This window comes from Haliotis rufescens, unplaced genomic scaffold (assembly GCF_023055435.1).
Source record: "Haliotis rufescens isolate VD_foot unplaced genomic scaffold, xgHalRufe1.0.p SCAF_14, whole genome shotgun sequence".
NCBI lineage: Eukaryota > Metazoa > Mollusca > Gastropoda > Lepetellida > Haliotidae > Haliotis > Haliotis rufescens.
The window spans coordinates 17,773,673-17,889,841 of record NW_025963824.1 but is presented as its reverse complement, the minus strand read 5'-3'; the positions used below and the strand labels follow the sequence as shown (position 1 = coordinate 17,889,841).

Here is a 116,169-nt window from a genome sequence, read left to right as displayed (position 1 = left end):
ACACTATCATGGGACGGTCAGTACTTGGTAACAATGTCATAGGAAAGTCAGTACTTGATAACAATGTCCCAGGACAGTCAGTCACAATAGCCTTTTTTGTGAATGATTCGAATATCGAGTATTTAGTAATTATTCAGCCTTATTCGGTAAATACGGTAATATGTCTTTGTGGTTATCGCGTTGTTGTTTTCATCCCAATTAATTGTGGTTATGAAAGAACCATGTTCCTGTGAAAGTAACCCACAACAGTATCAAAATAAATATACTCTTAAAAAAATGAAACGCAAAACGGATATTTTGGGCCATAAAGCAAAATTAGAGGACCAATATGTGCAACATGAAGAGGTTTAATGTGTTATAGTGTCAGTGAAAAAATTCCCGGATCAAAATAATCACAAAAAGGACATGCAAACCATTATTCGGGAAACACGAACGATTCGGAAAAACGCACCCAGTGCATCAACACATCAACAGGGTCATGGCGCTGCACGTACTGCACGCGCAGCAGCACCATGAACGGTATTAAAGTGCAGGGTTTTTGATTGCCTGGCATCTACGTCAATCGAACAGTGACAATTCAACAACATGTAAAGATTAACAGAACTGCAAAGTTACAACGTCATAGGCCGTTTGCATCGGGGGAATCCCAATCAGCTGTAGTTTTCAATGTAGCGCCCAGCACCATAACAAGGCTCGGCTATGGGATCGGTTTCAACAGCATGGGTCAACACGTGATCGGCCTAGGTCAGGACGACCAAGATTAACTATCCTCGCCAAAGAACGCTACATCCGACTGCGGCACCTACGTGAAAGGACGACTACAGCCACCACAACCGCATCCCAAATACCCGGACTACGCAGAATCTCCGACCAGACCATGTAAAACCGTTTAAGAGCAGCAGGTCTACAAGCAAGACGTCCTGTTCGACACGTCATATTGAGTCGACAACATCGTTACCAACATCTGCATTGGTGTCGTCAACACAGGGTATGGCCTCAAATTGCGATTGAGAGATGTCTGGTTCAGCGTCGAATCAAGATTCTCCTCCGTCGGGGGGGGGGGGGGGGGGGGGGGGGTGGAAGAGCACGGGTCTACAGACGTCGGGGAGAACGTTACGCCGGAGACTGCGTACAGGAAGTGGACAGGCTTGGTGGGGGTAGCGTTTTGATGTGGGCGGGTATCTTAGGTTTGGTCCATATCCAGGGCAGTCTTGCGGCTCAACGAAACATCAACGACATTATCCTACCACACGTCCTCCCATTTGCAGCCAACGGCAACGGTGTATTCCAGCCGGACAACCCTCAACCGCATACAACACAGATCGCAGGAGCTCTGGCCCACCAGATCCCTGGATTTGAACCCTAAAGAGCACCTGTGCGATGAATTGGATAGACAGCTAAGCCAACGTCAACCACAACCCCTTTTGCGTTGCAGGCCAAGTGGGCTACCATTCCCCAGGATGGGATTCGCATGCTCGTTTCTTCCATGGGCAGAAGATGTCAGGCTGCTATCGATTCTAACGCGGGACATACGCGTTATTGATGGTATCTGACCTTCACCTTGGACTTTTCCTATGTACCGATAACTGAGATGGCTACAATCACCAAATGTTCTCTCCACAACATTTTGGCTGAATACCTTGTACGGTTCCTCGTATAAATGTGTTTTTCTACCTTACACAAATATAGCTTTGCGTTTTCTTTGCGAGTATATAACCTATGATGTAGCCATGCTGTATTAAAGGATTTATGAGGAAAGATAGTATTTATACTAAATAATATACTGAACCAAATTAAAAACTTCACAATTCTAAAATTTTAACATTTTGACCAGTTATCATTGTGGGCCTTTATTGTGTATTTAAACAGTAATGGCCACGTATTGTCTTCAGATAACATCCGTTTTTGTGCAGGTGAATCGATCAAAATCATGTGCACAGCACGTTTGTGACAAAAGTGTTTTTTCACGTGCAACTGGTCACGTGGCCATAATACCGCATGTGTTTTCAGCCATACTTGTTAGCAGTCATTAACAAAAAAAGAAAAACAAAGGTCTTTACGGCCATTTGTCATGCCACGCCTTTCAAATGTGCGACGTGAACGTGCCATCGGCATGTTGCAGACGGGAACGTCCGTAGCTGAAGTCGCAAGGACGATAGGTTGTAGTCGACGGACTGTTTATGATTTACAGACGCGTCTACAGCAAACGGGTACCACCGCTGATCGCCCTCGGCCAGGTCGACCACGTGTGACGTCACATGCAGAGGATCGTCAGATTGTCTTACGTCACCTCCGTAACCGATTTTTGACGGCTACATCAACCAGAAATGAACTGTTTAGGGGTAGACTGAGTGCGCAAACTGTTCGAAACCGTCTCTGAACTGCTCACCTTCAAGCACGACGGCCATACTGCGGGCCGATTCTGACTCAATTACACAGACGTCAACGTCAATTGTGGGCACAGCGACACTTACGATTGACTCAGAGGAATTGGAATCAAGTCATCTTCAGTGATGAATCCCGATTTAATCTTCGATTTGCTGATGGTAGGGCGAGGGTGTGGAGGCGCAGTCATGAACGTTACGCCCAGTGTTGTGTACAGGAAGTTGACAGATTTCGAGGCAACCTCAACGCTGCTGCTTACCGCGACCAGGTACTGGCACCAGAACTTCTGCCTTTTATGGCAGCACATGGACCCGGTTTGATCTTCCAACACGACAATGCCAGACCCCACACAGCAATTTTGACAAGGAATTTCCTTCAGAATGCGGGAGTCAACGTCATGGACTGGCCGTCAAGATCTCCCGACCTCAATCCCATCGAACACGTCTGTGATGCTCTTGGCAGAAGTCTGCACACTCTCCAGAACCAACCACATAATTTGCAAGACCTTGGCACCACTTCCCAATCAAGTGTTCACAAGGTCCATGCGGAGGCGTTGTGTGGCAGTTGTCAACGCACATGGTGGCCATACACGCTACTGAACTTGTGTGCCATCAGATTCTTGTGCTACGGACTTATGATTTAAACTGTTGATGTTATTACCGAATACCGTAGGTGCTTGGAACAAATTATAGTTACCACCGTTAATCAAAATCCTTCTTTGGACATTAATGATTAAAAATTACCTTCTATGATACATTTGTCGGTTGTATATCATATATGGGATTACTTTTAACAATGTGAAGTTTTTAATATGACTCAGTATATGGACACAATGTTCGCAGAAGAACGATAGTCCTAGACTCAGTATATCAAGAATCGCAGTCCAAGTCGCAGTATATCAAGAATCACAGTCCAAGCCGCAGTATATCAAGAATCACAGTCCAAGTCGCAGTATATCAAGAATCACAGTCCAAGCCGCAGTATATCAAGAATCACAGTCCAAGTCGCAGTATATCAGATATCACAGTCCAAGCCGCAGAATATCAAGAATCACAGTCCAAGTCGGAGTATATCAAGAATCGCAGTCCAAGCCGCAGTATATCAAGAATCGCAGTCCAAGTCGCAGTATATCAAGAATCACAGTCCAAGCCGCAGTATATCAAGAATCACAGTCCAAGTCGCAGTATATCAAGAATCGCCGTCCAAGTCGCAGTATATCAAGAATCGCCGTCCAAGTCGGAGTATATCTGGGATCACCGTCAAAGTCAGAGTACATCAGGAATTAGTGTTCGAGAAGGACATTGTTAGCAAGCAGACACTGTTCGAGGTGATAAGTAACGAGAAACTGTTTCCCCACACTACCCGACTGTGGGTGATGTGACTCCGAGTCTCCCAGCTGGGGACATGGACGCAGCACCGCCCTGGAACAGATGCTCCCGTGATGCGGTCATAAAATGAGTTGGGTGTGGTCGACCCTGGCTACTGTAAGCTTAGCTCAAGTCAATACAATAAAACGTTCAGCTAAAGGTACTATAGTGAAAACAGTGACTGTAAGTTTAGCTCAAGTGCATAAGTAAACACGACATCTGTCAGTTTAGCTAAAGTTAATATATAATACACAGTGGCTGTAGGTATAGCTCAAGTGAATTAGTAAACATGGCCTCTGTCAGTTTAGCTCATGTGAATACATAAGAGAGAGGAAAAAATTGTTTATGGATGTCCAACTTACCAACATACCCTGAAACGTGTTCCTCAAATAAAGACGTTTACGTCAAGAAATTCTCTGTCTTATGTGTGTCACTTTTAACGGCAATTCAGAGACTAACAGTGAATTCAGTAGACACAGAGATTGTGAGTTCAGTTCAAGTGAATACGTAAACATAGAGACTATAAATTCCGCTCAAGTGAATAAGGAGACACATCGACTGAGTTTAGCTCAAGTGAACAAAATAAACACTACGCCCCTTAGCTTAGCCCAATAAAGTAAACTGGACGACTCTCGGTTAAGCAAAAGTGAATTCAATAAACACGGCGACAGTCATTTTAGCAGAATACAGTAAACGCCACGACTGTAAGTTTAGCTCAAGTGACGTTGCTGGCCCTAGTGATATGTGCTGTGTCTGTCTGCGTGTGACCGGCCGTAGTGCTGTGTCTGTCTGCTTGTCACTGGCCGTAGTGCTGCGTGCTGTGTGTGTCTGCTTGTGACTGGCCCTCGTGCTTAGTGCTGTGTCTGTCTGTGTGTGACTGGCCTTTTTGCTGTGTGCTGTGTCTGTCTGTGTGTGACTGGCCCTTGTGCTGTGTCTGTCTGTGTGTGACTTGCCCTTGTGCTGTATCTGTCTGCGTGTGACTGGCCCTTGTACTGTGTGCTGTGTCTGTCTGCGTGTGACTTGCCCTAGTGTTGTGTGTTGTGTCTGTCTGTGTGTGACTTGCGCTAGTGCTGTGTGCTGTATCTGTCTGCGTGTGACTGGCCCTTGTACTGTGTGCTGTGTGTGTCTGCGTGTGACTGGCCCTTGTGCTGTGTGCTGTGTCTGTCTGTGTGTGACTTGCCCTAGTGCTGTGTGCTGTATCTGTCTGCGTGTGACTGGCCCTTGTACTGTGTGCTGTGTCTGTCTGCGTGTGACTGGCCCTTGTGCTGTGTGTTGTGTCTGTCTGTGTGTGACTGGCCCTTGTGTTGTGTGCTGTGTCTGTCTGCGTGTGACTGGCCCTTGTGTTGTGTGCTGTGTCTGTCTGTGTTTGACTGGCCCTTGTACTGTGTGCTGTGTCTGTCTGTGTTTGACTGGCCCTTGTGTTGTGTGCTGTGTCTGTCTGCATGTAACTCGCCCTAGTGTTGTGTGCTGTGTCTGTCTGTGTGTGACTGGCCCTTGTACTGTGTGCTGTGTCTGTCTGTGTTTCACTGGCCCTTGTGTTGTGTGCTGTATCTGTCTGCGTGTGACTGGCCCTTGTGTTGTTTGCTGTGTCCGTCTGTGTTTGACTGGCACTTGTGTTGTGTGCTGTGTCCGTCTGTGTTTGACTGGCCCTTGTGTTGTGTGCTGTGTCTGTCTGCGTGTGACTGGCCCTTGTGTTGTGTGCTGTGTCTGTCTGTGTGTGACTGGCCCTTGTACTGTGTGTTGTGTCTGTCTGCGTGTGACTTGCCCTTGTACTGTGTGCTGTGTCTGTCTGCGTGTGACTGGCCCTTGTGTTGTGTGCTGTATCTGTCTGCGTGTGACTGGCCCTTGTGTTGTGTGATGTGTCTGTCTGCATGTGACTGGCCGTAGTGTTGTATGCTGTGTCTGTCTGCGTGTGAGTGGCTCTAGTGTTGTGTGCTGTGTCTGTCTGTGTGTGACTGGCCCTTGTATTGTGTGCTGTGTCTGTCTGCGTGTGACTGGCCCTTGTGTTGTGTGCTGTATCTGTCTGCATGTGACTGGCCTTTTTGCTGTGTGCTGTTTCTGTCTGTGTGTGACTGACTGTTATACAAGCAGAAAGAGACAACATAATTGGTCTCTCGTTATCTAAAGACTTATTTAGAATTGACAAAAATGTGAATTTGTTATGTACCTATATCCCTACATTGGGGTCTCCTTATTATAATCATGTAAACACCAATGGTAACATTGTAAAAGTAGAAGAATTCTTAATAGATAATGATGAAATGTTTTCACATTCATATAATTTAATCTGTGGAGATATGAACAGGTGAGAGAAATAACCCTGATATTAGCAATAATGATGATAGCTTCAATCATACCGCCCCTTTCCCTGAGGAGGAGGATGACCCTGTTGAGGATCGTACTTCACAGGATACAGTTGCAAATAGATTTGGTCAAATGTTGTTGGATTTATGCTATGTTTTTAAACTTTACATCGTAAATGGACGTGTATATGGTGATACTAATGGGGAATTTACTTATTGTAGCCAACATGGCTCTTGTGTGAACGATTATTTTGTAAGTTCACCAGATTTTTTTCAGTTTATCAATATGTTCACTGTCGGTGATCGATCTGATTCTGATCATTTTCCATTAGAATTGATGTGTAAATTGCAAATATGGGTAATAGGTGCAACAATGATTCATGTATGGATCCACAAGCATCAGAGAATATTGTATGGAATGATTATTACTCCAGTTTGTGTCTTGATAACCTGAGATATAATATTACTGAAAACAAAGAAATGGTCCTTAAAGAAATTGATAATGCTATTGAAAACGCAATTAGCCACTTTGTCGACATTGTATTAGACTCTGCTAGCTGCATGAAAAAGACAATACGACATAATTCACAATTTGCCAATCAAACACCACTAAGTCTAGAATGTAGACAAGCGAAACGAGAAACACGTAGGGCACTAAGGAATTTTAGAACACAAAGAACAGTCGCTAACAGAATTATGTACTGTAGACAAAGAAATCATTATAAATTTTGTTGCAGAAAATTTAAATCCATTTCACGTAAGAAATCAGTTGAAAGATTACATAGAAGCATAAATAGTCAATCTAGCTTTAAATTTTGGAAACAGATAAGATCATTACAAAACAAACCCAGACAGAAGAATCATATAAAGAAAGCTGAATGGCTTTGCCATTTTAGAGAGATTTTTGCAAATGACAATGTTTTTTTTCTCCTCACTTAGAAGATGAAAATGAACTCAGTTCTAATCAGTTTACAGATATTGATGCATTTATACTAAATTCTACGATAACTGAACATGAAATTACATCATCAATAAATAAGTTAAAAAAAGGAAAATCTGCCGGGCCCGATCAAGTGTTGATAGAAATGTTTAAATGTTCCCAATTGGATATAATGCCATTTCTCCATAAATGTTTCAACAAACTCTTTGATAATGAAATATTTCAAAGCAGTTGGTCTTGTTCAGAAATAGTCCCTCTACATAAAAAAGGCGATCCGAGAAACCCTGACAACTACAGGGGGATCTCATCAATGAGTGTTCTGGGGAACAAATTTCCCTCTGTTTTGATTAACAGGCTTACTAACTGGGCGAATATGAGAGATAAGATACCGGAAGTTCAAGCTGGTTTTAGAAAAAATTATTCAACCATAGATCATATTTTTACATTATATGCTGAAATTAAAAAATGTCTAACACGTCGTAAACACAAGGTTTACGTTGCTTTTATTGATTTTAAAAAGGCATTTGATACAGTTGATCGTTATAAATTATGGTGTTGTTTAAGAAAAGCTGGACTACAAGGGAAGATGTTTAATATACTACAATCAATGTATTCAAATATCAAGCCATGTGTACGTAGTGATTATGGTGTTACTGATTTTATCGATTGCCCATCTGGTTTACGTCAGGGATGTATATTGAGTCCTCTGTTATTTTCGTTTTTCATTAGCGAATTATATTATGAAATCTCAAGTAACGGTAAGCATGGTATACAGGTGTATCCTGACATCCTTGAACTTCTTATGCTCCTTTTTGCCGATGATGTTATTTTACTATCTGACACTGTTATTGGTCTACAGAATCAGTTGAATGTATTAGATAAATATACTAAGGAATGGAATTTATCTGTAACTTTAGATAAGACAGAAATTATAGTATTCAGAAAAGGGTGTCCTTTAAATTTTAAGGAAAGATGGTACTTAAATGGACAACAAATTAATGTAGTTAATGGTTATAAGTATCTCGGCATAATGTTTAATTCAACACTGAATATGGACAAATGTGTATCTGACTTATCACTGCGAGGGAAACGAGCTTTACTTTATATAATGTCTGTTACAAATAAACTTGGAGTTATTACTCCAAAAGTATTTTTCAAATTATTTGATACTCAAATACAGCCAATTCTATTGTATGGATCTGAAGTGTGGGGTTACCGAAGATATGAATGTTTAGGAAGAATTCACCTAAAGTTTCTTCGCGTTGGAATAGGAACACCAAATACTATAATATGGAGAATGTGGAAGAAACCCACTTTACATTAATTCGCAAATAAAGTGTTTAAAATATTGGTTTAATATCATCCGTATGCCAGCACATCGGTTTCCGAAAAAAGCTTATAACATGCTCTTTCATTTAGATAGTATCGGTAAGGTTACATGGGTATCGCATATTAGGACACTATTATTCTCACATGGATATAGGTATATATGGCTTAACCAATCTGTTGATCAACATTTATTTCTAAATGATTTTCGTAAAATAGCAATAAATATGTTCTATCAAGGGTGGCAATGCAACTTGGAAAACAGTTCACGTTATGATTTGTACAGAACATTTAAGACTTTATTAGAGCCAGACAAATATCTATCAGTTTTAACAAATAGTCACCTAAGAAATGTATATATATCATACAGACTTGGCTTGTCAAAACTTATGATTTATTATGGACGGAATCACTTGAAAGAATACAAAGAATTTGTCCATTCTGTAACTCTGCTATAGAAGACGAAATACATTTTATCTTTGAATGTCCTTATTATGCAGAACTACGTACTAAATATATACCAGAATGTTTCTTATCTAAGATGAGTAGAATAGCGTTTGTTTCTATTTTGTCCTCGAATGATGCCGACGTAATGTTAAAACTGTCTTTATTTGTAAAACATGGGATGGAACAACGAAATAACATGTTGAGTGGAAATTCAGATTTTTAATTACCTTACCCTAGAAAGTCCTCATGATTATCACCGATTGTTAAATGAATGTTATATTTTTATAATTTTTGTTGTATCTCCCAACCTGTATATTCTCACCCACTGTATTTATCTGAACTTGTATATGGGCCGATGGCCTTTGATGTGCTGTGTGTTGTGTCTGCCTGTGACAGGCCCTGGTGCTGTGTCTGTCTGCGTGTGACTGGCCCTTGTGCTGTGTGCTGTATCTGTCTGCGTGTGACTTGCCCTTGTGCTGTGTGCTGTGTCTGTCTGCGTGTGACTGGCCCTTGTGCTGTGTGCTGTATCTGTCTGCGTGTGACTTGCCCTTGTGCTGTGTGCTGTGTCCGTCTGCGTGTGACTTGCCCTTGTGCTGTGTGCTGTATCTGTCTGCGTGTGACTTGCCCTTGTGCTGTGTGCTGTATCTGTCTGCGTGTGACTGGCCGTAGTGTTGTGTGCTGTATCTGTCTGCGTGTGACTTGCCCTTGTGCTGTGTCTGTCTGCGTGTGACTTGCCCTTGTGCTGTGTGCTGTATCTGTCTGCGTGTGACTGGCCCTAGTGTTGTGTGCTGTGTCTGTCTGCGTGTGACTGGCCCTTGTGCTGTGTCCGTCTGCATGTGACTTGCCCTTGTGCTGTGTGCTGTATCTGTCTGCGTGTGACTGGCCGTAGTGTTGTGTGCTGTGTCTGTCTGCGTGTGACTTGCCCTTGTGCTGTGTGCTGTATCTGTCTGCGTGTGACTGGCCGTAGTGTTGTGTGCTGTGTCCGTCTGCGTGTGACTTGCCCTTGTGCTGTGTCCGTCTGCGTGTGACTTGCCCTTGTGCTGTGTGCTGTATCTGTCTGCGTGTGACTGGCCGTAGTGTTGTGTACTGTGTCTATCTGCGTGTGACTTCCCTTGTGCTGTGTCCGTCTGCATGTGACTTGCCCTTGTGCTGTGTGCTGTATCTGTCTGCGTGTGACTGGCCGTAGTGTTGTGTGCTGTGTCTGTCTGCGTGTGACTTGCCCTTGTGCTGTGTGCTGTATCTGTCTGCGTGTGACTTGCCCTTGTGCTGTGTGCTGTATCTGTCTGCGTGTGACTGGCCGTAGTGTTGTGTGCTGTGTCTGTCTGCGTGTGACTTGCCCTTGTGCTGTGTCTGCCTGCGTGTGACTTGCCCTTGTGCTGTGTGCTGTATCTGTCTGCGTGTGACTGGCCGTAGTGTTGTGTGCTGTGTCTGTCTGCGTGTGACCTGCCCTTGTGCTGTGTCTGTCTGCATGTGACTTGCCCGTGTGCTGTGTGCTGTATCTGTCTGCGTGTGACTGGCCGTAGTGTTGTGTGCTGTGTCCGTCTGCGTGTGACTTGCCCTTGTGCTGTGTCTGTCTGCATGTGACTTGCCCGTGTGATGTGTGCTGTATCTGTCTGCGTGTGACTGGCCGTAGTGTTGTGTGCTGTGTCCGTCTGCGTGTGACTTGCCCTTGTGCTGTGTCCGTCTGCGTGTGACTTGCCCTTGTGCTGTGTGCTGTATCTGTCTGCGTGTGACTGGCCGTAGTGTTGTGTGCTGTGTCTGTCTGCGTGTGACTTGCCCTTGTGCTGTGTGCTGTGTCTGTCTGCGTGTGACTTGCCCTTGTGCTGTGTGCTGTATCTGTCTGCGTGTGACTGGCCGTAGTGTTGTGTGCTGTGTCTGTCTGCGTGTGACTTGCCCTTGTGCTGTGTGCTGTGTCTGTCTGCGTGTGACTTGCCCTTGTGCTGTGTCTGTCTGCATGTGACTTGCCCGTGTGCTGTGTGCTGTATCTGTCTGCGTGTGACTGGCCGTAGCGTTGTGTGCTGTGTCCGTCTGCGTGTGACTTGCCCTTGTGCTGTGTCCGTCTGCGTGTGACTTGCCCGTGTGCTGTGTGCTGTATCTGTCTGCGTGTGACTGGCCGTAGTGTTGTGTGCTGTGTCTGTCTGCGTGTGACTTGCCCTTGTGCTGTGTGCTGTATCTGTCTGCGTGTGACTGGCCGTAGTGTTGTGTGCTGTGTCTGTCTGCGTGTGACTTGCCCTTGTGCTGTGTGCTGTGTCTGTCTGCGTGTGACTTGCCCTTGTGCTGTGTCTGTCTGCATGTGACTTGCCCGTGTGCTGTGTGCTGTATCTGTCTGCGTGTGACTGGCCGTAGCGTTGTGTGCTGTGTCCGTCTGCGTGTGACTTGCCCTTGTGCTGTGTCCGTCTGCGTGTGACTTGCCCTTGTGCTGTGTGCTGTATCTGTCTGCGTGTGACTGGCCGTAGTGTTGTGTGCTGTGTCTGTCTGCGTGTGACTTGCCCTTGTGCTGTGTCTGTCTACATGTGACTTGCCCTTGTGCTGTGTGCTGTATCTGTCTGCGTGTGACTGGCCGTAGTGTTGTGTGCTGTGTCTGTCTGCGTGTGACTTGCCCTTGTGCTGTGTCCGTCTGCATGTGACTTGCCCGTGTGCTGTGTGCTGTATCTGTCTGCGTGTGACTGGCCATAGTGTTGTGTGCTGTGTCTGTCTGCGTGTGACTTGCCCTTGTGCTGTATCTGTCTGCGTGTGACTTGCCCTTGTGCTGTGTGCTGTATCTGTCTGCGTGTGACTGGCCGTAGTGTTGTGTGCTGTGTCTGTCTGCGTGTGACTTGCCCTTGTGCTGTGTGCTGTGTCTGTCTGCGTGTGACTTGCCCATGTGCTGTGTCCGTCTGCGTGTGACTTGCCCTTGTGCTGTGTGCTGTATCTGTCTGCGTGTGACTGGCCTTTTTGCTGTGTCTGTCTGTGTGTGACTTGCCCTTGTGCTGTGTCTGTCTGCGTGTGACTTGCCCGTGTGCTGTGTGCTGTGTCTGCCTGTGTGTGACTTGCCCTTGTGTTGTGTCTGTCTGCATGTGACTGGCCCTTGTGCTGTGTCTGTCTGTGTGTGACTTGTCCTTGTGCTGTGTGCTGTGTCTGTCTGCGTGTGACTGGCCGTAGCGTTGTGTGCTGTGTCCGTCTGCGTGTGACTTGCCCTTGTGCTGTGTCCGTCTGCGTGTGACTTGCCCTTGTGCTGTGTGCTGTATCTGTCTGCGTGTGACTGGCCGTAGTGTTGTGTGCTGTGTCTGTCTGCGTGTGACTTGCCCTTGTGCTGTGTCTGTCTACATGTGACTTGCCCTTGTGCTGTGTGCTGTATCTGTCTGCGTGTGACTGGCCGTAGTGTTGTGTGCTGTGTCTGTCTGCGTGTGACTTGCCCTTGTGCTGTGTCCGTCTGCATGTGACTTGCCCGTGTGCTGTGTGCTGTATCTGTCTGCGTGTGACTGGCCATAGTGTTGTGTGCTGTGTCTGTCTGCGTGTGACTTGCCCTTGTGCTGTATCTGTCTGCGTGTGACTTGCCCTTGTGCTGTGTGCTGTATCTGTCTGCGTGTGACTGGCCGTAGTGTTGTGTGCTGTGTCTGTCTGCGTGTGACTTGCCCTTGTGCTGTGTGCTGTGTCTGTCTGCGTGTGACTTGCCCATGTGCTGTGTCCGTCTGCGTGTGACTTGCCCTTGTGCTGTGTGCTGTATCTGTCTGCGTGTGACTGGCCTTTTTGCTGTGTCTGTCTGTGTGTGACTTGCCCTTGTGCTGTGTCTGTCTGCGTGTGACTTGCCCGTGTGCTGTGTGCTGTGTCTGCCTGTGTGTGACTTGCCCTTGTGTTGTGTCTGTCTGCATGTGACTGGCCCTTGTGCTGTGTCTGTCTGTGTGTGACTTGTCCTTGTGCTGTGTGCTGTGTCTGTCTGCGTGTGACTTGCCCGTGTGCTGTGTGCTGTATCTGTCTGCGTGTGACTGGCCGTAGTGTTGTGTGCTGTGTCCGTCTGCGTGTGACTTGCCCTTGTGCTGTGTGCTGTATCTGTCTGCGTGTGACTGGCCGTAGTGTTGTATGCTGTGTCTGTCTGTGTGTGACTTGCCCTTGTGCTGTGTGCTGTGTCTGTCTGTGTGTGACTTGCCCTTGTGCTGTGTGTTGTGTCTATCTGCGTGTGACTTGCCCTTGTGCTGTGTGTTGTGTCTGCCTGTGACAGGCCCTGGTGCTGTGTCTGTCTGCGTGTGACTTGCCCTTGTGATGTGTGCTGTGTCTGTCTGTGTGTGACTTGCCCTTGTGCTGTGTGTTGTGTCTGTCTGCGTGTGACTTGCCCTTGTGTTGTGTGCTGTATCTGTCTGCATGTGACTTGCCCTCGTGCTGTGTGTTGTGTCTGTCTGCATGTGACTGGCCTTTTTGCTGTGTGCTGTGTCTGTCTGCGTTTGACTTGCCCTTGTGCTGTGTGTTGTCTCTGTCGGCGTGTGACTTGCCCTGTTACTGTGTGTCGTGTGTCTGTATGCGTGTGACTGGCCCTAGTGCTGTGTGTTGTGTCTGTCTGCGTGTGATGGGCCCTAGTGCTGTGTGTTGTGTCTGTCTGAGTGTGACTGGCCCTCGTGTTGTATCCTGTGTCTGTCTGCGTGTGACTGGCCCTGTTGCTGTGTGCTGTGTCCGTCTTCGTGTGATTGGCCATAGTGCTGTGTGCTGTGTCTGTCTTCGTGTGACTGGCCCTGTTGCTGTGTGCTGTGTCCGTCTTCGTGTGATTGGCCATAGTGCTGTGTGCTGTGTCTGTCTGCGTGTGACTGGCCCTGTTGCTGTGTGCTGTGTCTGTCTTCGTGTGACTGGCCATAGTGCTGTGTGCTGTGTCTGTCTGCGTGTGGCTGGCCCTGTTGCTGTGTGCTGTGTCCGTCTTCGTGTGATTGGTCGTAGTGCTGTGTGCTGTGTCTGTCTGCTTGTGACTGGCCGTAGTGCTGTGTCTGTCTGCGTGTGACTATATGTAGATATATATTTTTGTTTTTTGTTTCAGGGCCTGTACGAGAGACAGGTAGATCAAGAACAGCGACATGATGTTTGACGCTACACTGAAATCTTCCCCGTGCCTCAACGAATACATGAGTCCGATTGTGGAGCTAGTGACGTCAGCCCTGACGAATTACAACCAACACATGTCTGATTACAACGGAAGGTGGGGGATTCAGCACTTGTAAACAGATTACACCTCAACATTCCAAATCTATACACTGTACAAAAACAAATGAATTGGATATACGGATTTACATAATGAAAAATAATAACGCATAAACGGTATACTGAGCATGAATATGATGTCATTTGGTACCAAATTAATATTGTTATTGTTGGAATCGTCAAAATGAGTTTTATTTTTAAGAATGAAATTATTCCCTTATTAATCACCAATTCTCTAAAGATAAATACCTAATAACAAAACGTTTAGTAACTTGTCCATGTTTATCCACTGTGCAGTTTTAACAAAGAACTGATCTGTAAAATAGTCTCCCGCAACAACTTTTGTCACACGTGGGTACTTGTGGCTTGAGGTCGTCCCTTGAACAAACGATGATTGACTTTTGAATCATCAAAACGCAGCAACCACCAAATGCAGAATAGTAACACTACAGAAATGGAACACCACACGAACACCACGGGGCCCGTGTGAAACGTCCTGGGTAGGTTATCAGCAACTGTTACGGTGACGACTAACGGATATATGAAGCACAGCGGAACTACACCGTCACAGTCAACTGAAGCCAGGTTACGGTGCATCGTCCTCCTCCTCTACACCGGCAGCAGTTCCAGGATTGTGAAGGTTGTCCGACCAGACGTCACCCAGGGCAGGTCTCAGGTTGGGGCATTGTTTTGACGCAACTACAATGTGAACGGTGATGTGAGAGGTGTCAAGCACGCCGTGTGGCCCCGCCGGCAGTGGAGAACTGTTTGGTTCAGTGATGTGTCCAGATGCATGCAACGTCGAGCTGACGGCAGGGCCAGGGTGTACCCAGACATTCCTTTGTGACCTTTGTAAGAGTCTCATTAACCAGACCTCCAGGATTCCCAAACCCCTATATACGTATTAGTGCTAAATAACTTGCTTGTTATGACGTGTTAGTCTGAAAATGTAGATATTTTGTTATAGCAATAATCGACCTCCACATATACCTAACGCACGTAGACTGATTATATTGGAGTATACTTCATAACGTCCTGTCTGCTCCGTGTTTCCGCATGCTACATTAATCTATGTATCCAGCTAATGCAAAGACGTGTTCCACCTACCCACCAACATCTACCTTCACCTATAGTCCGTTTGCTGCAATATCGTACCGCTGAAATGCAAAATAGATATAAATCCCAAAGAATGACATGAAAGTTATTTATTTGTCCATATCAACTCGTCACCCCAATGTCGGACACTGTCGTTAAGTGTAGGCAACACGTTGTCATTTAATTGTTGGTGGTTTAACGCCCGCCCGTTGTTGTAAGGGGGTCTGCGCAACAAACATAACAGCTGAAGGGCATCATGCAACACAGGGATGATATCAAAACCTGTGTTCTGAAATATTTTCATTGCCACTGTCACATGCTGTCAACTGAAATAATGATCGCATGATCCAGTGCACCCCCTCCGTCTTGCAATGATCCTAAACGCGAAATCATGTACCGTATTGTAATGATATACTGAGCTCGTTCTTTTTATTTTATTTGCATTTGAAATTAGCTGAATAGAAATAACAATGGCATTGCTTTGAGAATATTTTACAGATTCCCATTGTATATTCCGTTCAACAACTACTATCGCAAAAATCGCTTCAGATTTAGATGTTTCATTTGACAAGATTTTATAACAGAGAAGATAGTAGTAGGTTGACCTGACACGCGAATTCCACGTGGGAATGTAGGGCTGTTCAGTTTACAGTGCAAGCCCCCTTGTAACAACATGCGTTAAACCACCAACAATTACATGAAAGTTTGTTAAACAACTTTTTCTCCCCCTTATGGCAATGTCGGAAATTATGGCGACGAGTTTGTATGGACAAATAATTAACTTTATGCCATTTAAGATGAATTGTTGCTGTAGGATATATATTTATATTGCATTTCATCGATACGATTTTGCAGCAAACGGACTATAACAGAAATTTGGAATATGTTATGAAAGTATGAGAAGTGGATTGTTGCGTGTCATATATTACACACATTTACACACACTTGACCTGGACACGATGTCGACACTTCTAGATGCTCACACTTGAAGCCAGCAAATGCTGGGGTCTTCCTATATTTGTTCGTATCTCGACGAAGGCCAGGGGTCATATATCAAATATTTAACACAGGTGTCAGTAACGACAAACAGTTGGCAATCTGTCGTCTGTTGTGTAGTGACCACGGCGACTGCGGCGGGCGTTGTCAGTCTAGATGTCCGAGGTGGCGATTACGTGCTGATGATACACCGGGAATGACGGGAAATTAGCTTTTCACATACGTGTCTGTTGTCTGTTGTGCATAACCCACTCTTCTATTTGCCGTTGTGGCGGGTCATGGCGACATATTGCCACAGATTAAAGAATTGACTTGGAAATATTTGAACACAGTTCAAGATTTTGCTAAATTGAGGATGCACAGCTGGTCATGTGCGTTTACCCCTCACAGTATTCAAACCATCTTAAAATACACATTTGTATTCCTGGTCGGGGAAGTGTGTGTTTCTGCTTATAGTAATCACAGTTTCTCGAATATTGATAATTGTGACAGCTTATGTCATTGCATGTATGTTTGGTGATTTTAGATTCAAAACCTGCATATCGTGTAATGCTGAACAAAGACACCTTCATCAGTAGGGAGGCGTGACACAATACAGCCATGCAGGTCGGGGGAGGGGCGGGGGGAGAAATGTAATTTACTCAAGGAAATACTGGAAACAGTATAAAAGAATATTAATCGTCGGTCCCTCAGTGAACAGAAAGGATCACGTGCGTACAGCGGCCACGAGGTAGTGTCATGAGCTAGTTAGAGATTATCCACCTTTGAAGAAGCAGTTTCCGACAACGACAAGAGTAGATGTCCCTGTTTCTGCGGCGTTATACAGGCCACATTGATAAGCGTATATAGAACGGGGGAATTTACAAGCTTAACACTGAATCATAAATATATTGCTTTTTCTAACCGCAAATTAATTATGAGCTTGAATTATCAAAATGTGATATGTGGTAAGGTGCTGGAGTGACCGTGACCTCAACTGCACACAACCTATCTGTTGGCTTATACTGACTGGCTGTTCTGTTGTAAGATCGTGTCAGTGTTCCGGCGAACATATGTAAAAACTACTGGAGCAGATCTTTGTAACTACGTCACTTTAAACGAAACATGTTTGGTCAAAATCTCCGTGACTGACCGGTGGGACCTCCCGCCTCTCTCAGCTGATCCTCGTAAAACAAAGAGAAGTCACATGAAGACACAACGAGTTCACCAACAATCACTGTGCACAGTCTACCGTGCTACGGCGTGTGGCATGTGAGGGGCGATGTTCCCTGGGACGTAGTAGCGGTATATCACACATATCCATTTAATAAGATACGGATCAATAACTGTATTTTTTATACCACGAGAGGTTCTTGTGATTCAGAGGTCATGCAATATTCACTGAGGCGCCTTTGTCCGGACTTCGTCAATACTAAGGCATATCTTATTAGTGTGAACATATCTGAATATTGCGGGGATCCTTCAGCGGCGGAGTAAACAATGACGTCGTGTCGACATTCCTCGCCCTCACTGTTTTATTAAGTTTTCGATGTCTCATTTTCCGACTTGAGGTCGCCGTATCTAATTACCGAGATCCCTACGTACACTTTCTCCGCCAACAGCACACTAATATATGTCAGCGGCATAAAATAACATAAACCGGAGATAATTTCACTAACTTTACATCCCTTGATTCATCAGAGTAATTAAAAATAACAATCGGCTCCAAGGAACGAACACAGCTCCGTGTCGATAGGTAATCTAGCTGGGTAAATCCAAATTGACAACTGGCCTGCAAGAACGAACACGTTCGTCTGCAAACGCCTCTCGCCGGTGTTACCTATCGCTCAGTGATTTCTAGCGGTCCGAGTGTAAACAAGCGTTGAATTTACTTACTAAGTAGGTATATCGGCTGAAAGCACACCTGTCTTCCGGGATACCGGCACAGAAACAAGTCCAGCCTACAGCCGGGTACATCAGTCTCCAGATTCAAGGTTTGCAGGTGAGAATTTTCATTGTAGTTAATGATCAAAGCTGAAATACTATTTTGAACAATTCCTATAAAGTTGTGATATGTAGACGGCTGCTGTATCTATACTGCGATAGTATGTCTTGTCTGCAATGTCCATACAGCAGACAACCCTGAACGGGGAGGTGGACGCACAATTGTGATGAAGTCGTGTGTACTTGCAGCGTCAGGACAGTATGCAAGTGAAGATAGATTCAAATAGTTGTAGCGGCCGGTATCTCTAAAGTTACACAGCATAGATTATCTGCGATGTTCAGGCGATCAGTGAGAGCCAAAATGACAGTGGGTGTATGTTGTACAACTACTTGAATTAACAATGACTTGTGTTTTGTGAGACCCCTATGCACGTCTAAGACATTGATTGCCGAAACCGTTATGCGTCAGCCCGGCGTGGCAGTACGCCGCTCTCATAAACAATGTCAATTACAAGAAACGCAGGTGTAGGATTTCACAGTACTTGCCCACTAGCCATGTCATAGGGTTTAATAGCTTCATATAACCATAGCCACGTACTTGTAGCCAGCTAGCTGATACTTTATCATACGTTTGGCTTTCAAGACGAGAGCTTGAGGTGTCGTAGCGGCACGCCATGGAGTGCCTTGACTGCACGTCAGTGGCGGGGACGTGAATGGTGGAGGTATACTGTGTGCTTGTTTTTTACCTGGAGGTGGAATGTCCGTGTCCCTCAGATGACACAGTGGGTAGTTGACCCACACTGTGCCGTCATCAAAGGCGTGTATGTTTCATATCCTCATTTGTAGATATCTTAAGCGGTATCTGATATCACGAAGCGGTGATAGGGATATAGAACGTCAACTGTGTATTTCGTGGCCTTAATAACACGTAGTTAAATATTTCATGTGTCAAGACAGTTCATGAATGTCTATATACGTTCATGTCTATCATTTCTAATAAATGCTGTACGAACTATTTATATACATATAGGCTAAGGCCATCAAACTTTATAACATCACGTATTTGTTTTTTCTGGCAATGGAGAATCGTTGGTATAAATATATCATATATACATGTTTAACGACTTAAGTGAATGTTATACACACAGAGCACCTCCCAAAAGGCTCTGTACACACAATGGCCGACTCGCTGGGGAGACGGCTGTTACTCGTGGGAGAGGTGGGGGTTGGGGTTGGGGCTTTTTCAGTCAGTAGACGCTAAGATGGGGTAGGAAGTGGGTGGGGCCAGGCAGTAGACGCTAAGATGGGGTAGGAAGTGGGTGGGGCCAGGCAGTAGACGCTAAGATGGGGTAGGAAGTGGGTGGGGTCAGGCAGTAGACGCTAAGATGGGGTAGGAAGTGGGTGGGGTCAGGCAGTAGACGCTAAGATGGGGTAGGAAGTGGGTGGAGTCAGGCAGTAGACGCTAAGATGGGGTAGGAAGTGGGTGGGGCCAGGCAGTAGACGCTAAGATGGGGTAGGAAGTGGGTGGAGTCAGGCAGTAGACGCTAAGATGGGGTAGGAAGTGGGTGGAGTCAGGCAGTAGACGCTAAGATGGGGTAGGAAGTGGGTGGAGTCAGGCAGTAGACGCTAAGATGGGGTAGGAAGTGGGTGGGGTCAGGCAGTAGACGCTAAGATGGGGTAGGAAGTGGGTGGGGCCAGGCAGTAGACGCTAAGATGGGGTAGGAAGTGGGTGGGGCCAGGCAGTAGACGCTAAGATGGGGTAGGAAGTGGGTGGAGTCAGGCAGTAGACGCTAAGATGGGGTAGGAAGTGGGTGGGGCCAGGCAGTAGACGCTAAGATGGGGTGGGAAGTGGGTGGGGCCAGGCAGTAGACGCTAAGATGGGGTAGGAAGTGGGTGGAGTCAGGCAGTAGACGCTAAGATGGGGTAGGAAGTGGGTGGGGTCAGGCAGTAGACGCTAAGATGGGGTAGGAAGTGGGTGGGGCCAGGCAGTAGACGCTAAGATGGGGTAGGAAGTAGGTGGGGCCAGGCAGTAGACGCTAAGATGGGGTAGGAAGTAGGTGGGGCCAGGCAGTAGACGCTAACATGGGGTAGGAAGTGGGTGGGGTCAGGCATTAGACGCTATCGTGGTGTTTGTGGCGGGGGGGGGTCAAGCAGTTGACGCTATCATGGTGTTTGGAAGGGGGATCTTCTATCACTGGCGGGGGTTCACGCTATCGATGACATGCAGGTAATCTGTGTAATCAGGCGATAATCACTACATTATTGAGGGTTGTGATAACTCCGACGTACTGTTGCCTTATCAAACAAATTGCTATCGCAGCAATCACGCTTGTAATTATGTACATAGACGCCCATCAGCAGGGGTGTGGGGAGTTTAATACATCAGTCACTCTAGGGGAATGTCTACTCTTCTACTCAGATTACAAAGGATCTCCTTCGTTTTCTCTACACTGATTTAAGAAAGTGTTTTGATGGTAAAAGTACTGACTTGTTTTTGTGAATGTGAGTCCACATGTAATGATACAGGCCGACACTGCGGATAAGTTGCTGGCTTAAAGAGAATCGCCGACTCTTAATTTGTCGCTGTATATTCTTTTTGAGCGTGTGTCCCGCGTGGTATATATATTCAGTAAACCAACAGAGATCACTTCCACCTGTGTCTAGTTACATTCTGCCACTCGTGACGTGAGCTTAAATATTTATGCTAGACCGTTTATGTTAATAACAGAGTAATTAGCGCCTGACGGCAGGGTTCGTGTGTTCCCTCGCAGTCCGAGTCAGTCAGGGCTGACACGATTGAGCAGCGCTGATACCTTGACGTTACTATTCCCCCATTTCTTCAGATCCGCACCAACTACACATTCCCCATGTACTGAAACTACTCTATATTTTACATCTGTTCACAACATACGCCTTTTTCAACACGGGTCTGTTGTACTTGATTACAATAGACGGGTCTGTTGTACTTGATTACAATAGACGGGTCTGTTGTACTTGATTGCAATAGACGGGTCTGTTGTACTTGATTACAATAGACGGGTCTGCTGTACTCGATTACAATAGACGGGTCTGTTGTACTCGATTGCAATAGACGGGTCTGTTGTACTCGATTGCAATAGACGGGTCTATTGTACTTGGTTACAAGAGACGGGTCTGATGTTCTCGATTACAATAGACGGGTCTGTTGAACTCGATTACAATAGACGGGTCTGTTGTACTTGATTACAATAGACGGGTCTGTTGTACTTGGTTACAATAGACGGGTCTGTTGTACTCGATTACAATAGACGGGTCTGTTGTACTTGATTACAATAGACGGGTCTGTTGTACTTGGTTACAATAGACGGGTCTGTTGTACTTGATTACAATAGACGGGTCTGATGTAACTTGGTTACAATAGACGGATCTGATCTACTTCGTTACAATAGACGGGACTGATGTTCTTGGTTACAATAGACGGGTTTTATGTGCTTGGTTACAATAGACGGGTCTTATGTACTTGGTTACAATAGACGAGTCTGATGTACTTGGTTACAATAGACGGTTATGATGTCCTTGGTTACAATAGACGGGTCTGTTGTGCTTGTTTACAATAGACGGGTCTGTTGTGCTTGGTTACAATAGACGGGTCTGTTGTGCTTGTTTACAATAGACGTGTCTGTTGTGTTTGTTTACAATAGACGGGTTTTATGTACTTGGTTACAATAGACGGGAATGTTGTGCTTGGTAACAATAGACGGTCCGATGTACTTGGTTACAATAGACGGGTCTTATGTACCTGATTACAATAGACGGGTCTTATGTACTTGGTTTCAATAGACGGGTCTTTAGTACTTAGTTACAATAGACAGGTCTTATGTACTTGGTTTCAATAGATGGGTCTTAAGTACTTGGTTACAATAGACGGGTCCGATGTACTTGATTACAATATACGGGTCTGGGGTACTTGATTACAATAGACGGGTCTGTTGTACTTGATTACAATAGACGGTCCGATGTACTTAGTTACAATAAACGGTTCTTATGTACTTGGTTACAATAAACGGGTCTCATGTACTTGGTTACAATAGACGGGTCTTATGTGCTTGGTTACAATGGACGGGTTTTATGTGCTTGGTTACAATAGACGGGCCTTATGTACTTGTTTACAATAGACGGGTCTTATGTACTTGGTTACAATAGACGGGTCTTACAGATACACATATCAGGAGCTGTGTCGATGATGTGAAGACCAACGAGATACAATGACATCGTGCATACAGTTAAAAGTTGATCTTTATATTTGATCGCCGGTGCTCTAAATACTTACCAGCAGTTATGACCATCCGATTCCCGTCTAATAAGCGTGTCTAGTGTTTAGTGTCTAGTGAACATGAACCCCACCCTCGTCATTGCACCAGGTACAGGTATAGTTATTTCAACAATGAACTTCTTCATGCATCTTCCCGAGGCAAGGGAGTAAGGTGATTGTAAAAGTCCAGTTCCCACCTTTGCCGAACTAGGCTGGAATTTCTCGGCTCGTCGGGCCGGGCCGGGCCAGCGGGTAATACTAAAAATGGATTGCAGAATAATAAAACGAAACGTGCATATCACGGCAGATCTCAAATGTCCACAAACGTATAGTTTTGCTCATTTATTGAGTTTGAATCAAAATGCATCTTCAACAATGTAATAAACTGATAATTATGACTACATACCATGAGTCCTCGTAGAAAAGTCAGTGTCATGACTGTGTGTTTTCTTTGATGAGGAGGTTTCTCACCGACCTTAGCGTGTAGGGTCGTGATGTCCTGGGCAGGAAACGACAGTGCTTTGACTACTCTTTGTTCATTAATTAACGTGTTGGGCATCCCTAATTAACCTTTACTAATTTAAGTTAAACCAAAACAGGATGTTTTCTGGAACTGGATATTCTTCGAATGTCATAGGGCTGACACGACACGTGTTAGTAACTAAACATTCTTTATATCTAAAGACTAGTATTATATCTAATTATATACCACTTAATTGTCTCATATTGCGGTAGTTCACAGTGCTCAGAGTGAAGCCCGTTTCCCTCTACATTCTCAACATAGTCTCTATCAGAAGTGTTTGGCTTGTGTTGGGTCCGACTTAGCCCGGGCTGTCAAAATCAACTTTAACATCACAGATGTATCATCAACTGTGTTTACATCTATAGACTAGTATTATATCTACCTAAATACCACTTTATAGTGTTTCAGATTGCGGTATTTAAAGAAAACAAGGAGTTCAAAGTGGAGCATCTGTGTGTACGGTATACATTGTAGACAGACATACAATAATTCATTAGTGTCTCACTTCTGTATATACATAAACAGCTTTGTACAAATAAACATTGATAGAATGTACAGAACCATTCAATACAATTATGAGAGATTATGAACAGAATATCCCACTGCTAAGTATATGATAAATTGTTGAATTAACATTAGATAAGTTTGAGAATTAATTGTGTTTTTTCAATACATCTTAGACTGGCGAGACTAGAGTTCAATGATGACCAGCCTGCACATATTGTAACATTGTTTTACCCTGTCCCCCACTGATGGAAAGTGTGTCGTCTGCTACCCCAGCTGGAGCCACCTGGTAACAATTAATCACAAGCTGTCAATATACAATACAGTATAATACATCAAGATGGCAGTTTCCATGTAACGATTAAGTATTTCTAAGCAACTTAAAGATATGTACAATATCTGGATATATGTATCTTTAAGTTGCTTAGAAATACTTAATCGTTATATGGAAACTGCCATCTTGATGTATTATTCTGTTTTGTATATTGATAGCTGGTGACGTGCAGAGCCGTGATTGCTGCCAAGGGCGGTCACACAAGACACTGAGTTCAGCGCACCCTTGTGGCCTCAAGTGACATGACAATGGACAGTTCAATAACTTTGTACAACGACAACATGTGACTATCGGACTCCAAAATTTCATATTTGTATCTATCATATTAAATTATATATATCGACTTTATTAGGTACAATACATTTACTACAAATCTACCTGTGCGTTTCTTTTTTCGAAGAGTGTATATCTCCTTTCGCTAAAGTTAACCGGTCTATATTTAGTAAGATTAAACTATTGCGCATTGAGCGATTATTTCCTTTAGCTATATGCGTAGTTTAAAACAAAGTCACATGAATGTTTGTGTGAACTTGGTCATGCACATTCATACTGTAATCCTCCAGTAGTCCGTGTATTGCAGATAAACTCTCCAGTAGTTAACAGCTAATGTTCACCCTCCAATAGTTAACAGCTAATGTTCACCCTCCAATTGTTAACAGCTAATGTTCACCCTCCAATAGTTATCAACTAATGTTCAACCTCCAATAGTTCTAAACTCCATTACCCGATCATGTCAGTCGAACCGTGTTTGTGATCTTTGATAGACAAAACGTAGAAACGCACCCGCTCAATCAGTTAAGGAACTACGCTCACCATTGGTTTGCATGTACCAGTCGACGTTCGCACGTTACCCTGCAACACATAACCTGGTTTTGCAGGTTTTTCTTCTGAAATGAAATATGCCGTCGTGATATAACTGAAATTCTGTTACAGTATTTAAAAAGGGCGCTTGACTCCCAAAACAAGAACCGTCCTGTATATGTGTTAACACTATAAAACTACCATGATTTCTGACATAACCATTGTACATTTAAGTTTAAACTATTACTGACCACTAGCAACATTGAAACCATAAGAAATCTTTCTATGTACATATATCATGCTTTTATACAAAGAAAATCAAGTTTGGAAATTATATGATTGTACCAACTGCTCCTGTAATCATGATTGTACTATAGGCCTGTGGCCTCCTCAGTACGTTAAATAAAGAAATTGAAATGATTTCTGACATCTGAGGTAAATGAAACGGAGACACATTAGAAATAAATTTATTTCAGAAAGACGACGGCAAAGTTGCCCAATCTGGTAATACGAGTTTCATGGATTTTTGTGCTGCACTCTCGGCTGTAGTTGTTTCAGTTACTGCGAGAGTTGACGTTTCATCCAGAACCGCTGTAGGTTGGTTGGTTGGTTTGTTGTTTTACGCACGGCGGTCTGAAAATAATCGAGTCTAGACCAGACTATCCGGTGATTGATATCCTGACAACCCGATCCCGTTAGTCGCCTTTTACGACAAGCATAGTCGCCTTTTACAGCAAGCATGGGTTGCTGAAGACCCATACTACCCCGGATCTTCACGGGTCACTGCTGTAGGTGTCAACATTGCCTCAGCCGATGTAGAGGCAGTGGATGTCAACGTTTTCGAAGTTGAGATAGCAGGACCAGAGGCGGAAGATCCCAAATTCTGTATTTGTGTTAACACTATAAAACTACCATGATTTCTGACAGAAACAACATTTGCCTGTCTTTTCTAAATGCCAATACCCTGCTTAAGGCTAATGACTTCATGCGAGCATCCAAGACGTTTCTCATCCCCTTGAAATAAGCAGACTCGTTAACGTTAATCTCGATATCATGTCTTCGGCGATAGTATTGCGATGAGGCGATCGCGATCAGTTCATATAACGTATTTCACCGATATTTTTCGCCCTTTAGGTTTCGTATTTGCACCAAGAAACGCATGAGAGTTTTTACTAATATCTGTTTCACGATGCGAAAGAGCAATACTGTCGGGGTTTAACACGACGTCATCACGTAACCCATGGGATTGTCTTTCCTTGACCCGCGCTTGGGAGACGTTGACGGCCTATCTACTCTTGTTTTCTGTGTTCTGAGAAAAAGCCGAATTACAATTAAGACTTTGAAGATCTTGCTCTGACACAGGCTTGCTAAACGGTTAGGAATTCCAAATACTATCTGCGTCATCAATGTTATGAGTTGTAACGGGAATTTGTATGGCCTGGGGAATACTTGCTTCTACGTGTTGAGAGAGTTCCACCAAATCTGTATCATTTCCAGACAACTCATCTGATTCCAAGATATCACTTTTACCCACATCAAAATCTGGTACAGCCACGTCAAGTATTTCAATATGAGCATTAATGAGTCTTACAAAATCTGAGTTAAATGCTGCCTGGTACGAGCTCGTAAAATGACTTTGTGTAATGAATGTTCATCACGTAAAAAGACTGAAAGCTAAATGAGAAATCGCACTTGCTTTTCCTCGCTCATATAAGACGAGACTTCCAACAGTTTTGCTCGAACTTTAGCGCGTTCATGCGCGCAGTTCCTATCGATTCAGCATAAACAAGAACGACCCTCCATTATATATGCGCGTGCATATTGGGTGGACATTAGTTTAACATGTATTTTGAATGGGACTTTGTTTTAAGTTGGATATGGTCCTCAAAGTCACGATTGTTTTTGCACGTGGGGCAAGTTCTCGGCCGTCACGTGCAAAAATAATCGTGACTTTTCGGACCATATCCTACACATAGAGCTTTATCACGCGTGACTTTGCAATGCTGTACATCGTATCTTATTCAAGCTGTATCACTGAAAGTGGGTGATTATCTGCCTTGCCCGAATAGCTTTATTGCGAACTACCTTTGCAATGTAACTTATGTTATTCAGGCAGCCAGCGAGAATGGTTACAGGGAGGAATTCAGGTCAAGCATGCAACGCGCACTCAATCTTTCTCCCTTCACACTGCTATTGCAACTTATTGTTCAACACGATTAAATACCAGGCTTCTATGAAGCATTACTTTGTTCAATAAACAACACATGTAAAACAACGGGTTCGATATCAGAAATTTGTAATTAGTTGTCTTCACAATCACATGTATGGTGCTTGCTGTGCAGATTTGAGCACAGTTTCAAGTAGTTCGCTGTATGTAAAATATGATTCATACCGTTTCATACGGCGGATTATTGTATTGACAGTTGTTTTAACTTCCTGCAGAGATTATACACCCGTATAAGTTCTTTGCTTCTGGATACATTGGAAATCAACATGTTGGCCTGTAGTTTACAATTATTTTCCTGAAAAATAATTCGGTTGGATGATATATTCACGATGTTTGGCTTAAACATAGTAATTAACATTCTTCTAAACATACTTAAAATATAAACCGGAAGTAATCACAACACAAACCCAGCTAACCAAACGGAACCGTACACAAGTGTAGTGAGTGAATAGTATAATTCCAGTTACATCACGGCGTGTCAGCTTGATGTGGGAGGGAAGCCCGAAATGATGCAGGTCTTAGACGTTCACCACTTAGGTGAAACCCACGAGCAAGGGTATAGTACTGACAACATAAACGGGGCGAACCGGGATTCGAACACACTGTCATGGGTTTCTGGTGCGCCCAAGGGACACAACTCTGCATAGCGAATTGCAGCTCATAAGGCGTACACAACTGTAACAATCTATCATACAACAAAGATGTTTAAGATGAGATATGTATTGCGTAACATTCCATTAAGAAACAGTGGCAATATTACACTATCACAAACTAAGTGCAAAACACACAAGTACATTCAACATAAGAAAGGCACATTATAACAAGTTTATTTTAAAACACGTGTATTATAATGATATGGAAACAATATGAGAATTGAGCCAAACACTTCTGATAGAGTCTATGTTCAGAAGGTAGAGGGAAAAGGGTTTCATTTTGAGCATATTATTTTCTATAAATCCTTCGATCTGTGACATTATAAAGTAGTAAAAAGGTAGATATAATACAAATCTATAGATGTAAACACATTTGATGATACATCTGTGTGTTTAAAGTTGATTTTGACAGCCCGGGCCAAGTCGGACCGAGCACAAGCCAAACACTTCTGATAGAGACTATTTTGAGAATGTAGAGGGAAAAGGGCTTCACTTTGAGCACCTTGGTTTCTTTAAATACCGCGATCTGAGACATTATAAAGTGGCATATAGGTCGATATAACACTAGTCTAGAGATGTGAATCCATTTGATGTTACATCTGTGAGGTTTAAGTTGATTTTGACAGCCCGGGCCAAGTCGGACCGAACACTTCTGACAGAGATTTTCTTAAGAAAATACAGTAAAAGTGTTTGACTTTAACGGTTCAGTTTTCTTTAAACGCGATACACTATGGCATTATAAAGTGGTATATAGGTAGATACAACACTGATCTATAGATGTATGCACATTTGAAGATACATCTGTGTGTTTAAAGTTGATTTTGACAGCCCGGGCCAAGTCGGCCCGAGCACAAGCCAAACACTTCTGATAGAGACTTTCTTTAAATACCGCGATCTGAGACACTATAAAGTGGAATGTAGGTAGATATAATACTTATCTATAGGTGTGAATCCATTTCGTGTTTAAGGTTTAAGTTGATTTTGACAGCCCGGGCCAAGTCGGACCGAACACTTGTGAGACTGTTGAGAGTATGGGGAGAAGAGATCTACTTTAACCAACGTGTCTGCTTTAAACACGATGAACAGTGACATTATAAAGTGTTTTTTACTTAGATATAGTACGTTCCTATAAATATAAACGCTATGCCGACAGATAGAAATTTGTATCGCGTTAGCTAGAAGTATTTGATACGTTTCAAATCCTATTTCGTTTAACGATTGCTCTTTTACATGTTACCTAGATCAGCGACGCTTACACACAGCTCCACTTTCTGGTGTTCAAGTGATTTACTCTGAAATACTAAATTATGGTGCACGTTTTTGGTTGGTGATTGTTCAGTTATGTCATGTGTATGTTGCATCAATAATATGTAGGTATGGTCACCGATAATGAAGTAATTAGCCAATACAACTTTGGCCCGTCTTGGCCCGGCCCGGCCCGCCCCGACTTTTAGGCAATGCCTCTCCATAGCGTTATATATGTTGTACGGTTAGAGTTTGACCTGCCGATTCTTCCATCTTTTAACTAATTGTATAAATCTTGTCAAAAGATAAACAGGCCGTATGGGAATGGAGAACAATTTCGACTGTAGTTATGGCCACCTATCTGCATGGCCCCTAGCTTCCCACACGTGATCACACGAGGTGACCTGTGGGCAGCGTGTCCACGACCTGCTTAACCTTCTCCCCACACTGAACAAACCGACTGCCACATCGACACGAACAGCGGTCGGTCAACCGTCCACAACGTACTATGTCTTCACTCACTCAATGACGATTACGGCCACCTGATAGCATTAGTGTACTATCACACTCCAGCTATAGGACACTGGTAGCACTAGTGTACTATCACACTCCAGCTATAGGACACTGGCAGCATTAGTGTACTATCACACTCCAGCTATAGAACACTGAAAGCATTAGTGTACTATCACACTCCAGCTATAGGACACTGGAAACATTAATGTACTATCACACTCCAGCTATAGGACACTGGTAGCACTAGTGTACTATCACACTCCAGCTATAGGACACTGGCAGCATTAGTGTACTATCACACTCCAGCTATAGAACACTGGAAACATTAATGTACTATCACACTCCAGCTATAGAACACTGGCAGCATTAGTGTACTATCACACTACAGCTATAGGACACTAGCAGCATTAGTGTACTATCACACCCCAGCTATAGGAGACTGGCAACATTAGTGTACTATCACAGTCCAGCTAAAGGAGACAGGCAGTAGTAGTGTACTATCACACTCCAGCTATAGGGCACTGGCAGCATTAGTGTACTATCACACTCCAGCTATAGGGCACTGACAGCATTAGTGTACTATCACACTCCAGCTATAGGAGACTGGCAGCATTAGTGTACTATCACACTCCAGCTATAGGACACTAGTGTACTATCACACTCAAGCTATAGGACAATGGCAGCATTAGTGTACTATCACACTCCAGCTATAGGACACTGACAGCATTAGTGTACAATCACACTCCAGCTATAGGACACTGGCAGCATTAGTGTACTATCACACTCCAGCTATAGGACACTGACAGCATTAGTGTACTATCACACTCCAGCTATAGGAGACTGGCAGCATTAGTGTACTATCACACTCCAGCTATAGGACACTGGCAGCATAGGGTACTATCACACTAGTTTACTATCACACCCCAGCTATAGAAGACAGGCAGCATTAGTGTACTATCACAGTCCAGCTATAGGAGACAGGCAGTATTAGTGTACTATCACACTCCAGCTATAGGACACTGGCAGCATTAGTGTACTATCACACTCCAGCTATAGGACACTGACAGCATTAGTGTACTATCACACTCCAGCTATAGGAGACTGGCAGCATTAGTGTACTATCACACCCCAGCTATAGGACACTGACAGCATTAGTGTACTATCACACCCCAGCTATAGGACACTGGCAGCATTAGTGTACTATCACACTCCAGCTATAGGACACTGGCAGCATTAGTGTACTCTCACGCTCCAGCTATAGAACACTGGCAGTATTAGTGTACTATCACACTCCAGCAATAGGACACTGGCAGCATTAGTGTACTATCACACTCCAGCTATACGGCACTGGCAGCATTAGTGTACTATCACACTCCAGCTATAGGACACTGGCAGCATTAGTGTACTATCACACTCCAGCTATAGGACACTGACAGCATTAGTGTACTATCACACTCCAGCTATAGGTGACTGGCAGCATTAGTGTACTATCACACTCCAGCAATAGGACACTGACAGCATTAGTGTACTATCACACTCCAGCAATAGGACACTGGCAGCATTAGTGTACTATCACACTCCAGCTATAGAACACTGGCAGTATTAGTGTACTATCACACTCCAGCAATAGGACACTGGCAGCATTAGTGTACTATCACACTCCAGCTATACGGCACTGGCAGCATTAGTGTACTATCACACTCCAGCTATAGGACACTGGCAGCATTAGTGTACTATCACCCTCCAGCTATAGGACACTGGCAGCATTAGTGTACTATCACACTCCAGCTATAGGAGACTGGCAGCATTAGTGTACTATCACACTCCAGCAATAGGACACTGACAGCATTAGTGTACTATCACACTCCAGCAATAGGACACTGGCAGCATTAGTGTACTATCACACTCCAGCTATAGAACACTGGCAGTATTAGTGTACTATCACACTCCAGCAATAGGACACTGGCAGCATTAGTGTACTATCACACTCCAGCTATACGGCACTGGCAGCAATAGTGTACTATCACACTCCAGCTATAGGACACTGGCAGCATTAGTGTACTATCACACTCCAGCTATAGGACACTGGCAGCATTAGTGTACTATCACACTCCAGCTATACGGCACTGACATAGTTCGAAGATTGTTGAATTGAAATCCAGTTACCAACGGTTTGTAGAGCGCTACTTTCCAAGTTCATTCACACCTTGTCATGTACCACAGGAAAGGAACAGATCAACCCTCCAGTAGTACATGACGCACTCAGTGTCACCCGGTATAATGTGCCAGTAAGCATGAGTACGGAGGTATCACATAGTCCGAATTCCTGTCTGTATAACGTTATCGCCTTACTCTGTGTTATCAAACACCCTCAGCACGAGCGGTTTCATATTGGGACACACCGCAAAGAAAGTGTTTATCTGAAATATATCTCTATTGAGATATATTTACCATGGCTAGGTTTAATAGATCCACAGGGTGATCGCGATGTCCACGGGGCGAGTGAAGGGCTTGTTGAGTTGATCCAGGGGTCCGTCGGGAATAAAGCCCATGTTTACAGTAGGGGCATGAGGTGCGGTGTTGTTGTTACAGAAGGGGGAGGGGGTGTCCGTAGTTCACCTGCTACTAGAACCACCCTACTGCACTGTCGCCACGGCCATCACACATTATACATTCACCGCTCACTTCAAATCATTTCAAAGGAAGTGGACAAACACGCGAAGAAAATGTGTTTGATGTTAGATTTTGAAATATTTCTTCAATGAACCAAACGACTCTTATGCTATAATCTGTAGGGGTTACAAGTACATGAACATTATGTCGGGCAATGCAGATTAGAGACGTGATGTACTTATAGAGGCTTCACAGGCAGCTACGTGTGTAGCTGTACATGATGGCCTGTGTCAGTAGCTACGTGCGTAGCTGTACATGATGGACTGTCAGTAGCTACGTGTGTAGCTGTACATGATGGCCTGTGTCAGTAGCTACGTGTGTAGCTGTACATGATGGGGTCTATCAGTAGCTACGTGTGTAGCTGTACATGATGGCCTGTGTCAGTAGCTACGTGCGTAGCTGTACATGATGGACTGTCAGTTGCTACGTGTGTAGCTGTACATGATGGCCTGTGTCAGTAGCTACGTGTGTAGCTGTACATGATGGGGTCTATCAGTAGCTACGTGTGTAGCTGTACATGATGGGGTGTGTCAGTAGCTACGTGTGTAGCTGTACATGATGGGGTGTGTCAGTAGCTACGTGTGTAGCTGTACATGATGGGGTGTGTCAGTAGCTACGTGTGTAGCTGTACATGATGGGCTGTCAGTAGCTACGTGTATATCTGTACATGATGGGGTCTATCAGTAGCTACGTTTGTAGCTGTACATGATGGGCTGTATCAGTAGCTACGTGTGTAGCTGTACATGATGGGGTCTATCAGTAGCTACGTTTGTAGCTGTACATGATGGGGTGTGTCAGTAGCTACGTGTGTAGCTGTACATGATGGGCTGTCAGTAGCTACGTGTATATCTGTACATGATGGGGTCTATCAGTAGCTACGTTTGTAGCTGTACATGATGGGCTTTGTCAGTAGCTACGTGTGTAGCTGTACATGATGGGGTGTGTTAGTAGCTACGTGTGTAGCTGTACATGATGGGCTTTGTCAGTAGCCACGTGTGTAGCTGTACATGATGGGGTGTGTTAGTAGCTACGTGTGTAGCTGTACATGATGGGCTTTGTCAGTAGCTACGTGTGTAGCTGTACATGATGGGCTTTGTCAGTAGCTACGTGTGTAGCTGTACATGATGGGATGTGTCAGTGGCTACCTGTATGCTGTACATTTTAGGGTGTATCAGTAGCTACCTGTATGCTGTACATGATGGGATGTGTCAGTAGCTACCTGTATGCTGTACATTTTAGGGTGTATCAGTAGCTACATGTATGCTGTACATGATGGGCTGTGTCAGTACCTACCTGTGTAGCTGTGCATGATGGGGTGTGTTTAACGCTGCACTCAGCAATATTTAAATTATATGACGGTGGTCTGTAAATAATCGAAACTGGACCAGAAAATCCAGTGATGGACATCATGAGCATCGTTCTACGCTATTGGGATACGATTACATGCATCAATCAGTCAGCGAGCCTGAACACCCGATCCCTTGTGTCGCCCCATACAACAAGGGGCGGTCGGGTAGCCTATTGGTTAAATCGTTCGCTCGTCACGCCGAAGATCCGGGTTCGATTCCCGACATGGGTACAATGTGTGAAGCCCATTTCTGGTGTCCCCCGCCGTCATATTACTGAAATATCGCTAAAAGCGGTGTAAAACCATACTAACTCACTCACTCACTCTTACAACAAGCATGGTCGCCTCTTACGACAAGCATGGGTTGTTGAAGACTTATTCTAACCCAGATCTTTACGGTCACCGGACTACCTTGCATTCAGTAGGTAATAACGTCATTTAGCGAACAATGACAGTTGTAAGTGTGTTTGACATCGTGAGCATTGGGATACGATGTCACGCATCAACCTAGTCAGCCAGCCTGACCACCTGATCACATTAGTCGCCTCTTACGACAAGCATGGATCGTTGAAGACCCGGGTATTCACGGGTGCATATATGTGTGCTTGATGACAACCTCTGTGAGGTGTCTACCGTATATGTGTGCTTGATGACAACCTCCGTGAGGTGTCTACCGTATATGTGTGCTTGATGACAACCTCCGTGAGGTGTCTACCGTATATGTGTACTTAGTGACAACCTCCGTGAGATGTCTTCCGTATATGTGTGCTTGATGACAACCTCCGTGAGATGTCTACCGTATATGTGTGCTTGATGACAACCTCCGTGAGGTGTCTACCGTATATGTGTACTTAGTGACAACCTCCGTGAGATGTCTACCGTATATGTGTGCTTGATGACAACCTCCGTGAGGTGTCTACCGTATATGTGTACTTAGTGACAACCTCCGTGAGATGTCTACCGTATATGTGTGCTTGATGACAACCTCCGTGAGGTGTCTACCGTATATGTGTGCTTGATGACAACCTCCGTCAGGTGTCTACCGTATATTGTGCTTGATGACAACCTCCGTCAGGTGTCTACCGTATATTGTACTTGGTGACAACCTCAGTGAGGTGTCTACCGTATATTGTGCTTGGTGACAACCTCAGTGAGGTGTCTACCGTATATTGTGCTTGGTGACAACTTCAGTGAGGTGTCTACCGTATATTGTGCTTGGTGACAACCTCCGTCAGGTGTCTACCGTATATTGTACTTGGTGACAACCTCAGTGAGGTGTCTACCGTATATTGTGCTTGGTGACAACCTCAGTGAGGTGTCTACCGTATATGTGTGCTTGATGACAACCTCAGTCAGGTGTCTATCGTATATTGTGTTTGATGACAACCTCAGTCAGGTGTCTACCGTATATTGTGCTTGGTGACAACCTCCGTATATCTTATAACCAAGAAACCCCAAACACATTAGCCGAATTCATTTGACAATCTATTAAACGTGTCTGATTACTGTGAAATATAATTCACCGACGCTGTTGGGCACCAAGGTTCATTAGGCTTGGCATGTTGCATGCCCGTGTATGTACGCCACCGTCACGTACAGTGAAGCTCACAGTCACGTACTCGTTGTGTGACATTATCAAGTATTGTTGCGAGATGCTAATTGCGAGTCAAGTCACGGGGCAGAGCCACGCCATCGGGTGATCGAGCGAGGTATAGTATCACGTTTGCTTTCTGCCTGCTGAATGAGATAGGTGTGAAATACATGGGAAACCCGCGTGACACTCAGCCCTCGATTACCCGAACAAAGACAAGCGTGTGTGTTGATACTTATCTCAAACCCGAGAATATATCTGCCATCAGCATTATTAATTCGTTAATGAGCTCAGAATATCCACTGGACAGGTTTGCAATGAGCTGGCTGCACTGGTTTCTTCATTTCAAATGGACGATTTATTTTATCAACGTGTCATCTTAATTCATATCAGGAAACGAACTTCCCGCCTCTTTGGATGGCGAGTGTTTGTATCTGCCACACAGACGTCAGACATTCCTTCCATAAGAAGGAAAAGTGTAACGAAACTTCGCAAATTTCAAACTGATTCCTTTCACATAACTATAACTTAATGTACATTATTCCTGTTGCTATGATTTAGTAAAGTGTGAAAATGTCACATTTTCTGTAATAATCTTGATTGATGAGTACATTCAGTAAATCCGGATTATTGATCCAGACACTGAATTTGTAACCCTGATCAGACAACTTCAAAGGTGTGGAAAAGAGACACCAACTTTTGTATTACTCAATAGTATAAAGGGAAAGTCTAAAATTGATGTCACTCCTCTGTCATCCAGTCTTGTGGAGATATTTTTATCACACTGAATCTTTATGTGTAGATGTAAATAAGAAACAGATAGATTGTATTTGTAGTTGAGGTAGGTAGATAAGTAGAGGGATTTGGCTATTTCTCCATTACTGAACGATACCATATAATCGATATACCGCAAGCCAAAGTTAGATCCGGATAAGAAAAGGTCTTCAGCAACCTATGCTTGTCGAAAGAGGCGACTAGCGGGATCCGGTGGTTAGGCTCGCTGACTTGGTTGATGCATGTCATCGTATCCCAAATGCTTGGATCGATGTTCATGATGTCAATCACTGGATTGTCTGACCAAGACCCGATTATTTACAGACCGCTGTCATATAGCTGGAATATTGCTGAGTGCGGCTTTAAACACAAATCATACAAACAAACAAAAATCTCAAGTTACAAATTCCCTGATTTTGCTTCTGCCAATCTGAGAGGAAATTCCGACTTCTATGCATAAAGAAACCGGTGACGAAAAAGGGGATGCCTGGATATCACATAGATGTTACCAATGAGGAACTCTGGTATTTCACATATTGTTTTCTCTGTAAACTGCAAGTGACATTAGCTTTCATTTTTACATCAACATCTATGGTCACAAGGTTTAGTAGAAAATAAGTTTTCCCTTAAGTTTGTCTTGTGGGATAATGGAGTACAATGTTGAAAAAGCAAATGTTTGGACATATCTGAACTTGCCAGAATCAAGTAAAGCTTTGAGTTTTTGAGAATCCACATGGCATATTCCACTTTTCTCAATTACTTTCTGTAAATTTATATCAAAAGTCCTTTCTTGATTGTGTTTTAAGAATTATCGTTACTCTGATTTGAGATAATGATTTGGTGGTACGTGGTTGAAAAAATACACTGTCAGGAACTTTTTGTTTAACATCAAAACAATGCTGAAAACACAAATCAACGAAGAATTAAGTTTCAGAAACACAAAAGACTGTATGACATTGATTCAACACATCGCCAAGATGCCAAAATGGCACATACTTGTTTCCTCATCCTCCAGTACACACACATCAGTTCAGAGTTTCCCGATCCAGACAGACAGTTTTATTGAGCATAAAGGCCTTTGGACCGAAATACATTCGTATGCTCAAAACTATTGACCTGCGCCTATGCACTAGGATCATTACATACAATTACACAGTACCAGGTATGAACAACGTGAATATGTGAACAACTATTCATATGCTCGTGTACGTTAAGGAGGCGTACACTGGTGTTATCTAATATTTCATAATTTTGAGATGTAATGCGTTTTCTAAATCTACACAGAGATGTGGGTGTTATATATCTTCCCAAAATAGCAGGATGCAAAGCATTATATAATTTACACACAAACAAACTGTGAAATTCATTCTCAATGTATTATTGTCTCTGAAGGGACAATCTGAACAAAGTCTCTCATGATGGGATAAAGCATGATATATTCCAGTATTTAAAGTCAGTTTAAAGTTGCTGCAGTTTTTCTTTAATGAATAGGCATCGAAACATTTAAAGTTTTGATATTTAAAAGAGACTTGAATTGTTTATAAGAATATGAATTTGATAGATTGTTGACCGTCACAGGTTTGTTCAAAAAGGTACGTAGTCAAAAAGTCTCTTTGTGAAGAAACTAGATATACAAATGCTTTTATCCATACAAGCTCCCAAAGTTAAATAGGACAGATTCCCGTCCCGTTGTCTACATACGAAATGTCTCTCGTGTTTACTGTAACACAACTGCAAAAGGACAGAAAAAAGACCATTTACTTTATTTCAACAAAACCCCAACATTGTTCATGGCTATGCACTCAGGGGTGAAAGTTCATAAACCTTTTTTTCTGTAAATACGCTGACTTGCAGCGCTGCTAAAACCTGAGGGTTAAAAATATACGCACCGACGCACAGTGCTGGGTTTGGCGGGAGGGACTTATCATTCGTGGCGCTAAAATCCTTGGGGCCCGTCCCACAAAGCGATCTTAGTGCAACGAGGATGGAAGTCAATGTTAGGGAAGAGATCAAGAGTTCCCAGTTAGCTAAAATTTCGCAAAGCTCTTCTGTTTATATGATTGTTTGTTTGGGTGTATTAGTTCTCCATCGGAGCCGAAATCATTATATTTGTACACTGAAAATGAACGGCATCTTCGGCATAGGTACTGATTACGAGATTGTGAGGATCCTATTTGAACTTGAACGGCTCCCTCCGTCAAAGAATGGAGGTCGGACGTGAACGGCCACTCCGTCAAAGAATGGAGGTCTGACGTGAACGGCTCCCTCCGTCAAAGAATGGAGGTCGGACGTGAACGGCTCCCTCCGTCAAAGAATGGAGGTCTGACGTGAACGGCCACTCCGTCAAAGAATGGAGGTCTGACGTGAACGGCTCCCTCCGTCAAAGAATGGAGGTCGGACGTGAACGGCCACTCCGTCAAAGAATGGAGGTCTGACGTGAACGGCTCCCTCCGTCAAAGAATGGAGGTCGGACGTGAACGGCCACTCCGTCAAAGAATGGAGGTCTGACGTGAACGGCTCCCTCCGTCAAAGAATGGAGGTCTGACGTGAACGGCCACTCCGTCAAAGAATGGAGATCTGACGTGAACGGCTCCCTCCGTCAAAGAATGGAGGTCTGACGTGAACGGCCACTCCGTCAAAGAATGGAGGTCTGACGTGAACGGCTCCCTCCGTCAAAGAATGGAGGTCGGACGTGAACGGCCACTCCGTCAAAGAATGGAGGTCGGACGTGAACGGCTCCCTCCGTCAAAGAATGGAGGTCGGACGTGAACGGTCACTCCGTCAAAGAATGGAGGTCGGACGTGAACGGCCACTCCGTCAAAGAATGGAGGTCGGACGTGAACGGCTCCCTCCGTCAAAGAATGGAGGTCGAACGTGAACGGCCACTCCGTCAAAGAATGGAGGTCGAATGTGAACGGTCACTCCGTCAAAGAATTGAAGTTGAATGGGAACGGCTCCCTTCGTCAAAGAATAGAGGTCATTTGGTCATCAAACAGATGTAAGCGCTTCGACAGCTGTAATAATCTCTGTTAAGGATGTTGGTCTGTGGTCCCCTGGTGTTTATACACCTATGCTGCAATCTCATTAAAATCAGATCTTAGTTCTCGCTACCGCTGAACAAAGATCTGAGGACATCCCATTGCGGGTCATGTCAGAACGACCTTTCATCTGACCAATCAGAGCATCGCTTATCAGATCATGAAAGTAACCGTTTGAATGTGATTTCTGATCGTGTAACCTCGAAAGCAACACACAGAGTATTCCGCACGACAGTTATGGGTTTTATGTCTGTATTCATTCAATCTAGACCATTTATTAGCCATTCCAGAATGTTCTTTTGTCCAGTTTTTAATATTTAATCGAATGTCAAAATATGTTTCGAAGCGTAGTCGCCAGTTTGAAACTCGTGCCGTAAATCTCGATTTAACTGCTTTCTGATTGGCTATTGTCGTTTTTTTTGTTAGTCATTCCATTGATCGGTCAAAGTTCGCGAAAGGTCGGTCTGACGTGACCTGTAATGGGATGTCCTCAGATCTTTGTTTAGTGGTAGCAAGAACTAAGATCTGATTTTAATTAGATTGCCCTATGATGCTATGCTATGTAAGGGCCTTCGCTAGATTCCGATGATATTCCAGCTATGTGCCGACGGCCTGTAAATAATTGAATCTGGACCAGACAAATCATGGCAATGTATCCACCAGGTCCTCAGTAGTCATCTCTTACCCCCAGCATGGGGTACTGACGAGTTATGTGAGCCCCGGTATTCCCAGGGGCTTATATACTTCGTACCTAAGTCTATAGATGTCATATAATGATGTCCTCTAACTACATCAATGTCCGATGCTGATAACTGGTCACACTAACACTCGCCTCGTGGATCACAGTGTTTGTCCCGGCATGCTGCTGTCAGCTGACATCATGTTCGCACCCGGACCCGGGCAACTTGGAAAGGTCACGTTTGAGGTTCTGAATGTCGTAATGGAGACACACATAGCAAACACGATGGATGTGTGACCAGTGATGTGACCATGTCCTCCTGCTATCTGCCCATCTCTGACCCACCAGCTTCAGGCCGCGCCCGGGATAGGCTGACTGGCAACACCAGTATCAGGCTACTTCTGGAGAGACTGTATGTATAGCTGCGTCTGAAAACAATCACATTCAATATGTGATACTACCTCTTCAAGTTCGAAGAAATCATATTTCTATCCATCACAAGAGCCGTCATAGATTATACAGATAGCTTATGTTTGATGGAACATTGAGTTTGAATTTCATTACACCATACACATATACCGATACTAAACTGATTCGCCGTCTCAGCTTGTGGCGGGACAGCTAAAAGATGTTAGGCTATACTGCCATGTCAGACTCGCGAAACTGCAGCAACAGCAATCAGTGAAAGCTATCACACGATAAATCAGATTGCAATCCAATTATTGCTAGCTCTGGTTTATCTGCTGCTCACATTAAACGGCAACTCGTACTAGAAAAAAACACGTGTGCATGAAACATGGTAAGATGGAAAAGTTTGCAACGTGAGGAATGTCCGTCTCGCTCTCCCTAGTTCAGACAACTGTGTGTGTGTGTGGGCGGGGGAGGGGGGGGGGGGGGGGTAATCTGGGGGTGAGGGGTGGGTGCTGCACCTCACCAGTACACACACTGGTATAACTCACCTCATAATCGTATCGATCGCTGCCAGACAGCTGCCTTCTCGCCCTCAGTGGAAATGAGATTTTCTTTCTCTTTCAGCGACGAATACCACATATCGATTGCTAATATCCTTCAGCACCTGTTTGGTGGGATAATGCACTTTGTAAAGACAGTTGATGTGTTTTTGAAGTTCAACCTCACTTGAAATGTAACTGGAACTCAATTTCACGTTTTTTTTAAGGATTTGCGTCTTTGGGTCTGGTGTGCGTGTGTGTGGTATGTTCACGACATGACTCGTTACGAGGGGTCATCTCAATCTTCAGTGCATGGAAGATGTACTTGGAGAAGGCATACCAGACGTCGGTGGCGAGAAAATCGATCCACACCGTCAACGACACGACATCAACCAATTCACAGTAAAAAGTATAAGTCATCAATCAAAGTCCCGAATGCAAGCCTCCTCCGCATCCCCTCACCCCATGCTTGTCTGTAATTACCGGATGTAAGCGTGAGCCAGGCGATGTCCATCGTTGAAAACTCGTATGAACCACTGGTCAACGCTCGATATCATACATAAATGGTAGTTGTAGTGTTGCTGAATTCCTCGTCAAAAAGCATAGTTTACACGTTTTCACCGAATCTGTAGATTGAGCTCTGAAGTTAGTGCCACGATGGATTGTTGAGAAGTTCTGAGCCTCACATAGAACGACTTGACTGCAAGATTAAAATTATTTATGTTTAACTAAATCCCCTTCAACATTGATACTCTTGCAAACAATGTTGGAGGGATATTATCCCATTTCGAAAAAGATTTCTTGGCTGTCCAAAAGGTTCTCAACAGCTGCTATGACGTCATCGATAGAGCCGAAACGGGTTGCGGTTACAGCGTTCCTCATGTTTGGGAACAGATGGGAGTTGAATGAGTTCAAAGCGTGTCTGATTTGTGCACTGACGTTTGTCCTCATGGAGGGCTCACCTCTTCTTAGTTTCACACGTCTATAAGGTTCATTCTCTACTTGCTTCAAAAGTGCTTCATATGTTCCCTTGCGTGTCTTGTCTTTTGAAAGGTAGTCCACCATGACACCTCGGCATCTCAAACACAGAGGCCATAACCTTTCCAGCTGATGTAGGTGGTGATGTCAACTGCTTACACGGTTGTGGGGGTTGTTTAAGAAATGGGGAATCCAGGTTTCATCCATACTCGTAAATCGTTGCATAACCTTTCTTGACCAGCTTCAAACGGAGCTTGATTTGTTGCGAGACATGGTGTGCCTGGTGCGTTTATGATTAGATATCAGCAGCTTTGGTGCTGAAGGAACTTATTCTTTCTTCATTGTTTCTGTGATGTGGGGATTTACGCTCTTCTGGGAAATGCCTACTGAACTAGCATCGTGACGCTCAGACACCGATCGGTCATCACCATATTGCGGATACTCTGTATGATGGCTAGTGTTGATGATTCCCCAGGCCTGCCAGGACCGTGGGACGTCTTCAAGTCTTCTTTTCTGCAAGTACTTGACCACCTGATTTCTGGAAGTGGCTTACTGACTTGTCACAGCAAAGCAATTTGCTGATGCATGTATTGTCCTAAACATGTCACTACTTTCAGTTCCTACCGTGTTAGACTCATAACTTATCAGTCAGCTCTCGTACATTGTGACTTCATGCTTGTTTTCCGCGGACAACAGAACTAGCATATAACTATATTCTTTTATGGCCAGACATGTTTATTATATGGACGTTTCTCTGAAAGTGTTTCTCTGAAAACAACCAAAGAAGAAATGTATTGAAGATGACAAACGGTGTGTGTGGAGTATGGATTCTTATGTCGGGGTGTGATACATTCGAACGTCCGATGAAATACGTATAATTGTATGCATTGTTAATTGCATTGATATTCTTGTTGTGTGAGCGAACCTTGCAGCCCTGTGTGCCATGTGGACATGGTGTTCTAATGTATAGCCACAGTAGACACGGGGGCGTGTACAAGCATCTGTTACAGTCGCTCAACATCTGGGCGCGTTCAATATACAGTCTCGCGCAAAATTGTATCCCGTCATTTGACATTTTGTTGTGCAAGAATGAGCCGCCATATTTTGTTTTATTTTGATGTCCCTTTTAATTGTACTGATGGCATAACATCTACAGTTGTTCCTGATCTCTCGGCTGAAAGTTTTCGTTTACTAAGTGCCTTCACAACTAAACAAGTCTCAAACTGGTTCGGGTAATCTAGTAGTGAGAGGGCGATGGGAAGGTATCAAAGGTTTCAATGTTTTGCCGGTCCACGCTCAGATAAGTAGACGCGGCACCAGTCGACAAAATAAGGCAGGTTCGCTCAAACAGGAATCAGTATGGAAAACCCACACCATTGTGGCACCCTGCAAGTTGCCGTAAGGGTGGAAACATGTCTCTTCTTGCTTTGGTCCGTGACCCGTGAAGATTAGGGGTTAGAATAGGTCTTGCCGTAAGAGGCGACTAACGGAATCGCTGACTTGGTTGATGCATGTCATCGCATCCCAGTTGCTTAGATCAAACCTGATGATGTCAATCGCTGGATTGTCTGGTCCAGACTCGATTATCTACAGACCGCCGTCATGTAGCTGGAATATTGCTGAGTGCGGCGTTAAACGACAAACTAACAAACAAAACACCTTTACTCCGTCCCTATCACAGACTACCGACCACGTTCTTGTGTTCTTTTCTGGACGCTTGTCTGCAATTTCTGGACGTTTCTGTTTCTGTTTAAGTCAAAGTGAGTTTTGTTTGTTAGAGTGTGTGCATGTGTGTTGTGTTTTTGTGTGTCAACAACATAGAAAGGCGAACACCACCCGTGCTATATCCCGTGTGTGTTCATCATGCAGGTAGTGTGGTCATCCAGCTCACCTTCCTTCCTCTCTGACTCCTCACATCCCCAGCGTCAGCACATTCTGTTAACCTCGTTATAGACTCATTACTCGGGCGAGCGGCCAGGAAATGGGTTCCGCTACTTGACCGATCACACCTTCAAATAGGTACAAATATATCCACGGACCACTTTGAAGTAACGGTTTACAGTCATTGGGTTCCGAGAACTAGCTAGCTGAGACGGGAGTGAGTCGAGGGGAGATGGCCACAGCCAGGAACACCCAGACACTGTCTAGATAGATTGTTCGATTATACATCAACACACGTTAGGCACTTAGCATGTGCTCAGTATTCGCGAAAAGAAAGTCTTGCCCGGGTTGTAGTTTTTGGGACGGTATTATATGAAGGCTTTATATTCAACAACATCTCTATTTACGCACTGTATGTACAGTTGTAGGCGGGTGTGTACACTTGCCCTGAATCAGTGGGGGAAAGGCTGGGATATCATCAGTGGCGGGTGTGTACACTTGCCCTGAATCAGTGGGGGAAAGGCTGGGATATCATCAGTGGCGGGTGTGTACACTTGCCCTGAATCAGTGGGGGAAAGGCTGGGATATCATCAGTGGCGGGCGTGTACACTTGCCCTGAATCAGTGGGGGAAAGGCTGGGATATCATCAGTGGCGGGCGTGTACACTTGCCCTGAATCAGTGGGGGAAAGGCTGGGATATCATCAGTGGCGGGTGTGTACACTTGCCCTGAATCAGTGGGGGAAAGGCTGGGATATCATCAGTCTCCGCTTCATATGTTTCATGCGTGTGTCCAAACTGGTTTTGTTCTGAAAACAGGGGTGTATGTTTAACATATGATTATGGGATTCACGTTACAAATCTCCCCCATGTACAGCGGCAGTAGTCTTTCACTGTACCTACAACTTCAAAGGAAAATACAAACTATGTATGGTAATAAGTTAAAGTATATAAACAGTGATGAATATAAACAGTGATGTATATAAACACGGAACGGTAGTGGGGCTCACGTCAGGCGTTGAGGTTTGCCAGGTTTGTTCAATCATAAATGATATATTTAGCGTTGCGTCCCTTAGCTGAGATAGGATCCGCTGATAGTGTGTTCGAATCACAGATCCCGAATATTATGCTTGGTTTCTAAGCGGCGAACACATTCTAATGGCGTTCACCAGCGTGGCCTGCACCACTTGGGATTTCTACCACACCAAGGCGGCACGAGGGCAAACAAGTGAAAACACAGCCCTCTGCCTCCCTTTAGTACCCGGCCAGCAGACACAGCCCTCTGCCTCCCTTTAGCACCAGCCAGCAGACACAGCCCTCTGCCTCCCTTTAGCACCAGCCAGCAGACACAGCCCTCTGCCTCCCTTTAGCACCAGCCAGCAGACACAGCCCTCTGCCTCCCTTTAGCACCAGCCAGCAGACACAGCCCTCTGCCTCCCTTTAGCACCAGCCAGCAGACACAGCCCTCTGCCTCCCTTTAGCACCAGCCAGCAGACACAGCCCTCTGCCTCCCTTTAGCACCAGCCAGCAGACACAGCCCTCTGCCTCCCTTTAGCACCAGCCAGCAGACACAGGCCTCTGCCTCCCTTTAGCACCAGCCAGCAGACACAGGCCTCTGCCTCCCTTTAGCACCAGCCAGCAGACACAGCCCTCTGCCTCCCTTTAGCACCAGCCAGCAGACACAGCCCTCTGCCTCCCTTTAGCACCAGCCAGCAGACACAGCCCTCTGCCTCCCTTTAGCACCAGCCAGCAGACACAGCCCTCTGCCTCCCTTTAGCACCAGCCAGCAGACACCGATCAAACTACATATATGCAATAATGCATTATATGCACGCCTGGTACCTTTTTCCAGTATATATTTTAATCCAATTTAAATCAAAGCTGTGACGTTAAATGAGTTTTCCCCTCAAATATATCGGCAGTTCGTGGTACTTGCTTTTGGTGAGTACTGTAGCGGGCAGCTGACAGTTGATCGTATCGACTAGCAATCTGGCCATGTGTACTTGAGAGGGGAATATCAAAGCACACGGCAGCTTAATGATGTCCCGCGTCTGATGGGAGGTAAGTATATGTGTGTGTACCATTTAGTTGTGTCGCTGACGCCGGCAACGACACGCGTAGCGGACCATGTGCTTACGTCACACATCTGCCTTGATATTTGGTGAATAATCAAGACTTGTTTTCCGATATTTCTCATTGCAGAAATCCGATGAAGCCTATCTGTATTTTGTTATTCGAACTACATTCTTTTACTTTCAATATACATCGTACGTATATTCATATACATGACGCATGCGACCGGTGAAGATCCGGGGTAGATTAGGTCTTCATCAACCCATGCTTGCCGTAAAAGGTGACTATGCTTGTCGTAAAAGGCGACTAACGGGATCGGGTAGTCAGGCTCGCTGACTTGGTTGATGCATGTCATTGATCCCAATTGCGTGCATCGATGCTCATAATATCAATCCCTGGATTGTCTGGTCCAGACTCGATTATTTACAGACCGCTGTCATATAGCTTGAATATTGCTGAGTGTTGATAATTGATCATCTATCTTCATGGCTTGATAATAGTCAGCTGTTCAGTGTTGGACGTTTGCTATCAGTTGCCCTGGTTTCTCACTATGACTTGTCAATGTGTTCATTGTTTGGTGACGCACGAGTTGCTGATGTGTATGCGATTATCCCCCTGAATGTATGTCACATCACCGGCCTGTAGGCATCAGGGGATATATCTGAACTACACATCTGACTGATATAAACATTCGGGTCTCAAGTATTCAAGAGTTCGTTACGTAATAGACGTCGCATTGTATTAGGGGTTTAATGCAGCTTTGACCAGCATTTCACCATGGGGCGTCATTGGCTGAAGCAGGCCATAGATCACTTGGTTTTCTTGTTTGTTGTTTAATGCCGCACTCAGTCTTGTAAATTATCGAGTGCCGGACACACCAGTGACCGAGAGAGAGTGCCGAGTCCTAGAGCTGACAGCCATAGAACGAGGGGTATTCTAACTTGACGGGAAAGACCACTTGGATGAAACAAGAATCGTTGTTGTGAGAGTCGTGGATTTATACCACGATTTGCCGATCTTGGTGGATGAGGAACACGACATTTTACAACGATGGTCATGGATAGCATACAAAAGTGCTGCTATGGCGTAAATATACACTCACTCACTCACCCACCAGCTCTGCATGGAGACACGTGACGTATGAGGTCTGTGTTCCCGTCAAGTAGGGGTGGGGAGAGTTAACTGCTCTTTACTCCTGAGCGATACAGCCGGAAACAGGGACCAGCAAGACTCGTGTTCATATGGTCAAGGGTGATTCGATACCACCTAACTCGAAATAATACAGAACGTGTAAAACACGATTCAGGGAAAGTGTTCATAAGGTTCATATATCAGCGGTCAGAGGCGGGAAATGTGACACTACTTCAGGACCACGTGGTCAAGTGGGGTGGGTGGGGTGGATTAGCTGAGTGTTGTGAGTGTTGACATTGCCCCAGGGTACACACTCAGACCACTTGGGTGTGGTACCAGCACCAGCACACTCACATTAATGGCGGCAAACCCAACAGATGAAACAAGTTATATTACTATCCATATATGACACTGGCGAAAGTCTCGATGATCTCAGATCTGATATCAGTGACGTGTGCCCCAGATAGCTCTACTTCTTATCTCAACTGGGAAGTAGCACTGACACGAAGCCACGAAATGCATTGTTGACACAACCTGTGTCCCACTAGTCACAGGCTGTAGGCCACCTTATACCGAATCTCCTTCACCTAGTGGTATGTGTTTGCTTATGTAATATACGTATTTAGTCTACCTACATACTAAGTATACAGTGTACCGACTTTCAGTATCCCATATTTGCCGTAAAAGACGACTAACGGGATCGGGTGGTCAGGCTCGGTTACTTGGTTGATGCATGTCATCGTATGCTAATTGCCTTGATCGATGCTCATGATGTCAGTCACTGGATTGTCTAGTCCAGACTCGATCATTTACGCAACGCTGTCACGTATTATACGATGTACCTACACACTAAGTATACATTGTACCTGCACACTAAGTACACAGTTTACCTACACACTAAGTACACACTAAGTGTACAGTGTACCTACACACTAAGTACACAGTTTACCTACATACTAAGTACACACTAAGTATACAGTGTACCTACACACTAAGTATACAGTGTACCTACACACTAAGTACACACTAAGTATACAGTGCACCTACACACTAAGTACACACTAAGTATACAGTTTACCTACACACTAAGTATAAAGTGTACCTACACACTAAGTATACACTAAGTATTCAGTGTACCTACACACTAAGTATACAGTGTACCTACACACTAAGTATACAGTGTACCTACACACTAAGTATACAGTGTACCTACACACTAAGTATACAGTGTACCTACACACTAAGTATACACAAAGTATACAGTGTACCTGCACACTAAGTACACACTAAGTATACAGTTTACCTACACACTAAGTATAAAGTGTACCTACACACTAAGTATACAGTTTACCTACACACTAAGTATAAAGTGTACCTACACACTAAGTATACACTAAGTATACAGTGTACCTACACACTAAGTATAAAGTGTACCTACACACTAAGTATACAGTGTACCTACACACTAAGTACACAGTTTACCTACACACTAAGTACACACTAAGTATACAGTTTACCTACACACTAAGTATAAAGTGTACCTACACACTAAGTATACAGTGTACCTACACACTAAGTATACAGTGTACCTACACACTAAGTACACACTAAGTATACAGTGTACCTACACACTAAGTACACTGTAAGTATACAGTGTACCTACACACTAAGTACACACTAAGTATACAGTGTACCTACACAAACCATGACAGATTCAGAGGGAGGGGTATGACAAAACATGACAGATTCAGAGGGAGGGGTATGACAATACATGACAGATTCAGCGGGAGGGGTATGACAAAACATGACAGATTCAAAGGGAGGGGTATGACAAAACATGACAGATTCAGAGGGAGGGGTATGACAAAACATGACAGATTCAGCGGGAGGGGTATGACAAAACATGACAGATTCAGAGGGAGGGGTATGACAATACATGACAGATTCAGCGGGAGGGGTATGACAATACACGACAGGTTTGGGGTAGGGGCATGACCGAACGTGAATGTTCAGACGGACGGGCATAACAACATCTTATAGGTTGTGAAATATAATTTTTTTTAAACGTTGTTAATATTCATAATGATAAACGTCCATCGGTGACTGGGCGCCATAATCGTCTGGCTTCATCCCACAGTGTTCCCTTGTTTCAGATGGTGGTGTGACGAGGTGATGAGTGAGGGCTTGGCGTCTACTCCTTCCTTGCAGTATTAAACATGACAGGTATGGCAGCAGACAAATGCATTCAGGTAAAGTTAAACCTCGCTGACTCAACTTAGTCTTACCAATGACTTACATTGCCTTTAACATATATATCGAGTTGGCCACAGCGAGGGTTCGCCTCAGTCGACAGTGAGGGAGGGACAATGCTGTGTCGGGGCAGACTACGAGGTGGGGGACACCTGGAATTGGTCACATGAAGCTGATATTATTGAGATAATTGAATGCACACCTATCGGCAGCCGGTGGGGCTACTGTGGAGGACGTATAGCCACTGTGACACAGACACTGTGAGGACTGATCACCGACGCCACAGCGCCATGACACACTACATCGCTCAGGTCGAGGCCCAGGTTCCCGCAGCTGTCGTCGTCTGTCAGACTACAATCTCCCCTCACCAGGGGGTGTTGATATACGGGAAATATGGATCGAACTATGGATTGATTAGGAGATAAACCTACTGAGATTTATAGGGATTTCAACGTAGATATGACATATAAACTAAACAAAACACTGAACGCATACCCGGTTGTAAGCCATATAGAGATCACTAATCGGTTGCAGAATCAACTGTTCTTTAATTGGTATGCTTTCAATGACCAGGTTACTTGCTGTAAATTAAATATACGAAAACGAAACATTTGTTTCCACCTGTTCGCGTTCATAGATATATGTGAGTGAATGATATTTTACGTCGCCGCCAGCAATATGCCAGTTCGATCGGTCTGTAAATCGAGTACACTGTGGGCGGATCAGACAAACCCGTGACTGAAGTCATTGGTGCCACAGCGACCTACGTGAGCGGGATGCGATGGAGTAAATGCCATTCCAGACCCTGCACACCATCTCCTCGTTTGTCTACATCGACATTGTGCACCCAGGTTGGCCAGCACTGGTTTCTGATGGGAAAAAATACGGGAACACTTAGTTTTAGACACAGTAAAATGATATGCTATCATGGGTTCCCATCCTTGTCTACCAAATACGCGTTGAAGCAATGCACACTAACACATCTCAACTTTTGATTCTGAGGTGTGTTGAATTTGTATACGCGCTATTTCAAATGTACTGACAGTGAAGCTTATTGTCCACATATTTGTGGTTCCTTTGCTCGCTTCCATCAGTATATAACACCACCTGTAACAGAAAGCCACACTGGGGACGCGATACTAAAATCTGAAGGAGATCTGGTTTATTATGTTGGACATCGAGAATGTGTTTTCCGAGTATACCAGATCTATACCGCATTGGTTGAAGGGTCGACTGTAGATGTAGACACAATGTTGCTTCATGTTGTAAATGCACCACTGCGTGATGTTAGGTATGTACATAGCAGTCGCACGCGCGTATCAGCCAGATGCTGTCATGGACGCACCACGTCTGTGGTATATGAATTATTACTAAGTCTCCTGTGTTGTGCAGTCTGTGCAGATCTTACCACAAAGGCTTCCAACGCCTCCCTGACCCTCAGCACAACGTCCACAACAGTCAACACCACAGTCACAGTCACGTGCTCGGACTCAAGTCAGCGATTGGTTGGCGAGAGTCAGCTGACCTGTCTCGCTACAGCAGAGTGGAGTGACGGTCTGCCAATATGCATTCGTAAGACAGTCTTTTTTAAAACTTTTTAATGACATTTATGAAACGTTGACATGGTTTTACTCATACACATAATGACACGTCGACACATACATGGTTTTACTCATACACATGATGACACGTGGACACGTACAAGGTTTTACTCATACACATAATGACACGTAGACACGTACATGGTTTTACTCATACACATAATGACACGTCGACACATACATGGTTTTACTCATACACATGATGACACGTGGACACGTACAAGGTTTTACTCATACACATAATGACACGTAGACACGTACATGGTTTTACTCATACACATAATGACACGTAGACACGTACATGGTTTTACTCATACACATAATGACACGTAGACACGTACATGGTTTTACTCATACACATAATAACACGTAGACACGTACATGGTTTTACTCATCCACATACTGACACGTGGACACGAACATGGCTATACTCATATCCATATTAACACGTAGACACGTACAAGGTTTTACTCATACACATAACGACACGTGGACACGTACATAGTGTTTAGGTCACATATCAGCCGAATGTGTTCAGCTTCTCTGGCGGAGCAAGGGAGATGGATGGATGACGGCGCTTAAATTGGTTGACTCCTGGCAGTCAACGAATCACGGGATGTAGAACTTGTATTCCTGGTAGGATGTTGTGCTGTCACCAGTGAACTGAGGCCGCAGACACACAGCTCACAAAGCATGTAGTAAACCGTAACCTTTGTTTTACAGGCGACTTTTCCGACAGGGAGATTATTATCCTGGCTGTGACATGCTCGGTGATATTCACACTCATTGTAGTATTAGTCCTCATCGTGCTCATCCTGGCCAGGAGGAAATCAAGGACGAAAAGGAAAAGGTAAACACGTCTGTAATGGTCATACACTTAAAAGATGTTTTCATTTTATGATGCTTCAGTTGGGTATCAAGGTAGACCATTTTCATTTTCTTAAGCCCAATAGGGTGCGCTGTACACTAGTCTATTTATAGATGCATTTAATCAAGGCATGTAAGGCATGCACAGAACCACATGGCAGCTGGCTAGGTAGCCACATGAGTTGATAAAAGTGGTCAACAACTAGGTAAATACAACAGCATTTTTACTAATATCTTTAGTTTTAGATGTATAATTGTGATATTATGTATTTGAATTAATTACATTGCTTCTAGTAAATAACATTTTGTAATTACCATAAATTTCCTAATGTGTCCTAAAGTCAATGTTCTTTTGCAAAGAAATGTTTTTGAGTAAAGTTTATTTGTATTTACAATCTAGAGTAATGGTATTTTTGCTTTATTTGCAGTCAATCATGAAATGACATGACATGAATAGAAATGAAGTGAAATGAAATGACATGACATGAATAGAAGTGAAATGAAATGAAATGAAATGAAATGACATGAAATGACATGACATGAATAGAAATGAAGTGAAATGAAATGACATGACATGAATAGAAGTGAAATGAAATGAAATGAAATGAAATGACATGAAATGACATGAAATGACATGAAATGAAATGACATGAAATGAGATGAAATGACATGAAATGAGATGAAATGACATGAATTGACATGAAATACTCATGCAACACTCATGAAACAGAATAAAGTAAACAGAAATCCAAAGATTGAATTGTTTTCACTTGAAAAGTATCAGTGCGACATTTGAAGTCCACATGCATTGACTAGTTGACCATTATGAATAGAGAGATAGATATAGAAGATCATGTGACAGATGAACCTGTAGATGACCTAGTAACTGTCAGTGAGACAGGTGAAGACTCACCGATTAGACGCGAGAGACCTAGGACTGAAAAGGGTAGATTATTTGAAATTGAATTGAAGTCAAAGAGATTAAAAACTTTGATTAAGAAGCTAAGGACTAAGTACACTCACATAGAGCAGTTAGTTACAGATGTTTGTGATAGTCGTGAGCTCGTAGAAGACCACAAAGCATGGCTAACTGTATATGAAGATTATCTTCAAACCTATACCTCCTTCTGTGACCTAGCTCATGATAGTTCATGCGAAAATATGTTTGAAGATGCATATGGTTTAATGAAGATGTACAAGGAGAAGATGGAAGGATGGATCACCTCAACTGTCTCCTCTAGACATAGTAACAGTCAGGTCTCACGGCATCACAGTATGTCTAGTGCAGCTGTGTCACGGTCATCTTCATTGTCATCTGCAAGACTGAAAGCTGAACAGAAGAAAGCAGAGTTGGATGCCAGGATGCACGCGTTTCAACAGAAGAAGAAACTTGAACTTGCCCAGGCCCAGCTGAAACTTGAGCAAGAGGAACTTGAATTAAAAACTGAAATGGATGTTGTGGATGCCAGATCAAGGGTGCTTGATGACTTTGAACATAGAAGCGATTCAAGAATGTCTCGCGGTGATGACAAGCATCATGGTGATCATGGTAATGTAAATACAGGGACCAAGTGTGTACAGAGAGACTCAATTCCAGACAGACAACCCTCTAATGACACTGGTAAATCTGATGATGTACAGACTGAGGTGAAATGTGTACAGACTGATAGTAACTTAGTCAGTTTGTATCCTAATGTCTCTCACATTGCTAGAGGCAATGACTTCAGACTTAGCGCATCATCAAATGAGTTTGTGCCTAAGTCTGTGCATAATGGCAATGTTTACTGTCATGATGATTGTGTTGGTTATGGCTATTGTTTGTTCAGGTCATATGGTGAACAACATGGTAACACAGGTGTTAGTGTTGATAATCAACACGTATCTCTTCCTTCCAGAATACCTGTTAGCACTCCATATGATTGTAGACCATCTATGACAGCAGACATTTCTACCGGAAGAGATCTCATAACTGATGTGGTGCGTCATTTGAGGAAGCCATTGTTTGATATGAAAAAGTTTGATGGTAATCCGATAGAGTACTGTAAGTTCATTCGTCAATTCAGGTCTACAATTGAACAGAATACAGAAGATGATGATGAGAGACTTAATTATCTCCTTCAGTTCACAGAGAAGAAACCACATGAGATTGTCAATGGTTTTTCTTATCTGGATGCAAAGGTTGGTTATCCTGCAGCACTCAAGGAGCTCCATCAACGCTATGGGCAAGATGATGTTCTTGCTGAAGCCTTTGTGAAGAAAGCATTGGATTGGCCAGCGATCAAGCAAGACAACCCAACTGCCCTTGATGAATTTTCCATATTCCTGAGTGAATGCGACTATGCCCTAACAAGCTTAGAAGCTGTAAAAGTACTTCAGTATGCTGAAAACATGAAGAGGTTAGTAAGTAAGCTGCCCTACAATTATCATGATAAATGGCGAAATCGTGTTTTGCATATAAAGGAAGCATCTGGAACTGTGCAGTTTAGTGACTTCATGTATTTTGTGAAGATGGAGGCCAAGAAAGCATGTGATCCAACCTATGGAAAAGATGCCCTCAAGACACTTGACCAGAAAGCAACAGTTGGAAAGAAACTTACCTTGAAACAGAGGCAATCTTCTCCTAAAGTAAGCTTTGCAAGTAGCCTCTCAGAGTCAAATAAGTCCAGTGAAACCATGTCAAAGGCTGATAAGTCTTCAACTTCTCAGGCAAGTTGCTTGTATTGCGTACACTACAATACATCTCATACACTAGATGCATGTAATTCTTTCTCAAAGATGAACTATTTTGATAAAGTTGACTTCTTGAGAAAGAAGGGGCTATGTTTTGCTTGCCTTAAGCGTGGACATATGAGTAGAGATTGTCGATCAAGACTAACATGCTCAATTTGCAGTTTGCATCATCCCACAGTTCTTCATGATGATAATTGGAGAAGAAAAGCTGAATCGGATCCTAACCAGACCTCAGTGAAAGGAAGAACTACAAGTGCCTACAGCAGTGTTGCCAGCAGACTTGATCAGCTTACAGAGGCCGGTGAGGGTGACTGTACAATGGCAGTAATACCAGTGAGGGTGAAGCTGAGAGATGGGATCAACTCCATATGTACATACGCTTTCCTTGATCCTGGAAGTAATGCAAGCTTTTGTACAAACAGTCTGATGCAGAAACTGGGTGCAATGGGACGTCCCATGAATATCACTTTGGACACTATGGGTGAGACACAAACTTTTGAGACACATGCCGTGAACAATCTTCAGATCTGTGACTTGAATATGGAAAACACAATAGATCTACCTCGTATCTACACCAAAGAGAAGATGCCTATTTCCAAGGATCACATTCCTACATCCAAGGATATTGATCACTGGCCACATTTAGATGATGTCACTCTGCCTGAAATAGATTCTGAAATAGAAATGCTGATTGGAAACAACATTCCAGACGTATATACACCTCGACAAATAAGAACAGGTCCTAGAGGGTCGCCTCATGCTACGAAGAGCCTGTTAGGGTGGATTGTCTGGAATGTGATTAGAAGAGACAGCACGACTACTTCAGGAAGTAATGCTATCTCCATAAACAGAGCAGAAGTCAAGGCCATCACAGAAAAGGAAAGGCTGCATCAGTTGGATACCATGGTAAGACATTCCATAGATCTTGAATTTCCTGAAAGACAAACTGATGACAGGAAAGAAGATTCCCTGGAAGATAAACGTTTCAAGGATAAAGCTAAATCTTCAATTGAGATGAAAGAAGGTCATTACTATATGAACTTACCTTTCAAGAAAGAAGAGACTCACTTGCCCAACAACCAATCACAAGCGATTCAGCGACTCAACTACCTTAAAAGGAAAATGAAGAAGGATCCAAAATTCAGAGAAGACTATATAGCCTTCATGAAACAACTGTTTGAAAAAGAGTATGCTGAAAAGGTAACTGAACAGGACTTACCTGGTATCCTTGGACGCATATGGTATCTTCCTCACCATGGGGTTTACCATCCACGGAAACCCAACAAACTGAGAGTAGTTTTTGATTGCTCTGCCTCATACCTTGGAACTTCCCTGAACAATGCACTTCTACAGGGGCCGGACATGACGAATAATCTCCTTGCTGTCTTACTTCGCTTCCGACAGGAGAAGATAGCTGTGATGGGCGACGTCGAAGCCATGTATCATCAGGTACGTGTTCATGCAGAGGACTGCGATTATCTCAGATTCCTATGGTGGCCTGGTGGTGACATAAATTTGGAACCAAAAACTTACCGGATGAAAGTCCATTTATTCGGGTCAGTGTCGTCGGCAACCTGCGCCAACTATGCACTTCAACAAACAGCAACCGACAACACTGAAAAGTTTGACCCAGAAGTAAGTCATGGTGTGAAAAACAATTTCTATGTTGATGACTATCTTGCATCCAAAGATTCAGAAGATCATGCCATAACGCTTATTCATGAAACAAGTGCAATGTGCAAAATGGGAGGCTTTAACCTAACCAAGTGGGTGAGTAACAGCCCTGCAGTCCTGGAGTCTATTCCTATTGAGGATCGGTCCAAGGAAATGAAGTTGATTGACCTGAAACAAGATATACTTCCAAAAGAGAGAGCCTTAGGGGTTTACTGGGATACTGAATCGGACACTTTTGGATTCAAGATGGGTGAAAGAGGTGTATCATGCACTCGAAGAGGAATTCTCTCATTGTCAAGCTCAGTTTATGATCCGTTCGGTCTGACTGCACCTTATGTTCTCATTCCGAAGTGTATCCTACAGGAACTCTGCAAAAATGGAGCAAGCTGGGATGAAGAAATCAGTGGAAAACTACTTGACCGATGGAATGAATGGATATCGCAATTGTATCTTCTTGACAGCTTGAAGATGGACAGATGCTACAAGGTAAAGTGGTTAAAAGCAGTATCGTCATGTGAGCTACACCACTTTGCAGACGCCAGCGAAACTGGTTATGGCATGGTTACTTACATGCGACTGATTGATGAGGATGGAAACATTCATTGTTCTTTCGTCATTGGCAAGGCACGTGTAGCTCCCCTGAAAAGAATCACTATACCTCGAATGGAGTTGACGGCTGCAACTGCTCTCGTTAGAATGAATGCCATGTTGGTCCGTGAACTAGACTACACTGTAGGTAACAGCTACTATTGGACAGACAGTATGTCTGTATTGAGGTACATTGCAAACCAAACCAGCCGCTTCCATACCTTCGTAGCCAACAGACTGTCTGTGATCCATGAATCATCGAAGATTGAGCAGTGGAGATACATCAACACTCAACTGAATCCAGCAGACTACGCTTCCAGAGGAATGAGTATGAAGAAATTACTGGAGACACCTCAGTGGATTAATGGTCCAGATTTCCTATCGAAGACGGTAGATAAGTGGCCTTGTAATGCTGACTTTCTTAGTGCGGACTTGAATGGAGACCCTGAAGTAAAACGTGTGAATGTTGCTGTATGCGAAGTCGATACTTACACTGCCATGGATAGACTGATCGATCACTTTTCTGACTGGACAAAACTGAGAAAAGCAGCGGCATGGTTGATGTTAGCTGTAACGACATTCCAGGAGTATGTAAAGAAGAGACATTGTGAAAACACAAAACAAGAAGAAATTAAAACAGAAGTACGTACACGTGGAAGAAAAAGGAAACAAATGGACAGAACTTCTCAGGCTGAACAACAGTATCCAAGTCTCTCTGTGAAAGGTGTTAATGATGCTGAGATGGCACTGATTAGATATGTTCAGAAAAAGCATTTTGCACCTGAAATTGAAAGTTTGAAAAGGAAATCAGTTGAAGCTAGAATCGCACGGTCATCAAAGCTTTTCAAACTGGACCCCTTCTTTAAAGATGGTGTACTTCGCATAGGAGGAAGGTTGGATAGATCCCCAATTGCATACGAGGCAAGGCATCAAATCATACTCCCCAAGGAGTCCGCAGTATCATTGTTGATTCTAAGAAAAGCTCATGAACAAGTGGGACACTTAGGAAAGAATGCAATACTCTCCCATGTCAGACAAACTTACTGGATCATCGGTGCAAATTCTCTGATTAAAAAGATGATCTCCAAATGTGTCGTCTGCAGGAAACATCAAGGAAAGCCTACAACTCAGAAAATGGCAAGCTTACCTTTAGAGAGAGTGACTGGTAACGAAGCTCCTTTCTCCAAAGTTGGTGTTGACTATTTTGGTCCTTTTGAAATCAAAGAAGGACGACGACATGTGAAGCGATGGGGCGTGCTATTCACATGTATGACCGTACGAGCAGTTCATCTTGAGGTCGCAGCGAGTCTAGACACAGATTCCTGTATTTCTGCTATTAGGAGGTTCATTGCCCGAAGAGGACCTGTGACTTACATTAGATCTGACAATGGAACCAACTTTGTTGGAGCAGAAAGAGAGCTGCGAGAAGAAATGTCGAAGCTTGACTCGCAAAAAATGAAGAATTCACTCCTAAATCGTGGAATCACCTGGGATTTCAACCCACCTGCTGCGTCAAATTTTGGTGGTATGTGGGAAAGGATTATCCGATTGATCAGGAAAGTAATGTATTCATTACTACACACACAGATTATTCACCTGGATGACGAAGGCCTGCATACTCTATTCTGCGAAATCGAAGCAATCTTGAATGGGCGACCTATATCTGAAATGAACAACAGTCCAAATGACCTTGACGCTCTCACACCCAATCACCTGATCCTATTTCGGGGAGGTGAGAACTGTCCGTCAGGTGTTTTTACCAAGGAAGACAACTTCTGCAAACGAAGATGGAGACAACTGCAATACTTAGCAGATCTTTTTTGGAAAAGATGGGTAAAGGAATATCTACCTTTACTTCAACAAAAGCAGAAATGGAATATCCAGAAAAGAAACATTGCCGTTGATGACCTTGTACTTGTGATGGATAGTAATCCACGAAATACATGGAGTCTGGCCAGGGTTCTTGAAGTTGTGAAAGACAAAAAGGGACTTGTGAGAATTGTGAAATTGAAAACAAAGTCTAACACTCTCAACCGTCCAGTAAATAAATTGTGCCTTGTGTTGGAAAGCAGCCCTGAATGTTAATATGACAAAGTGAACAATGCTGAAATGAAGTCATGTTGTTTTGTACATGAGTTTTCTTAGCAGTATATTTTGTTTGAGTTTGACCATATTTTGTTAGATTTTGAGTCATTGGTTTTCTTTCGTCTTCCAATGAAGAGGCCGGTGTGTAATGGTCATACACTTAAAAGATGTTTTCATTTTATGATGCTTCAGTTGGGTATCAAGGTAGACCATTTTCATTTTCTTAAGCCCAATAGGGTGCGCTGTACACTAGTCTATTTATAGATGCATTTAATCAAGGCATGTAAGGCATGCACAGAACCACATGGCAGCTGGCTAGGTAGCCACATGAGTTGATAAAAGTGGTCAACAACTAGGTAAATACAACAGCATTTTTACTAATATCTTTAGTTTTAGATGTATAATTGTGATATTATGTATTTGAATTAATTACATTGCTTCTAGTAAATAACATTTTGTAATTACCATAAATTTCCTAATGTGTCCTAAAGTCAATGTTCTTTTGCAAAGAAATGTTTTTGAGTAAAGTTTATTTGTATTTACAATCTAGAGTAATGGTATTTTTGCTTTATTTGCAGTCAATCATGAAATGACATGACATGAATAGAAATGAAGTGAAATGAAATGACATGACATGAATAGAAGTGAAATGAAATGAAATGAAATGAAATGACATGAAATGACATGACATGAATAGAAATGAAGTGAAATGAAATGACATGACATGAATAGAAGTGAAATGAAATGAAATGAAATGAAATGACATGAAATGACATGAAATGACATGAAATGAAATGACATGAAATGAGATGAAATGACATGAAATGAGATGAAATGACATGAATTGACATGAAATACTCATGCAACACTCATGAAACAGAATAAAGTAAACAGAAATCCAAAGATTGAATTGTTTTCACTTGAAAAGTATCAGTGCGACATTTGAAGTCCACAACGTCCCTCGGTTTTATAAACACGTGGACCGCACAGTTTAAAGTGTCAGAAATGTGTAGAATGTGTGCATACATCCATTAAACATCAATTAAACATTGCTCCAGTAAATATATATTGGATTATGTACTTCTCATTTATGTGATATGTGACTCGGTACATTCACGACCGATGTACCGACTTCAGAGCATGCATGCACACATCAGCGTTCGTAAAGGGCAGAACATTTGATATTCGGGAAGAGTGAGGAGGAGATCGGTGCCTCAGCGCTTTTCGCCGATGCGTAATTTTTAATCTACCTCCTCGATTTCCTTGCACAAATATTCCTTCTGGGTGGTGATATTGTTTGTATGCTCACCTGGCTGCCAGCTGCTACATATAGTGGGGCGGTTAAGGATAAAATTGTGCACTTTGGGTTAAAAGCACCAAACTTGGCACTCCTATACATTGAACCATTCCGAACATTTGTTGATATGGATCCACCTCAGCAGAGCCCCCTGGTCGTAGAAAATCCAGGATGGCCGCCAACATGGCTGAAATATCTAATGATATCAATATATACTCAATATATCATACTTATCTGATCCATTTATACATATATCCATAGTTATGCACGCTGAATGAATTGCAGCAGGGCTGTATATAATTCAAATATAGTTTGCAGCGCCCCCTGGTGGTAGAAAATCCAAGATGGCCACCAGCATGGCTGAAATCTCTAATGATATCAAACTATACTCAATATATCATAGTTATCTGGCCAATTTATACAAATTATCATTGTAATGTATTTAGGAGTAATCATAACAATCCTGTATATAATTCAAACCTAGTATGCAGCACCCCCTGGTGGTGATGAAAGTCCAAGATGGCCGCCGATTTGATTGAAATGATTGCAATGAACAAATGATACTGATATAGTGGACAAACATTTGACATTTTGGCAGCCATCTTGGATTTTCTTCGCCACCAGTGGGCGCTGCATATTAGATTTGAAGTATATACAACATTGTTGCAATTAAGTTTACATAAATGACTAAAATTGACAAAATAATTATGATATATTGAATATAAAGTGACATCAAAAGAGATTTTAACCATTTTGGAGGCCATCTTGGATTTTCTACCATCAGGTGGCGTTGCTGAGGTTGATCCATATCCAGAAATGTTTAGAATGGTTCAATGTATAAATGTGCCAAGTTTTGTGCTTTTAACCCTAAGTGCACAATTGTGACTAAAATCAAGCCTTAATCGCCCCACTAATACGTGGACAGCAGGAGGTAAGGGTGCTGGATGCCACTGTACTCTCCTGTTGGTAGACATGAACGTCTGGCGCAGACAATGGAGCGTCTCTCTATCCGAGACCCACTAGACGAGCTGGTGAGACGGGAGTCACGACGCAGCTCCATGGGCTACATGAACGACTCCCTCAACAGCTTGCCTAACACCAACGGCGACATCAGTAAAAGGTAGGCCCTGGTATACAGTAGCGAGGGTTGTGGACACACTTACAAGATGTAAACACATTGAGGGTCAGTGCGTGGACGCTGCATGTCCTTATAAGGCAGGAATCGGTGTCCAGCCCAGCTGGAAATCACTTATCTACAATCTCCTATCTTAAAAGTCTCGAACATGGTCATAATCAAAACGTCTTCCATTGTCGGGCCGTAAACAAACATCGTACACATGATGTTCCTTGCTGCCAGAATCACACATCTTCCTCTGGGGTACTCTTGGGGTCCAGGCAGTATCACACATCTTCCCCTGGGGTACTCTGGGGGTCAAGGTAGTATCACACATCTTCCCCTGGGGTACTCTGGGGGTCCAGGCAGTATCACACATCTTCCCCTAGGGTACTCTGGGGGTCCAGTCAGTATCACACATCTTCCCCTGGGGTACTCTGGGGGTCCAGGCAGTATCACACATCTTCCCCTAGGGTACTCTGGGGGTCAAGGCAGTATCACACATCTTCCCCTGGGGTACTCTGGGGGTCAAGGCAGTATCACACATCTTCGCCTGGGGTACTCTGGGGGTCCAGGCAGTATCACACATCTTCCCCTGGGGTACTCTGGGGGTCTAGCCAGTATCACACATCTACCCCTGGGGTACTCTGGCGGTCTAGGCAGTATCACACATCTTCCCCTGGGGTACTCTGGGGGTTTACCCAGTATCACACATCTACCCCTGGGGTACTCTGGCGGTCTAGGCAGTATCACACATCTTCCCCTAGGGTACTCTGGGGGTCCAGGCAGTATCACACATCTTCCCCTAGGGTACTCTAGGGGTCAAGGCAGTATCACACATCTTCCCCTAGGGTACTCTGGGGGTCCAGGCAGTATCACACATCTTCCCCTAGGGTACTCTGGGGGTCCAGTCAGTATCACACATCTTCCCCTGGGGTATTCTTGGGATCTAGCCAGTATCACACATCTTCCCCTGGGGTACTCTGGGGGTCGAGGCAGTATCACACATGTTCCCCTGGGGTACTCTGGCGGTCTAGGCAGTATGTTACCATTCTTGTCGAAGGAGCTGACTGTGTGAGGAGGGGGTGGTTACAATGTGTCACCTGTCTGACTGTGTGAGGAGAGGGTGGTTACAATGTGTCACCTGTCTGACTGTGTGAGGAGGGGGTGGTTACAATGTGTCACCTGTCTGACTGTGTGAGGATGGGATGGTTACAATGTGTCACCTGTCTGACTGTGTGAGGAGAGGGTGGTTACAATGTGTCACCTGTCTGACTGTGTGAGGAGAGGATGGTTACAATGTGTCCCCTGTCTGACTGTGTGAGGAGAGGGTGGTTACAATGTGTCACCTGTCTGACTGTGTGAGGAGGGGGTGGTTACAATGTGTCACCTGTCTGACTGTGTGAGGATGGGATGGTTACAATGTGTCACCTGTCTGACTGTGTGAGGAGAGGGTGGTTACAATGTGTCACCTGTCTGACTGTGTGAGGATGGGATGGTTACAATGTGTCCCCTGTCTGACTGTGTGAGGACAGGGTGGTTACAATGTGTCACCTGTCTAACTGTGTGAGGATGGGATGGTTACAATGTGTCACCTGTCTGACTGTGTGAGGAGAGGGTGGTTACAATGTGTCCCCTGTCTGACTGTGTGAGGAGGGGGTGGTTACAATGTGTCACCTGTCTGACTGTGTGAGGAGAGGATGGTTACAATGTGTCACCTGTCTGACTGTGTGAGGAGGGGGTGGTTACAATGTGTCACCTGTCTGACTGTGTGAGGATGAGATGGTTACAATGTGTCACCTGTCTGACTGTGTGAGGATGGGATGGTTACAATGTGTCACCTGTCTGACTGTGTGAGGAGAGGATGGTTACAATGTGTCACCTGTCTGACTGTGTGAGTAGAGGGTGGTTACAATGTGTCACCTGTCTGACTGTGTGAGGAGGGGATGGTTACAATGTGTCACCTGTCTGACTGTGTGAGGAGAGGGTGGTTACAATGTGTCACCTGTCTGACTGTGTGAGGAGGGGATGGTTACAATGTGTCACCTGTCTGACTGTGTGAGGAGAGGGTGGTTACAATGTGTCACCTGTCTGACTGTGTGAGGAGGGGGTGGTTACAATGTGTCACCTGTCTGACTGTGTGAGGAGGGGATGGTTACAATGTGTCACCTGTCTGACTGTGTGAGGAGGGGGTGGTTACAATGTGTCACCTGTCTGACTGTGTGAGGATGGGATGGTTACAATGTGTCACCTGTCAGACTGTGTGAGGAGGGGATGGTTACAATGTGTCACCTGTCTGACTGTGTGAGGAGGGGATGGTTACAATGTACCACCTGTCTGACTGTGTGAGGAGGGCATGGTTACAATGTGTCACCTGTCTCACTGTGTGAGGAGGGGGTGGTTACAATGTGTCACCTGTCTGACTGTGTGAGGAGGGGATGGTTACAATGTGTCACCTGTCTGACTGTGTGAGGAGAGGATGGTTACAATGTGCCACCTGTCTGACTGTGTGAGGAGGGGGTGGTTACAATGTGTCACCTGTCTGACTGTGTGAGGAGGGGGTGGTTACAATGTGTCACCTGTCTGACTGTGTGAGGAGAGGATGGTTACAATGTGTCACCTGTCTGACTGTGTGAGGACTGGATGGTTACAATGTGTCACCTGTCTGACTGTGTGAGGAGAGGATGGTTACAATGTGTCACCTGTCTGACTGTGTGAGGAGAGGATGGTTACAATGTGTCACCTGTCTGACTGTGTGAGGACTGGATGGTTACAATGTGTCACCTGTCTGACTGTGTGAGGATGGGATGGTTACAATGTGTCACCTGTCTGACTGTGTGAGGAGGGGATGGTTACAATGTACCACCTGTCTGACTGTGTGAGGAGGGCATGGTTACAATGTGTCACCTGTCTGACTGTGTGAGGAGGGGGTGGTTACAATGTGTCACCTGTCTGACTGTGTGAGGAGGGGGTGGTTACAATGTGTCACCTGTCTGACTGTGTGAGGAGGGGGTGGTTACAATGTGCCACCTGTCTGACTGTGTGAGGAGGGGGTGGTTACAATGTGTCACCTGTCTGACTGTGTGAGGATGGGATGGTTACAATGTGTCACCTGTCTGACTGTGTGAGGAGGGGATGGTTACAATGTGTCACCTGTCTGACTGTGTGAGGAGAGGATGGTTACAATGTGTCACCTGTCTGACTGTGTGAGGAGAGGATGGTTACAATGTGTCACCTGTCTGACTGTGTGAGGAGAGGATGGTTACAATGTGTCACCTGTCTGACTGTGTGAGAAGGGGATGGTTACAATGTGTCACCTGTCTGACTGTGTGAGGAGGGGATGGTTACAATGTACCACCTGTCTGACTGTGTGAGGAGGGGATGGTTACAATGTGTCCCCTGTCTGACTGTGTGAGGAGGGGATGGTTACAATGTGTCACCTGTCTGACTGTGTGAGGAGGGGATGGTTACAGTGTGTCACCTGTCTGACTGTGTGAGAACAAGGTGGCTACAATGTGTCACCTGTCTGACTGTGTGAGGACTGGATGGTTACAATGTGTCACCTGTCTGACTGTGTGAGGAGGGGATGGTTACAATGTACCACCTGTCTGACTGTGTGAGGAGGGGATGGTTACAATGTGTCACCTGTCTGACTGTGTGAGGATGGGATGGTTACAATGTGCCACCTGTCTGACTGTGTGAGGATGGGATGGTTACAATGTGTCACCTGTCTGACTGTGTGAGGAGGGGGTGGTTACAATGTGTCACCGGTCTGACTGTGTGAGGATGAGATGGTTACAATGTGTCACCTGTCTGACTGTGTGAGGATGGGATGGTTACAATGTGTCACCTGTCTGACTGTGTGAGGAGAGGATGGTTACAATGTGTCACCTGTCTGACTGTGTGAGTAGAGGGTGGTTACAATGTGTCACCTGTCTGACTGTGTGAGGAGGGGATGGTTACAATGTGTCACCTGTCTGACTGTGTGAGGAGAGGGTGGTTACAATGTGTCACCTGTCTGACTGTGTGAGGAGGGGATGGTTACAATGTGTCACCTGTCTGACTGTGTGAGGAGAGGGTGGTTACAATGTGTCACCTGTCTGACTGTGTGAGGAGGGGGTGGTTACAATGTGTCACCTGTCTGACTGTGTGAGGAGGGGATGGTTACAATGTGTCACCTGTCTGACTGTGTGAGGAGGGGGTGGTTACAATGTGTCACCTGTCTGACTGTGTGAGGATGGGATGGTTACAATGTGTCACCTGTCAGACTGTGTGAGGAGGGGATGGTTACAATGTGTCACCTGTCTGACTGTGTGAGGAGGGGATGGTTACAATGTACCACCTGTCTGACTGTGTGAGGAGGGCATGGTTACAATGTGTCACCTGTCTCACTGTGTGAGGAGGGGGTGGTTACAATGTGTCACCTGTCTGACTGTGTGAGGAGGGGATGGTTACAATGTGTCACCTGTCTGACTGTGTGAGGAGAGGATGGTTACAATGTGCCACCTGTCTGACTGTGTGAGGAGGGGGTGGTTACAATGTGTCACCTGTCTGACTGTGTGAGGAGGGGGTGGTTACAATGTGTCACCTGTCTGACTGTGTGAGGAGAGGATGGTTACAATGTGTCACCTGTCTGACTGTGTGAGGACTGGATGGTTACAATGTGTCACCTGTCTGACTGTGTGAGGAGAGGATGGTTACAATGTGTCACCTGTCTGACTGTGTGAGGAGAGGATGGTTACAATGTGTCACCTGTCTGACTGTGTGAGGACTGGATGGTTACAATGTGTCACCTGTCTGACTGTGTGAGGATGGGATGGTTACAATGTGTCACCTGTCTGACTGTGTGAGGAGGGGATGGTTACAATGTACCACCTGTCTGACTGTGTGAGGAGGGCATGGTTACAATGTGTCACCTGTCTGACTGTGTGAGGAGGGCATGGTTACAATGTGTCACCTGTCTGACTGTGTGAGGAGGGGGTGGTTACAATGTGTCACCTGTCTGACTGTGTGAGGAGGGGGTGGTTACAATGTGTCACCTGTCTGACTGTGTGAGGAGGGGGTGGTTACAATGTGCCACCTGTCTGACTGTGTGAGGAGGGGGTGGTTACAATGTGTCACCTGTCTGACTGTGTGAGGATGGGATGGTTACAATGTGTCACCTGTCTGACTGTGTGAGGAGGGGATGGTTACAATGTGTCACCTGTCTGACTGTGTGAGGAGAGGATGGTTACAATGTGTCACCTGTCTGACTGTGTGAGGAGAGGATGGTTACAATGTGTCACCTGTCTGACTGTGTGAGGAGAGGATGGTTACAATGTGTCACCTGTCTGACTGTGTGAGAAGGGGATGGTTACAATGTGTCACCTGTCTGACTGTGTGAGGAGGGGATGGTTACAATGTACCACCTGTCTGACTGTGTGAGGAGGGGATGGTTACAATGTGTCCCCTGTCTGACTGTGTGAGGAGGGGATGGTTACAATGTGTCACCTGTCTGACTGTGTGAGGAGGGGATGGTTACAGTGTGTCACCTGTCTGACTGTGTGAGAACAAGGTGGCTACAATGTGTCACCTGTCTGACTGTGTGAGGACTGGATGGTTACAATGTGTCACCTGTCTGACTGTGTGAGGAGGGGATGGTTACAATGTACCACCTGTCTGACTGTGTGAGGAGGGGATGGTTACAATGTGTCACCTGTCTGACTGTGTGAGGATGGGATGGTTACAATGTGCCACCTGTCTGACTGTGTGAGGAGGGGATGGTTACAGTGTGTCACCTGTCTGACTGTGTGAGGAGGGGATGGTTACAATGTGCCACCTGTCTGACTGTGTGAGGAGGGGATGGTTACAATGTGTCCCCTGTCTGACTGTGTGAGGAGGGGATGGTTACAATGTGCCACCTGTCTGACTGTGTGAGGAGGGGATGGTTACAGTGTGTCACCTGTCTGACTGTGTGAGAACAAGGTGGCTACAATGTGTCACCTGTCTGACTGTGTGAGGACTGGATGGTTACAATGTGTCACCTGTCTGACTGTGTGAGGAGGGGATGGTTACAATGTACCACCTGTCTGACTGTGTGAGGAGGGGATGGTTACAATGTGTCACCTGTCTGACTGTGTGAGGATGGGATGGTTACAATGTGCCATCTGTCTGACTGTGTGAGGAGGGGGTGGTTACAATGTGCCACCTGTCTGACTGTGTGAGGAGGGGATGGTTACAATGTGTCACCTGTCTGACTGTGTGAGGAGGGGGTGGTTACAATGTGCCACCTGTCTGACTGTGTGAGGAGGGGATGGTTACAATGTGTCACCTGTCTGACTGTGTGAGAACAGGGTGGCTACAATGTGTCACCTGTCTGACTGTGTGAGGAGGGATGGTTACAATGTGTCACCTGTCTGACTGTGTGAGGAGAGGATGGTTACAATGTGTCACCTGTCTGACTGTGTGAGGAGAGGATGGTTACAATGTGTCACCTGTCTGACTGTGTGAGAAAGGGGTGGTTACAATGTGCCATCTGTTTGACTGTGTGAGGAGAGGATGGTTACAATGTGTCACCTGTCTGACTGTGTGAGGAGGGGATGGTTACAATGTGTCACCTGTCTGACTGTGTGAGGAGAGGATGGTTACAATGTGCCACCTGTCTGACTGTGTGAGAAAGGGGTGGTTACAATGTGCCACCTGTCTGACTGTGTGAGAAAGGGGTGGCTACAATGTGTCACCTGTCTGACTGTGTGAGGAGGGATGGTTACAATGTGTCACCTGTCTAACTGTGTGAGGAGAGGATGGTTACAATGTGCCACCTGTCTGACTGTGTGAGGAGAGGATGGTTACAATGTGTCACCTGTCTGACTGTGTGAGGAGAGGATGGTTACAATGTGCCACCTGTCTGACTGTGTGAGGAGAGGATGGTTACAATGTGTCACCTGTCTGACTGTGTGAGGAGAGGATGGTTACAATGTGCCATCTGTCTGACTGTGTGAGGAGAGGATGGTTACAATGTGCCACCTGTCTGACTGTGTCAGGTGAGGATGGTTACAATGTGTCACCTGTCTGACTGTGTGAGAAAGGGGTGGTTACAATGTGTCACCTGTCTGACTGTGTGAGGAGGGGATGGTTACAATGTGCCATCTGTCTGACTGTGTGAGGAGGGATGGTTACAATGTGTCACCTGTCTGACTGTGTGAGAAAGGGGTGGTTACAATGTGTCACCTGTCTGACTGTGTGAGGAGGGATGGTTACAATGTGTCACCTGTCTGACTGTGTGAGAAAGGGGTGGTTACAATGTGCCACCTGTCTGACTGTGTGCGGAGGGATGGTTACAATGTGTCACCTGTCTGACTGTGTGAGAAAGGGGTGGTTACAATGTGTCACCTGTCTGACTGTGTGAGGAGGGGATGGTTACAATGTGCCATCTGTCTGACTGTGTGAGGAGGGATGGTTACAATGTGTCACCTGTCTGACTGTGTGAGAAAGGGGTGGTTACAATGTGTCACCTGTCTGACTGTGTGAGGAGAGGATGGTTACAATGTGCCACCTGTCTGACTGTGTGAGGAGGGGATGGTTACAATGTGTCACCTGTCTGTCTGTGTGAGGATGGGATGGTTACAATGTGTCACCTGTCTGGCTGTGTGAGGAGGAGATGGTTACAATGTGTCACCTGTCTGACTGTGTGAGGAGGGGATGGTTACAATGTGTCACATGTCTGACTGTGTGAGGAGGGGGTGGTTACAATGTGCCACCTGTCTGACTGTGTGAGGAGAGGATGGTTACAATGTGTCACCTGTCTGACTGTGTGAGGAGAGGATGGTTACAATGTGCCACCTGTCTGACTGTGTGAGGAGGGGATGGTTACAATGTGTCACCTGTCTGACTGTGTGAGAAAGGGGTGGTTACAATGTGTCACCTGTCTGACTGTGTGAGGAGAGGATGGTTACAATGTGTCACCTGTCTGACTGTGTGAGAAAGGGGTGGTTACAATGTGTCACCTGTCTGACTGTGTGAGGAGGGGATGGTTACAATGTGTCACCTGTCTGACTGTGTGAGGAGGGGATGGTTACAATGTGTCACCTGTCTGACTGTGTGAGGAGGGGATGGTTACAATGTGTCACCTGTCTGACTGTGTGAGGAGGGGATGGTTACAATGTGCCACCTGACTGACTGTGTGAGAAAGGGGTGGTTACAATGTGTCACCTGTCTGACTGTGTGAGGAGAGGATGGTTACAATGTGTCACCTGTCTGACTGTGTGAGAAAGGGGTGGTTACAATGTGTCACCTGTCTGACTGTGTGAGGAGAGGATGGTTACAATGTGTCACCTGTCTGACTGTGTGAGGAGAGGGTGGTTACAATGTGCCATCTGTCTGACTGTGTGAGATTCACAGGAGGGAAGTAATTCTTCTGGTCGCTTTAGTTGTTTCCCTATGCGCCTTTAACACTCTCCACACCGGCACAGCAACATTTGTACTTTGAATATTGCATTTTTCTCAATTTTGGAAACTGTTTAGGGACAAGATTCATATTGTGAACCTTTCTTGTGAAAAAGAAAACGTATTTGTTACATTTTCAAACATGCAGTTCTTTCATTCTTTATATTTCTTTCTTCCGCCTGTCAACATGGCCTTTCTCTGATGTTTACCAGTGACTGAGAAACACACAAAATAACATGCAGACAAACATTTGGGCTTGTTCCCCAGATGCGCTTATTGACAGGTCGCCGTGAAAATAGCTGTGATATTGCACAATGACAGTTTGGAGGAAATTGTTTGAAATCGATATTGATTGAAGTAGAGATATAACTAGTGAGATCTCAACGTTTAGAAATTGGCAATAATTGCAGTCTTTTCTCCTGCTTCTCCGAAAGCAATGCTCTGTGACAGTCAGCCTCCCTGTGTTGTGTGACTGTCAGCCTCCCTGTGTTGTGTGACTGTCAGGCTCCCTGTGTTTTTTGACTGTCAGCCTCCCTGTTGTGACTGTCAGAGTTCCTGTGTTGTGTGACTGTCAGCCTCCCTGTGTTGTGTGACTGTCAGCCTCCCTGTGTTGTGTGACTGTCAGACTCCCTGTGTTGTGTGACTGTCAGGCTCCCAGTGTTTTGTGACTGTCAGCCTCCCTGTGTTGTGTGACTGTCAGACTCCATGTGTTGTGTGACTGTCAGCCTCCCTGTGTTGTGTGACTGTCAGCCTCCCTGTGTTGTGTGACTGTCAGCCTCCCTGTGTTGTGTGACTGTCAGGCTCCCTGTGTTGTGTGACTGTCAGCCTCCCTGTGTTGAGACTGTCAGGTCCCCTGTGTTGTGTGACTGTCAGGCTCCCTGTGTTTTGTGACTGTCAGCCTCCCTGTGTTGTGTGACTATCAGCCTCCCTGTGTTGTGTGACTGTCAGGCTCCCTGTGTTGTGTGACTGTCAGGCTCCCTGTGTTGTGTGACTGTCAGCCTCCCTGTGTTGAGTGACTGTCAGCCTCCCTGTGTTGTGTGACTGTCAGCCTCCCTGTGTTGTGTGACTGTCAGCCTCCCTGTGTTGTGTGACTGTCAGGCTTCCTGTGTTGAGTGACTGTAAGGCCCCCTGTGTTGAGTGACTGTCAGGCTCCCTGTGCTGTGTGACTGTCAGGCTCCCCCTGTTGTGTGACTGTCAGGCTTCCTGTGTTGAGTGACTGTCAGGTCCCCTGTGTTGTGTGACTCTCAGGCTCCCCCTGTTGTGTGACTGTCAGCCTCCCTGTGTTGTGTGACTGTCAGGCTCCCTGTGTTGTGTGACTGTCAGCCTCCCTGTGTTGTGTGACTGTCAGCCTCCCTGTGTTGTGTGACTGTCAGCCTCCCTGTGTTGTGTGACTGTCAGGCTTCCTGTGTTGAGTGACTGTAAGGCCCCCTGTGTTGAGTGACTGTCAGGCTCCCTGTGCTGTGTGACTGTCAGCCTCCCTGTGTTGTGTGACTGTCAGCCTCCCTGTGTTGTGTGACTGTCAGGCTCCCTGTGTTGTGACTGTAAGGCTCCTTGTGTTGTGTGACTGTCAGCCTCCCTGTGTTGTGTGACTGTCAGGCTCCCTGTGTTGTGTGACTGTCAGCCTCCCTGTGTTGTGTGACTGTCAGCCTCCCTGTGTTGTGTGACTGTCAGCCTCATTGTGTTGAGTGACTGTCAGCCTCCCTCTGTTGTGTGACTGTCAGCCTCCCTGTGTTGTGTGACTGTAAGGCTCCCTGTGTTGTGACTGTAAGGCTCCTTGTGTTGTGTGACTGTCAGGCTCCCTCTGTTGTGTGACTGTCAGCCTCCCTGTGTTGTGTGACTGTAAGGCTCCCTGTGTTGTGTGACTGTCAGCCTCCCTGTGTTGTGTGACTGTCAGGCTCCCTGTCTTGTTTGACTGTAAGGCTGCCTGTGTTGAGTGACTGTAAGGCTTCCTGTGTTTTGTGACTGTCAGGCTCCCTCTGTTGTGTGACTGTCAGGCTCCCTGTGTTGTGCGACTGTCAGGCTCCCTGTGTTGTGTGACTATCAGGCTCCCTGTGTTGTGTGACTGTCAGGCTCCCTTGTGTTGTGTGACTGTCGAGTCCCCTGTGTTGTGACTGTAAGGCTCCCTGTGTTGTGTGACTGTCAGGCTCCCTGTCTTGTTTGACTGTCAGCCTTCCTGTGTTGTGTGACTGTCAGGTTACCTATGCTGTGTGACTGTCAGCCTCCCTGTGTTTTGTGACTGTCAGCCTTACTGTGTTGTGTGACTGTCAGGCTTCCTGTGTTGTGTGACTGTCAGCCTCCCTGTGTTGTGTGACTGTCAGGCTCCCTGTGTTGTGTGACTGTCAGCCTCCCTGTGTTGTGTGACTGTAAGGCTCCCTGTGTTGTGACTGTAAGGCTCCCTGTGTTGTGTGACTGTCAGCCTCCCTGTGTTGTGTGACTGTAAGGCTCCCTGTGTTGAGTGACTGTAAGGCTCCCTGTGTTGTGTGACTGTCAGCCTCCCTGTGTTGTGTGACTGTCAGGCTCCCTGTGTTGTGACTGTCAGGCTCCCTGTGTTGTGTGACTGTCAGCCTCCCTGTGTTGTGTGACTGTCAGCCTCCCTGTGTTGTGTGACTGTCAGCCTCCCTGTGTTGAGTGACTGTAAGGCTCCCTGTGTTGTGACTGTAAGCCTCCTTGTGTTGTGTGACTGTAAGGCTCCCTGTGTTGAGTGACTGTCAGCCTCCCTGTGTTGTGTGACTGTCAGCCTCCCTGTGTTGAGTGACTGTAAGGCTCCCTGTGTTGTAACTGTAAGGCTCCCTGTGTTGTGTGACTATCAGGCTCCCTGTGTTGTGTGACTGTCAGGCTCCCTTGTGTTGTGTGACTGTCGAGTCCCCTGTGTTGTGACTGTAAGGCTCCCTGTGTTGTGTGACTGTCAGGCTCCCTGTCTTGTTTGACTGTCAGCCTTCCTGTGTTGTGTGACTGTCAGGTTACCTATGCTGTGTGACTGTCAGCCTCCCTGTGTTTTGTGACTGTCAGCCTTACTGTGTTGTGTGACTGTCAGGCTTCCTGTGTTGTGTGACTGTCAGCCTCCCTGTGTTGTGTGACTGTCAGGCTCCCTGTGTTGTGTGACTGTCAGCCTCCCTGTGTTGTGTGACTGTAAGGCTCCCTGTGTTGTGACTGTAAGGCTCCCTGTGTTGTGTGACTGTCAGCCTCCCTGTGTTGTGTGACTGTAAGGCTCCCTGTGTTGAGTGACTGTAAGGCTCCCTGTGTTGTGTGACTGTCAGCCTCCCTGTGTTGTGTGACTGTCAGGCTCCCTGTGTTGTGACTGTCAGGCTCCCTGTGTTGTGTGACTGTCAGCCTCCCTGTGTTGTGTGACTGTCAGCCTCCCTGTGTTGTGTGACTGTCAGCCTCCCTGTGTTGAGTGACTGTAAGGCTCCCTGTGTTGTGACTGTAAGCCTCCTTGTGTTGTGTGACTGTAAGGCTCCCTGTGTTGAGTGACTGTCAGCCTCCCTGTGTTGTGTGACTGTCAGCCTCCCTGTGTTGAGTGACTGTAAGGCTCCCTGTGTTGTAACTGTAAGGCTCCCTGTTTTGTGTGACTGTAAGGCTCCCTGTGTTGTGTGACTGTCAGCCTCCCTGTGTTGTGTGATTGTCAGCCTCCCTGTGTTGAGTGACTGTAAGGCTCCCTGTGTTGTGACTGTAAGCCTCCTTGTGTTGTGTGACTGTAAGGCTCCCTGTGTTGAGTGACTGTCAGCCTCCCTGTGTTGTGTGACTGTCAGCCTCCCTGTGTTGAGTGACTGTAAGGCTCCCTGTGTTGTAACTGTAAGGCTCCCTCTGTTGTGTGACTGTCAGACTCCCTGTGTTGAGTGACTGTCAGCCTCCCTGTGTTGTGTGACTGTCAGGTTCCCTGTGTTGTGTGACTGTCAGGCTCCTTGTGTTGTGTGACTGTCAGCCTCCTTGTGTTGTGACTGTCAGGCTCCCTGTGTTGTGTGACTGTAAGGCTCCTTGTGTTGTGACTGTCAGGCTCCCTGTGTTTTGTGACTGTCAGACTCCCTGTGTTGTGTGACTGTCAGGCTCCCTGTGTTGTGTGACTGTCAGGTTCCCTGTGTTGTGTGACTGTCAGGCTCCCTGTGTTGTGTGACTGTCAGACTCCCTGTGTTGAGTGACTGTCAGGCTCCCTCTGTTGTGTGACTGTCAGGTTCCCTGTGTTGTGTGACTGTCAGGCTCCCTGTGTTGTGTGACTGTCAGCCTCCTTGTGTTGTGACTGTCAGGCTCCCTGTGTTGTGTGACCGCCATGTTGCCTGTGTTTGTGATGAGGCACAGGGCAACACTATTTTGGACTATTTCCTATCCTAAGGAGTCAATTGAAATACATGTTTCTACCGTTCGCGCAGTAACCGAATATATTTGTATTTCAGGAGACTTTATAAAGTCTGGACAAACGACCGCAGCAGGAAGACATTTGCATTTGCTGATGACCTTGAGGAGTTAGTAGATCGAGGTAACGTCAGGAATCCACTGTGTCTCCTTCATGACGACATGGTGCCTATTATCAAATTCGATTTTCGCTTGACGTGTTTAAGTGAGTTTCGATGTAATTTAACTAAATAAATCTTCCGACGTTAGCAAGGAGACAATGGTGAGTCTTCTCGCACCCTGCTACAGGTTCACTCAGCGGCGACAATCTATATATTCTGGCAGCTATTGAAATCTGCAACAATGCACAATGTATAACAAACAACCAGTCATCAACTGCCGGAACATTTACCACATGTGAAGAACGCTACTGTTACATGGTCTAGGACAGCAGAGGTTCTCAAACATTGGAGGGGGCACGGGTGGCCCAGTCGTCTATTCGCTGTGCAGAGTTGCGTCCCGTAGGCACGCCAGAAACCTATGATTGTGGGGTTGAATCCCGATTCGCCCCGATTATGGCTCTAGGTTTATCAGCACCATACCCGTGCTCGTGGGTTTCACCGAAGTGGTAAACTTCTGAGACCTGCATCAATACGGGCTTTCCTCACACATTAAGCTGACACGCCGCGATATAACTGGAATACTGTTAAAAGCGGCGTTAAACCCAACTTACTCACTCACTCTCATACATTGACAGCGACCACGCGAGAAAGATGACGTGTTTTACCTGGCGCACGGTAATCATGAAGTACACGTGGAAATCATGCATAACACACATTGGGAGTTGTATGGCAAAGTGTAACTTTGTCACAGAACACATACAAACAGTGACACAAGCGCGAATACGGCTTTATGGGAAGGGGTGCCATTTTGTGATTTGACATTTCGTGTGTATATGTGTGAAAATATATAATATGTACAGTTATAATCCTGTACTTCCCTTCCACTGTGGATACCCTGTCACCGAATGCAGTTCATGAACAAACTTGTGTGAGCGATGTTGAATGGTTTCAGAGTACATATCATAACAGAATGGCGAAACAGTGTTCTGGATTATCGAGGATGAAATCTTTAGAGTATTCCGCTTGTAGCGTATCGTTTGACTGCCTCCTTTCATTCGTGACTAACTCGTGTTATTCCGGGACAAGCCGAATAGCGATTCGTGCCCCTATCGTGGCCATTTTTGCGACTGTGTATGTGCAAACGGGTATCACATATATCCCAGATGCTATTGAAAACACATCGGGACTTACGGTATCATACAGTATGATTGAACCCATTTAACTGTTATCTTGGGTCAAGTTTTAGATGCAAGACATGAAAATTCAAAAAGTATTTCCGAGGGATTCCTTGACCAAGTACTTGAAGCCATACAGGCATTGCGATTGGTTTGTCGTATGTTCGCACATAATATAACATTCATCGATAGGGGCATTCGTCACCACTCGCCCCTTCCGTAACCTGCAAGAACACTCGTCCCCCTATCGATGAATGTTATGTGCAAACATACGACAAACAAATCAGAATACGCGTATGATTTGAAGTTCTTCGTCAAAGAATCCCTCAGAAATTTTTTCTTTGATTTCACATGTGTACTGCATCTAAAAGTATACCCAAGACACAGTTAAATGTGTTCAATCATACTGTATAGTTCCGCATGTCCAGCTGTGCTTTAAATTGCATCTGAAATATATATAATATATGGGGAAATATATGTGAACCATTACGCAGACGAGTTGACAATTGTTTTAGGTATGCCCGTTTGCGCTAGGAGGGAATCCGGTCGCAAAAATGGCCTTGAGAAGGGCGCGAATCGCTATTCGGCTTGTCCCGGAATAATACGAGTTGATCACGAATGCGATAGGGGGACGAGTCTTCTTGCAGGTTACGAAAAGGGGCGAGTGGTGACGAATGCGTCTCCGCTGTCCACTGGATAGGGCGTCACCTGTAACCCCACCTGTTGTTTACAGATTATTACTTAGTTCTGTATTGTCTGTGTTCCCAACCCTGCTGTTGTCTCCCCCCACAGGCCGTGACAAGCTGGGGATACGGGGCAAGGTCCAGGTGGTGCTGGAGGAGGACGGCACAGAGATAGATAACGACGAGATACTCCGCGCATGCTCGGGAAAAGTCATGCTCCTAAAGCCAATCAGCGACTCTTGGCGAGATTCGCGCATGCTCACTGCCTTGGACACATTGCCACCAGATAGCACACGGTTTTGAGACATGGGGGTAACTCGCCATGGAACTGTTGTCACTCGGGGAACTGACATACATGGTATTTTGTGACGTTAGCGGCGAAGAGGAAGTGTGCCGTAACGAGGAAAGTTATGAACGCCGAAAGTAAGTGCGACGTCACCGTATAATCACGTGCTCGTCGATTGCCTGTGGTTGTACTGTGTACCGGCGACGTGCAATATAACGATGTGCAACACTGACGTCAGAGTTAGTGGTAGGCGTGTAGACGTGGAACTGTTACTTGTCATCAAATTGCGTCAGCTAAACATTCTCGAGGAAAGAAGTGCACGTTGAGCTGAATGTGGTTGTTACTGGTGATGTCACTAGATGTATGGTCAAGTCGGATGGCTATGTACTCTGGCTTGCCTGATGCCCCTAGTTCTGTGATGGTGTCGGGAACCGCTCCAACCACTCTGTCACCGGGTACCTGTGGTAGAACCCGAGGATACGGGGATACCAGGCCAACATTGGTGGTCGATACATGACATGAGGACGTCCAGCGGGATCTTGCGTGCACAACCTTCATTAACATACGTATGAGAGTGAGATGCTTGACTGCAGTCTACTCTACACAAAACATGACTTTAGAGACATTTTGGATACTATTATCGATTGCAAAATAAAATATGTTTTCTTCTTTCAATTTGAACCTTGTGGATGTTGTAATCGGTCTCTTTCGCCACCTCCGTCCATGGTACTTATGTTTAACCCTGGACAGAAGAGCCGCTCTGTTGTTACAAGTATATATGACCCTGACATGTGAGAAAGCGCTTCCAGACCTAGTGATTGCCACGAAATACTCCATATCCGTTGTTCCAGCCCCTATAATGCCTCGATTTCAGATTTTCAAAGTATGCTAACGGTATCTCGTCCTGACCTCTAACTCCCTTGGCTGGTGGACCTCCGGCTCCCCAGGGCTGAATGACGACTCCATTGTGTCTTGTATAGACTGCCACTTTAGTCTCAGAGACAACTGATGTGCATCTAGCTATACCCTGAATCGATATAATCTTACAAATCAAATTTAAACACATCAAAGAGTGAAAATAAAAATAGGAAATGAAAGTCATAGTAGAAGTTTGCACATCCGACAGAACACACCGCCTTCCCATGTTCCATTGCATGAAGATTTAATTGTTTAATAGGTAGTGTCCTGTTAGGTGCGTGTGAGGCAGCTGGGGAGGGAACATTAGTCCCCACCCCTCTCTTCTCCCGACCCCACCCCCAACTCTCCTACCCCTTCCCTCTCCTTCTATGCAGCGTAAATGTATACTCAGAATCTGTTCATTAGGTGAGTCCATACATCATGATATTTATGTAATAAACATTTTATATGAAATACAAGTTGGTTGTGATTATACCATGACGTGTTGCTGCTCGACGCGTGACCGGTGTGCCGCATGTCCACGCTATGTCTCTCACACACAGTCCAGTATTAGAGGTGTATAGCTCCATCTTCCCGAGGCAACGGCGTTAACCGACTATGGTCAGAATGTCAAAACACTTTATCTTTATTCTAGTAATAGTATATTTGATGGTTGGTTTGGTTTGTTGGTTTGTTGTTTAACGCCGCACTCCGCAATATTCCAGCTATATGACGGCGGTTTGAAAATAATCTGTCTGGACCACACAATCCAGTGATTGATATCATGAGCATCGATCCACGCAATTGGGATCGATGACATGCATCAACCAAGTTAGCGAGCCTAACCACGCGATCCCGTTAGTCGCCTCTTACGACAATAGTCACCTTTTACGGCAAGCATGGGTTGCTGAAGACCTATTCTACCCCGGATCTTCACGGGTCATTTTTGTTGATACCCAGTACTAGTAACAAATGTTATAGTTGGGATAACGCTAAGCCAGTCTTACTAAAGTACAGATTCTCGTACACTTGACAATTGTTACATTTACCCAATTTCTAAATGGCATTGTGTTCATAGCTTTCGGCCATGGGAGCCGTGCCAATTTACACTTGTCAGAGGGGTACACAAAGGTATACCAGTTGTCTGACTTTCATTTTCGTGGAAGCCTCGGTGGCTGAGTGGGTTAAATCCCTGACTTTGAGTGTTGGCGGTTAGGTGCCTCGGTCTGGCAGTGTGGGTTCGCTTCCCGGACGTGACTCGACCCCAAAAATACGAGAAGTTGTCTTTTACTAAGAAAGTGTTATCTCAAATACAACGTTTGTTACATTTGACCACTTTCTAAATGGCATAGTGTGTTGAGTAGTAGTTATTTCAACCCTTAATTTAACCCATATTGTGTTATGGATGTGAGGTGTGGTGTTTTGGGGAGGTTAATGCAATTGAAAGAGTACATCTTAGATTTATTAAAAAGATATTAGGTGTTAAATTATCTACACCATCGGCATATGTTTATGGTGAATTGGGAGTACTAACATTGATAAGTGTGCGGTTTGTTGGAATTATTAAATATTGGGTGAACATCTTAACGTGTGATCATAATAGACATATTGATATTGTGTATAAAGCTCTTTTAGAAATGATGTGAAGTCATTCTAATGTAGAAAGTTGGGACGTTTCGGTTAGAAATATATTACACCAAACAGCCATGTTTCGCTGGGTCAAGTTATAGTAAATGAAACTGGATTTTTGTCTGAAATTAAGCAGCGAATTTATGCAAGATGTTGAAAAACCAATTGTCAAGTATTAGCGAAACCAGACTGTACCTGTCAATGAAGGATTCCTAATGTTTTGAAATGTATCTTAATAACATTGATATTGTAAAATACCGAGTAGCTCTAGCACGTTGTAGGTTCAGTTCCCATATGTTCATGGTTTAAGGGGAGATGGGTTGGACCAAAGTCACACCCGGAACAGCGTGTTCAGTTTGTGAAACTCACATAAAGGACGGATACCATGTTTTAATGATGTGTCCAAAATATATGGGGTTAGCACGGCTGTATTTGACAAATTACTCATGTACACCATAGTGTTTTTTAAATTTGTCCATTTAATGCAAGACTGTCTCAGAAATGACAGTTTTCGATTGACAGTGTGTGTACCACATTATAAATGAAAGAAAGAATGCATTGTGATCAAGATTTGAAACTATTTGTAATTATGTATATACTTTGACATCTAGTAGGGTGGGTGGGTGGGTGGGTCGAGATTGGTGCGGGGGCAAGTCTCCAGTCTTGTTGCAGCTGAAATGTTGAGCCGCGCTGGGATCTATACTGTGTTACCATTTGTATCTGGCCTGAGACCCATAACTAAACTTTGACTTGACTCGACTTGGTAATCATGTTAAACTGCGGGATGGTATCTCAGTGGGCTAGCTACATAAAATCAGCATTAGTCCGGACTAGAACAAGCAGCCACACACCCCACCAACACACACGTGCGTGCATGCCGCCATATATGTGCAATAATCTTGAACGCAACGTGAAACCAATTTAACAATTCTCGAATATCATATATAAAAACCTATCAAGTGTCCTGTTGTGCAACACCTGGTTTCAGACAGTGTACCAAGACTTAGTGCCCCGATTGTGTAGGAACTGGTTTCAGAGTTTGTATCCAGTGTCCTGCAACATCTGGTTTCGGCCAGTGTTTCAAGTGTCCTGTTTGTGCAACATCTGGTGTCAGCCAGTATATCAAGTATCCTGTTTGTGCAACATCTGGTGTCAGCCAGTGTATCAAGTGTCCTGTTTGTGCAACAACTGGTTTCAGCCAGTGTATCAAGTGTCCTGTTTGTGCAACATCTGGTGTCAGCCAGTGTATCAAGTGTCCTGTTTGTGCAACAACTGGTTTCAGCCAGTGTATCAAGTGTCCTGTTTGTGCAACATCTGGTGTCAGCCAGTGTATCAAGTGTCCTGTTTGTGCAACAACTGGTGTCAGCCAGTATACTAAGTGTCCTGTTTGTGCAACATCTGGTGTCAGCCAGTGTATCAAGTGTCCTGTTTGTGCAACATCTGGTGTCAGCCAGTGTATCAAGTGTCCTGTTTGTGCAACATCTGGTGTCAGCCAGTATATCAAGTGTCCTGTTTGTGCAACATCTGGTGTCAGCCAGTGTATCAAGTATCCTGTTTGTGCAACATCTGGTGTCAGCCAGTATACCAAGTGTCCTGTTTGTGCAACATCTGGTGTCAGCCAGTGTATCAAGTGTCCTGTTTGTGCAACATCTGGTGTCAGCCAGTGTATCAAGTATCCTGTTTGTGCAACAACTGGTGTCAGCCAGTGTATCAAGTGTCCTGTTTGTGCAACATCTGGTGTCAGCCAGTATACCAAGTGTCCTGTTTGTGCAACATCTGGTGTCAGCCAGTGTATCAAGTATCCTGTTTGTGGAACAACTGGTGTCAGCCAGAGTGTCCAGTGTCCTTGTTGTGTAACAATTGGTTTTAGCCCGTATATCCAGTGTCCTGTTTGTGCAACAACTGGTTTCAGCCAGTGTATCAAGTGTCCTGTTTGCGTCACTGATATGCCTAACAACAAAACACCGACTGACAAATGCAGCAAGCTTTATTGCAGAATCTAGAGTATATCTATAAAAATACAGGCTTGAAACAAAAACCATCTCTAAGCTCCGTGTATATCACATATCTATGGACTAGAAGTGTATATCACATATCTATGGACTAGAAGTGTATATCACATATCTTTGTACTAGAAGTGTATATCACATACCTATGTACTAGAAGCCTCTAGGGGCTACAGTTAATGCTGGTAACTCGTGGTCAGTTAACATCACACTTGACCATCACACTTCACAGCTGGACATGGAAGAACAAACTGAAGGAAGATTTGTTTCCTCACTAACATCACGGCATTCACAAAGAATTACATCTAACATCTCTACCTTCGTCAGGATTACATCTAACACCACGAATTACATCTCACATAAAGGCCTTCACCAGGAATAACATCTAACATAAGGGCCTTCACCGGGAATTTCATCTGACATAAAGGCCATCACCAGGAATTACACCTGATATAAAGGCCTTCACCAGAAATGACACCTAACATAAAGGCCTTCACCAGGAATTACACCTGACATAAAGGCCTATACTGGGAGTTACATCTGACATAAAAAGGCCTTCACCAGGAATGACACCTGACATAAAGGCCTTCACCAGGAATGACACCTGACATAAAGGCCTTCACCAGGAATGACACCTGACATAAAGGTCTTCACCAGGAATGACACCTGACACAAAGGCCTTCACCAGGAATGACACCTGACATAAAGGCCTTCACCAGGAATTACACCTAACATAAAGACCTTCACAAGGAATTATGCCTAACATAAAGGCCTTCACCGGGTATTACATCTGACATAAAGGCCTTTACCGGGAATTACGCCTAACATAAAGGCCTTCACCGGGTATTACATCTAACATAAAGGCCTTTACCGGGAATTACGCCTAACATAAAGGCCTTCACCAGGAATTACGCCTAACATAAAGGCCTTCACCGGGTATTACATCTAACATAAAGGCCTTCACCAGGAATGACACCTGACATAAAGACCTTCACCGGGAATGACACCTAACATAAAGGCCTTTACCGGGAATTACGCCTAACATAAAGTCCTTCACCGGGAATTACGCCTTACATAAAGGCCTTCACCAGGAATTACATCTTACATAAAGGCCTTCACCAGGAATTACATCTTACATAAAGGCCTTCACCAGGAATTACATCTAACATAAAGGCCTTCACCAGGAATTATATCTAACATAAAGGCCTTCACCAGGAATTACATCTAACATAAAGGCCTTCACCAGGTATTACATCTAACATAAAGGCCTTTACCGGGAATTAACCTAACATAAAGTCCTTCACCGGGAATTACGCCTTACATAAAGGCCTTCACCAGGAATTACATCTTACATAAAGGCCTTCACCAGGAATTACATCTAACATAAAGGCCTTCACCAGGAATTATATCTAACATAAAGGCCTTCACCAGGAATTATATCTTACATAAAGGCCTTCACCAGGAATTACATCTAACATAAAGGCCTTCCTCAGGAATTATATCTAACATAAAGGCCTTCCTCAGGAATTACATCTAACATAAAGGCCTTCCTCAGGAATTATATCTAACATAAAGGGCTTCACCAGTTCCATCAAATAAGCCAACACAAACAAGTGGTTTGTTCTGTCGAATCTACGGATATAAGATTTTCCAGTAATGAAGGTTATCAATACTGAGGTCCTCCCGTATGTTGCCAAACACAGGCTGCCTCACAAAGATTTAGGCCATAGTAATCTCTCCTTAGAATAGACTTTTACATAACATCTGAATCAGTTATTACAATATCAACACAAGAAGCAACCATATTGGAATTTGAAGCAACGTTGCCACAGGAATAAGAGTGATTTTAAAACATCCACTTATTGTGGACCTTAACAGTTTGATCAATGTTTGTCAGAAAATAGTCATTGATACTGACAGGAGCATACATATTAAAACTATGTCACTGCACCAAGAAATCCAATTCAGACATGTTCAGCTATTGCTGTTTCAATGACATGCCTTCTCATGGTGTGTTGTCCTAAAATACACCACTCCTGGCCACAATGACAAAAGCTTTAGGACAATCTGCTCCACCCTGCAAAACAGCCCCAATGAAGAAGATTTTGGACAGTTATAATATATGTTATTATAATAGCATGTGTCTGTCCGACCACAATCATTTGATGGTTTGGATGAAAAACATAAAATTCTCCACCTAACTAACCACCCTTTCATATAAATGGGTTGCACTGCCCATAACAGATATTTATAATGGTGGCCCATCAAACTATTGCCATGGGTTTGTAGCACTATCTGCGGTCTTGGTACAGTATATATGGGAGGCCTAGAGCTGTTGGTAATATTACTGTGGGTACTGTCATTTACAAACATGTGACAGCTCTACCGGCTACCATGGGGCACCTTGTCGGGATCAGGTTTGGTCATTTAGGAAAACTGCTTTGAGGTGTTACTGGTTATAATGGCTACATGGCACCATGAAGTGGCATATACCTTCAACTGCAGTCATGCTGTGGAAACCAGCAGAAACGTGACTGTTGTTCCTCATACTACATGTTTTAATTCACAGGGTGATTGATGTCTATGTGCAGAAACGTCATCCCAACATGCCTACATCCCTACATCCCCTGTTACAGCCCTCTACTGCCAGCACCCAACATCCCTATTACAGCCCTCTACTGCCAGCACCCTACATCCCCGTTACAGCCCTCTACTGCCAGCACCCTACATTCCCGTTACAGCCCTCTACTGCCAGCACCCTACATCCCTGTCACAGCCCTCTACTGCCAGCACCCTACATCCCCATCACAGCCCTCTACTGTCAGCACTCTACACGCCTGTCACAGCCCTCTACTGTCAGCACTCTACACGCCTGTCACAGCCCTCTACTGTCAGCACTCTACACGCCTGTCACAGCCCTCTACTGTCAGCACTCTACACGCCTGTCACAGCCCTCTACTGTCAGCACTCTACACGCCTGTCACAGCCCTCTACTGTCAGCACTCTACACGCCTGTCACAGCCCTCTACTGTCAGCACCCTACACGCCTGTCACAGCCCTCTACTGTCAGCACCCTACATCCCCGTTACAACCCTCTACTGTCAGCACCCTACATCCCCGTCACAGCCCTCTACTGCCAGCACCCTACATTCCCGTCACAGCCCTCTACTGCCAGCACCCTACATTCCCATCACAGCCCTCTACTGTCAGCACCCTACATCCCCGTCACAGCCCTCTACTGTCAGCAACCTACATCCCCGTCACAGCCCTCTACTGCCAGCACCCTACATCCCCGTCACAGCCCTCTACTGCCAGCACCCTACATCCCTATTACAGCCCTCTACTGTCGGCACCCTACATCCCCGTCACAGCCCTCTACTGTCAGCACCCTACATCCCTGTCACAGCCCTCTACTGCCAGCACCCTACATCCCCGTCACAGCCCTCTACTGCCAGCACCCTACATCCCCGTCACAGCCCTCTACTGCCAGCACCCTACATCCCTGTCACAGCCCTCTACTGTCAGCACCCTACATCCCTGTCACAGCCCTCTACTGCCAGCACCCTACATCCCCGTCACAGCCCTCTACTGTCAGCACCCTACATCCCTGTCACAGTCCTCTACTGCCAGCACCCTACATCCCTGTCACAGCCCTCTACTGCCAGCACCCTACATCCCCGTTACAGCCCTCTACTGCCAGCACCCTACATCCCTGTCACAGCCCTCTACTGCCAGCACCCTACATCCCCGTTACAGCCCTCTACTGCCAGCACCCTACATCCCTGTCACAGCCCTCTACTGCCAGCACCCTACATCCCTGTCACAGTCCTCTACTGCCAGCACCCTACATCCCCGTCACAGCCCTCTACTGTCAGCACCCTACATCCCTGTCACAGCCCTCTACTGTCAGCACCCTACATCCCCGTTACAGCCCTCTACTGCCAGCACCCTACATCCCTGTCACAGCCCTCTACTGTCAGCACCCTACATCCCTGTCACAGCCCTCTACTGCCAGCACCCTACATCCCTGTCACAGCCCTCTACTGTCAGCACCCTACATCCCCGTTACAACCCTCTACTGTCAGCACCCTACATCCCCGTTACAGCCCTCTACTGTCAGCACCCTACATTCCCGTCACAGCCCTCTACTGCCAGCACCCTACACGCCTGTCACAGCCCTCTACTGCGAGCACCCTACATCCCCGTCACAGCCCTCTACTGCCAGCAACCTTCATGACCTTCCCAATCACATAACACAACAATACTTTCATACAAGCTGTTTTGGCATTTGGTGGAATATTTCACAAAAATATCTAATAACAATCTCCACTGATGGTGTAAGACATACCCAGACCTTGTTCAGTTCCTGACAATCTGTGCCTACACAAACATACACTCAGCAAACATACTAGTACCACAGTGTTACATACACTCAGCAAACATACTAGTACCACAATGTTACATACACTCAGCAAACATACTAGTACCACAATGTTACATACACTCAGCAAACATACTAGTACCACAATGTTACATACACTCAGGAAACATACTAGTACCACAATGTTACATACACTCAGCAAACATACTAGTACCACAATGTTACATACACTCAGCAAACATACTAGTACCACAATGTTACATACACTCAGCAAACATACTAGTACCACAATGTTACATACACTCAGCAAACATACTAGTACCACAATGTTACATACACTCAGCAAACATACTAGTACCACAATGTTACATACACTCAGCAAACATACTAGTACCACAATGTTACATACACTCAGCAAACATACTAGTACCACAATGTTACATACACTCAGCAAACATACTAGTACCACAATGTTACATACACTCAGCAAACATACTAGTACCACAATGTTACATACACTCAGCAAACATACTAGTACCACAATGTTACATACACTCAGCAAACATACTAGTACCACAATGTTACATACACTCAGCAAACATACTAGTACCACAATGTTACATACACTCAGCAAACATACTAGTACCACAATGTTACATACACTCAGCAAACATACTAGTACCACAATGTTACATACACTCAGCAAACATACTAGTACCACAATGTTACATACACTCAGCAAACACACTAGTACCACAATGTTACATACACTTGATGTTATGTCAGGCAAGTACTTATAACCAATAGCAAACCAGGCTGCAAATAATGTAGAGGGGTGTAGCAGTTGTAAGGATTCAAAGATGGTGGGGGCACTGAGAATTACAAAATGGCTCATCAATCTGTATATACTGTTGGTTCTGATGTCAACTTGGCCAGTTTGGCATGTGAACAATAGCAAGCAGCATGCAGCAGTGTGTGGGACAGCCTAACTCTGGCCATGGCACCCTGCATATCTGCCCTTGTTCTTCAGCTTTGTCTGTCTGGGAACACAAACTACATTCACCCACTGCAAGTAGGCTTAAAGCCATGCTGGGTACTGAAACGCTATGGCAACTATGAATAACATACTGATTGTCTTCACATCAACGTGAGGATGTACAAGGGTCATTGGAAAATAACATACACCTCTGCTTGTCTGCAGCAAAAATGCAGTGTCCACAAGACTGAATAATGAAGTTTTTATGGTAAAAACGTCTTTTACTACATGCTTATCGCTTCTTCCCTCAAGCTAGTGGAAAGTTCACGTGCTGTGTTCCCGGAGAACAGAAAAACATCTCCCCATACGCATCCTCTCACGCGCAGGTGCACCAGTACCATGTGACCCATCCGTGTCACTAATCACTCTCTTATTGTGTTACCAGCCAGCTAGTTAGGACATTTGTGTCTGTGCTCTTAATCCGGGTCAGTTAGTATCTGATAGGAGTCCCGACAAGGTAAAATACTATGTTATTTAATTCCTCACCACCTATGTGGTTGCTATTACCGTGTTCCTGGTCAATATCAGCACCTAGTTAAATTTATTGATGCAAATCATTCAGGGAAATGTGAAAAAAATCACTGACAAAATAGAAAGAATATAGGAATAACTATATAGGATGTAACAACAGTGTACAAACAAGTAACTTAATTCTGTTCCAAGATAAATAAATACAGAGTTGAGAAACTCACACAGATACCTAGAACAGGAGACATTGGTCACAAACTTGTTGACCTAGAATAACACAAGAAAATGAATACTGACAACCAAACATAAGCTAAGCAAGCAGACTACGGTGGATTCCTTGTGAAATCTGTTTGAAAAATCTTTTCAAGATGTAACATTTCCTATTTAGTGAGACTCAGATAAAATGCATTGTGATATTCTCTCAGAACATAACTCTATGATGAACATAATAGTTCACTGGTGCAGAGACCATATAATATATGGTCTCTGACTGGTGCAATGGCTGTAACTGCCACTTTAATATTTCTACATGCAGCTTATCATTTTGACACACACACATACACTGACATACAAGAGATTGATGGAGTATCAGATCAGTTGTACTTGTGTAATCTCTCAGACCATCATTTAGCTTGTTTTCAGACCTATAGTTACTTGAATGTCTCATCAAACAGTGTCATTGCTGAACTGTCAAATAACAGGGGACATGATCTCTGAAGTTCTGATGCATTAAGAGTATTAAACTTTATCAAATAAATAATGTTTAAATTAATTTCATTTATGAAAATTTGTACACTAAAAATGCAAATGGCAGTTAACAAGTCATGTGTATCAAGACAACAAGCTTGTCATTATATCAAGAACTGACTGCACTAGCAACAACACAATGGGAGACCTGGGCAAAGGGAGACAACTTCTCCCCGACACTGGCAACATTGGCGTCAGCCGTGAGCTGCACCATGCACCAGACACACGAGATTCCTCACAGAGTGGAGTCTGTCACACTCATCAACCACCCACTTCCTGAACTATGTTTGATAGAAACCCCAGCATGCTAAGGGTGTATTCTAGGTTTTGACATTGACTCTATTAAAGCTGCCACTCATAAATAAATAAACTTTAAATAAATAAAGTCATTGACTTGTGAAATATGTTAACAGCATGGGAAACTGGCTTCAGTTTTTATCAGACTATTTGATAATCAGGGGGCTAGGTTTTTGTCAGGAGATTAGATATTTTTTCATCCACATCTGCAAAACCAGATATATTTTTTTTTAAAGCTATGAGTCTGAATATTCTTTTTCAGAAAAAAACCTTGCAGCTGTGTAATTTTTGTGCCAGAAATTTTTATTTTTTTTAAAAGTCTGAAGCATAATTATTTTTTTCAAGAATTTTCTGGGACAACTTACTTGTTTTTTACATATTCCCAGGCCCCAGCAGATTATCAAATGGTTGCTCCCTCATTGACGTTCATGTGAGAGGTATTTGTCTGAATGTCATGTTGTCTTGTATCCCTACTTGTAGACCTGTAACATATCAGCTGGACTCATGTTTAAGCGTAATAAGTCAGAAACTAGTTACATAACTCATGTTTGAAGTTCACAGCCTCAGACACAGGTGAGGTGCCCCTCGATACACCACAGCAGACTGACTTTTGTTGCCCAGGTAACATGCCTTATGAAACATTTCAAAATATTTAAATACAGCAGGACTGAGCATGGCCTACTGGGAGATTCCCATGCTGAGTCCACCCGGACATCCTTGAGCTGCCGGCCTACGCCAGCCTGTCAGGCCACAGCAATAGTCACCTCACGCTTTGGACTCCAGTAGGGATACAAGACCCTACTAACATAAAGTCATCACACTCTTATCACCAGGTCATATTATTATCATTGTGTGATCTATAATTCCTTAACCAAGCACACAAACTCACATTGGACGGACATCTATGTAAAACATGAGTGATGTGATCCCTTTTCACAACAGACCTACATTATTGCGCCATGACAAAACTGACAGCAGAGCTAGTAACAAGTCAAACATAGGCATTAGTTAACAGTCAAGTTATAGTGGGGAACTACATGATCAGATACGTTAATTGTAAGTGCCTGTGCACATATAAACATAGAGCTGCATCGCATGGGACTCACTTCCCTTCCTGTAGACATCATCATTCATAGCATACTAGAGATAGAAGGGTTAGCGCTGCGCTTGGGACTAGTTCCTCATAGTTACTGATGCTATGTACGTGGTGACAGAAGGCTACAGCACTGTGCTAGGGACGTTCTCCTGACAGCTACTGTCCTGTTGTGTATGTGACATAGAAGGCTACAGCACTGTGCTAGGGACGTTCTCCTGACAGCTACTGACACGCTATGTACGTGTTGACAGAAGGCTACAGCACTGTGCTAGGGACGTTCTCCTGACAGCTACTGACACGCTATGTACGTGGTGACAGAAGGCTACAGCACTGTGCTAGGGACGTTCTCCTGACAGCTACTGACACGCTATGTACGTGGTGACAGAAGGCTACAGCACTGTGCTAGGGACGTTCTCCTGACAGCTACTGTCCTGTTGTGTATGTGACATAGAAGGCTACAGCACTGTGCTACTACAAGACACTTGAGATATACATCAGACATCAAACACCATGACAGATGAACAATACAAGTGACACAGCTGACTCTTCCAGTCAACAGGATACAATACTTAACAAAACAGCCAGTTGTTGGCGTTGAACAGCTGCTAAACCAAAGGACTTAAGGACTAACTTAATGCAGTATCTTGATACAACTGCAGTGTCTATCCAGGGCACTGGGAAAATCAGGAGGTGTTTTTTTAATTTCAAAGTGTAAAGAAGTGGCAAGTTTGTAATAATTGCACAAAAACAAAATATTGCGTTGTCAGGAATATCAATTTGTATATATATTCATCACATTTTTAAGTTGAGACTAGACAGTTGTTAGGGACTGGTGATTTATTACAGGGGCTGGGGGCTGGTGAGATTGAGTGGGGGTGAGTGTCATGAAATAATGACACAGCGAAAGAGGGGGCGTCGTCAAAACTTATCACAGCTATAATGGGGGGCCATGACAAAAGGACATAGCTCTATTTTTTTCAAATAAAGAATTATATTATTTAGGGACTGTTCATTTATTAAAAAAAAAACTTTAATGAATTTGGGTGGGCCATGAAATATGTTACATAAATTGAGGGGGAGGGGCAAAGTATGATACAGCCCTAAGACCAATCTCACCGCCCCCTCCTCATCTCCCTTTAATAAATGACCAGTCCCTTTGCAGCAACAGTTTTACTTGAAAACACAGAAATACCTGCATAAACAAAGTTCATGTTCCATGTGACCTCATTGACTTTTGTCTGGTTAGCCAAAATACAGATGAACTGTGACCCCACCTGACAGATGTATATCTAGATCATGTATGGGGAGCCAGACAGCAGTGTTGTGACCTCAGTGTACCGTGTGTTACATTTACCCGTATGGTGGAAATAAACTAAGCTGTTGTTACTGCCAGTTGCCATGGTGCTTGTGTCACATTATTGCATTCTAGGCTGAGGGGCTCCATCAGGGGCTCTGTCAGGGGCTCCATCAGGGGCTCCGTCAGGGGCTCCATCAGGGGCTCCATCAGATCCTCCAGTGGGAGAAGCGAGTGAGACCCCGCATCGTGTAGGGGTAGTCCTCCATCGCCATATCCTGGGCATCCCGCAGCAACATCGCCGCCCTGCAACAACAGTCTCATGTAGAGCCAGAAACATAACAATCATTCTAATCAATGTACTCTAATACCTCGCAACTAATATCTCTCTCAGTCAAGATAAGCTAATCGGATTCTGCACTGTTGGTATGAGTCATCGAAGTATTGGGAACAACATCTCTGTTTTATGTGTCTGGAAAATAAACATAAATGGGCAGCTCCAAACAAGAAAATAATGGCTGCAATCTTTTGTGAATACCTTGTCTACACCATGCTCAGCATTGTTACTGGTGGCAGCAGTAGTATAGAGAGTGGGTGTAGTATACAGAGTGGATGTAGTAAAGAGAGTGGCTGTAGTATAGAGAGTGGGTGTAGTATAGAGAGTGGGTGTAGTACAGAGAGTGGATGTAGTAAAGAGAGTGGGTGTAGTATAGAGAGTGGGTGTAGTATAGAGAGTGGGTGTAGTACAGAGAGTGGGTGTAGTACAGAGAGTGGGTGTAGTATAGAGAGTGGGTGTAGTATAGAGAGCGGGTGTAGTACAGAGAGCGGGTGTAGTACAGAGAGTGGGTGTAGTATAGAGAGTGGGTGTAGTACAGAGAGTGGGTGTAGTACAGAGAGTGGGTGTAGTATAGAGAGCGGGTGTAGTACAGAGAGCGGGTGTAGTACAGAGAGTGGGTGTAGTACAGAGAGTGGGTATAGTACAGAGAGTGAGTGTAGTATGGAGAGTGGGTGTAGTATAGAGAGTGGGTGTAGTACAAAGAGAGTGGGTGTAGTATAGAGAGTGGGTGTAGTATGGAGAGTGGGTGTAGTATAGAGAGTGAGTGTAGTATGGAGAGTGGGTGTAGTATAGAGAGTGGGTGTAGTACAGAGAGTGGGTGTAGTACAGAGAGTGGGTGTAGTACAGAGAGTGGGTGTAGTACAGAGAGTGGGTGTAGTATGGAGAGTGGGTGTAGTACAGAGAGTGGGTGTAGTACAGAGAGTGGGTATAGTACAGAGAGTGAGTGTAGTATGGAGAGTGGGTGTAGTACAGAGAGTGGGTGTAGTACAGAGAGTGGGTATAGTACAGAGAGTGGGTGTAGTATAGAGAGTGGGTGTAGTATAGAGAGTGGGTGTAGTATAGAGAGTGGGTGTAGTACAGAGAGTGGGTGTAGTACAGAGAGTGGGTATAGTACAGAGAGTGAGTGTAGTATGGAGAGTGGGTGTAGTACAGAGAGTGGGTGTAGTATAGAGAGTGGGTGTAGTATAGAGAGTGGGTGTAATATAGAGAGTGGGTGTAGTACAGAGAGTGGGTGTAGTATAGAGAGTGGGTGTTGTATGGAGAGTGGGTGTAGTACAGAGAGTGGGTGTAGTACAGAGAGTGGGTGTAGTATAGAGAGTGGGTGTAGTATAGAGAGTGGGTGTAGTATAGAGAGTGGGTGTAGTACAGAGAGTGGGTGTAGTACAGAGAGTGGGTATAGTACAGAGAGTGAGTGTAGTATGGAGAGTGGGTGTAGTACAGAGAGTGGGTGTAGTATAGAGGGTGGGTGTAGTATAGAGAGTGGGTGTAATATAGAGAGTGGGTGTAGTACAAAGAGTGGGTGTAGTATAGAGAGTGGGTGTTGTATGGAGAGTGGGTGTAGTATAGAGAGTGAGTGTAGTATGGAGAGTGGGTGTAGTACAGAGAGTGGGTGTAGTATAGAGAGTGGGTGTAGTATAGAGAGTGGGTGTAGTACAGAGAGTGAGTGTAGTATGGAGAGTGGGTGTAGTACAGAGAGTGGGTGTAGTATAGAGAGTGTGTGTAGTACAGAGAGTGGGTGTAGTACAGAGAGTGGGTGTAGTACAGAGAGTGGGTGTAGTATAGAGAGTGGATGTTGTATGGAGAGTGGGTGTAGTATAGAGAGTGGGTGTAGTATAGAGAGTGGGTGTAGTATAGAGAGCGGGTGTAGTACAGAGAGTGGGTGTAGTATAGAGAGTGGGTGTAGTACAGAGAGTGGGTGTAGTACAGAGAGTGGGTGTAGTAGAGAGAGTGGGTGTAGTACAGAGAGTGGGTGTAGTATAGAGAGTGGGTGTAGTATAGAGAGTGGGTGTAGTATAGAGAGTGGGTGTAGTATAGAGAGTGGGTGTAGTATAGAGAGTGCGTGTAGTAGAGAGAGTGGGTGTAGTATAGAGAGTGGGTGTAGTATAGAGAGTGGGTGTAGTAGAGAGAGTGGGTGTAGTACAGAGAGTGGGTGTAGTATAGAGAGTGGGTGTAGAACAGAGAGTGGGTGTAGTATAGAGAGTGGGTGTGGTATAGAGAGTGTGTGTAGGACAGAGAGTGGGTGTAGTATAGAGAGTGGGTGTAGTATAGAGAGTGGGTGTAGTACAGAGAGTGGGTCTAGTATAGAGAGTGGGTGTAGTATAGAGAGTGGGTGTAGTATAGAGAGTGGGTGTAGTATAGAGAGTGGGTCTAGTATAGAGAGTGGGTGTAGTACAGAGAGTGGGTGTAGTACAGAGAGTGGTTGTAGTAGAGAGAGTGGGTGTAGTACAGAGAGTGGGTGTAGTATAGAGAGTGGGTGTAGTATAGAGAGTGGGTGTAGTATAGAGAGTGGGTGTAGTAGAGAGAGTGGGTGTAGTACAGAGAGTGGGTGTAGTATAGAGAGTGGATGTAGTACAGAGAGTGGGTGTAGTATAGAGAGTGGGTGTAGTAGAGAGAGTGGGTGTAGTACAGAGAGTGGGTGTAGTATAGAGAGTGGGTGTAGAACAGAGAGTGGGTGTAGTATAGAGAGTGGGTGTAGTACAGAGAGTGGGTGTAGTACAGAGAGTGGGTGTAGTATAGAGAGTGGGTGTGGTATAGAGAGTGGGTGTAGTATAGAGAGTGGGTGTAGTATAGAGAGTGGGTGTAGTATGGAGAGTGGGTGTAGTATAGAGAGTGAGTGTAGTATGGAGAGTGGGTGTAGTACAGAGAGTGGGTGTAGTATAGAGAGTGGGTGTAGTATAGAGAGTGGGTGTAATATAGAGAGTGGGTGTAGTACAAAGAGTGGGTGTAGTATAGAGAGTGGGTGTTGTATGGAGAGTGGGTGTAGTATAGAGAGTGAGTGTAGTATGGAGAGTGGGTGTAGTACAGAGAGTGGGTGTAGTATAGAGAGTGGGTGTAGTATAGAGAGTGGGTGTAGTATAGAGAGTGGGTGTAGTACAGAGAGTGAGTGTAGTATGGAGAGTGGGTGTAGTACAGAGAGTGGGTGTAGTATAGAGAGTGTGTGTAGTACAGAGAGTGGGTGTAGTACAGAGAGTGGGTGTAGTACAGAGAGTGGGTGTAGTAGAGAGAGTGGGTGTAGTACAGAGAGTGGGTGTAGTATAGAGAGTGGGTGTAGTATAGAGAGTGGGTGTAGTATAGAGAGTGGGTGTAGTATAGAGAGTGGGTGTAGTATAGAGAGTGCGTGTAGTAGAGAGAGTGGGTGTAGTACAGAGAGTGGGTGTAGTATAGAGAGTGGATGTAGTACAGAGAGTGGGTGTAGTATAGAGAGTGGGTGTAGTAGAGAGAGTGGGTGTAGTACAGAGAGTGGGTGTAGAACAGAGAGTGGGTGTAGTATAGAGAGTGGGTGTGGTATAGAGAGTGTGTGTAGGACAGAGAGTGGGTGTAGTATAGAGAGTGGGTGTAGTATAGAGAGTGGGTGTAGTACAGAGAGTGGGTCTAGTATAGAGAGTGGGTGTAGTATAGAGAGTGGGTGTAGTATAGAGAGTGGGTGTAGTATAGAGAGTGGGTCTAGTATAGAGAGTGGGTGTAGTACAGAGAGTGGGTGTAGTAGAGAGAGTGGGTGTAGTACAGAGAGTGGGTGTAGTATAGAGAGTGGGTGTAGTATAGAGAGTGGGTGTAGTATAGAGAGTGGGTGTAGTAGAGAGAGTGGGTGTAGTACAGAGAGTGGGTGTAGTAAAGAGAGTGGATGTAGTACAGAGAGTGGGTGTAGTATAGAGAGTGGGTGTAGTACAGAGAGTGGGTGTAGTACAGAGAGTGGGTGTAGTATAGAGAGTGGGTGTAGAACAGAGAGTGGGTGTAGTACAGAGAGTGGGTGTGGTATAGAGAGTGTGTGTAGGACAGAGAGTGGGTGTAGTACAGAGAGTGGGTGTAGTATAGAGAGTGGGTGTAGTACAGAGAGTGGGTGTAGTATAGAGAGTGGGTGTAGTATAGAGAGTGGGTGTAGTATAGAGAGTGGGTGTAGTATAGAGAGTGGGTCTAGTATAGAGAGTGGGTGTAGTACAGAGAGTGGGTGTAGTATAGAGAGTGGGTGTAGTACAGAGAGTGGGTGTAGTACAGAGAGTGGGTCTAGTATAGAGAGTGGGTGTAGTATAGAGAGTGGGTGTAGTATAGAGAGTGGGTGTAGTATAGAGAGTGGGTGTAGTATAGAGAGTGGATGTAGTATAGAGAGTGGGTGTAGTACAGAGAGTGGGTGTAGTATAGAGAGTGGGTGTAGTATAGAGAGTGGGTGTAGTACAGAGAGTGGGTGTAGTACAGAGAGTGGGTGTAGTATAGAGAGTGGGTGTAGTATAGAGAGTGGATGTAGTATGGAGAGTGGGTGTAGTATAGAGAGTGGGTGTAGTATAGAGAGTGGGTGTAGTACAGAGAGTGGGTGTAGTATAGAGAGTGGGTGTAGTATAGAGAGTGGGTGTAGTACAGAGAGTGGGTGTAGTACAGAGAGTGGATGTAGTACAGAGAGTGGGTGTAGTATAGAGAGTGGGTGTAGTATAGAGAGTGGGTGTAGTATAGAGAGTGGGTGTAGTATCGAGCATGTTGCTGTGGACTGCCCATGAGCATTACTGGTGAAAGGGAGGTAACTCTTACTTCCTGGCCTTCATCTCCTTGTGTCTTCTGATGCAAATAAGGGCAAAGACAGAGATGAAGATTGCGGGCACGATGACGCCCATGACAATGAGGGCCACAAACACTGTCTCATCCTTCAGAGTGAGGTGATGGAAGAACTCCTCTCTGCTCTCTGTGGGGGGTAGACCACTGTTTGGAGTTGTGTGACCAGGTGTTGCTTGAAACAAGACACTTTTAAATTCAATCTACATTGTACATTGTTTGCGACAGTGGTGTGAATTCTGACATAATATATCACATCCTCTATTCCAAATGCATGCAGGACGAACTGAAATGACACTTACCACGATCAGCAAACATTTTGGTGAGTTATACAAAAGCTTTCCCTGTATCCCTGATGTAAATAACAGTTAAAGAAAATGATATTAAACTAGAGAGCTCTGCCAAACAAACCTCCAACTAATCAGTTAAACATTAACAGGGATTCCCATGTGGGGAAAGAGAGTTGTCAATGTAGTCCAGTAAACTTGAGAGGCAATGTTAGGTATCAGCTTCACGCCTATCTGGAGCGGAAGCATACATACATCTAGGTGTGGCCAAAGTTGAACGTTTGAAGGTGTTGAACATTAACATACAGAAGGAAATATAGGTAGCTATGTAGCTATGACACATTACCACCTGGATCAACGGACAATCAATTACCCAAAATAGCATTGTTTAGTGTTTTGGTTTGGGATAAATTTCCTTGAAAAAGACTGTAATTATAACATCCACGGACAAGTGCTTGGGAGACGGTTGACATAACACATGGATGAACTCTGGGGGTGATGGATGAAAACATGGATGCTTGCCACCACAGATGATGATATACAGACTAGTCATGTTATTCTGATGATCAATCATCATCAGTGGTGAATCGGTTCCCCTCTACTGATCCAGTGAGTGATACGGAGTGCCCTTCTTTGACATAATCAAATGTGGAGGAAAGTGCTCTCTTATATCAAATTTTTATTCAAATTTTTAAAACATTCCTTTTTATCTCAAAATAATTGAACAAACACATTCATGATTAATTTGAAATTAATCAAGCATTTCATTTAGGGAATAAGAATTACCACACAAAAAAATATTGACAGTTTATGGAAAATACAGACAAAAATTGGACATCCTGATTATAATCAATGATTGACTAGGTAGGAAAAACTGATTAGGACCAGTGATTGATGAATGAAATCCCAACCACTTCCAACACATTAATTGATAAGCTGTACCTGACATGTTGAGTCTTCTGACGAGGTTCAGCGCAAAGGCTTCAAGTGGGAGGGGTGTAGTGGAGGTGTTCATGGTCGCAGGTCAGTCTGCCCACATGCTGGACATCTGCTGGATATACACATTACACACTGACCACTATACTCCACAGCGTGGTCTGATGCTTCCTATGGAAACCACCAGTAGATTCACAAAGATCCCCCTTTGTTGTTCTTATTCCCGGATATTTCATCATGTTTATAAATCTGATGACCAACAATGTTATGAATATGGAATAATTATATAGGCCCTATTTTGGGAACATTGGTTTTTTTTCCTGTTGAGTCAGTTATGAAGACAGGTTTTGTGAACATGATCAACAGAGGAAGCAAATACACACTCCGGACTTGTTCTCTCTACAGTAGCATCTACCGGCTACACTCCGGACTACAGTAGCATCTACCGACTACTCTCCGGACTACAGTAGCATCTACCGGCTACACTCCGGACTACAGTAGCAGCTACCGGCTACACTCCGGACTACAGTAGCAGCTACCGGCTACACTCCGGACTACAGTAGCATCTACCGGCTACACTCCGGACTACAGTAGCATCTACCGGCTACACTCCGGACTACAGTAGCATCTACCGGCTACCCTCCGGACTACAGTAGCATCTATCGGCTACACTCCGGACTACAGTAGCATCTACCGGCTACACTCCGGACTACAGAAGCATCTACCGGCTACACTCCGGACTACAGTAGCATCTACCAGCTACACTCCGGACTTGTTCTCTCTACAGTAGCATCTACCGGCTACACTCCGGACTACAGTAGCATCTACCGGCTACACTCCGGACTACAGTAGCATCTACCGGCTACACTCCGGACTACAGTAGCATCTACCGGCTACACTCCGGACTACAGTAGCAGCTACCGGCTACACTCCGGACTACAGTAGCATCTACCGGCTACACTCCGGACTACAGTAGCATCTACCGGCTACGCTCCGGACTACAGTAGCATCTACCGGCAACACTCCGGACTACAGTAGCATCTACCGGCTACACTCCGGACTACAGTAGCATCTACCGGCTACACTCCGGACTACAGTAGCATCTACCGGCTACACTCCGGACTACAGTAGCAGCTATCGGCTACACTCCGGACTACAGTAGCAGCTACCCAGGCTGTTAACTTTATCATGTCCTGGGGTTCAACATTCTGACAAAAAAAATCTTCAAATAAAATAATTTGTGAACACAGGAAAATGTTTGGGAATTAGTGGGTATGAAAAATGTTTAAATTTCACTTGTGAAAAGGTCAGCATTGGAACTATATATTATATATGTTACAGTAGGGAGTCGGTGTATGTATTGGTCAGCAGATGTCACACAGTACAGCTGTGAGAATGATCAGTGATATCGTAGCTCCCCATCTGGATGTCCCCAGTGTGTGTGTGTGTGTGTGTGTGTGTGTGTGTGTGTGTGTGTGTGTGTGTGTGTGTTGGAGGGGGCAGTAGATGTCACACAGTACAGCTGTGAGAATGATGATATCGTAGCTCCCCATCTGGATGTCCCCAGTGTGTGTATGTGTGTGTGTGTGTGTGTGTGTGTGTGTTTGGAGGGGGCAGTAGATGTCACACAGTACAGCTGTGAGAATGATGATATCGTAGCTCCCCATCTGGATGTCCCCAGTGTGTGTGTGTGTGTGTTTGGAGGGGGCAGTAGATGTCACACAGTACAGCTGTGAGAATGATGATATCGTAGCTCCCCATCTGGATGTCCCCAGTGTGTGTATGTGTGTGTGTGTGTTGGAGGGGGCAGTAGATGTCACACAGTACAGCTGTGAGAATGATGATATCGTAGCTCCCCATCTGGATGTCCCCAGTGTGTGTGTGTGTGTGTGTGTGTGTGTGTGTTGGAGGGGGGAGTTGACGTGCTAAATGAGATTTGATAGTGACTTATTGAGGATGTTTCAGTAGAGACCAATCCTTGACTTGTTTAAATCCATAATATTGTACAAACAGTATATTAACTATAATTAAGGGTACGTACGAATGTCGTCTGGACAAGAGATAGGGTGACGGCTTCAAGTTTCGCCTATGAATATTTAGTGACAACTGTCAGGTTACAGTTGTGTTCGTGATTCCAGACCGTATTATAATATAAATCTATGCTCGATAGAAAACATTACATCACTGCTGGCGATGTTGGACGAAGAACACAGCGATGTTTACTTACCAGTTGAGTGCAATGTCAATCTAATTTTCTTTCCTAAAGGGAGATAACCAATGAAAGAAGACAGCATACCACTAAAACATATTGCAACACCGAAAGGAAATTATATAACTTCTCTTCAAACTGAGAAAGCATCGATAGTTAAAAAAGTATTACAAGTTGTCGCTCGTGAAATAAATGTGTACATTTGCATGGCACACTAGTGTCTTGTTTTAGTTGTTGCTATATCTGACGGTTTCTGAAATTACCAGCTGATGACATGTAGACTTGAGAAGATTTTTTGTTGTGGCGAAATATGTTTTTAGCTAATGACTGACAACTTCTTTTTTCCTAACAATCCGAAGATATATTTTTTCCAGCATTTTCTGGGACAATTTTTTTTTTAAATCCCAGGAATAGTTTCTGAACCAACATGTATTATATATATTATTAACTGACAATCGGAGTAAACATACGACAACAGGCACTGGCTTGCAAGGCTACTGATATGTCTGGCTACTGACTACTGACATACCTGGCTGCTGTCTGACTACTGGCTTGTATGACTACTGACATGGCTGGCTACTGTCTGACTACTGGCTTGCATGGCTACTGACATACCTGTCTGCTGTCTGACTACTGGCTAGCATGGCTACTGACATGTGTGGCTACTGTCTGACTACTGGCATGCATGGCTACTGATAAACCTGGCTACTGTCTTACTACGGGCTTGCATGGCTACTGACATACCTGTCTGCTGTCTGACTACTGGCTAACATGGCTACTGACATGTGTGGCTACTGTCTGACTACTGGCATGCATGGCTACTGACAAACCTGGCTACTGTCTTACTACGGGCTTGCATGGCTACTGACATACCCGACTACTGTCTGACTACTGGCTTGCATGGCTACTGACATGTCTGACTACTGGCTTGCATGTCTACTGACATGTCTGACGTCTGTCTTACTACTGGCTTGCATGGCTACTGACATACCAGGCTACTGTCTGACTACTGGTTTGCATGGCTACTGACATGTCTGGCTATTGCATGTCTGACTACTGGCTTGCATGGCTAGTGACATGCCTACCTACTGTCTGACTACTGGCTTGCAAGGCTACTGACATGTCTGGCTACTGTCTGACTACTGGCTTGCATGGCTACTGATATGCCTGGCTACTGCATGTCTGACAACTGGCTTGCATGGCTACTGACATGCCTGGCTACTGCATATCAGACTACTGGCTTGCATGGCTACTGACATGTCTGGCTACTGTCTGACTACTTACATGGCTGACTACTGGCTTGCATGGCTACTGACATGTCTGGCTACTGTCTGACTACTGGCTTGCATGGCTACTGACATGCCTGGCCACTGCATGTCTGACTACTGGCTTCCATGGCTACTTACATGTCTGGCTACTGTCTGACTACTGGCTTGCATGGCTACTGTCTGACTACAGACTTGCATGGCTACTGACATGCCTGGCTACTGTCGGACTACTGGCTTGCATGGCTACTGACATGGCTGGCTACTGTCTGACAACTGGCTTCCATGGCGACTGTCTGACTACTTGCTTGCATGGTTACTGACATGCCTGGCTACTGTCTGACTACTGGCTTGCATGGCTACTGACATGGCTGGCTACTGAATGTCTGACTACTGGCTTGTATGGCTACTGACATACCTGGCTACTGTCTGACTACTGGCTTGCATGGCTACTGATATGTCTGGCTACTGTCTGACTTCTGGCTTGCATGGCTACTGACATGCCTTGCTACTGTTTGACTACTGGTTTGCATGGCTACTGACATGGCTGGCTACTGTCTGACAACTGGCTTGCATGGCTACTGACATGGCTGGCTACTGCATGTCTGACTACTGGCTTGTATGGCTACTGACATACCTGGCTACTGTCTGACTACTGGCTTGCATGGCTACTGATATGTCTGGCTACTGTCTGACTTCTGGCTTGCATGGCTACTGACATGCCTTGCTACTGTTTGACTACTGGTTTGCATGGCTACTGACATGTCTGGCTACTGTCTGACTACTGGCTTCATGGCTACTGACATGACTGGCTACTGTCTTACTACTGATGTGTCCGGCTTCTGTCTTACTACTGTCTAAATAATGGCTACTGTCTGGCTACTATCATGTCTGACTACAGTATGGCTATACTGGCATGACTGACTACCGGCACGCCTGGCTACTATCATTTCTGACTACAGTATGGCTATACTGGCTTGACTGACTACCGGCACGCCTGGCTACTATCATTTCTGACAACAGTATGGCTATACTGGCTTGTCTGGCTACCGGCACGCCTGGCTACTATCATGTCTGACAACAGTATGGCTATACTGGCTTGACTGACTACCGGCACGCCTGGCTACTCTCATGTCTGACTACAGTATGTCTATACTGGCTTGTTTGGCTACCGGCACGCCTGGCTACTATCATGTCTGACTACAGTATGGCTATACTGGCTTGACTGACTACCGGCACGCCTGGCTACTATCATGAAGGACAACAGTATGGCTATACTGGCATGACTGACTACCGGCACGCCTGGCTACTATCATGTCTGACTACAGTATGGCTATACTGGCTTGACTGACTACCGGCACGCCTGGCTACTATCATGTCTGACTACAGTATGGCTATACTGGCTTGACTGACTACCGGCACGCCTGGCTACTCTCATGAAGGACAACAGTATGGCTATACTGGCTTGACTGACTACCGGCACGCCTGGCTACTCTCATGAAGGACAACAGTATGGCTATACTGGCTTGACTGACTACCGGCACGCCTAGCTACTATCATGTCTGACAACAGTATGGCTATACTGGCTTGACTGACTACCGCCTGGCTAATGGCATGTGTTACAATTTCGTTGTTAAAGAAAATGAATAAAATAGGACACAATTTACACCCCTGTCTTACACCTCTGGAAGTTGAAACAGAGTCTGCTTACCTGTTTCTGAACATGGGTTTAGTCATGAATTCACACTTTGCAGAACATAAAACATGTTCCCATGACAACCCTTAATTCCAAGTATCCAAAAAACTTTACCTATCAACGAAATTCGGAGGCTTTCTTGAAATCAACGATAGCACAGTAAAAACGGCCCTTCGAGTTGCATATATATTTAGCGCACAATGACTGTAAAATGTACACATTTATCAGTCGTAGAATAAATAAACAAAGAAAACCACATTGAGATTCCGATATATAAGCATTAATTTCCTTCCATGTTCTCAACCTTGTTTCCAACAGATAAGTAACTAACCTGCCAGTACCATTAAAAGGTGAAACATGTTTTGTTTTGTTTTTTATTTTCCAGATTTGCATAAAGGACTTATCACAAAAGGGGATCATACCTGTATGTACTGTAGTAATTTCAAAAAGAGAATGAGGAAAGATCAGGCACACTTGAAAAAAAACTCTGGGGGTAACCAGTCGTCCTCTCCAGGCGGATTGTCGAGTTTCAGGTTGGAAATGGCTTCTTCTATCTCGTATAAAGTGATTTCGTCCCATAAAGCATCAATAAAAGACATACTGTAAATTACACAAGATTGGTTATCAAGAAAATGGGAAACCGAATGAGCCAATTCAAAAAATCTTCTGTTTAGTGGCAGTGTTTGATAAGTTTTTAAAAGTTAAAAAGCAATATCACCACATTATTGATATGACCTAAATTTTATGCGACAATGAAGACCTCATTTGAAAACGAAAGTTTCCCTCCCTCACTGTCTCTGAGATGACTAACCCGTTTCTAACAATAAATCATCGTCGCTTTCAATAAATCTGCTAAACGTCCAAAAACATAGTTAATGATTGGATTTGAACTGTGTCTTAATTAACAGAAGATGCTTCACTGGAGACAATGGGACTGAGCCTGTGAGATGACTGTGTAAACAAGTCTTTCCATCTAACGACTTTGTAATCTTTATGTAATCAGCGGATAATACTTTCAATTAATCAGGAAGATTGCTCATAATGAGAAACCGATTATATCACGTCATCCAACATAGGAGGGTAATTTCATTGTCACTCTTTTCGTAGATTTTCTAGGTGGAAATGCGATTTTCTCTCTTTCGTCCTAGCGTAATAACAGTCTTATCATCAGATTCATAAACAGTGTTAAACCACGCACGTCCGCCGTATAAGCCAATGGTCTTTTGTCGATCTCGAGTGAATTAGATTAGTCGATTTGTTTAAGTATTACACGCTAGTTCGCGGCCTTCAACACAACAATAGAGCATTTTTCTACCCGAGGCCTACTATAGTTTTTGCAAAGTACCGCTCCGCCCTAGCGCGTGCTCCGGCCCCTCGAGAATCTCGGCACCGACGATAATTAGCCACATTGAGCATTTCTGATTGTCGAGTTCGCCATTTTAACTCGATTACTGGTCGCATAGGCCATCTGGCATGGGAAACAAGAATTACTCGATATTTTGTTTCCAGTTTTTCATACTGTCCAAAGGTTTCCATGGTTACGAGAAATGGTGTTATAACAGTTGCATCGTTATTCTTGCCAGTTCGATGAAAGATTATATAAAGATGTTCAAATGTGGTCGTGTGACTGAACTATTACCACCAAGTTAGTGTCACGACAAACTGATGAATACTACGTTCTTAATTTATTATCTCCTCTCAAAAGAAGTAAACATCCGTATAGTGCTTCGTGCGTCCGTGTGACTTGTACACAGAATATGCTTCACGATGTGTACTTTCCAGCGTAACCTTGCAGTGTACTGGGCGCACGATGACGCTACACAGCCGTCATATGCAATGACAATCTTAAACGTGGCAAATAATTCTGGTTGTGTCGATTGTATACTATAATTAAGTATGTTCATGAGTTCTGTCTAATGTGTCATAAGTCCAATTCACGGGGAAACATATAATGCATATCCACTTATCATTAATATATTTTATTTGTAAAGAGCCTTCTTTACATTGAACATGTTACAGTGATACAAGGCTGCAAGGTGTAAGGCACTGACGGCGTACAACACATGGTGTGTACTGCACGCGTCCTATAGATGGCACAGACACCACCATCTCGCCCTGTCATACATTGGTGTGTAGAAACAAACTGTGAATTAGGTTTTACCAAACCGACTTCACAGAGATTAGAGTCGAGAATAGAACCAGGCCTGATGTGAGATCTCTGCACCACAAGGCCACTTACACCGTCCTTACCTCGAATACCGACTTCGAGTAGGCACACGACTGTATGAGTATATTGTGTTTGCAGTACAAAAAGGATTTACAAGTTGTACAAACTACATTGCTCGATCCAATATTCAGCAGAATTTCTGTACAATGCGTCACACTTAAAGCCACTGTCATCCATACATTGCATACAAATTTACATCTGTAAGATAACAGTTTCATAGCATTCATGACGTGAAATAGGCGATTACAGCAAGCATACGGGGTTGTGCCTTGATACTGTCTAAGCTACAGTCTACAATATCTACAGTCAGATTATGAAACAGATTTGCCATTTATCGTCACAGTTTCAATACCTCAGACAAGCTACACATATCACACGATCGTTCTTTAAGCTTGTTCATCATTATCAAAGAGGATGAGCAAAAGGGACCTTCGCTTGCACACCAACAGTTTCTTATCATTTTCTCATGCGCAATTTTCCTATCTGTTCAAATTCAGTTGATGTTTTTTCCGGTCGTTTCTGTGGAAACGAGTTCTAATTATCAACTTCTTGTTTCGGTAACAGGGTATTCGACAAAATCTCCTCATCAACAATCACCCTGGTGTCCACATCAACTCACTGCCATAGCGGCCTGGTACAATGCACACAACTGAAACAACTGGCCGCGGGATGGACCGCACTTCCGGATGCGTGACAGCAAAGCATCAGCAATGCCAGATGTGCTCATATGTATAGCAATCGTGATTTCGAAAACTACACGAAAAGGAAAATTTAGTTCGTGTTGACTAACATTATTGCATTGGGTATTCGATCAATGCACGCCTCTATGTGCCAACATCACTTTGTGGCAATGTGTTTCTGAAATTATTCAGTTTTTATACTGTCAATACATTTAGCAATTCAATGTTACGCTGTCATCGCACGAGAATTAGGTATTTCCCTACTGCTGGTGATGGGGCATGGTTTCGAAAGTAATATATATTGACAAACATTCAACTCGAAGAAGGAACCGAGATATGTGTAACATTAGTGTGAGGCCTTCACGTGTATAACGGTGTAGAATACTTACATATGCACAAAGGGAGGGTGTGTACATTGAAAACGTATTTATTTGGAAGACAATAATGACTGGACAGGGATGAAACAAGTAACAACACGGACATGTCAGGCACACTAAGTAGTCATTGGTCATTGCATAGCATCACATTTTCAGTTAAAAAAGTATCAAAACATTTTTCTCAATGACTGACTTGAGACACGCCTCAAATACTGGATTTCATCGAACGACATTACAAATGTTCGGTACAAAAACATTTTTGAGAGCACCCTTAAAAAACACATATGATCATATTTGCCATTGGCTTTCGTGCAAACTACGTTGGTGTTCGTCAAAACTCGTCTCTTTCTGTGAGTTCGGGAGAGACAATGATTATGTACAATGGTATTTGTCAACACTCGCCCCTTTCCGTAAGAGACTATACGGACTGGGCGTGAACATTGACAGTTGATAGACGTGTCTGTTGTGACAGACATCACAGATGTGAGTGAAAGGCACACGACATAGGTTACATATAAACATGTAAATATATTACTGTATCAAAACATATGAAGGCACACAACCAGGAGTATTATGAAAGTGATAGATCAACATGACATGGAGATATATTCATAACACTTTTACATTAGATTATCACACAGTGCAATGTACAGAGGTTGTAACTGAAATAAGCTGGCAGCGGGAACATGTGACACACGGTCATTGGCGGTACGGGCGTAGCTAGGAAACGACTTCTCGTTAAAACAAAGACTATTACAACCATTACAACTAGTACTTACTGAATTAAACAATGTGAAAATTCAAAAGAACGTGATGGACTTCCAATAGAACAAGACAAAAATCATTGTAATACTCTCAGAATATATATACACAACTTTGATTTGACGCTCAGGCGCGTTATGCAATGTTAATTGCAATATATGCATATGTACATATATATATATGTATCTAATTTGCTAGTGGAAGACTTCTGTCAATAATACCGATGTAGGCAATGCCGCAAAATCCAGATCGGTCGTTTCCGTGGTGACGGAAAGATCCGATAAGTTGCTAAACTAGTTTAACTACTTGATCATTCGTCACCACTCGTCCCTTTCCGTAACCTGCCAGGCATTTCCCGGAATGACACGAATGGTCACGAAAGCTAACTGTCGTGACGTCTAGGAAGCACGGAGTGGTAATATGTACAGTGTTCTTTGGATGACTCTAGCACTCGGACACGCTATCTACTTACTTATCTACATACTTACACAAGCTGTACACGGCCACTTTCACAACGGGACTGCCGTCGCTGATTAACAGCCATATTTAAAACACTACCGCGAAACGGCTTCATCTACACCTCCTTATCATCCTTTTTTCGAGCAAATTACAAAATCGAGTTGTAATATAAGGTTTTGATAGTCCGCATTTCTGTCCAGGTTCCTAAATATAAGAAAAGCTTACACCGAAACGTCGCTCCAAATTGTAATAAAGAAGTTGTTCATCCATATATCTTATCCTTACTTAAAAGCTTTGGAGTTGAAGGTTGACGAGAAAAGCCTCCTTATCAAGGTTTATAAAACGAAGAAGTCCAGGCTGCAGTGACTGGCCTTCGCTGGTTCAATGGTAAGGAGGACAAGACATGTGGCTTGTTTTTATAGGATGGTTTGGAATATACAAAAAGACATTGCTCGGCTGTCTCTCTAATTTGGCTAAAAGGACAAATGACTCATTTGGAACTGCCAGTATATATAGTGGTTTTTTAAATGTTATAGTTGAAATGTATTTCTAACGTGACAGTTTGGTTGTTTTAGAACGCTGAATGGAATAGCACGAAGTCTGAATTTGTCTGATGACATGTGAGTTGGCATCCCGCGAGGAAGCATGACTAGGTCTAGCAATGTACATCCAGTAAGGCAGCTGGAATATGAGTATTGCGGTACTGATGAAGTAATACTGCTTGGTAGCACCGATATAAAGCAAAGATGAAATACTGATAATATGTACAGACATAACCAGCTTGTTAGTAAAGCGAACACACAAGGTGTAGTGTGGGCGCCGTTAAGTACATGCAGCCGTAAGACAGAGTTTGGCACACACAGAGTCACTGCACACGTTACTAAAGCACGTCTGTTTCACTAGGATATCCACAGCAGGTAATTACATGTAATTGACACGGACTGTCAATATCAAATGTCAGATTGCACGTTGAAATATATTGCCTTATCTCAGTTATTGCACATGGGAACTTATTGACATTGTCTCTGGACGGTCACGTGACGTGAGATGTCATCACCCGTGTTTTGGTGAAAAATCACAAAGGCGTTAAAAGTGTTCTTGTCACTTTGGAACGATTGCATCGGTCTCGGGGTATCTCGTCTCAACGTGATGCAAATCTCGAGCCGTCGTTGGTTTTGAAATCCAACCTCTTCACAGTCAGAAATAATCATACTCTAACCTGCAAGGTAAAAAGAGACCACATTTGAAGAAATATGAGAACGGAAACAAAATGAAATTAAGGTTGCAATAATAGCTAATAACCAGCCAGCATCGTTTGCGGAGATTAGAAGGACCAACATCCAAGGGGTAATTACTAAACAAAGACTCGTTGTTCTGCTGGGAGATCGATGGAAAACAATCGGCCTAAGTGATACAAGTTTCACAGCATCGACGAAAACAATTGTGATTGTAATATGTTCCCGGCCTACCGTCTTGGAGAAAATGACAGGCCACAAAAAGATCTTATACCACTACCCCGTGCTTAGAACCAGGATTGCATGGTACATCTGCTATACCAACTATTCACTTGTCTCTCGTGCAGCAGAAGATTCGCTGAGAATGGTCTGTTACTATGGTATACAGGAATATCTTGTTTGATAAATTTTGAAGTATGTTAATTCACTTACTGACCTGGCTATCGGAGCCGAGGCTTGATGGGGCCTATGTCTCTCGATGTGTTGAATTCGGGAAGAATCTACACTTGCATTCGGAGCACTTCGAGGAGGGTGTGGGGTGCTTGCTGGAATTCTCGTAGACGGTTCGGGTCTGTCTCCGACGACAAGTGAATATGGCGGTGGGGGTTCTTCCTCCCAGTAGCATGATGGGTAATCATATACGTAGCGTCCTCTCGTGCCGTTGTTGGACCTGGAATTATCGTCCCTATTTTGGCGAGTTCTTGGGCTGTTGATCTCCCTTCTCCCGCCGCTAGGTGTCGCTCTACCCACGTTCGGGGACATTCTTGCGGCCACGCCCGGGACACATATGATCCTCCCGGAGACAGCTTCATGGTAAGACGGCGGGCGGAGGGACGACCTGTGGGAACCATTCCTGGCTAAGGACGTCTGACCCTGTGTGGATTCGTTCTCAGTCGTAAATGCTGGGTTGTCTCCCCCTCGTGAGTTTCGGTTGGACGTTACGGTAAAGATCGACGTTCTGAATTGTGAAAAGCTATGAATGAGAATATCTCAACATGTTCTGTTAAAACATTCAACATACAAAAGGTTGGAATTAAATTATCACACAAAACAAATATCCCCTCAATAAGGCGAACGAAACAAGTATTGAAAGACAGAATAGCCCAGTACATTGGTTTTGTGAGTTCATAACTGCATATTGTGACGTACTAACCAAACAAGTCCAAGATGGTAAAGGATAACTACAAATAAAACTTTGTACATTCAGTTTAAAATCAACCAGTGATATGCCAATGTAAGTAAACATTACGGGTTTACGAAAAGAAATAAGTACCTTGGTGAACCGCCCCGGACATCCTTCTTGTGTGACGTGACGATGACGGCCAGCAGCACGAGGAGCGCGAGCAGCAGGACGCCACCTAGCACCCAGACGATGATGATGATCGTCTCCACCTGCACCTCCTCCGCCTCCGCCACTTCCACGTCTGAAACAGAACGAATCCTCACTCAAGCGAACTGCGAGTCTGTTTCTAATTTAATGTGCTGTTTGTTTAATAGTATATGCATAACAGGACTCGAACGACCATGACATGCAAAGTCTGCAAACGATTGTTAATACGACAGTACGATTAGTTTCTCATATAGGCCTAAGGCCCAAATTTAAGTATATAAGAGCTGTACATGAACACAGTGAAGGAGAGCACATGCTACTTATAATGTTGGAATGCTAGTGGGATACTGTTCTCAGTGAATCATTGAATGCCGAGTACTGGTTGTTGAGGGGGCGAAGTACCTTGTGTACAGGGCGCTTTGGTGCCGTTCCAGACACGACTTGAAAGGCACTTCAGCACAGTGACTGTGCGATTGTTGCAGAGGACGTTGACAACACTGTTGATGCTGCGGTTGAAGGAGTTGATGGTGTAACCGAGGTTCGAGTCCAGTTTTAGAAGCGGTGGACATAATTCTGTAACACAGAGAATGAATAACGAGTTTATAACACGAGGCGAATTCAATATGAGATATACTGCTAATCTTGAGGAATCCAGACAGGCGTTTACAGATGTGTCCTTGACTAGAGGGAAAGTTCACATTAAACAGTATTGACTAACACAGTGGGGCTGTGGGTTGGTATTTATTGTAAAACAAACTAAAAGTTTTGAAAGGTTTAATGAATCCAGCATATGACTAAGATTTGTTTTGTTTTGAATTCTTTGAATGCCTATTGGTTTCAAAACATTTTTTGCGACAGTCAAAAATCATTCAAAGTTTAAAATTAATCCCAATTGTCCAGGCATCGCGGTGACGTCACGTGGGAGTGATACACACATTATCTGAACGACAGTGTCCAAATATTAACTCATCAGATTCACTTGTACGCGCTCATGTATGCATGAAAGTTGCAGATTGAAACCAGTGATGTCACTTCTTACTCATCTCCACTACCCCATCCCCCGAGTTGTGACTCCATCTCCTCTACCCCCGACCCTGTCTCCCCCACCCCAACCTCCACACAAAGCCAGGCCGCGTTGATGACTCACAGAGACAGAGGGTATTGTTCTTAGCCGGGGTGATTACCCTCCCTGCGTACGGGTGTACGGTGTCTACAGAAACGGTGATCAATGACAGGCCATCGTGGCCATGTGCGCTGTATTGATTTCTGGTCATCTTCAGACGGTTGAGCCCCCATCTCTGTCGGAGGGGGAAGCGGTATTGTCTCTCAACTATGGTTGGGTGACTCTTACTTTCTAATTTGTACATGCATGTCATTATTGAATATTGTCAAGCCGTATAAGGCTTGATTGTCAAGCAGGCCAACTCGAGGCGACGATGGGGATGTGTTCACTTTTTAAAAAGAAAATTGTCAACTTTTCGAATGAGTCATCGGGCTCCTTTTATCACGTCCGTTTACCAATTTAAGAATCAGATTTTTGAAAATGACCTTTTGTCTGTTAGTCATCGTATTGGTTACAATGACGTCAGGGTGAAGGGGACATATTTCAAACGTGACACTGGCATATTGATAAGGCCGCGTTATATTGCATTTGTATGGTCTCATGGCTAGAATTATGGGGAAGGCTAAAGGTTACCAGACCCAGCAACCTAGGTGGGGGTCTCAGAGGGCTGTTCTGTAATTTCTCCTCGACCTTTATTGTGTTCATTCGGACAGACCCCTTTTGGGTTAGAGTGAGAATGGCAGGTTTGTTTGCTTAGGTTATTCTGTGGAAATACCACATGCTCAGCTTGTAATGCAGAATGCTTCTTGACTTTTCTAATAATGGCACCACAACTGTTAGACTGTAGAATAGAAACGGTTGGATAAGCAGCCAGATTGAAACACGATCACGGATTGTTTGCAGCGGTCAGCGACCCCGATCAACCAACTCACCCTGGTGGTACAAGGCGGGCTTCTGTCTCCTTCGTTATTATGTTTAAGATCGCATCTTATTGATGGCTTGTTTATGAGCTGCAAACCGACTAATATTTCTCTTTGTAATTCACCCATTGAACAAGCCAGATCATTATGGGTAGCTTTGGAGATACCCTGGTTATGGGCGCGAAAGGTCACCCCAGCGTTTCAGGGGTAGTCGCAATACAATGGTAGATCCCTCTCCCCTCAAACCCGCATCTGGAGAACAACTGGCGGCGATATTTGGTGGCGCGTGCATCTGTCGCGTGCAACCTCTAGATTTGAGCGAGCTTTTGTCTTCGGTCATGCGCGTGCATCATGTCCCTTATGTCGGCTCAGTTCATATCCGAAGTAACTTCAGGAGAAATATGCCAAACACGGACTTTCCCTTAGGACTTGGGGAAACGTCGGGTCGGCAAAGTTCAAAGGAAAAGACGCCACGCGTGTTTACTCATGTGCGTGATTGAATGACATACCACCGTTACCCTGGTTAACTGTACATTTGTGTGTGGAGAGTCATTGTGTTCATAATATGTACTTGTACAAGCATAATTGTATGTGAAGATATATGCACTACACAGTGGAAACTGTATGAAAGTGAATATCTCTCCCAAGTCCTGGTTCATGCCGTGACAGTAAACTTTATTTCAGTTGTCTGTTTTATTGTAAACGTGAGAGTGGTAAATTGATAATATAAATAAGACAGGTACCCTACAAGTATCTTAAAAAGAAGACAAATGTACATTCGTTTAATCTTAAGCAGTCTTTAGTTTATGTTTTCAGATTTTAATATAAATTGTCAAGTAATTGTGATGATCACATGAACTATCAGAAGTGTGGCTCCAGGACAACACAAGAGATGTCGCTGCCTCCAACTGCGCTTCAGAAGTGGTAAATTATAGGAGACATTCGTATAACGCGACCAGGTTTGAAAAGCATAGCATTAGACAAGTGATCACTAAGAGTTTGCAAGATGACGACCGAGATGAAGCTGCGTCGGATGCCTGAGTGGACAAGTGCCGGCACACATGGGACGATGGATGACAGGGACTATCGCCGCCGACCTGTGTGTCCTGGCCAGTGATCCGTGCACCAGAGTGCAGTTACAACTCATAATGGACAAATATTTCCTGATTGAATTGCAGAGTTAATGTGTTATTTCATAGCGGATCTTTTACAAACATTGTTAATTACAGAAATGGACATGGTCCCTGAACTGACAAGTCAAATTTCTGACCGTTAAATTGCACGTGTATGTCCGTGCGTGGTGATTCCAAATAAAAGAGTTTTCGAAGTCTTCTTCAAACAAGACTGAGTGATAATACTGGTTCCCGTCATCTCATGCTCACCTGCACATGGGCCATTAACTAGTTTACTTATTGCAAAACGTCGCCAGTTGCGTGTCACCGCCCGAGTTGTCATGACGGGGCATATCCTCATGCAATTTCAATTTCCAAGTTAATATGTCAAACCGACATGCAGGTGGGTCGTGATTAATTCTGTTAGTTATTGATAATATAATATTAGCAAAACAGCATCCGAAGTCATAGTTCTTGACATCAACCAAATACCTTCCGGAAGTTTATTTACCGCTGAGTTCTAATGGTCGATCACATGATTTGTGAATCATTCGGCGTTCCGCCATATTAATTATGGCACATGGGGCCTTGAATGCTGCCGCACGCGCAGATGTTTGTTAAATCTTGGACAACAATGAAACTCTACACCGTATAACGGGGATTAATCATGCCCGCTTTGTCCGTGGAAAGATCACACAAATGCCCTCTTTGTACAGGCGTGAAACTTGTATTGTGTTGCAAGAGATACTGTGAAATGCGAAGACGGCACTTGGAGTGTTATATTTCCACTCGCAGACAGATACCCCCCCTGCTCGCACGGGACTTGAATATCTATTATACGACCCCATTTATTTCATTATGAAGGCATCAAGGGCTTTGCATCTGTCAATCACCACTACAAGCCGCTGTACTTTACACAAGAATGAAACAGAACGTTGAAGTTGGCAACTGACAACAGCGACTTTTTCATTCCCGGGTCATTTACAATCTCCTCCATCCAGTCCATTGTCAACTCCAAATTAAATTCAGCATGGCTAAAAAATCAAGTATTGTGTGTGTTGAAATGAAATCTGGATTTGTTCAGTCTGAAGTGATTTTGATGATAAAACAAATTTACACGGCTTAAGTTTTTTGTTGATAAATACTTTCTCATGTAAACAGTTAAAGTGGGTGGACCTTTTTAGTTCTCTTTTACGGGCAATACTCGAAAATTTGAATTCCTTAATAATGTGCACTTCTGAAAACATAGCTGCTCCAATACTGAAACTCAAATACTTTGTACATTAATTTAGATTAATTCTGTTTCGCGGAGTCCTAATATTGTGGAATTGTGATTTTCCAGCAACATTAGAATATGCGATGTATAATATTGCTAATACACTGATCAACAGAAATCGTTATTTAAATAAAGATATATTTAGGTTAGTGCAACAACGAGTATGGTAAACATTAATTTTATTGTTAAAAAAAAAGAGTTGATACATGACAGAGACATTCTGTAGGGTCAGTGCGCACAAGTATGGACACAATAAAACCAGTCCAGATATAATTACAGATCCCACCAAGTGGTTGCACGTGCTCCTTAGATGATTAAGCTCCTATCTCTTCTAAATAATCACACCGATCATAAATACTCGTCCAATTCAGATTGTAATTATATCTGGATCCTAGCCCTTGTCGAGTAAGATAAATATAGCGGGGTTTAAGGGTCCCCGTTCCCAAGAGTCGGAGACAAAACTTGCGATGGGGTAATTAAGGGCTGCTAAAATGCTCCCCTACCTCGTCCGATTATCCCACAATTATCCCTGTTAAGCCTGGACATTTGAATGACATTCGTCCTGAAATTATATAGCCGTTGTTGAGCTCAGCCCTATGTCGTATTGACAAAGGTTGCTCTTGTGATGATAGTAACAATTTCCGTGTCGAGTGCAGATGTGGGGAAATCTCGCGAGATGACGTTGTCTGTGCTCGAAATAAAGTGATTTTTCGTAATTATAGGGGTAAGGTGTCTGTTTCAATTGCTTGATCGTGACTTTTGAACATGCAGGAATCAGGGCAAAGTTCACCGCCGTATGATTCCTGTTTCTGCACAATCTAACAGTGGTCTGACTGCAGTGTTATAAGTGTATTGTGATTCTGAACAGAGTCACCGTGTGATCCACACAACACACCCAATTTACACATTAAACAAGATAAATCGTCACCAACACAAACATATCGATGTTGATTATCACCCGCATTCTAAATATATGAATATAATTTCTTTTATCGTTTCCGGAATGGAGCGTTTTCTCCCGATTCAACACGTAAAGTGCTTGTGCATCTGTAAGAAGTGTTTTCGTAATGTTGGCCCAACTATGAGGGACATTATCTCTTGTGGCGGCACGTTTCCCCGGAGCAGAGGAGACCGTCTTGGGCAGATAAAAGATGAAGACAATCTGTCATTAAGGAAGAAGTCACGGTGATTTCAGGCTTGTAATAACCTCATAATGCATATTTTATTATCAACACGAAAGTTAAAAAACATTTCCGCCCGTGAAATGTTAGAAATCGCCTTAAGTTGTAATTACAAACCCTGATATCATGTACACGTTGTTAAGTATAGCATCATTTATACCGCTTGGCGCCGTTAATTACTGTAGGGAAGTATGCTGAGTGGAATAGTTCGACCATAAACACATTCAAGCAGAACGGCGATTTCTAACATTTCACGGGCGGAAATGCTTTTTAACTTAGTCATTTGGCGGCCATTTGCCTTTTAACTCCATGGGATGCTGTATTACATTTACTATAGCGTGAACGATGTAGCATTGACATAAATGGTAGACTTTATAGAAGTAGCGTCTATGGCGCCTTTAACTCATCAGCACGTGGACGTAGGGTGTTAGCTCGGCCTGATGGTCTCTACGTTATTAGAGGCGAATGCAAATTAAGGTTTTCCTGCTCTAAATACTTTTCCGGAGTGGTGTACTCCTGTGGCACGTGCTTCCAACTGTGACGTTCCCAGTCGGTGAGGACAAGCGCTCTCATTCCTAATCAGAATGTTCTGAGATTAGCTCAAATGAGTCACCTCGGGATACTTTTTAAGCTGCATACTTCAAAAATCTATTGTCTGCCACTGCAAGAGGGAAAGGGAGAAAATGTCGTTTGTTCTCGCGATAACGACATGACGCGAAATGATGCTGGTGACGTCATGCTGAGTTGAAGCAGACGACAACCTAAGCTCCTTACAGCAGTATTTTTCACCATTGTAATCGTTAGATAAAACGTCCATGCACTGCTAGGAATATAAGCCGAAATCAGATTTAGTTCTTTAGTCAGTTTTATATGAGCGATTCGCGTGTAGACGTTTAGAATGAAGTGTCTGCGATGAGGCTTGCACTTAGAGGCGGAGATTTCACGGAATTATCGCCCCCAGCGGTTTCAAGAGCTCTAGGTCGGCAGATGTAGAAGCCTTGTCAACAAAGAACAATCATATTTCTTTCTGTCGATAATTATCATGTAGCTCCGTAAACGCTACCAGCTTCACCGCCCTCGATCATGAATTACTGCGTGATATTAGAGTAGTCAGATGTCATAGGAAGTGTTTGTTTTGCATGTTCACGCTCTCACATCTTTGTCAGTTTCATGTTGAAAGATGCGAAATTAAAGAGAACGTGAATCTTCCAAATCACGACCCCCTACAGAGATGAGAGAAGAACTGACCGGCTGACAGACATAATTGTGATGAACGAAATCGAATCAGCCGTGTAATTTAGTTTCGCCAGAACAAAGGTAAACTTTTTATGCTCAAAGGATTATGAAAATGATTATGAAATGAATTGTCCCCTTAAGGGTTTTTGACAAATAATCCCCGTTACACTACTGTTAGCAAATACGAAGGTTAAAGAATGGCATTGATTTAGTGGCACGTGTAAAACGTGAAAATCAGTGAGGTAAAACAGTATTAGAGCTCATCTGTCACTCTCAGCTATCAGGGCCAGTGAACCTTGGAGTACAGAGAGGGGTGGTAATGAACATCAAACAAGCTGAGATAGTGGGGCTCAGGTTGTATGGTATGGACACACTCGCGAGGTAATGAGCCGCACTGTAGTTTCAAATCCAGACATGTGTGACCTCACGTGCTCCCAAACACCCATTGTCCTATTGAAGATGTTTGATGTCAAACACGTAATATATGTATTTTTTGTTGAAGTTCCCATACAAACAAAATCAAAATTATTTTTATGGAGTGGATGTAACCTGTTTAGGCTGTGATGGGCAGTGGGCGGAAGGGACTGTAGGCATGGTTGCGCCTGCCCCGTATGTGTCTGTGTCTGTATGAAGGCATGTAGTATCTAAATGCCAGCTTCAAGTCATGGACACCAACAAACCCTGCACCTTTGAGGTTGTAATATCGACGTGACATGACAAACATGAGTCATTACTTGGCATTCAACAAAATAGAGGATTTGAACAGACCTATAAAAATAACACGGAAAGTTAAAACCTTGGACAAAGGATTGTATGACAGGAGTTCATCTTGCTGATGTCAGCCCCGCTATGAAACCCTGGTGATGCGCACATGGCTAAAACAATACCATGTGACTGTCACCCGGAAGTGATTCTCCACATGAAGCCCCCATGGGGAGATGCTGTTTACATTGTATTAGGCCATCACAAAGCTACAGTCAATGAGGCGATTCTGTTGACAATGACCGGACAATGACCACTAGTCAGCGTCCAGTCCAGACAATGGACAGATCAATCACTGCGTTATGAGAGGACAAGTGGACAGTCTTCCTCATGTCACCTCCATAGTGACCACAGGCATGGCCGCGAGTGGACAATCGGAGAAGAGGGTCTTACGTCAGGGCGAGGAGGGGCCAAGATAGGGGTGATTACATGACGGGGGAACTGAAGCAGGAGAGCTTATAAGTTATAACAAGAAAACAAATAGACACAACACTAGCTAGCCAAATAAATATACACACCGACCCAAACATAGCTAAAACCACAACACTAGCATACATACACGAAAATTGGCCAAATTGGTGTCCCATTTACGCAGACGGATCCTCAGATCCCACCTCCAAACACACAGGTTTCGGAGTCCATACCACACAACCAACTAAAACCACACAATCCATCTGACTCCCAAACAACCGATCAATATTCACGGCAGAACTAATGGGCATGGCCTCAGCCCTCCATAATCAAGAATCCAAAAAACACCAAAAAAAAATCCTAAAACTTACCGACTCCCTAAGTGGACTGCAAGCCCTCCAAAACAAAAATACCAAAAACCGACCTAAAT

At 44.5% G+C, this 116,169-nt stretch overlaps 4 protein-coding genes across 13 annotated transcripts in view; 1 reads left to right on the top strand and 3 right to left on the bottom strand.

Moving 5' to 3' along the window:
- The first annotated feature begins 17,792 nt into the window (after positions 1-17,792).
- LOC124124497 lies at positions 17,793-76,038 on the top strand. Of its 6 annotated transcripts, none has more exons than XM_048395090.1 (7): positions 17,793-18,000; positions 48,301-48,396; positions 49,790-49,969; positions 50,722-50,848; positions 60,210-60,359; positions 73,166-73,248; positions 75,193-76,038. In XM_048395090.1, the coding sequence occupies exons 2-7, from the start codon at positions 48,387-48,389 to the stop codon at positions 75,384-75,386; spliced, it is 744 nt and encodes a 247-aa protein (XP_048251047.1). In that variant the 5' UTR covers positions 17,793-18,000; positions 48,301-48,386; the 3' UTR covers positions 75,387-76,038. The 6 variants fall into 6 exon arrangements, with proteins under 6 accessions (XP_048251047.1, XP_046343637.2, XP_046343638.2 ...); XM_046487681.2 differs by having other exon boundaries at positions 17,794-18,000; positions 48,301-48,370; XM_046487682.2 differs by lacking the exon at positions 17,793-18,000 and adding an exon at positions 44,906-45,004 and having other exon boundaries at positions 48,301-48,370.
- Positions 76,039-79,864: 3,826 nt separating this feature from the next.
- LOC125379139 lies at positions 79,865-87,150 on the bottom strand. The gene is made up of 2 exons (XM_048395084.1): positions 85,043-87,150; positions 79,865-85,006 (listed from the first exon to the last, which is right to left on the bottom strand). Exons 1-2 carry the CDS (start codon positions 85,175-85,177, stop codon positions 84,215-84,217), a joined length of 927 nt encoding a protein of 308 aa, XP_048251041.1. The 5' UTR covers positions 85,178-87,150; the 3' UTR covers positions 79,865-84,214.
- Positions 87,151-88,738: 1,588 nt separating this feature from the next.
- LOC124152611 lies at positions 88,739-97,804 on the bottom strand. Of its 4 annotated transcripts, none has more exons than XM_048395085.1 (4): positions 97,766-97,804; positions 95,545-95,653; positions 94,295-94,490; positions 88,739-89,526 (listed from the first exon to the last, which is right to left on the bottom strand). In XM_048395085.1, exons 2-4 carry the CDS (start codon positions 95,615-95,617, stop codon positions 89,430-89,432), a joined length of 366 nt encoding a protein of 121 aa, XP_048251042.1. In that variant the 5' UTR covers positions 95,618-95,653; positions 97,766-97,804; the 3' UTR covers positions 88,739-89,429. The 4 variants fall into 4 exon arrangements, with proteins under 4 accessions (XP_048251042.1, XP_048251043.1, XP_048251044.1 ...); XM_048395086.1 differs by having other exon boundaries at positions 95,545-95,650; XM_048395087.1 differs by lacking the exon at positions 97,766-97,804 and adding an exon at positions 97,580-97,751.
- Positions 97,805-104,026: 6,222 nt separating this feature from the next.
- Positions 104,027-116,169, bottom strand: part of LOC124152610 — a 16,751-nt gene continuing 4,608 nt past the window's right edge. Inside the window, exons 2-5 of one of the 2 annotated variants that reach the window (XM_046525599.2) lie at positions 108,181-108,351; positions 107,722-107,872; positions 106,881-107,406; positions 104,027-106,432 (exon numbers count right to left, since the gene is read on the bottom strand). In XM_046525599.2, coding sequence (XP_046381555.2) covers positions 106,421-106,432; positions 106,881-107,406; positions 107,722-107,872; positions 108,181-108,351 — 860 coding nt within the window. In that variant the 3' untranslated portion in view covers positions 104,027-106,420. The remainder of the gene's footprint in view (positions 106,433-106,880; positions 107,407-107,721; positions 107,873-108,180; positions 108,352-116,169) is intronic. The other variant, XM_046525598.2, reaches the window with a different exon arrangement.

Coding starts and splice junctions, on each gene's coding strand:
- LOC124124497 (XM_048395090.1), top strand. Junction 50,849..60,209: donor TCAAGGACGAAAAGGAAAAG/GTAAACACGTCT, acceptor TCCTGTTGGTAG/ACATGAACGTCTGGCGCAGA. Junction 60,360..73,165: donor AACGGCGACATCAGTAAAAG/GTAGGCCCTGGT, acceptor TTTGTATTTCAG/GAGACTTTATAAAGTCTGGA.
- LOC125379139 (XM_048395084.1), bottom strand. CDS start 85,177: ATGAGCCATTTTGTAATTCTCAGTGCCCCCACCATCTTTGAATCCTTA. Junction 85,007..85,042: donor TAACATCAAGTGTATGTAAC/ATTGTGGTACTA, acceptor AGTGTATGTAAC/ATTGTGGTACTAGTATGTTT.
- LOC124152611 (XM_048395085.1), bottom strand. CDS start 95,617: ATGAACACCTCCACTACACCCCTCCCACTTGAAGCCTTTGCGCTGAAC. Junction 94,491..95,544: donor CAGAAGACTCAACATGTCAG/GTACAGCTTATC, acceptor TCTTGTTTCAAG/CAACACCTGGTCACACAACT. Junction 89,527..94,294: donor AAGGAGATGAAGGCCAGGAA/GTAAGAGTTACC, acceptor CTGTTGTTGCAG/GGCGGCGATGTTGCTGCGGG.